This window comes from Amphiprion ocellaris, chromosome 17 (genome assembly GCF_022539595.1).
Source record: "Amphiprion ocellaris isolate individual 3 ecotype Okinawa chromosome 17, ASM2253959v1, whole genome shotgun sequence".
Lineage (NCBI taxonomy): Eukaryota > Metazoa > Chordata > Actinopteri > Pomacentridae > Amphiprion > Amphiprion ocellaris.
The window spans coordinates 21,278,887-21,423,065 of NC_072782.1; the positions used below are offsets into that span (position 1 = coordinate 21,278,887).

The window sequence follows — 144,179 nt, forward strand, 5'->3', positions numbered from 1 at the left end:
GTAAAGGTTTGATTACAGCAACCTTAAAAGCCTGTGGTACATAACCTGTTACTAGAGAGAGATTAATCAGATCTAACATTGAGGAATTAATTAAAGGTAAAGCCTCCTTGAACAGTCTAGTTGGGATAGGATCTAAAAGACATGTTGATGGTTTGGATGTAGAAACTATTGAAATGAGTTCAGAGAGATGTATGGGGGTGAAAAATTCTAAATATCCATCTGGTCTTACAGCCAATTCTAAAGTATCTGTACTCGATGATACATCTGTGACATTTGCAGGAAGGGCCAGATTAATTTTTTCTCTAATCGTAATAATTTTATTTGTAAAGAAGCTCATGAAGTTGTTACTGCTCAAAGCTAAAGGAATACAAGGTTCAACAGAGCTCTGACTCTTTGTCAGCCTGGCTACAGTGCTGAAGAGAAACCTGGGGTTGTTCTTGTTTTCCTCTATTAAAGATGAATAATATGTTGTCCTGGCATTACGAAGAGCTTTTTTATAAATTACTAGACTTTTTTTCCAAGCTACATAAACTTCCTCTAAATTAGTGGAGTACCACTTCCTTTCCAGCTTTCGGGACGCCTGCTTTAAAGTCCGCAGCTGAGAATTATACCAAGGAGCAGGTCCTCTCTGAGATAGAACTTTCTTTTTTACAGGTGCAACACTATCAAGTGTTGTACGCAGTGAGGCTGCAGCATTATTAACAATATAATCCACTTCTGTGGGGGTAAAATTATAATATTTCCCTTCCATTATATCAGTAAGTGGTGCTGGACTAAATAGAGAGGGTATTATTTCCTTAAATTTAGTCACCGAATTGTGAGACAGACATCTACTGTAATGATATTTATTCTTAACTCCTATACAATCTATTGTTGTAAATTGAAATGTTATCATAAAATGGTCAGAAAGAAGAGGGTTCCGGGGAAATACTGTTAACTGTTTGATTTCTATGCCATAAGTCAGAACGAGGTCAAGGGTATGATTAAAACTATGAGTTGGTTTATTTACATGTTGAGAAAACCCAATTGAGTCTAATATTGAATTAAAAGCAGTCGTAAGGCTGTCACTGTCCACGTCAACATGAATGTTGAAGTCACCCACAATAATGACTTTATCTGAGCTGAGCACTAAATCAGATAAAAAGTCTGAGAATTGAGATAAAAACTCAGAGTAAGGAGCAGGAGGACGATATACAACAACAAATAAAACTGGTTTCTGAGCTTTTAAATCTGGATGAGAGAGACTGAGAGTAAGATTTTCAAATGAACTGTAACTAGGTTTAGGTCTCTGGTTCATTTTTAAGCTAGAGAGGTAAATTGCTGCCACTCCTCCTCCTCGGCCTGTGATTCGAGGAACATGACAGTTAGTATGACTAGTAGGAGTTGATTCATTTAGACTAACATATTCTTCCTGCTGCAACCAGGTTTCAGTCAAACAGAACAAATCAATCTGGTTATCAGTTATCAAATCATTTACTAACAGAGATTTAGACGAGAGAGATCTAATATTTAACAGACCACATTTAATTGTCCTGTTTCTTCGCTCAGTTGAAATAGTGGTATTAATTTTAATTAGATTTTTATGGTTACTATGTCTTTTGTTTAGTTTTGATTTGCTTAATTTATTGAATTTTGGTGGTCGGGGGACAGACACAGTCTCAATAAAGCTAAGTGATTTACTGGAGGGTGACAGCTGAGAGGAAACTGCAGAGAGGTGTGGAAGACTACAACTCTGCATCCTGGTCTGAACTCTGGGTTGTCATGCTTTAGGAGTTCTAATAAAATCAGCCATATTTCTAGAAATGAGAGCTGCACCAGCCAAAGTGGGATGGATGCCGTCTCTCCTAATCAGACCAGGTTTTCCCCAAAAAGAGCTCCAACTGTCTATAAAGCCAACGTCGTTTGCAGTACACCATGTAGACGACCAGCGGCGAAACGATGCCATACGGCTAAACATATCATCGCTTGTCAGATCAGGCAGGGGTCCAGAGAAAACTACGGAGTCCGACATGATTTTGGCAAAGTTACACACCGATGCCACACTAACTTTGGTGACCTCCGATTGGCGTAACCGGGTGTCATTACCGCCGACATGAATAACAATCTTACTGTATTTACGATTATCTTTAGCCAGCAGTTTCAAATTTGCTTCTATGTCGCCCGCTCTGGCTCCTGGGAGGCATTTTACTATGGTCGCTGGTGTCGCTAGCTTCACGTTTCTGACTACGGAGCTGCCAATGATCAGAGTTGGTTTCTCAGCGGGTGTGTCATTGAGTGGGGAAAAACGATTAGAAACGTGAAGCGGTTTGTGGTGTGCCGGGACAGCGGGCTTGAGCTTAGGACTACGTTTCCTACGAACTGTCACCCAGCTACCCTGACTTCCCGGCTGCTCGGGAGCTGCTAGGGTACGGCTAGCAGAAGCTACACTAGCAGCTATATTATCGCGGTCTGCACCGGCTAAGGGAGCCTGGCTAACAGCTAGCGGGGTGTTTTCCATGGTTAACTGCTGTTTTCAATAAATCCATCCATTATCCATTATCTATACACCGCTTAATCCTCACTAGGGTCATGGGGGGGGGGGGGGGGGGGGGGGGGGGGGGCGGGGGGGGGGGGGGGGGGGGCTGGAGCCTATCCCAGCTGACTCAGGCGAAGGCAGGGGACACCCTAGACAGGTCGCCAGTCTGTCGCAGGGCCACATACAAAGACAAACAAGCACTCTCACATTCACACCTACGGGCAGTTTAGAATAATCAATTAACCTCAGCATATTTTGGACTGTGGGAGGAAGCCGGAGTACCCGGAGAGAACCCACGCATGCACAGGGAGAACATGCAAACTCCATGCAGAAAGATCCCGGGAACCAGGGACCTTCTTGCTGCAAGGCGAAAGTGCTAACCACTACGCCACTGTGCAGCCCTGTTTTCAATAAATCATTTATTCAATTTTTTTCTTGCGCCGATTACCTCCTTTTGCATTTTATCAGCTCTACTTAGACCCTTCTTAAGATCCAACAGTGCAAAATGCAATTTCTTGCAAATTTTCAAGCGGTCTTAAGATTTTGATCAGGAGGTATATTAAAATGATGGAAAAAGGCCATGGGCTCCTAAACTTGTGCCCAGTGGACTCATTCTATGTGTAAAGAACTGGTGACCACTAACAATTAAAAAATATAATGCATTTGTTGACAGCAGAAATAAATTTACCTGTAAATATTTTTTAAAAATTAGGCTGGTTTCATAAAAATCTTCAGGATTATTACTTCCAGATTTCTACTAACTACTCACAATCAAGAAAAGAATAAAAAGTGCTTTGATCCACATTTCTCACACTGTGTCCTGTCCCTGACTCCTTCCCCCTCTCCCCTCCTTAACTTCTGTTTGTCCTGTGGCACTCAACATCTCCTCTTTTCCCACCATGTTGGATGATCTCAGATGATCGTTGAGTCTTTTCCCTCCGTCCTCCATCTCCCATCATCTCCCAGCCACGCCGGACCATCACTGACTACCTGCCTCAGTCCTCTTTGCACCACATTTCCTCTCCTGTTTCTCACCTTCTCTGCACAAGCTGTCACATCAAAGGAGAAGAGAACAGGATTGATCGCTGGTTCTCATGTCAGAAAGGGCTGGACATCATTATTTGTATTTACATCGCCTCTTCCTGGGCGGAGAAGGGAGGGAGGGGAGGATGAAGATTAAGGATGGGTTGGTCGGTCTCGGTTCACAAATGTCTTTTAGAGAGGCTTCTCATATCGATACTTCATATTCGCGAGTGTCCTGCTGGGAGTGAAAAAGAAAAGGGAAGAGTCAGAGACAGTGTGAGCTGTAAAGAGTGGACAGTTAGTTAAATGTAGTGTTTCGGCTGAGTGGACACTCACTCCTCCTGTCTCATAGAGTGGGTTGTCAAACTCTGTCTCCACAGTGATCTGTCGGTAAGGGTGGGGGTAGATGAGAGGCAGCCTTAAGTTGGAGTGATATCTGCACCTGATGGACACAGTGAGTGAAACGTTAAGACATTTTAGAGATCCAAGATTCAGAAGCAATTTCCATCTCACTGCAGCAGGAAAGAAAAGGGTTTTCATCTGTTTCCCAAGGTCTGATTGCATGTCAAAGACAATGTTATAATTTCCAAGGGAGCTTCTTATGCCAGATATTCCTCAGACAAAACTACAATCAAATAAATTTATGATGCATTATTAAAAATCCAAATATATAAACTCACATAAAACTAGAATAGAAAAGTAAGAAATAATACTGGTAGTAATAGTGAAGTAGGAAAGCAATATTGCACATGATTATTAAATACTGCAGATAATAAGGTGCAGGATTTTATATTGCAGTGAAAAATGAGCCCACAGTGAGGAAAAATGTGCCAGGTGCATAAAACAACAACAAAACAAACAACAACAGAAACACCCACAAGCTGCTTGGTTAAGCTTTCGATCTTTGGGTTCCAGTACATTAAGGTTACAAAGCAACTTCTTGTAGGTTTTCAGGATAACAGCTAAGAACAAATCTTTAGCTTTATTCTTTGATAAGGGTAGTTTACTTTTGTGGAAAAAGCCAATTTCTATTTACAAGTTGTCCCTTTAAACTGGTATACTAGTTTTGGCAAAAGTGCGCAAGTTAGGCTCGCCGCTCTTTTATTATTGTCTTCAAATTTTTCTGCCAAACTCAACTGTCATTTACAAGTAGGTTTATACAGTAAGAACAGCAGCAAGCCTAATGACAAAAATCATGGTTTTACATTTTATGCTGGATAAAGCAAATACTTAAGATGGAAAAATTGGAAACTTCTAGATCACCTTCCTTAAAATTAAACTGCAGCGATGCAAATTGTTTATTTTGATAGTAAAATGATTTAATGCATCCAACTTAAACCACTGACATTACATTGCTTAGCTTAACTTAGATAAACTTAAATTAGTTGTGTTACTAATTGAAATTTTTAAAAATGTAATAATAAATTGAAGTTTGTCATGGAAGTCTCCTCATACAGTGCCTTGAAAAAGTATTTTCCCCCTTCTTGAATTCTTATTTTTTTAATATTTCCCTTTCTTAAATGTTTAAGACCATCAAACTAATTTAAATACTTGACAAAGCTAACCAAAGTAACACACAACACAAAATGCAGTTTTTAAATGAGGATTTAATGTTTTAAGGGAAAAAACCTATCCAAACCTACCCGGCCCTTTGTGAAAAAGTAATTGCCCCAGTTGTTAAATCATGAATTAACTGTGGTTGATCACATTTTTTGGAAAGCCAGTTCAATTTCACTGACCACACCCTAGCCTGACTACCTCCAGACCTGGTGAATCAAGAAATCACTTTAAAAAACCTGCCTGACAAAATGAAGTCGGCCAAAAGATCTCAAAAAGCTGCAACAAAATGCTGCAATGCAAAGAAATTCAAGAACAGATGAAAAATAAAATAATTCACATCTATCAGTCCGGAAAGGTTTATGAAGCCATTTCTAAAGCTTTAGGACTCCAGTGAACTACAGCAAGAGCCATTATCTACAAATGGCGAAAACATGGAACAGTGGTGAAATTTTCCAGGAGTGTCTGGCCTACCAAAATTACCCCAACAGCACAGCAATGACTCATCCAGGAGATCACAAAGGAACCCAGGACAACATCACAAGAACTGCAGGCCTCCCTTGTCTCAGTTAAGGTCAGTGTTTATGACTCAACAATAAGGAAGAGACTGGGCAAAAATGGCATCCATGGCAGAGTTCCAAGGCCAAAACCACTGCTGACCAAAAAGAACATAAAGGCTCGTCTTACTTTTGCAAATAAACATCTGAATGATCCCGAAGACTTTTGGGAGAATCTGTGGACTGATGAAATGAAAGCTGAACTTTCTGGAAGGTATGTCTCTCATTACATCTGGTGTAAAAGTAATACAGCATTTCAGAAAAAGAACATCATAGCAACAGTCAAACATGGTGGTGGTGGTGTGATGGTCTGGGGCTGCTTTGCTGCTTCAGGACCTGGACGACTTGCTGTGATTGATGGAACCATGAATTCTGCTCTCTACCAGAAAGTCCTAGCTTTTGTTCCCTTAATAAATAAAATCATAATTTAAAAACTGCATTTTGTGTTTGCTTGGGTTATCTTTGTCTGATATTTAAATTTGTTTGATGATCTTAAACATTAAAGTGGGGAAAATATGCAAACAAATAAGAGTTTGAGAAGTGGCCAAATACTTTTTCATGGCACTGTAACTGTGAGAGTTTGCTTAGACTGTTCATATCAGACTGTGATACCATCCTGGGCTGTCATGTATAAAATAGCACACAGTTCCACCAGTAAACTAAAGCAGAGTTTTTCTGCAGCCACAATGAAACATGTTTTGTCTGCTTTTTATTGCAATGAGAACAAACTCTCTTGTTAAAAACCACTCGTTGTATTATGCAGGTTGTGCAGCACGGTGCTGCTCTTTGTGAGCATAAAGAAATGATGACGACAGACAAAAGCTTTTATCCTAATATTCCTGCACAGATAATACTGTTTAAAATGCCATTATTATGAGCTAATGTGCATGAATGTTGCCATGGTTACATACAGTTATGCAGTTCTTTGATGGTTCATGTTCGCAAGTTGGATTTTGATTTCTCAAATCTGTCATTATTATCGGTGATAGAAAGTAACAGTGCAATTACAATCCTCACTGGAAATAAAGAGAAATGTCATCACCAAGGCTTCTTATCCCACAGTCATCCATTTAGTGGGTTTTAATACAAATCACACCTTTTATTCATCACTTACTTCCCATTTTGCTCTCACTCTGCAGTATTTGTACTCTTACTGGAATTTTTTCTGGCTTTTGTCCTATTATATCCACGAAACTTGTATTATAACTCGGTGAGATGTGGCTGACAAAGATTAAATAAAACACTACATGAAAAGTCAGATGTCGGGTGGAAGCAAGAATACAAAACTTTATATAAAAAGAGCTTTTGTTTTAAATCTGGAAGAAATGTGAACCTTTCACCAGTATCACTCCTGTTATAACTGATAATGGTTTACTCAATTATTTCTGTTTTCATTGAGATAAAGATGACCTACATGTACTAATCTACATGAACCTGGTAGGTTCATGTAGATTAGTACATGTAGGTCATCCACTCCTTCTGGACTCCAAATATACAAAAGTCTGAAAAGTAAAAGTCACTTTTTCAAACAACTCACAACTTTTAGACTGGTTACAGATATTTAGTCATATTTCTCCATCATTTCTCATCTTTTGAAGTAAAGGCGAGAGGTTATAAAATGCACATGCATAATGAATCACACCCTGTTATTCAAAACTACTTCATTAGAATAAAAAAAATGAATACATTAACGTGTCTGGCTGGTCTTAAATGAATAATTGCAGCGTATTTAATGCTTCATATCAGATGTCATAAATATGTAACTATACAGGCTCTGTGCTGCCAACAAGAAGTCAATACAATGCAATGAGGGCAGGTGCATACATTTATGAACAATAAGAAGTTACTGGAGTAATTGCAACAAAAAAAGCTCCCAATTGACCACCTCAGAATCAGCAGAATTTTTTACGTACAATAACTTCAGCATAGGGCTGCTCAGTGGCTGGTGGTTAGCACCGTCACCTTGCAGCTAGCAGATCCCCAGTTCGTGTCCCCGCCTTCCCGGTGTCAAGCACTCTCACACCTACGGACAATTTAGAATCACCAGTTAACCTGAGCCTGTTTTTGGGCTGTGGGAGGAAGTTGGAGAACCCAGAGAAAATCCATGCATTAGGACATGCAAACTCCACGCAGAAAGATGCCGGGAGGGCCGGGACACAAACCAGGCATCTTCTAACTGCAAGGTGATAGTGTTAATCATCGAGCCACTGTGCAGCCCCAGAAAACAATGTGCTGAACAAAAACAGATTTTGGTTTCAGATAGCAACACCTGGAGTGGATAGCTAACTTGTTTTTCAGCCCAGAAAATTTCATCCCCTACACTTATGAAGTTTTGAGGCTCTGAAATGCTAAAAAGAAAAGTTAACACAAATATAAAAGTACTAAATTTCCACCCACAGTTATGTACTTCAAGGGGAGCAACTCTGAAAATATTCTTTGTGTGACGGTAAAATATTGCAGGGCTTCATTAAATACACCAAGGTTACTGTAGATAAAAAAAATCATCTGATTCTGATTTGATACAGATTTGGTTGATTTTCTATGAAATTACTCATCGAATAAAGGTGAAGTCTATAATGTTACCGTGTAACGTAGACATAAGCTCCTCCCAGCAGTACTGACAGCAGCAGAACGAGGATGAAGATGGCCAGCGCGATGTTCCCTCCATCCAGAGGGGAACCGGCAGTCGCCTCTGCAACTGACAGACGACACAGGGATACATCAAGGTTAACCAAAGGCAGAGTGTGATCCAGAGGACAAATAAGAGCTATAATAGGCTGACTAGGGGTGGCTCAGCACACGTAGGTGGAAGCTACAGGTAATCAGATGGACAAACAGTACTGGAGGGACAAACACACACAGTGGGGATGGACTTGGCAGGCAGATGTTTGCAGATGAAGGCAGAGCAGGCAGACACACAGAGAGGTGAAGTGTTGTTCGATTCTTTTGCCAGTGTGATGGTTTGTTTGATTTGTGTTTTTTTTGTGAGACCAGAAAACAAACTGTGTGGTCTTTTCAGGCCACAGCATCAGAGCACACTGACATACACAGACAGACTCACCTTCCAAAGCATGGTTGCCAAAGCAGTCATGGTTGGCTGCAAGACATCATTCTGTCAGTCAGTGCATATGAAAATCCACATCACACTTCCTGCCGAGTTTGTAACCCTAACAAGGCTCCCCTGAACTGACCAGTCGCTAGTCCCCACTGTTCTTACTGTTACAACACCTGTCATAAATATGTTTAACGATAGGGAGAGAAGTGTCATTTTGTAACATTAATAATAATTCCATATTATTAATGAACATACTGATATACTATTTTTGTAATTGTTTTTTATGACAACCATGACACGGATCAAAGTTATTAGAGTTAATCATAATGTTAGTTTTAAAGCAGTTAATATTTTAATGCTTTTATTTTTGTTTTACTGTAATCCTATTGGATTAGGTTTGCACCACCAAAATGAATCAAATGAAAAATAGGTTTGAAACTTTCAATATACATTTTTTATTGTTTCACAGAAAGGTAAGTGTCTTGCTGTTGAATTTTTTACACTCTATGTTTAGCGTGTTGTTTTAGAATTAGAATTTTGAGTAGAAATTAAATGTCATTTTACTGTCTTGTGCTTGTGGCTGGACCACACCATTACTACTTAAAAAAATCATTTATCATGTTAAAATGGTGCAAACTGAACAATGAACCGAAACACAGACCAGGCTGCTCAGCTTATGTGCTTGTTTCTATTTCCTACAACATTTTTACTTTTAGTGTCATGAATAAAAACCTCTGTTATCAGGATACAGACTAACTGATATAGTTAGAAAATGAATTGTTGTTTGATTGCTGCTGTTGTTTGTGTATAAACTTTCCTGAAATCCAGTGAAGAACAAAGCATAGCTAACAAGAAAAGCACTCAGAGAGCACAGTACTCCACAAAGGCTACTCAGTTGTTGTATGATTTCGGAGAGATAGAATCTTTAAAAAATTTGTGGTCTGCAATGGTTGATTTGTGGTAGGATTGCAATCGTGATCACCAGCAGGCAGCTGATGTAGTGTTCACTTGTAGTCATAATTACAGGGACGCTGTGCCGCTATCTTGCAGTGATACAGAAATATTGATCAAATCCATGGATCCAGACTATAAGCCACATCACTGCCAAAATCTAATCACTTGGTCCTTATGTCATTTCTGACCTTCCCTGAAAATTTCATCGAAATCCGTTTGTCCATTTTTTAGTGATGTTGCTAACAGACAGACATATAGACAAACAGACTGACAAACCAACACCGATCGTCACTGCGTTCCTTGGCGGAGTAATAATGTTGGCTTCGACTCTAGTGGTTTCCACTGAAATACGACAAGGTGCTCAGATTGGTAAACAAGCAGCAGTAAAACAACAAATTATGGGTTTTTTACGTTGTAATAGGCTATGATCATTATTTGATCTCATTCTCAGTGTCAGGCAGCCAACAGGTTCATCAGGATCTCACCCACTCATGCTCTCTGTGAGGAAACCTTCATGGTACCTGGAGGAAGCTTGGAAACATGTGTGCACCACTAAAGGGGCCATCTTGTGTTGTTACATCCAGTTTCCATCATACTTCCATGGGGCTCGGTGTGAACAGTGTTTCACTTCTGATTTTCTAAGCTGTAACCCAACAAGTGAAAGCAAACTGCTCTTGGAATTATTGCTAAGTTACTACCAAAGACAGTAGCTGGACATGCTACTGTTTGCAGCTTGAAAAAAATAACATAAATGCTCTGCTCTGTTGCTGTGTTTTCATGTTTTATATGTTGGAAAGGTTTTTAAAAAACACGCCGTCCTCCAAACCTATGAAATACCATAATTAGGCCTTCTGTGCTGAGCTGTGACTGGACAGCCTCTATTTGATAACGAGGGGTTTGGGTTTAGCAAACTGTCACCTGCAATGCAGAGGGGCATGATCAATCTATAGAAACAAGCACGGGGCAAAGAGGTATTTGAAGAGTACTGCATGCATGCAAAAATTCAGAGGTAAAGGTAAGAGAACAAGGGAGCATTTCAGACTACATATACAGCACTGTGCAAAGGTTTTAGGTACAGCTAAAAGTAAAATCCAAAAATAATGTACTTCATACAAAATACAATAAAGTGGATAAAATTTGGACACTTGGCCAGACCACACATTTTTTCAAGATTCTTTGTAAGATGGTTGTTTCCAACATGGTGGAGAACTTGTAGAGATGTTCTCTTTATGTACTTCAAGACTGATTCCACAATGTTGAGATGAGGACCCTGTGGGGTTCCGATCATCTGCTTCAAGATCCAGAGTGGCTCTTTCGAGTCCTTTTCAGACATGAAATGCGTAACATTACTGGTTCCATCAATCTGTTGAAATGACGGCATTCTATTTGACATGCCTTGATATGTGGTTATCATAGATTTCAGCTTTCCTTTCTCTGGAAAAAAAGACTTATGATCTGAAGACTTCATCAATCTGAAGACTTTTGGGGAGCCTGACAACCACTGCACACTTTCCTACAAAAGCAAGTCGCCCAGGTCCTGAAGCAGCAAAGCAGCCCCAGACCATCACACTACCACCGCCATGTTTGACTGTTGCTATGATGTTCTTTTTCTGAAATGCTGTGTCACTTTTACACCAGATGTAATGAGACACACACATTCCAAAAAGTTCAACTTTTGTCTCGTCAGTCCATGAATATTTCCCCAAAAGTCTTGAGGATCATTTAGATGTTTATTTGTAAAAGTAAGACAAGCCTTTATGTTCTTTTTGGTCAGCAGTGGTTTTGGCCTTGGAACTCTGCCATGGATGCCATTTTTGCCCAATCACTTCCTTATTGTTGAGTCATGGACACTGACCTTAACTGAGACAAGGGAGGCCTGCAGTTCTTGTGATGTTGTCCTGGGTTCCTTTGTGATCTCCTGGATGAGTCGCCGCTGTGCTGTTGGGGTAATTTTGGTAGGCCAGACACTCCTGGGAAGGTTTACCACTGTTCCATATTTTCTCCATTTGTGGATAATGGCTCTCACCATGGTTTGTTGGAGTCCTAAAGCTTTAGAAATGGCTTCATAACCCTTTCCGGACTGATAGATGTGAATTACTTTATTTCTCATCTGTTCTTGAATGTCTTTGGATCGCAGCATTTTGTTGCAGCTTTTTGAGATCTTTTGGCCAACTTCATTTTGTCAGACAGGTTCTACTTAAGTGATTTCTTGATTCACCAGATCTGGAGGTAGTCAGGCTTGGATGTGGTCAGTGAAATTGAACTGGCTTTCCAAAAAATGTGATCAACCACAGTAAATTCATGATTTAAGAAGGGGGGCAATTACTCTCTCACACGGTCAGGTAGGTTTGGATAGCTTTTTCTCCTTAAAACATTAAATCATCATTTAAAAACTACATTTTGTATTTACTTTGGTTATCGTTGTCTAATATTTAAATTAGTTTGATGGTCTTAAGCATTTAAGTGGGGGAGATATTCAAAAAAATAAGAATTCACAAATACTTTTTTAGGGCTGCACAGTGGCGTAGTGGTTAGCACTTTCGCCTTGCAGCGAGAAGGTCCCTGGTTCGCATCCCGGCTTTCCCGGGATCTTTCTGCATGGAGTTTGCATGTTCTCCCTGTGCATGCGTGGGTTCTCTCCGGGTACTCCGGCTTCCTCCCACAGTCCAAAAATATGCTGAGGTTAATTGATTACTCTAAATTGCCCGTAGGTGTGAATGTGTGAGTGCTTGTTTGTCTATATATGTAGCCCTGCGACAGACTGGCGACCTGTCTAGGGTGTCCCCTGCCTTCGCCCGAGTCAGCTGGGATAGGCTCCAGCACCCCCCGCGACCCTAGTGAGGATTAAGCGGTGTATAGATAATGGATGGATGGAAATACTTTTTTACAGCAGTGAATACAGCTTTCTTACTTTGAGACACTCCTATAGATCCTGCTGCTGTCTGATGCTGCAGATCTTTAATAAATTCGAAGGAAAAAATACTACAAATACTTGGAAGCAACACATTAAACTTAAGCTCCTGTTTTGCAAAAGCCTGGATTACATTCATTATTGATGAATCTCTTTATGGGACCAGTTACAGTCTTCATTGCAATAAAGTTTGATTTTTATGGACAGTTGAGTTTTTATCAGTTGTGATAGCTAAGAGAAAAGTGAATGAGGAAGGTGTGTTATGATTTGTGTAAAAGTCAACAAATTGCTTTACACAACTCAAAGTACACGACTTGCGCGTCTTATCAGACTTGTGTTGTGTTGAAAGTGAAATGCAATGTCCAAAGTAATAATCTTGGACTGCCATCCTGACTTTTACAGTAAAGTGAGCAGGAAACTCATTCAGGCATGAAACTGATGTGTTCAGATGTCATCAGATTAATGGAAAAGAGAGCACGTCTGAAAGGGGCTTTAGACTCGAGCTGGATGTTTGGACTCATCCTGCTGCAGAATGAATTTGGGACGATGGTATTGTTTGGAGAAGAATCTAAACATCTACAGAGCCTGAAACCTTTGCACAATGCTGCACATTAAAATAAAAAAAAAATCACCAAATCCTGCCAGTCTCACCCCTGCACAGTGGAAGTGGGCCACTCCAAAACGACGGGTTTCCAAGGATGCATTTAATGGCCACCTCTCCTATGAGTTCGTAGCCTTGGTAACAGACAAAGGTGAGCGACTCGCCGGGCAGGTAGAGCCTCTTGGATAGGATCTGGTAGCCGTTGTCAGGGAGACCAGGGTTCTCACAAGAAACAGAATCTTCAGCTACACAGAAGACGAAAGGAAAAAAGACAGAAGCTGGATGGATCCCGCCGAGTTTCTCAACACAGATCAGAGGTTTTTGCGTCACAGCTCAACTGACAGATTTGACAGGCTCCGGCTGAGGTGACATGACTCATGGATAATCTCCACCCCCTTCTCCAGGTGGCTGAGGGCTGATTGGTACGGTGCATTAGCATAGCATTTACATATCAAACACTTCACACAAACATTAATAACCCTGAAAACACACTCACACACATATCATCAGTCCTGAGATGAAATGCAGGAGGTGAAGCATCGTCTCTGGCATGCAGAGACGCTGTGATCTGTGTCAGCAGAGGGAAGAGAGAGCCAGGCCTTTTTTTTTTTTGCAAGAAATCACACAAACCCACTCATGTTAGATCGCACAGCAACAGGGAAAAGAGCCTCTCATCTTCAGTTAACTGCCATGTACAACTGTCTGTCCTGATGATAGGCTTCTGAAATCACTGTGCTGGTGTATTACTGGTAAACCACAGGACCCTTTCAGCCCACAAATTTGATAAAAATGACTACCAGCAACTAACCTCTCGTGTTTCTCTTTGCACCGGAAACTGTCTGTCAGATACTCACAGACACAGTGAGGGAGTCGAGAGGTCCACACGGGCGTCCCAGGCTCACGGCCGTAGCAGGTGATGGTAGCGCCGCCCTGCAGGATGAAGCTGGGGTTGCAGCTGTACTGAATGGTGGTGCCCACCAGGAGTTTGGGGTCAGACAGAGACCTGGTGGAGTGTTCGACATGCCCTGGGTCTGAGCAGTACATGACTGAGATGAAGACAATAGAGAAAATAAAGAATGTACAGTGTGATTTATGAGTTATCGTGAATCATTATACACCATTATAAATCAATAAAAGCAGAGTTACACTGGTAGCCGTTGTGTTTAGTTTAGGTTTTTAGCCCGTGTAGTGGCCAGTTTAGTTATAGTTCTTGATTATTTTAGAGTTCTGTTTGGGTTTGGTTAAATTCTCTGATTTCTGTATGGAGTTTGGTTTGCTTTGGTTGTTGTAAATAAAAGTCCTTGTTTAAGAATCCATGTGCCTCCTGTGTGCCTGCACTCTGGGTTCAAACCCCCCTGTCCTGTGACAGATCTTGTCAAGGAATTTCACTCTCTACAAGAGTAAGACTGTTAACAAATGGAAACTGTTCACTTAAAATGCATATTTGAAAATTGTTTTCTGCTAATGTAAAAGATTTAAAGAGTATTTATTGAGGAAGTCCAATTAGCTAGTATTATAAATAAAATATTAGTTTTTTTTCCATTCCTGCATGTAAATCTTTGTGTTGCCTTTAAATACATTTTTTATATAAACATGGTAGTGCATTTACCACATTAACAATGTGTAGACTGCATTTCTGATTCATTTAATGTTGTCTTCATTAAAAAATGCTTTTCTTTCAAAAACAAGGACATTATTAAGTGACCCCAAACTTTTGAATGGTAGTGTACAATGTGCTTGGATGATGTTCATTTTGTCGTTAACTATCATAGGATAACGTTTTTGTTTTTTTTTTACACCGACAAATCAAAGAAACCGGACGGTGGGGGGCGTGACCGGTCTGACAGCTTCTGACAGATCTGTCAGACCGGTCACCTGATTTAAAAAAAAAAGACGTCAGCACACGTTGGATGACGCTCTGAAGAAGACTGCAGTTGCAGTTGAAACATGTCAGCTAAGGTAAAACCATCTTTTCTTTGGTTTGTCGGTGTGAAATATAACGTTATCCTATAGTGTACAATGTGGTACCTAATGATAAGTAGAACCATATATGTCCACTGTCTCTGTTCATAGTTTGCATTGCTCAGTGCACAGGGTTGCTGAAACCACGAGGCATCACCAGCATTGTTATAATGCATCCTGTGGGAACCATGAAAACAAATTTTCAGGAATCCCAAGCCGAATGTAGATAATCCGTGATTTTAAAAAACTGTCAGTACATGCACACACACAAACAGATGCTGTAACTCAGAGCAGAACTCACTCTTTTCGCAGAATGGTGGCTGTGAGCTCCAGGACAGGTCCAGCTGACAGGTGAGGGTCTCTCGTCCAACCAGGTCGTAACCAGGATCACACTGGTAGGTGATTCGAGATCCACGCACCAGTGCAACATGGGACGTTGTTTTCCAGCCATTCTGGATCTCTGGTAGGTCTGGACAGGAGTCATTTCGGGATACCTCTGAGAAAAGAAATTAGAGACAAACATGTTGATTAATGGCTCCATTACAATGATGAATGTTTCCTCTTGTTAAACAGTTACATGGCTCAAGAAGTAAACGACGTAAACAATGCTACAGCTGATTCCAGCATGATGCTGGCACATGCTCACTGCCAGAAGACGGATGGACCTATTGTGCAGCTACTTGACCATGTGACAGAATGATGGATTTCATCTGTGTTGGACAGTCTTCAAAAACCAACTACCGCCAATGTTCCCACCCAGAGGAAGAGAGTTTGCTGCTGAAGCTGCTGTGTGGAAAAGCCAATGGTTTTAGTTCTGACTTCCACTGAAACAGTCCTCAGTAACATTATAAGATGTCAGTCACAACTGTGTTGGTAAAACATTCTTGTTGTTACTTGTTGTCAAGAGTGACTCTCTAGAGATATAATGTAATACCTTTTAAGTGGATAAAATAATCTAGACACGGGTCACTCATATCTCTGCTGCTGAAAGCTTTTGGAGCTGTTCGATATGTGTTTTTTTTAAATTCTATTTGTTGGTTTTTATTCATTGTACTGTTTTTCCTTCCTCTGTGCTCATGTCTCTCATTTTATCTGTCTATGCTGGACAGTGTTTTTTTGGAGGACTTTGTTGTAAAAATAAAGAATCAAATGAATTCAACTTTCACTATTCTTTTTTTGGATTTAAGGCATTGTAACTGTGTCCTACTGCAACAAAAACATTTCTGAGTTCTCTCTACTTCTAGCCATTGTTGTGCTGTTTCGGTGGAGGTGCAGGACTTCAGATTGCAGTAAAAAATGAGCTCACAGTAAGGAAAAATGTGATGGTAACAAAATATGCACAGAAATTGTCTGGGATCTACAGGATTAAGTCAAGGCAAGACAAATGTATTTGTACACAAGACAATTCAAGGTGCTTTACAATGGCTGAGAAATACATTGACAATTTAGATGAATTAAAGGTAGACATTAACATCATACATTAAAATCAAAGAAATGAAATATAAAAGTGCATTAAAATTAAAATACAAGAAAACAGATTTAGCATCTAAGAAAAGTTGCCATAAACAATTTGGTTTTCAGGCACGATTTAAAAGCGCAGACAGTTTGAGCAGACCTCAGGGGTTCAGGAAGTTTGTTCTACAGGTGAGGGGCATAATAGCTGAATGCAGCTTCAGTTTTCTTGGTTCTGGTTCTGAGAACACACAGTAAACCTGTCCCTGATGACCTGAATGGTCTGGATGCTTCATATGGCACTAATAAATCCAGCTTTGTGGACCAAGAGTAAGATTTTGAACTCTATCCTTTGACTAACAGGAAGCCAGTGTAGTGATCTGAGAACCAGTGTAATATGGTCCAGTTTCCTGGTGTTTGTTAGGACAGCGTTCTGGATCAGCTGCAGCTGCTTGATTGATTTTTTGCTAAGACCTGTAAAGACACCATTGAAATAATCTAACCTAGTGAAAATCAATGCATGAACAAGTTTCTCTGTGTCTTCTCTAGACAGGAAACCTTTGATTCTAGCAATGTTCTTCAGGTGGAAATAGGCAGATTTCGTAACAGCTTTCAAGTGGTTGTTAAAATTCAGGTCTGAGTCAATAATGACACAGAGGTTTCTGGCTTGATTTGTAACTTTTAGGGGCATAGAGTCACGGTGAGCACTGATCTTTGGCCTTTCATTTTTTTGGCCAAATGCAATCACTTCAGTCTTGAGTTGGAGAAAACTTTGACACATCCACTTATGGATTTGATGGATACACTTACTGAGAGCAAGCACAGGACTGTAGTCATGTGATGACATTGAAACATAAAGTTGCATGTCATCTGCATAAGTGGGGTAAGAGATGCTATGGCATTTTGTTATCTGAGCAAGGGGCAACATGTAGATATTGAACAGAAGAGACCCAAGAATGGACCCCTGAGGAACCCGTATGCGATCTTTGTTTGCTCTGACTTCTAGTTACGAGTTGAGACAAAGTAGTCCCTATCTTGTAAGATTTAAACCATTTGCGTACAGTGCCTGTAAGTCCCACCCAAGAAAAATTCTATATTAATGAAGCATTTAATAAGTTGAAATCATATCAAAGAGTTGAAATAGCTGAAAATAACAGACTTTTGTGCTGCTGCATTTCACAGTTGGGAAGTTGTCTTACAATATTTTACTGTTATGAATCTGTTACATTTAAAGCATCTCAGTAACACAGATACTCTCAGATTCATACACGTGCATGTATCCCTTGTAGATACCAATTCACAATCAGCTGACAAAACTAATTATCAATACGATGGTGAGAATGAGTCTGTGTTGAGTACAGTGAATGTGAATGTAAGGTATGTAAAGTGTCGCTGCTGCAGGGTTATTAGAGGAGATCTTCTCTGTCATGACTTTGTGAGAGAAAGTGTAAAGGCTGAAGTGGTTTTTTGTTTCAGTTTGCCTCCAGGAGCCTTTGAGCATGTGTTTAAGCAACCACTGCACACACTTCTTATGTTCCTTAAAGTGATGTAATGGAAGCCATTCTATGTATAATGCAGTACAACATGTACTTAGGAATTAATTACATGGGAAGTACATTTTAAATATTGTGGCGATATTACAGTTAGTGTCTATGAAAGATGAGTACTTTAGCATGAAAATGTGTACTAATAATTCAATAACATGTTTTGCATCTGTGGTACATACATGCAGCATTTGCAACAAACTTCATTCATCGTGTACCTCAAGGGCCTGTAAGTCTGAAAATATTCATAGCATGAAGTTTAGTCAGAATTGTGATTATTCTGATTAAAACATTGATGAGTGGATCTGTAAAGAGGCTGCACAGATCACACAGAGGATGGATGTTGTGCTGCTGGTTCATCTGAAACATGCTGAGAAGACCTCATACACCAGCATGAACTGATTACAGAGGCGAGGGGCTGTAGGAAGCTCAGATCAGCTGTCTCTTGATCGTTTTCTGAATCAAGAATTCATCTGATCTTGGACTTGCCAACATTCAGAGGGTGCAGCTCTAACCTTCGTGCCATGTTATCGCTTCAGTCCTAAAATCAATGCAGCTTTAAAACTACAAGTACCAAGTCAAATTTAATAAAGTTCACAATCAGAAGAGAAGAAAAACTTGGTCTTCACATTGATATGAAGTTAACAACACAAAAAGTAAACAGCCATCTAGTCCACATCTACCCAACAGATGTTTCTGTATTTCAGTTTTAGGTGATACATATGACCAGAGGAGCCAGAGATCCACCAAGGTGTTACTACAATTCATTCTCTGGGGACAGACATCATAAGTCATATATCAATATTCCGACATGCTAACATGCTCACAATGACAATGTTAACACTAGAAAAGCACTCAGAGAGCACAGTACTCCTCCAAGAAATGCAGCATTTTTTTGTAGAAATGCAGTATTTGTTTATTAGTTATTGATGATCAGAAATCATGGCAACATAGAATGTAGCCATTTAATATAGATGTACCCACAAACAGAATGACCCTGCGCTGAGCACAGACATGTTTTATGCATGTGTACGTTATGTACGGATACTGAATCATGTGATCTAAATATGTAGCGGGCAGCGAGAATTGATTAAAACACCCCCACAATTGAATCCATTGTTCCTTGTATCATTTCAGACGGATAAGTCCGCAGTGGTCGATTTGTAGTAGGATCGCAATCATGTGATCATCAGCAGGCAGCTGACATAGTATTTACTTGTTGTCATAGTTACAGTGATGATGTGCTGCTATCTTGCAATGATAAAGAAATTTTTAACAAATCCGTGGATCTAGCTCTGATAAACAGCATAATTTGGGTGATTTTTGAAAAGAAAATATGTCTTTCGAACCTGCTTTTGGGGTTCAGAGGGTTACCACATTTTTTAGAAAGCTTTTATGTTTTTTTCTGAGTTACTTATACATAGATGCCTTCTTTTGAGCTGGTTATATCTGCTGTACATGTAACGATATGTTTTATTGCCCTATGTAAATTACTTTGCAATGTGGGTTGTAAAAAGTGTTCTCCAAAGATTCATTAAAGATCCAGCAGAGTGTATATCATGTAGAATTTCTCATTTTACTGCTCCAAGAAACATTTTTTGCATCAAATGAGCTTTTGTGTTCTTCATACATTTACAGGCTCATGTTTCATAAAGTGAAAAAAGATAGAACAAAACAAAACCTCCTCCAGCAGCTGCTCATGCAAGAAGAAAATACAGAATTTTAATAAAATTAATGCTGTTTAAAAACAACTGCCTGAGAGAGATGTCTGAATAAGCAGCCCGGTGTGTGTCTGCATATATCAGCTGATTGATCGGACAGCGTACAGTATTGCATTACACTGTACAATATAATAGTCCCACAGGGATTTTTAAGTTGAAGTTCCTGGTTCAATTATTTATTTTCTATTGACTCGGTTCTCCTCCTCAGTACAGCTTGGATGTGTGCGGCAGGTAATTTATTTGCAGCTCAAACACACATACACACACACATATAATCAAAGAGAGTAGCCTGCGTGTTCATGCTGTGTCTACTTGATTTACTCCTCGGGGAAATGTGTGTGAGTTTGTGGTGTCGGGAGGGTGAGAAGCAAATTGGACAGTGTGTGTCTCAGTGTGCATCTAAATTGGTGTCAGGTGTTGGATCTGGGAAGCGCCGCAGATTACAGTGTGTAAAAGAGGGGAGTGAGCTTATTTGGCTGCTTGTGAAACTCCAAGCTTGTGTGTGGATGAGCACCACAGCGAGATGGTGCAACAAATAGAATGTGATTGAATAAGGGCAGAGGGAAATGAAAGGAAAGGCAAATAAAGATGAGAGAAAAGGGGAGATGAGAAATGGAGCGGGCAGCCTAAGGTGAATTGGCAAAATTGAAATGAATGGGAAAACTGAATGAAAGTTAACATCTCCACATTTATTCAAATGATAATGTCAGTGTTATTCTGCATTTTCTTTTTGTCAACAAACCCCATTAAAAGATCAAAACCAACCAACAAACCAACAATGTGTTAGTCTATCTTTTTAAAACTTCCTGGCTTCCGTTCCTCTGTGCTGTGGCTCTGAGCCACCAGTTCCTACTGAACATGTAAATCTTTCAAAACAGGCCATAAATACAGTATGTAGTCTCATTTGTCAAAAAAAAGGCTCAGTTGCTGACTGAAATAACCAGGCACTAGTGATTTCAACAAACAGTACTCAAAAAGGACAAATTTACTGGAGATTACTGCTGCCTCCATGGATAATCCACATTTGGTCCTCTACACTGACAGAAATTAATGTGTTTCTGTGTTTTTTTAAACAGTTTTTAACTGTAATTTTTTTGTTGCTTAATTTGTAATATTGTTGTTCATCTTGTTTGCGTGCTGCTTCTTGGCCAGGTCATTATTGAAAATGGGAATCAGTTTTTAACTAACTTACCAGGTTAAACAAAGGTAAAATAATTAAAAGAAATACTTTAAAAAAATTTACTGTTTGTTACTTTACAGATTTTCCCTGTTCTGTTAAATTAACTAGTGAAATCACAGAAAAAAGGATTGATTTACAGATTTTTTTTTAGGTAATAAACCAAAAAAAATGAAAATAAAAGTATAGATAGTTGCCAGGAAATGGTGAATAATCTTAATTGCATAACCTTTTGGTAAATTACAGACAATATTTGGTAAAATCACAGAAAAAAGTGTACATGTTAATATCTGAAAACTAGAAAAGCACTCATAAAGTGCAGTACTCTGTCAAAATCGAATCACTTGGTCCTTGTGACATTTCTGACCTTCTCTGAAAATTTCATCCAAATCCATTAGTACGTTTTTGTGTAATGTTGCTAACAGACAGACAGACAGACAGACAGACAGACAGACAGACAGACGGCAATCGTCACATAACTCCACCAAGGCTCCGACTCCTTGGCGGAGAAATTACACAAATTTTAAATGGTAATATAGCTGAAAAACAACAACAACAACAAACAGTGGTCAACATAAAATTTAAAATATAATTACAATGTGTGACCATACATTTACTTTATTTAAATTGTCAAAATATAATTTTACAGATGTCTGTTGCTATTTTTAATGGGGTTTGTTTGTTTGTTTGTTTGTTTGTTTGTTTTACAGTTTTTGACTGTTATAATAGTTTTTATGGCACCATTGCTTTGCAGATTTTTATAGTGTAATGACTATTTGCAACAGCAGGACAGTGTGTGTGGGACTGAATTAAAATATAAAACATGTGTTTATGGTAATGAAGGAACATGTCACACAGTGCAACAGTGCGCTTTAATGATGCCTTTAAATAAGTTTTACTGGACAACAACAGAGCTCTGTGGCACAGAAGAAAAAGAAAAAACAGACTCTGGTTATCTAAATAAATCTAGTAATAATAAAAAACTTAATGTTCAAAGATGGAGCTGCCCCCTTCCCCAACAGTATTATAATGCCTGCCATCACCCGTCATTTAATACAGTTTTGGCTGCTCACACTTAAACAGTTGTTTTTAACAGTTGCCACAAACACAGATAACTCTTGTTTTGTGCATATATTTATTGTAGTTGTGTAGGAGCTGGAGCTGGCAGCACGATTTACATGTAAGCTTTGTTATTTTGTCTTTGTTGGGTAATAAGAGGCAATTAAGTTTGTCAAGGAGGGCGGCAGCAGTTCAGAGGCACAGCAGAAACACTAGCATTCATACTTTTTTTTCTTTAAAGCTGTGCAAAGAGGTTTTCTTTTCTGGTAACACTGCCAAAAACACCATGAAAACATTTCAGCATATTGTAATTCTGAGAGGGAACTAAACTTGTGGTTGGTTTAAGGCCTGAGATAACCTGATTTGTTGCAGGAGACTGGCCAGTCACTGATCTTTCAGAGAGAGAGTGACATTCCTATTGGCTGTTCAACAGATGCAGATGTCTGTTACTTCAGAAAGTAAAAAGCCTGAGTCACTGGTAAAAATCCTGCAGGAAAAGTTGCATTCCAACTGGCAACAATTTGCTACACTGTAGAAATAAAACAAGAAGGACTCAAAAAGAGAATTTGCAAGAGTCCGACAATAACTGCATTATAACTCAATCGAACTTTACAACTACATCAACCTCAAGCAGCTGGTTGGTGTCCTGGTAAACTGCTATCTTCTCTTTCCTGTAATATCTCAATGAGTTGTTTCATAGGTAGATTTACAGTGAGGTGCATGTAAATGTTTGTGCTTGTATCATGGAGAAGCTTCACAGAGAGGAGAGATCTGCAGGAGGAGTGTTCTATTCTCGCATCCAGGTGTTCTTTTTTGCCTCCTGTAGCTCTGACTCATTTCAGAGCAATTGTGATTTCTTTTTCAGATCATAATTCTCATTAGCAGCTGAGGGCTAACACAGTTGGAGCAGCTTATGTTAAAAATCCAATTGTTTGCACAAATCAGCTTTTGCCAAACAGGTCAAATCATAATATTTACCTTTGAAATTTATTCCATAACCTCATCAGACCTGGTTTTTAGCAGCATATGCTATTCAAACAGCCTCCTTTCATAACATAAAGTACAAGGTCATACTGTATTTATTATGTATATGAGCCTTGTATTGACATTGTTATCCACTCGTGTAGTTCGGCTGCAGTCTCCCGGTAGATGGTCAGTCGATATGCTCTCATCTAACCAAGTTCTCATTGGTAATTGATCAGCAGCCTTCCAGGATAAATCCATTACTTTGGCAGCAGGAGGACCAGACTACCTGTGAACATCCTTGTGTTTTCACCACAGAGAACTGCTCAACCTGACTAATTAAAGTTTACTGAACGTTTACTCAGAGTTGGGTCCAAACTAACTGATGTCTAAGAAGTCATTGGTGTTGCTGCATTTTGTTCAAATGGACAAAAAGTAACTCATCACTAAAAGAGCTCCCTGCATGAACGTCATATAGGAAAGACATCTCAAGTTAGTTTTACGACATCTGCAGCTGATCAATTAATCAATTTCTTGACTATTTTGTCAATTGATTGATTGCTTAAATCCATTTTTCAATACAGATGAGTTGCAACTTTGCAAACAGCAGTTGATATATCACAGCTCAGCAACCAACATGGCAGATCAAAACAGCAGCTAACTCGTCTCTATTAATAGTCCGCCAAGGAATGTGCCGAAGTTATGTGACGATCGGCACTGGTTTGTCTGTCTGTTTGTCTGTTAGCAACATTATTCAAAAATGGACAAACGGATTTGGATGAAATTTTCAGGGAACGTCAGAAATGACACAAGGACCAAGTGATTAGATTTTGGTAGGGATGCGGCTTTTAGTCTGGATCCACGGATTTGTTAATGATTTCTGTATCGCTGCGAGATAGCGGCACGTAACTATAACTATAACTGTAACTATGACTACAAGTGAACACTACCTCAGCTGCCTGCTGATGATCACATGATTGCGATCCCACTACAAAGTGACTGCAGTGGACTTATTGGGACTTATCCATTGGAAATGATACAAGAACAACTGATTAATTTGTGGGGGTGTTTCTGAGTCCCATCAATTCCCGCTGCCCGCTACATATTCAGGTCTTGCGATTTGGTATCCGTACATAACGTACACACACATAATACACGCCTGTGCTCAGTGCAAGGTCAGTTTGTTTGTGGGTACATCTATTAAATGGCCACATTTTATGTTGCCATGATTTCTGATCATTAATGAATAAACAAATGCTGCATTTCTACAAAAAATGCTGCATGTCTGACAGTGGTATATGGAGGAATGAACAGCCTTGGTGGAGTACTGCGCTTTCTGAGTGCTTTTCTTGTATTCTTATTATTATATTTCTATTTTCAGAAATCGTATGAATACGTGGACTGCACGGTAAGTCGGTGGTCAGCACTGTCACCTCACAGCTAGAAGATCCCTGGGATCTTTCTCTGTGGAGTTTGCATGTTCTCCGTGTCCATGCATAGGTTTTCTCCGGGTTCTCCGGCTTCCTCCCGCAGTCCAAAAACATGCTCAGGTTAGTTGGTGACTCTAAATTGTCCATAGGTGAGAATGTGAGTGTGATTGTTTGTTTCGATATGTAGCTCTGTGATAGACTGGTGACCTGTCCAGGATGTCCCCTGTCTTCATCCTAAGTCAACTGGGATAGACTCCAGCCCCCAGCAACCCTAATGTGAATTACGTGGTGTATATGGATTGATGGATGAAATTTGAATATCTATTTTTTCTAACGAATGTTTTAGTGAAAAGTGACAGCACTACATGTTACATACTGGCTGTAATTGTGCAACTTGCTGCTCTGTGAAGAAGTTTCCTATGATGTTACTTTACTTTGGTAAATTTCAGAGTCCAGACCACTTTACATAGTTGGTACATCTACAGGTTAATAGTTGTATTTCAGGGGTCTACTAGAATATGAAAAAAACACATTAGTTGTATAGGATGAAAAATGTGCTCTAAGTCTGTTCTATTATTTCAGTTCAAACTATCAGGATAAAAATGCTAGCTTTCTGGGTCATTTCACCGGAATTCACCAAATTTGTAAAAATAAAAGTTCACATCTGACTATCTCAAATTTGTCCGATTTTTTGCCTATGCATACAAATGTTATGAAGTAAAACGTAAAATTTTTGGTAACAGGCGTTGTAATTTTTTGAGTTAAACATTCATAAAGAAGGTGGGGTTATGTAGATTTTTGCATTATTTCAATCTGTAGAGCAATGTCTACCATAACTTGAGAAATAATGTAGCTGTCACTCTGTCTTCATTACGACACACACATGACTTTAGTTGCTGCTGACAGTACTGAAAATTACTCAACTTTTAAGCACTGTGTTGATATTTTCAGCACTTAGAACACTTTTAAAAGCATCTCACGTCACTCTTAGCTCCATATTTTGTAACTCAATAAGGCGACAGGCCTTGAGCTGCCACTCTCACCCATATAGTTGATGATGAAGCCTTCGCCCTTGCCAAAGACGAGCCCCGCCGGGTCGGAGTGGAAGGTGACAGTCAGGTCAGGGGTGGTGGAGGAGAGCTTAAAGGGATTGCTGCCTCCAATGTAGCGGCCCAGGATGTGAGTCGTGACTTCGTCGCCGTCGGTGATGGTCAACATGTCGCTGTCACTGATGTTCAGTCTGACAGGCAGAGAAACAGACAGACAGCGAGGTATAGGTGCTGCAATGGGATCAGGACAAGTTGTGATGACTCAGAGTTCCGGCAACCGACTGTGTGGGAGACGAGACGACCACAGAGGCTAAATGCTGCAGTCATGATTAACAGTCTGTAAACACAGTCATGTTGTTGTTGCCCTGGACATTTGTTTCACCACAGAGACTTATTAAATATGAAGTTTTGAAAACTGAAATATCTGTAAATCTGAGGTGACATACTTACATCAAAGTGTGTAATTGGATTAATGCTGCCATGAAGTCTAGGTAGACTTGTCAAAGTCATTTCATATCATAGAAGAGAACGACACCAATCAGCCAGTGCAGACTAACAGTGATCATCTTGTTACAATGCTGGTAACCTTTGAGTCTTGGCTTTCATCTGGATGCTAGTTTGACACGTACCACTGTCCTAAACTATCAGTTATTATTTACTGTGGGAACTTGTGGGCTTTTTTTTTTTTTTTTTGAACTTTTATTGAACACTCCTTGACATAGTCATACACATGTAACAAATATTGATGACATAGAACATATGTTATACTATCACATTATTCAGGAAACATCATTAATACATCTGCAATAGCCTGGTCTGAAATGTTCTCCGACCCCAAACTTGCCATCTAGCTGTACCATCAATAAATTTCTACCATTAAAAACCATTAATTCTTGTCTAGGTATGCAATTACAGATGACCATCTTTTCAAATAATTGTCCTTCCTCAGTCGTAGAACAGCAGTAATTTCCTCCATATAGTTCAGAGATCTCAGTCTTAGCATCCATTGTTTCAATGTAGGTGAGTTGGGTTTAAGCCAATTAGCTGTAATTACTTTGTGAGCAACAAGCACCAAGACATTTAGCATATACATTTTATCATTTTCCCAAACATCGGGTATGTCACCTAATATGACTTGATGGATCTTAAATGCAAATGGTACATTCAACATCTTTTTAATTTCTTTATTCACTTCTTCCCAATACTCTTTTACTTTTGGGCATTCCCAGAAAATGTGTGCAAAGTCACCCAAGTGTCCACAGTTTCGCCAACAGCGGGCGCTGATGTTTTTATCAAAGCTGGCTGTAATAATTGGTGTTCTAAAATATCTCATTCTTAATTTCCAACTGAATTCTTTCCAATTTGGACTGTTTAGACATTTGTGCCACTCCACCCATGAATGTTCCCAGTCAGAATCCTTGATCATTGTATTGAGCTCTAATTCCCATTTATTTTTCACATCAAATGTGTTTTCATCCTGTTCGATGTGAATAATTTTGTATAGAGAGGAGACTATCTTTTTTAGACTTTTGTGTTTTCCACCAGATCTATCCAGTACTGTTCGAATTCTATTGGTTGCTCTCTAACTTTTTCAAGATCTTTATGCTTTTCTAGATAATGTCTAATTTGGAAAAATCTGAATAAATCACCACTAGGAAGATTAAATTCAATTTGAATCTGAGAGAAGGATTTAATGTTGGTTCCATTAAACAACTGATTTATTGTTATTAGGCCATTATTTGCCCATCTATCATAGGCTTTATCCATCCTTGCAGGTAGAAAATCAGTAATGGTTGTTATTTTAGATGCTCGTGACAATGCAAGGGGCAATTTAAGTCGTTTTCTGGCCTTTTCCCAAACACTTAGTGTAAACTTAATCCACTCATTTTGAATTTTTAATTTTTGCCGTTGTTTAGTATCCATAAAGATTAGAGCTGATATTGGTCTATCGGACACTGAGTTTTGCTCCAGCTGAAACCACCTTGTATCCGTGTCCATTCTAATCCATGTGGTCAAGGCTTTAAGCTGCGCTGCCCAATAGTAGCTCTTAAGATGTGGGAGAGCCAAGCCCCCATTCCCTTTAGGAGAGTTCAGGATTTTAAGTCTAACCCGGGGTCGTTTGTTTTGCCAAATAAATTCTGATATGAGTTTTTCTATGAATTTAAAAGTGCTATTAGGCACTGGGACTGGAAGAGAGCTAAAAAGAAAAAGAAATCGTGGCACCACATTCATTCTTATAGTTTCGATCCTGCCAGTTAGAGACAGAGGAAGTATTTTCCACCGTTGTAAATCATTCTTGACCTGAGTAAGGAGCTTGTCATAATTTTGTTTGTATAACATAGATGAATTATCAGTTAAAATCACACCAAGATATCTAAAGCCAGGTTTTGACCATTTAAATTTTACTCTATCGTTCAGCTGGCTTGGCCATGACCCATTGATCATCATTGCTTCAGACTTTGCTTCATTTATTTTGTACCCAGAGATGTCACCAAACCTACTTAGACATTGCATAAGAGGAGGAATAGAGAGTAGAGGGTTTTTTATATATAGGAGTATATCATCAGCGAACAAGGATATTTTATGTTCTGAACCGCTTTGGTCTAGTATTCCCTCCACCTGTTTATTTGTCCTAATCCACTCTGCTAAGGGTTCAATACAGAGGGCAAAGAGAATAGGGGCTACGGGGCTACCCTGGCGTACCCCTCTCTTTATTTGAAAAAATTCTGAACAATAGCCATTAACTCGAATTCTTGATACTGGATTTTTGTTTAGAGTACTAATCCAACTAATGAAAGTGGGGCTAAACCCAAATTTCTCTAAGGTGTAATTGAGGTATATCCAGTCCACCCGATCGAATGCCTTCTCGGCGTCCAGCGCGAGAAGCATTGACGGGTGGACGGAATTTTTTGCTATAGATTGAACATTTAAAGCTCTTCTTATATTGTTAGAGCCTTGTCGCCCTGCAATAAACCCAGTTTGGTCTGGTTTAATTAGCTTTCCTCTTTAAGTTTGCATCCTATTTGCCAATATAGAGCCAAGGATTTTCACATCTGTTCCAAGCAGGCTGATTGGTCGATAAGATGCACATTCCTTTTTATCTTTTCCCTCCTTGTATATTACTGTTATTATCGCCTCTGACCAGCTTTTTGGTGGGTCATTAGCATTCAAAGCGTAATTGAAAACTTTGCACAATTTAGGGGTAAGTTCTTTTGTAAATGTTTTATATAGCTCACCACTAAATCCATCAGTGCCTGGACTTTTGTTATTTTTTAATGAACAGATAGTTGTTTCTATTTCTTTTTCTGTGATGGGTTTGGTAAGGTTTTCTGCCTCCATTTGTGATAGTTTTGTTAAATTTAGTATTTTAAAAATGTCTTCCATATCAGTTATGTTTTGAGATGTATCTGATGTATATAGATTTTCGTAAAATTCTCGAAAGGCAGCTGCAATGTGTTTTGGGTGTGAAATTTCCTTTTTAGATGAGGGGTGTTTTACTGTAGATACAACCCGACTAGCTTGTGCTTTTCTAAGTTGGAAAGCCAAAAGACGGCTTGCACGGTTGCCCATCTCATAATATTTTTGCCCAATGAAGCGCATAGCTCCTTCTGCTTTATACGTAAGTAATTTATCAAGGGCATTTCTCTCCTCCTTAAGCTCTAATAAAACTTTTTGATCTCTGTTAATTTTATGTAATTTTTCAAGTCTTCTAATTTTGTTCTCTATCTCAGTTTGTTTAGCTAACCTTCGTTTTTTTTGCTGTGTTGCTAGATCAATGCATCGGCCCCTCAACACTGCTTTAGCTCCATCCCACAAAGTGGAAGGGGACACTGTGCCATTATCATTAAGTTGAAAATATTCCTCTATTGTTTCTTTCAATTGTTTGTGAATTTTTGGATCGCTAAGTATTGAAACATTCAATCTCCAATATTTAAAATGTCTTTCTGCATGTAGATTCAGTGACATCCCAACCGGCCCGTGGTCGGATACTTGTGGGCTTTTTTAGGGCGGCCTGAAAGTTAGGACCACTAGAAGTGCCCCTGCAGAAGCACTTTAAGGACAGAGATAAAGTACAGACTCCGAGTTCCATACGTGTGCCATGAAAAACTGAGTGGACAGTATGCGAAAGGTTTCTAGTATATTGTTGAGTCAACATCTGAAACAATCAGCTGTTAGATCAGGTGAGAGTCAGGCATTTCCCAGGCATTGCCCTGAGGCCATGCAGGTACTAGAGAGCAACTGTGGCCCCTGACTCTAAAAACTGCCCTAACCTCATGATATTATTGACTTATTTCACTTTGGTGTAACATCATTGTGTTGAAACCTTCATTATTATTTCTTTCTTTTAAAAAAATCCTTATTTTCTACACTACCATTAACAAGTTTGGGGTCATTTAGAAATGTCCTTACTTGTGAAAGAAAAGCAGTTTTTTCCATGAAGATAACATTAAATTAATTAGAAATATAGTCTAGAAATTGTTAATGTGGTAAATGACTACTCTAACTGGAAATGGCTGATTTTTATTGGAATATCTACATAGAGGTACAGAGGAACATTTCCAGCAACCATCACTCCTGTGTTTTAATGCTACATTGTGTTAGCTAATGGTGTTGAAAGGCTCATTGATGATTAGAAAACCCTTGTGCAATTATGTTAGCACATGAATAAAACTGTGAGTTTTCATGGAAAACATGAAATTGCCTGAGTGACCCCAAACTTTTGAATGGTAGTGTACATATAAAATAACTCTTTCCAATATTACTATTTTCTACATGTAGAAAACTTTGCAATATATATATAAATATATCTAGTCTTTTACTTATTGCTATTATCATACTGTGCATTTTTTTGTGTACATTTGTAGTATACTTCTATATCTTATCTTATCTTATCTTATCTTATCTTATCTTATCTTATCTTATCTTATCTTATCTTATCTTATCTTATCTCATCTTAATGTCTCTTGTGCACTGTGTGGTGGTTATTTTTGGGTGACCTACATGTCTATACTGAATACACTAAAGGTGACAGAAAAAAACATTTTGACATCATGCGCAGACTGTATTGTGCAAACAAAACTACACTACCGTTTAAAAGTTTGGGGTCACCCAGACTATTTCATGTTTTCCATGAAAACTCATACTTTTGTGCTAACATAGTTGCACAAGAGTTTTCTAACCATCACTTAGCCTTTCAACACCATTAGCTAACACAATGTGCCATTAGACCACAGGAGTGATGGTTGCTAGAAATATTCCTCTGTACCCCTATGGAGATATTCCAATAAATGCCAACTCACATAAATTTGCTCAGATTTACATTAAGTCTTCTTAATTCACATCTGTATCTTAAATGTGATTGCGTCCCAGAGCTCTGGATCAACGTAGCGAAAGTACAAAATCACGACGAGGGAAAAAAATACCAACAGGCTGGCGAAAGCTGTAGTGGCAGTGTTATTAGCATGCTCTCTAATGTTGTCAAGTTTTGAATTTAATGGCTCAGTACAAGTGGGAACAGAGAAATATCAATAGCAGCATCTAGGAGCTGGACCTCTCACTGAGCTTCTACACTCACAGCTCTCCACATGCATTTTTAATGATAACATTTGGTTTCTGCTTGGGCCAAACTTTGGATCAGAGCGCAAGTTTTGATGTGCGGCAGTCTGTGTGTGTCGGTGTTTTCCTCACAGTTGTACATCAAGCAGAACCCGTTTGTCCTCGCCGACATGTATCCTCCAGCTGCAGTCCTCTCCCTCTCCGTACCACTCGGGCCAGTTAGGAGACAGAATCACCCCCCCAGGACCCGTCAGGTCGCCTCCACACTGAGCTGCAGACAGGACAGGACAGATTAACACTAGAACCCGAGGCTATTTTCAGGGTAATTACACAACCTTTCTGATCTTGGTCATTGTGAGAGCTGCCATATAACAGGTGCAGTTCTGTTAATGAAACTATGATATATCCCATTATATTGGTGCTCACATAAGGATATAGATGAGATCCTACTGAACAAAAAAATATTTTGTCTTTAGATTGTGACACCTGCAGTGGTTGTAAAATTGATTTGGTTGCAGTTTTTAACAGAGTTCAGATGGGTTTTTCATGTGTCTATCTTTTGTACTTATGAAGCTACGAGGCTCAGAAATGATGGAAAAAGTAACACAAATTAAAAAGAGTAAAATTCTGAACCACCTCTCTGCACTCAAAAATATTTTATAGAATGAAGAAAACATTTTGCATGGCTTCATTAAATATAATAAAGTAAATGGAGAAAAAAATCATCGGATTCTGAAGAGGTCAGGTGGGAACTTTTTTTTTTGATTTGGATGATTTTAAAAGGATTAATTCATCTTGTTATTTTTTGAACAGTCACATTTGATATGATAATAATTGCATGTTTTTGTTTTTTTTTTTTTTTACATTAGCATTGATACCAAACAAAACAATACTGGGAAACTGTTAAGTTTTCACATGCTTCATCAAAAAACACTGGCAGTAGTGATCTTTTCATAACTGTAGATTGTCTAGAATCTGGAAACATCAGAACCATGACAGTGGAAAAGCATATGACTTAGAAACTGGGAAAAAACAGGTCCTACATGGACATAAATGTCATTATTTTATTCAGTGAAGTGTTCACATACAGCAGCTTGTTTGCAGAGGTTGCAAACCAAGCAAATGTAGGACAACTGCTGCTGACTTGTACGCATGTGACCTGAGCTTGTCTTTTGAATCATTGCAATGAAAAGCAAATCCATGTTTTCTGTGTTTAATTTTCATGCTAACTGTTATGTAATGCCATCTCTGTGTTGGTAACAACACAAACATTTGCTGAAATCTCAACCCCAGATCCTGTAGTGGCAAAATCTCAATAATCATTATGTGTGATCTTAATAAGTATCATAATCATTATGTGTGATCCTAATAAGTACCATAATGTCACTAATCTACAATATTTAACCATTAATCAGTTATTTAGTTATTAATATAGAAGGCAGCTTCTGAGCATTAAGCACACGAACCCCTGTGTATAAAACTGTGCAGGTCACTGTGACCTGTGCCAGCTTGGTATGTTGTTTTTATCACCCCAGCAGGTGCAACTCATTAAGGTGCCTGGCGCTGCCAACTTCAGATACACATGTTGCTACTTTTTGTCATTAAAATGGGATGATGATGAGATTGTGACCAAAAGATGCCCCGATGAAGGTCTGATGCACTCTGATGATGCGCTCCTGGGTCAATGTGACCTGGGTCAGTGTAACCCATGTACCTAAGAAAAGATGATGCGCTGTAAAAGATGAATTAAAAAGGGTTGATGAGGATGAGCGTGGAGCCAGAGAAGGGAGGGCTACCTGCACCTGGCGAAACTGCCCATCCCTCATTATTTTTTGGAAAGTACCGAGAAGCCCAGACACTATTAGAATCGAAACCTATGTTATAATGGTAGGAGGCCTGTCACAAAAAGAAGGATGGGCCTGGGGCGTGGAAAGCCCCAGAGCCAAATAGTATAAAAGCCAGTGCATCAGGTAGGGTCTTCAGACATACCCCGGGGTATCTCTAAGTGTGTTTGACCTGTACGTGGAGGAATAAAACACATCTTCTTTGAATCTGAAGATTGATTCTTAGACTCTTTTCTGCCTGTATTGAAGAGACTTAGGCAGTTATTATTTTTGGACTTGTAAACTTTTAGCAGTCAGAACTTAGAGCCAGAACTGAAGAAGCCTCAAGTTGTGAAGACATTTTTCCACAACAATCCCTCTCTGGGCTGCACAGTGGCTTGGTGGTTAGCACTTTCGCCGTGCAACTAAAAGATCCCTGGTTCACATCCTGGTCTTCCAAGGATCTTTCTGCTTGGAGCTTGCATGTTCTCCCTGTGCATGTGTGGGTCTCTCTGGGTTCTCCACAGTCTAAAAACATGCTTAGGTTAATTGGTGACTCTTAATTGCCCATAGGTGTGAATGCAACTGCAGTTGTTTGTCTGTTCATGTAACTCTGTGATAGACTGGTGACCTGTCCAGGGTGTCTTCTGCCTTCACCCTAAGTCAGCTGGGATAGACTCCAGCCCCACCGTGACCCTAATGAGGATTAAGCCGTGTATAGATGATGGATGGATCCCTCTTTGCCATGCAGAGAAGTAACTAGTGTCATCAGAAAGCATGAGTTCTGCTGTTTATTTTGATATTTGGTATGTTATGAAAAGACAGAGGCTTCATGGCTTCTCAACAGAGAAGCAAGTGAAGAAAAGTGAAGAAATGAGTAAAGAGATAGTTCGATCTGTCTTCATAGTGTTTTTACTTTGGTACAAACAAATGTGCAACAAACAGAAAGTTCTGCTTTTTCTTGCATGATATTAACTGATCACTGCATAGATATGAACACATCTGTGCAGTTCATAAGTAGTTCAACGAAGAGTAATGTGTGTGGAGATGGATGCAGGGCTGTATGCAGATTGTAACTAGGATTAAATTCAATGGACACTGCTGTTCAAAAATTTGGGGTCACCCAGACAATTTCAAGTTTTCCATGAAAACTCACATTTTTATTCATGTGCTAACATAATTGCACAAGGGTTTTCTAATCATCAAATAGCCTTTCAACACCATTAGCTAACACAATGTAGCATTAGAACACAGGAGTGATGGTTGCTGGAAATGTTCCTCTGTACCCCTATGGAGATATTCCATTAAAAATCAGCTGTTTCCAGCTAGAATAGTCATTTACCACATTAACCATGTCTAGACTGTATTTCTCATTCATTTAATGTTCAATGCAAACATTTCTAAGTGACCCCAAACTTTTGAACGGTAGTGTAACTGTTGTGGGATTTTTGAATCGGAACAAATGGCAAAAACGTATGATGATTAAAATTGACTCATGTACAAGATTGAATAATCCTGTTGTGAACCTGTAAAATTGCAACCCACAGAAGAATTTATAAAATACATCAACTGGAACAACAAATTCAATAAAGCAGGCAGAGAAAACTTAAGAGTGAGGCCTTTGTGCATTTGCTGAGACCTGAAACTTGAGCCACTAGTTTGTGTTTGAGGCTTGTGTGTGCTAGTGGGTCATGGTGACCTGACAGACTGAAACGCAGACCTCAGCAAAGATTATGATGCCGGCTGGTATAGTCTCTGTGCCAACGGTGCTTCCCTTGTTCCTGCCCATGCTGAATAAATGCTGTCATGATGCTTCCTCGCAGATCCAGCCCAAGGACAGGTTGTTTTTGTTTTTTTTTAAAGAAGCATTTGGGAAATTGCCATGATCAGGTCACCCTCAAATATGAATAAATTCAAACATAATGGTGGCAGAAATGTCCTGATTGGTGTTTTTTTTTTTTTTTTTTTTTTTTTAAAGGATGGGTTGTGGTTTTCCAGAAAAAGGAAGAGAGTCAGAGATGCTTGTTCTTACAACTTGTATTGAATAAACATTATTCACATCAGACTCTGAATGTTTTAAGACATTTTTTCTTGAGGACCTTTAAAGTAGGGCTGGGAGTTCAACGCGTTAATTTATCTCAAAAATACAATGTGTTAAAAAAATAATACATTTCATCGTACCTTTCTCAGTTCTCTAATTTCTGGCACACCGGTAACTCTGATGAACACTTCAGCCTGTTAGGTGGCGGTCATAAACCTAAAGTCTGTTTGCCAGCCATGAAGAAGATGCACAGGACGCAATGAGTGATGTCAGCGCACAAGAAAGTTTGGTGAACAGTGAAGGAAGACAGGACCGCATTAAGCTTATTGGGTGGAAAGTTCTCTTTTAAAAAATTTCCCAGTCGCAGCTTGGATAAAAGTGTGGTTGTGTGCAAATTGTGCACAAAGAGTTTTCTTATCACTGCAGCACTTAAAGCTGCTCAGTGTAAAAGATGTTGCTGCGACACCAGAGCTAATATTAGTATGACAGTCCTTGTACAGGCAAACATTGTAGTCATCCCACAATAGACCACTTTCAAGACACTGAAAGTGTTTGGGTTTACAAAAAGTCTTAAAATGTTGAATATAATAGCTATAATTGAAGTTTGAGTTTGCAGTAATCTGTGACTGTAGTAGACAGATGAAAAATGTACAAATAAATATAAATTAAAGATATTAATAGTTGTTACAGAAGTGATTTTTTTTTAAGAAGTGGTGGGTGAAGCTGCTAGAACATCACTGCTCCCCTACTGGCAGACTGAGGCATACATAGCTACAAAATTATTTTTTCTTACCAACACTTTGTCACAGACAGTCAGCTAGCAATGCTGGAAAGGTAAAGATATGCAGTTTTAATTGATATGTTCTTCATCTCACTGCAATAAATACTTTTAAGGCAATTAAATCGAGATTTGAATTTGGACGCAAAGTCCATCAATCAGGATCTAAGAGCCAAGATAATCTGTCATATATGTAATATTTGCTCATGTGGTATTTTTGCTTGTCTTCAGTCAAGTGAGATACAGTGTGCCTTTCAAACTTGAATTTGGATTTAAGAACTTTACTGCACATAAATTTATAGTTTAGATCTGGTGCCACAATGAAGTCCAAAGTAAAAAGACCCAATTTTGGCAATACTAGTTATTCTACTGTATGCATGATAAACAAGCAGCCCCATAACAAAAATACTACACAAAATACCATATTATTCATGCATCCACCAGAGTTCTGTCCTTCACTGGTTGCACTAATGTTTGAGCACATTTTTAGGTGTATATTAACTGTGATTGCAAATATTAAATAAGATTTTTTCCTGAAACACATCCAGACTAAGTGGCAGGATTTCTTCTCTCTGGCTGATAGCAGCCAGCTCCAGTTTGTGCCTCTCATGCATTAGCATACATTTGGCTCGCAGAGATAAGCATCAGTTTCTCTAAAAGATAATTAACCATGTTTGAAACACCCAGCAGGTCAACTAAAATCTCCGTATTTCGATTCACTTTAGATTCTTGGTTTTGAGACTTATCCTGGAACAGCAGATACCCAGTTATATCCAAGTTTCTTATTTGTGGGCAGCTGACATCTTTCATTTTCTCATTTAGCTATATTGTGATTTCCCAGTGTATTATGAGTTTAAATAAGACGGAAAGAATGTACACTTCTCCCTGTTCACTTGACTGTAACAGCATCCAGACTTCTTATTGTCTATGTGTAGTTTTGTCTGGGTTCCTCAACACTTTTGCCATTTTTTCTCTATAAACAGAATGATCAGAAGCCTGGATGAGTTGTTTACATGCAACACAATTGTGGTTTCTATCGCAACACTACGATGAGTTATATCCAGGTTTCTCAGGATGTTTACTTAGGACAACTGAGTTGCTCAAAACTTGATCAACTGCAGTGGATTGGAAACAGACTCGCTGCTGTTGTGAGGGTATTTCCTAAAGGAATGAGTAAATGTTGATTATCCCTGTGATCAAATCTCACAAACATGCAATCTGAGGGCTGTACCATGAAGCAAGTCTGGCATAGCCAGGTTTTCTTTGTGTGAGCCCACTCAACGAAACCTAAAACCCCAATCAGAGATAATGGGTATCACAGTGGTTCTTAACTTTGTTAAGCAGACAGCTCATATAAAAGTGGGTGTTACAACTGTGATCAATATGTGTATGTTTTCCTGTGCTCTGTGTGCTTCCTGTCTATGTGCCTATTTAAGGCACATAGACAGGGCTGCGTCGTACCGACGACAGGATTGGTCAAGCTACCGAAGAAAATGGTACTTAAGGGGGAAGGATGCCATCACTGGAAGTCAGAGAGGATCGGAGGCTCCACTGTATCCCAACCAGCAAACACACAGCTTAAGCACAGTGTTCTTTGTATAGACAAGACAAGTAGTGTGGTAAACGTAAGGTAGGAGTGAGCTGCCACTTTTGGTTTAATGTGTTTTCTTTTGTTTAAGTAGAAAGAGAGGTAAGACTTTGTGTTTATTTTAACCACTTTTATTTTGGTAGGAAAGACTGACTCCAAAGGACAACGTGGCTTTTGTTTGCTATGTTGGCTTTTGGCTCACTCCGGATTTAATTTATCTGTTACCACTAATTTGTTTTTGTGTTAACTACAACCTTTGTTATCACATCTTATATTTTGTAAAATAAATTATTCATTTCTCAGAGGAAATGTGTTTTGTGTGGCTGCTTGAGACCTGTGAGGGATGGCATTTCATGTTGCATCTGAACAACCCCTAGGCTGGGCGTAACAGTCCATCCATCCATCCATTATCAATACACCGCTTAATCCTCACTAGGGTCGCGGGGGGGGGCTGGAGCCTATCCCAGCTGACTCGGGCGAAGGCAGGGGACACCCTGGACAGGTCGCCAGTCTGTTGCAGGGCTACATATATAGACAAGCAAGCACTCTCACATTCACACCTACGGGCAATTTAGAGTAATCAATTAACCTCAGCATATTTTTGGACTGTGGGAGGAAGCCGGAGTACCCGGAGAAAACCCACGCATGCACAGGGAGAACATGCAAACTCCATGCAGAAAGATCCCGGGAAAGCCGGGACGCGAACCAGGGACCTTCTCGCTGCAAGGCGAAAGTGCTAACCACTACGCCACTGTGCAGCCCGGGCGTAACATTCGTGATTCTTCTTCCACACAAAATGGATCATTGATGAGCCAATCACTGACAGACAACCATCAGAAAGTGAACTGGTGAAATGGAGACACTTCTTAGACCTGATTTAAAACCCAAAATCTGAACAGAAGCTCCTCAAGAGCAGGTTGGCTCCTCGGCATCAGTTACCATCGGACGTGGGTAGAGTATCCAAAAACTGTACTCGAGTAAGAGTAACGTTACTTCAAAATAATATCACTCAAGTAGAAGCAAAATGTAGTCATCCAAAAAATTACTCAAGTAAGAGTAAAAAAGTATTTGGTGAAAAGACTACTCAAGTACTGAATAACTGTTTGATTGTAATGTCCGATTTATTTTTTTGAAATGATGGGATCAGAGAGACAAAAATGTAAAATGATATGCAAATTGTGGTATTTCCAAATAATAAAATTTAAAAAAGCAAAAATAAATAACATCTTTACAAAATGACAAGCTAAGGCACAAGAATCGCAAATTTCCAAATCTCTGTTTTTCATAACATAAAGCTTTTGAAACAAATACCTGTAGTAAGGTAATGTTTTTATGTTTGAACAGTGCAAACTACTTCCAATGACAAGATACACTGTATTTCACTTCCCTCCAAATGGCGCAGGCTCAGTAGATAGAAAATAACAATAAAACTAAGGCTGGACCTGAATATTTGAGTATTTGGTGGTTGTGTCCCCGCTGCCCGCTCCCTACCCCCCGCGGGATTACGGGGACCTACCAGCCTGACGTCACGCTTCACGTCGCCCATGTTAGTAGCACTCTTCGGCTATTGTTAGAAGACAAAAGCCGAAGACAGAGATATCCATGCTAATGCTATGCTAATTTGTCGGACTCCGAAGCAAGATCAAATTTCTTGAAAATGCCCCCGTTTTGGTCATTCCATGTCTGTTACGTGTGTAGAGTTTGTGCCGCTTTGCTGCCACAGTTCGTATGTGGTCATGTGACTACAGGGCGACGTCTGGTGAAACGGAGTCACGTGATTATTGTTGCTTTGTCTGATTGGTAAAACACAGGCATGTGGTAGATCCACTGGAGGCATCTCTCCGGCAAAATAAAGCATATCTAATGTGGCAAATAAAAAAGTAACGAGTCGAGTGTAGCCCAGTGGGACGGAGTAAGAGTAACGTTTCTTCTTCACAGATCTACTCAAGTAAAAGTAAAAAGTATGGCAGAGTAAAACTACTCTCAGAAGTAATTTTTTTTTTGAAAAGTTACTCAAGTAAATGTAATGGAGTAAATGTAACTCATTACTACCCACCTCTGGTTGCCATGACGATCTAACAGGTTAAAACACCTTCATGACGCTGATGAACTCTGACTTTAGTTAGAATACAGACGCTTTGTAATTGTGCTCTAAGACTACATAAACTGGATTTTGTATAACAAGGACCATTTAGTTCGTCTCCTGTTTCCCTGTTCACACTGTGTTCTTGAAACGTTGTGAATCTTAGGCTCTGCTGGGAGGGTTTGTAATGTCAGGGACTGTCTGTGTCATGCTTGCTCAGGTTGTTATAGGGCATCATTCAAGCTGAGTTACCACCAAACACAAATGCATGTCAGTCTGAAATAAATGGTTTGATCTGACGCAGTGGCCTCTCTGAAACCTAATCTTTGTTGTACAGCCCTCAGGTTGCATTAAACAGGCTAAAACAGCAATTCAGGTTTATGGAGTTTGGTGAGTCAAACTTGCAGCACTCATTGACGAGACAATAAATACCAAAATATGAAAACAATTTTGCTTGAAGCTAGCGGTCTCTGTGTTCAGGTCTCAGTTTTACCTTTGCATAGCGGCTCAGTGTCATTCCAGTATGGATCCCTGGCACTGATACACTCAATAACAGGAGGGCCCTGTTCTAGAGAGTGACCTGGGTCACAGGTGAACTGAACCACAGCTCCAACACTGTACAACGGGTCCGAGGTTGTGAAGTTCCCATTCTGGAGGTATGGCTCATAGCAGTGACCGCGTTCAAAAGCTGGAGGAGAAAAAACAATGTTCAGTGCATTGAAAATGAATAGTAAAATGTACTCTTTTAAACATAATTTTCTTCTAATTATATTTGTGTGGTGATAATAATAATAATCTACACTACCAGTCAAAAGTTTGGACACACCTTCTCATTTCATGGTTTTTCTTTATTTTCATGACTATTTGCAAAGTAGATTCTCACTGAAGGCATCAGAACTATGAATGAACATATATGGAATGATGTAGTAAACAAAAAAATGTGAAATAAGTCAAAAAATGTTTCATATTTTAGATTCTTCAAAATAGCCACCCTTTGCTTTTATTACTGCTTTGCACACTCTTGGCATTATCTGAATGAGCTTCATAAAGTAGTCACCTGAAATGGTTTTCCAACAGTCTTGACGGAGTTCCCAGAGATGCTGAGCACTTTTTGGCCCTTTTGCCTTCATGCTGTGGTAGCCATGCTGGTTCAGTTTGCCTTCAATTTTGAATAAATCCCCAACAGTTTCACCAGCAAAGCACCCCCACACCATCACACCTCCTCCTCCATGCTTCAAGGTGGGAACCATGCAATGTAGAAACCATCCGTTCACCTTTTCTGAATCGCACAAAGACATGGTGGGTGGAACCAAAGATCTCAAATTTGAACTCATCAGACCAAAGCACAGGTTTCCACTGGTTTAATGTCCATTTCTTGAGTTTCTTGACCCAAACAAATCTCTTTTGCTAGTTGCTTTTCCTTAGTAGTAGTTTCTTAGCAGGTATTTGACCATAAAGGCCTGATTGGTACAGTCTCCTCTGAACAGTTGATGTAGAGATGTGTCTGCTACTAGAACTCTGAGTGGCATTTATCTGGACTCTAAACTGAGGTGCTGTTAACTTGCCATTTCTGAGGCTGGTGACTCGGATGAACTTAATCTCTTGGTCTTCCTTTCTTAGGGTGGTCCTCATGTGAGCCAGTTTCATCATAACACTTGATGATTTTGATGACTGCATTTGGGGATACATTCAAAGTTATTGAAAATTTCTGGACCAACTGATTTCACTTCTTAAAGTAATGATGGACCAACTTGACTTCTGCACAACACAACTGATGGTCCTAACCCATCAAAAAGGCAAGAAAGTCCACAAATGAACAAGGCACACCTGTGAAGTGAAAATGATTTCAGGTGACTACCTCCTGAAGGTCATGGAGAGAATACCAAGAGAGTGCAAAGCAGTAATCAAAGCAAAGGGTGGCTGCTTTAAAGAATCTAAAATATAAAACGTCTTGACTCTTTTCAAACTTTTTTGTTTACTACATAATTCCATATGTGTTCATTCATAGTTTTGATGCCTTCAGTGAGAATCTACCAATGTAAATAGTCATGAAAATAAAGAAAAACCATTAAATGAGAAGGTGTGTCCAAACTTTTGACTGGTAGTGTATGTTAGTATCTTCCTCAAATATCTGTAACCACACATTGTGCATAAATCTTGTTTCCATTTGGAAACATGATTCTTTGGTTGGATTGTCGTTTTCTCTGCACTGATGAGGATAAACATGTTGGAAGGAACATTTCCATCCCTGGGCAGTCTGATGTTGCCAAAAACTCCCAAACTCTTCCTGGCAATCCAGCCGAAATCAACTTGGCAGCGCGCGAGGTAAAAAGAAACACTCAGCAATGGTCTTGTCTGTTTACATAATTATTCAGTAATTATAGAAATTCAACAGTCCATGTAGTTGGTTTAAATGTGCTGCAGAAATGCAGTTCAGGTTTTATTTTAGTGCTTGATTCCATCTATGTCTGTACCTTCATAGCGGATGTTGAATCCTGTGTTGTGGTTTGGCTGGTCAGTGATGAACTGGATCCTCACAGCTGGACCCTCGCTGATCACTCCCTCAAAGGGTATCTGTCCGCCCCGACCTGAGTCAAACAGAACTACAGAGCCAGCATCCAGCCCACTCCACAGCACCAACCTGCAGGGACCAAACACTGTGTGAGTGAGTGCATGTGAAAGCTGTTGAGATGGTTCAAGCAGATGAGCCAAAAAGATCCATAACAGACATTATTGGACAAAATGTTCCCAATAACCAGCCTGTGATGTGTCTGCAGGGAACCCGACGACATATATCTTGCTTGTGGCCAGAAGCTGATTCTCTAAGGGAAGATCAAAAGCCACTGGATATTGTTTAGGAAATGAATTTAATTTTAAAAAAAAAAAGGCATCTCTTTGACATTACACCAGCATTAAGTGAATTTTTGCTGATTTGGCAGCAGAAGAAACACGTTGTAAACACTAAACCTGACAAATCATCCACTTATAAAGCAATATGGTTTGGTTTCCCTACAGTTTCTTATTTACACATCTGAAAGTTATGCAACATGATCGTTCATTTCACCTTGTGTTTGTATTCATTTAATTCACTTTTTTTGTTTGGTTCCTACCACTTCTAAGGGAAATGTCTGGTTTTCCAACTGCTAAGAGCTGTCCAGTCCAAGAACAACACCTATATTGATATAGAAAATAAAAACAATCTAACACTTTGTTGTGAGAGCTGTCATCCTTTGTGTCATCCTTTTATATGATTCAGCACTCATTTGATGGTATCCTGTTGACTGTCAAAGAAGACAACAGTAGGGCCCAAACAAACTTCAGAGATCCCATCAGTAATGAAGACCACTTAGTAGTATGTCCAAGGCAAAACAACGTTTTATGATGTGTAATTTCAGCATAGTTTTACATTGTATAGGCGTTTAATAAGTGATATATCACTATAGCCAAGAAAAGTGAGAACAGACCCCCTTAAAGTGTTCGATACTATCAAGGAGGTGGCCAGAAATGGCAGAATCAACTTTTGCAAAGCAAGCTTTTATCTAGTGATAATCATTCACCCAAGTATGAAAATTAGGGGGGGAAAGTACAGCGCAAAAGAAGACTCTTCAACGCTGCACAGCTGTTACAGTAGCTGTTAAAGAAAATGTTTAGAGAGTAGGAAGATCCCAGGAATGCAGACATAAAATGGTGAAAACAACACAGCTATGCTGTATGTAGTCAGTTCATTTCTTCAGTGGTGTATCCTCCTTTTTTTTTTTTTTATATTGTTAGTCTCCTGGTCATTTTGCATCTCATTGTGTTCATTCTGCATCTCTATGCAGTTGTTGATGTCATTTTGTGTCTAATTGTGGCCATTCTGTTCATTTTAATGGTTTTGCATGTCATTGTTGTCATTTCGTGTCTGTCTTGTCTTTTTGTTTTTGCTTTGCGTTCTATTACCAGGACTCCTTGACTCTTAGTGCCTCAGGCCCTGTGCTCAGTATGCCTATTCAGTAACTCATGTGAAGACAGGTGCTCCTACCTGTCAGTTGGTCCCAGGGCCAGTCTCTCCAGATGGAGGTGCAGCCTCTGGTCCTTGGGGGCCTCCAGGGACCAGGAGCACGAGCGGTCCAGGGTGGCATTAGGCCCATGGTGGGGAGAAGGTGACAGCACCCTCCCTACTGTCGCATTCTTCACTGTGCCCCCACAAAGAGCTGCAGGGGAGAAGATTTTTGTTGCTGTATCTTTTCCTCACATGGACTCATTTTTGATGTATAATTTTCAACTATTTCAAACCGTAGAGAAACTGGTGTCTGTAGATTTGCACCCACTCACCCCTGCAGCTGGGCTCCTTGCCGCTCCACACCGGCAGGGAGGCGTTGAGGCAGGTGAGTTTCGTCTCCCCCTGTAGGTGGTAACCCATGTGACAGTGAAAGCGTGCGGTGCCTCCAGGCAGCAGGTCGAGCACCGACACCTCCCCAAAGTGAGGCCTTTTTGGCAACGAGCAGCTCAGCCTGAAGACTGCACACAGGGACAGACACCACACACAAATATGTTTATTGGGCTGTAAGTAAGGATCAAATGCAGCACCAGTGATACTGTGTTTAATCGTATCTATGTTTATGTTCTAATGTTCTTGTTACTGCTACTGCTTGTGAGACCAGGAGAAGCTTATTCATGCTTTCATTTTCAGTAGATTTGACCACTGTAATGGCCTTCTGACTGGACTTCCCCAAAGGAGCATTAAACAGCTGAAGCTCGCGTGTTGACCAGAAAAAAGAGATCAGAACACATAAGTCCACTTCTAAAGTATTTACATTGGTTCCCAGTCACCCATACCATAGATTTTAAAGTTCTGCTACTGGTCTATAAGTCACTGAATGGTTTAAGTCCACAACACAGTACAAACCCTGTAGGGCTCTGAGATTTACGGACTCAGGTCAGATAGTAGAGCCCAGAGTTAAAACCAAACATAATGAAGCAGCATTTAGCTGCCATGCTGCACACAAATGGAACAAGCTACCAAGGGAATTAAGGTCAGCACCAAACGTTCATATTTTCAAGTCCAGGTTAAAAATTTTCCTTTTTTCATGGACTCATGGGTGAGCTCTTTTAAGTCACTGACATTTGAATCTTTTATCTACACTGTTTGTTCTGTTAATCAATTAAATGCAAATTATTCTTTTTGCTGAATTCATATTTTCTAGTTTTCTGTTTTCATTGTATTCATAATCAGGTTTTATTTTATTCTAAAATTGTATGTTTTAATACTTCTTTTTAGTTTCAATGTAAAGCACACTGAGCCACTCCTGTGTATGAAATGAGCGATACAAATAAAAATGCCTTGCCTTTTAAGATGCAAAGCTAGTATTATCTCTATTATTCTACTTCTGCATCTACAAATACACAGCTCCAGCCAGGTCAGTCTGTGTCATTTCACATACTGGTGCAGCTGCACCATCTCAGATTTTGTTACAGCCTTAGAATCAAGTTCTCTAAAATATTTTGACTGAATTTTCAGAATTTCATAACATGCCTTATCTGAGAAGCCATTTTAAGGGTTCAACAGTTCCAGAAATAAAACTGCCACGGCTATGAAATTTGGTGAGGACACAGACAAAACTGTTTTCAGCACAATAAAAATGACTGAATGGCTTCAGTGGAGGGCAATTTTTTAATTATTGGCCCTCCAAAATTAGGAAAAAGTACAGTTTTCAAACTACAGTACTATGGGGGCCTCAGAAAGTTACTGTCAGTGTATACACATTGCCGTGAAAAAGTATTTGCCCCCTTCTCAGATTCTTTATTTTTTATGTCAAGTTTCGTATTCTTGCTTCCACTCGACATCTGACTTTTCATGTAGTGTTTTATTTAATCTTTGTCAGCCACATCTCACCAAGTTATAATAAAAGTTTGGTGGATATAATAGGACAAAAGCCAGAAAAAATTCCAGTAAGAGTACAAATACTGCAGAGTGAGAGCAAAGGTCTGACTGACTGTGGATTGCGTCATTGTGCGTGTTTGTGTGTGTGTGCGTGGGTGGGTGGGGGTTATAGGTTTTTAATGTTGTCTGTGCTGTTTTTATTTGTGTTGTTGATCCTTTGACTACTTTTACTTAAAAGCCCAACCAGGGACGGGAGTTGAAAATTAGCTCAATGCTATACACTCTATATGTAATGCATCACGTCTATGTGTTCTGTGATAATTCCATGGTCCCTGATCAAATAAATGAATAAATAAATAAATAAATAAATAAAAAATAAATAAATAAATAAAATGTGAAGTAAATGATGAATAAAAGGTGCGATTTGTATTGAAACCCACTAAATGGATGACTGTGGGATAAGAAGCCTTGGTGATGACATTTCTCTTTATTTCCAACGAGGATTGTAATTCCACTGTTACTTTCTATCACCGACAATAATGACAGATTTGAGAAATCAAAATCCAACTTGCGAACATGAACCATCAAAGAACTGCATAACTGTATGTAACCATGGCAACATTCATGCACATTAGCTTATAATAATGACATTTTAAACAGTATTATCTGTGCAGGAATATTAGGATAAAAGCTTCTGTCTGTCGTCATCATTTCTTTATGCTCACAAAGAGCAGCACCGTGCTGCACAACCTGCATAATACAACGAGTGGTTTTTAACAAGAGAGTTTGTTCTCATTGCAATAAAAAGCAGACAAAACATGTTTCATGTGGCTGCAGAAAAACTCTGCCTTAGTGTACTGGTGGAACTGTGTGCTATTTTATACATGACAGCCCAGGATGGTATCACAGTCTGATATGAACAGTCTAAGCAAACTCTCACAGTTACAGTGCCATGAAAAAGTATTTGGCTACTTCTCAAATTCTTATTTTTTTGCATATTTTCCCCACTTCAATTTTTAAGACCATCAAACAAATGTAAATATCATACAAGATAACCCAAGTAAACACAAAATGCAGTTTTTAAATGATGAGTTTATTTATTAAGGGAAAAAAACTATTCAAACTACTTGGTCCTGTGTGAAAGAGTAATTGCCCCCTAAACCTAATAACTGGTTGGGCCACTCTCAGCAGTAACAACTGAAATCAAGGGTTTTCTATAACTGCCAATGAGTCTTTCATATCTCGGTGGAGATATTTTTGCCAACTCTTCTTTGCAAAATTGTTTCAATTCAGCAACACTGGAGAGTTTTCCAGCATGAACAGCCGTTTTAAGGTCACGCCACAGTATTTCAATTGGATTGAAGTCCGGACTTCAACTAGGCCACTCCAAAACCTTCATTTTGTTTTTCAAAGCCATTCAAAAGTCGACTTGGAGGTCACAAAGGAACCCTGAACCCACGACTTATATGGAGGTGAGAAATAAAGTGTGAACTCCCAATTATGTCTCACCTAAGCTGGACGTGTTTTATCATTGTTGTCTGTTGTAAACAGGATTATGCAAATTGATTCTGCAAATTGCACGAAAAGTTTTTTTTTTTGTTTTTTTTTTACACAGAGCGTGAGGAGACAAGTATAGAAACAAATAAAAAAGACTGGGAGAAAAAATAAAACATACTGGATCATTAAAATAAATGCAGCATTGCTCAGTGATGACATACAGAAGAACAGCCATTCAGCACCTTTCTACAGTTGACGTGCAGAGTGGAGTGAAAAGGACTGTGGAGGCTGTAAAAATGTAAATAGTTAAATATCTATACCATGTACATTATTATTTTTCATAACTTATGTCAGGGTTGTGCAGTGACTTGGTGGTGAGCACTGGCGCCTCACAGCTAGAAATCCCAAATCACCCCAAGTCAGCTGGGATAGACTTCAGCCCCCCATGACTCGAATGAGGATTCAGCAGTGTATAAATAATGGATGGTTATCTTATATCATCATTTATTATTATTATTATTATTATTATTATTATTATTATTATTATTATTATTATTATTATTATTATTATTATTATTATTATTATTATTTAATTATTAAGTGCAATATTACAATACCATTTCGGCATTATTGCCAGCATTACTTTTAACTTTTTCTATTCATTGTTAGTTTAGCTTATTTATTTACGCTACTGTTCAAAAGTTTGGGGTCACCCAGACAATTTCATGTTTTCCATGAAAACTCACACTTTTATTCATTTGCTAACATAATTGCACAGGGGTTTTCTAATCATCAATTAGCCTTTCAACACCATTAGCTAACACAATGTAGCATTAGAAAGCTGTGCATGTGTGGGTCTCTCTGGGTTCTCCACAGTCTAAAAACATGCTGAGGTTAATTGGTGACTCTTAATTGCCCATAGGTGTGAATGCAACTGCAGTTGTTTGTCTGTTTATGTAACTCTGTGATAGACTGGTTACCTGTCCAGGGTGTCTTCTGCCTTCACCCTAAGTCAGCTGGGATAGACTCCAGCCCCACCGTGACCCTAATGAGGATTAAGCCGTGTATAGATGATGGATGGATCCCTCTTTGCCACGCAGAGAAGTAACTAGTGTCATCAGAAAGCATGAGTTCTGCTGTTTATTTTGATATTTGGTATGTTATGAAAAGACAGAGGCTTCATGGCTTCTCAACAGAGAAGCAGGTGAAGAAAAGTGAAGAAATGAGTAAAGAGATAGTTCGATCTGTCTTCATAGTGTTTTTACTTTGGTACAAACAAATGTGGAACAAACAGAAAGTTCTGCTTTTTCTTACATGATATTAACTGATCACTGCATAGATATGAACACATTTGTGCATTTCATAAGTAGTTCAATGCAGAGTAATGTGTGTGGAGATGGATGCAGGGCTGTATGCAGACTGCAACTAGGATTAAATTCAATGGACACTGCTGTTCAAAAATTTGGGGTCACCCAGACAATTTAAAATTTTCCATGACAACTCACACTTTTATTCATGTGCTAACATAATTGCACAAGGGTTTTATAATCATCAATTAGCCTTTCAACACCATTAGCTAACACAATGTAGCATTAGAACACAGGAGTGATGGTTGCTGGAAATGTTCCTCTGTACCCCTATGGAGATATTCCATTAAAAATCAGCTGTTTCCAGCTAGAATAGTCATTTACCACATTAACAATGTCTAGACTGTATTTCTGATTCATTAAATGTTATCTTCATTGAAAAAAAAAATGCTTTTCTTTCAAAAATAAGGACATTTCTAAGTGACCCCAAACTTTTGAACGGTAGTGTACATTTGAATTCTTTGTAGGTATCATACTTATATTGAAATGCTAGTCTATTAGGCAGTGAATGATTTCTCATTTCATTGTAAATACTTCTGAGCAATATCTGACACAATAATTTCACTCAAGAGTTATTATATTGGTGTAATTCCTTTTTTCTTTTCCAATTTTTGTAAAATAAATAATCAAAGAAATTCAGATTTTTTTTCCTTTTTGTGATTTATGGCATTCTGACTGTGTCATTCCGCACATGAGACATATCTGAGATCTCTCCCCTTCTCACCATGCTTGTGCTGTTCATAAAAACTGGCACAACTTTATACTGCAGTGAAAAATGAGCCCACAGTGAGGAAAAAATACACCCAAAAATTGAAGTGAACAGGAATAAATGTAAAATTTTCATTTAAGGAGCCAATAATATAGTTGAAGACTCTTCATGTTGTGCAGCTGTTGGCTTTGGGATAGAATACAATACAATACGATACAATGACTTTATTAATCCCCGAAAGGAAATTCACTTGTCTGGTCTCATCTGTTTACTTTTGAATTAAATAGTCTGATTGCTGATGGCAAGAAAGATTTTCTGAGTCTTTCAGTCCTGCATTGCAGGGATAGGAGCCGTCCACTGATGTTTTGTTGGTCACTGAGGCAGATGTGAAGTGGATGATCCAGGTTTGTCAGAATGGCCTCCATCTTTCTCAGTGCCTGTCTCTCCACCTCATCCTCCAATGTGTTCAATCTGATTCCAACCACAGAGCCAGCTTTTTTAATCAGTTTGTTCAGATGCCTTACATCCTTGTTTTTTATACTGTCTCTCCAGCAGACTGCAGCGTAGAACAGAACACTTGCTACCACAGACTGTTAAAACATCTGCAGCATCTTACTGCCGATGTCTAATGATCGAAGTCTTCTGAGGCAAAAAAGTCGGCTCTGGCCCTTTTTGTAGATGAAGTCTACATTTTTAGACCAGTCTAATTTATTATCAAGGTGGACACCTAAATGTTTATACGATGTCACCACCTCGATGTCCACGCCACAAGTGTTCACTGGCTGAAAAGGGGGTTTGGATCTGCAGAAATCGATGATCATTTCCTTTGTCTTTGAGGCGTTGAGTAGCAGGCAGTTTTTGTGACTCCAGTCACTGAAGGCATTTATCAGATCCCTGTATTCAGCTTCATGTCAATTTCTGATACATAGCAGTACATACGATAGCAGTGTCATCAGAGTATTTCTGAATGTGGCAGGACTCAGTGCTATATTTGAAGTCTGATGTATACAGTGTGAACAGGAATGGAGCCAGGACTGTTCCTTGTGGAGCTCCAGTACTGCTCATTAATGTCACAGAAACACAGTTCCCCAGCCTGACAAACTGTGGCCTTCCTGTCAGGTAATCTATGATCCAAGAAACACAGGAATGATCCACTCCCATCTCTTTGAGCTTGTCTTTGAGTATGGTGGGTTGGATGGAGTTGAATGCATTTAAAAAATCAAAGAACATGATTCTCACATAAACTCCAGGTTCCTCCAGATGAGACAGGACACGGTGAAGCATGAAGAGGATGGGACATTTTAAATATCCTCCCTTATTTATACAAAAAGAACCTGAAGCAATGTGAGTAGATTAATCCTACTGAAGTCAGTCAGTCAGCTATAAAGGATTTAACAAATCAGCACTTTAGGTCACTGTTTTTGTTTCTAATGTATTAAATGCTCACTTGAGAAGTCAAGCAGCCAAGGGATTGGATCATGTTAATAACAATAAGCTTTGTGAGCTGTGTGGGCTGATATTCTTTGCTTTTTTTACGATGTGTTGAATTTATTTGCTTTTTTAATGCCTGTTTATCATGGCCACATCTCTCTCTGCAAGGATGTTTTAATCTCAATCAGCACTATTCTCCTGCCTGGCGGTGATGTAAAAGGATTAGATGGCTGTGATTAATGGCACAGGTGGATCGCAACACTCGGATGCCTCCTCCTCTGCAGTCCTTATGGGCTGGCACCGCACACAGAAACATACACAACACACACTCTCTCCATTCAGAACCCCCATATTCTCAGTCTCCTAATGAGATGAGAGCCAATTAATCAGGGCTCTAATCAGCTAATTCACGCGACAGATTCAATCGCCGTGCAAAGTGATTAGATGAGAAGATTTTTGATTATGCAATTAGCATGTATACAGAGTGCAAACAGCCCCTTAGGTCCTAATGAGAGGACTCACAGTTGTTGAACTTCTATAGTGTGTTTATGTATATGCATATTCATATTTTAGTCATGGTATGAATTCAGTTTGTGTACACTCTTGTGCGTGCGTGCGTGTGTGTGTGTGTGGTATGCAGACTCACTCTGGTAGTGCAGCTGGAAGATGCCCATGCTTCCCTCTGGTGCAGAGCGGTAGTAGACCGACAGACTGTTGGTGGGACTGCGGATCACCTGACCTTCGACCAGCAGCGTGTGATTGGCCAGAACCATCAGGGCTCCTCGTTCATCGACGCCTCGGATAGATAGCTGCTCACCTTCTGACAGGTTGACGCTCTTAACCTGAACACACACACAGAACACCAGTTAACCCTCTCAACTTTTACTTTGAAAAAAACCCAACCTGTAATATGGCACCATTTATCATCCAGAAACTGCCAAAACAGAAAAAAAACATCAGAGTTTAAGCCTTCATCTGTGGTCATCAACCAAATACAAGCTTAAATATTTCATTAAAACTACTACATGTCTCATTTTAAAAAAACATGCCAAAAAAGAAACCATGTGCACCAGATCCTGTAAAAAACCTACAGATTCTGTGCTTCTCCTCAGCATAACTGATTCTGTGTGACTGACTCAGCTGTGACCAACTGTCAAAAATTCAGAGTTTTCATAGATAAACTGCTGGCAGTGTTTCCACAGAGCAGAGAGGAGACAACACGAGAGACTGGGAGAAAAATAAGACATACCGATCAATAAAATAAATGCAACATGGCTCAAAAATGGTATACAGGGGAACAAGTTGTTGGAAGATACATTCAACTTGGTGAAACATCTTCTAGAGTTGATGAGCTGAGTAGTGTGAAAATGTTTGTGGAGCTTGTAAAAATATAAATTATTAAATATCTATAGCATACAAATCAGGGCCCCATTTCTTTTTCAAAAATAACAACACCCAAAGGTTGGACATGTTGATTAAAGGTTTTCTCTTTGTTTTGTGAAAAAAAAAACACAATCAAAGGGACTGAACTTTAATTTTTTTTTCTCATTCTCTTTTCTTATGATATATGATATCATACATATGTCAAACTGCACAAAAAAACATTTGTGAGTTCTCTCTAATGGTTGTGCTGTTTCCATAAAGGGGCATGGCTTTATACGGGGTGTCCCTAAAGTCTGGATACATTGGAAATCTCATTAACTATAAATATGGCTTTGCTGAAAGAAGAAAGAGTTGAAATGGTACTTCTTAGTGGATGTGAAGGATGGACATATCGAAAGATAGCAGATGAGTTTAACGTCATCCAAGGAGGATTCCACTTGGCTTTTCCACGGTGGTGAAGGTGGTTAAAACATTTAAAGAAACGGGCAGTGTCATAATATATATATAAATAGAAATACAGTTTTGTACATGAATTACAATGGAGCGCAGGCAGTACTGAAAGAGATGATATTGATTATAGTCACATATTGACAACCTTCATAAATGCTTTTATTTCTATCAGCTAAATGTTGACAGGACTGACTGAAAATCACTAGGTTGATACTGACCAATCTGGGTCACAGTATCCCAACACTGCTGCAGGGAAGTGAACTGGTGCACAGACTCATGATCACATTTTCCAGCCCTGCACTGGCTGCCTGTTGCTCTATGAACTGATTACAAAATTCTGCTGCTTTTCTTAAAGTCCAGACATGTCATACTGTTGGTTATATTACTGGCTCTTGTTAGTTTTTGTCCCTTTCTGCTCTCAGAGATCCTCAGATGTCTCTCTTCTTATTGTTCAAGAGGCCCAGACAAGATCAGGCCTGCAAATTCTAATTCGTCTCTTACATCATTTTTCAAAACTCACTGTGTTTGGATTGCTTTTCACTGAATTATTTATAATTTTATTGGTATTTTATTCTGTTATAATCTTCTGTTCTCATTTTAAGGTTGTCTGGAATTATTTAGATAGATTTAGATATTATAGATAGGAATAAAACTGGATGGTTTGGTATTTATACACTACTGTTCAAAAATTTGGGGTCACTTAGAAATGTCCTTATTTTTGAAACAAAAGCAGTTTTTTTTTCCAGTAAAGATAGCATTAAATTAATCATAAATACAGTGGTAAATAACTTTTTTTTTTAAAAGAAGATATTAGAATAGATTAGAAAACCCTTGTGCAATTATGTTAGCATATGAATAAAAGGGTGAGTTTTCATGGAAAACATGAAATTGCCTGGGTGACCCTAAACTGTTGAATGGTAGTGTAAGTGCAACTGCAGTGGAGGTTTTCTGACATTGGCCTTTTGAAGATATATGCATTATAACATTGCAATATTTCTAAAATTTTGACTTTAAACATGTACATGAGAATCGATTTTAATACTGTTCATACTGTGTATCTACTGCATATATCTTTCATCTCATCTCATATCCACTGTTCATACAGTTCCCTCTGTCATTTATCAGTACCTTTAAATTTATCTATCTTCACATTATCTGCAGCTTCTTCTATTTATATACGCTACTGTTCAAAAGTTTGGAATCACCCAGACAATTTCATGTTTTCCATGAAAATTCACACTTTTATTCATGTGCTAACATAATTGCACAAGGGTTTTATAATCATCAATTAGCCTTTCAACACCATTAGCTAACACAATGTAGCATTAGAACACAGGAGTGATGGTTGCTGGAAATGTTCCTCTGTACCCCTATGGAGATATTCCATTAAAAATCTGCTGTTTCCAGCTAGAATAGCCATTTACCACATTAACAATGTCTAGATTGAATTTCTGATTCATTTAATGTTATCTTCATTGAAAAAAATGCTTTTCTTTCAAAAATAAGGACATTTCTAAGTGCCTCCAAATGTTTGAACGGTAGTGCACTTACTGTGCTCATACCATGCTGTTCATACTGTTAATACTGTTAATACTGTGCCATGCTATATACATCCATACAGCACAAAAAGCATTTTTACTACTTCTTCTGTACTTCTGTAAGATGCTAAACTGAATTTTGTTGTCTCAGTACTTATGCTTTGTACAAAGTCAGTGAAGTTTAATCTAATCTAGAGCTAATTTGCCTAAATCTAGTGAGTGCTTAAATAAACACTTAAATGTGTATATTGGATGTTCTGGAAAAAAAATGTTCCAAAATCTTTTGACTTGACAGTGTCTCATCTTAAGCTCGTGCCAATAAAGCAGAGGGTAGCAGTGCCAGCAGCTGCCACTAGGAGGCAGAAATCAACGTGGCTTCAGATCAGAGGCCTCCTCACAATCACAAAAGCACAAACAGGGCAGCATCCGTCCACAGAACGATGACCAGTGACTCTGCACACAGTGGCCATGTGTACCTGCAGCTCCACTCCGTATCCGGTGTACACGGTCACGGTGTAGGTGCAGTGCAGGAGGGCACCGTCAGGCAGAGGGGGGTCATCAGAGGAGTCTATGTATCCCTCTGGGTCGGAGAGATTCACCATGCAGCTGGATGCGGCTGTGGAGAAAGCAGAGGGGTTTGTTTTGCATTGGCCTTGTTTTGTCTCCTGTAATCCCTTTAATGTGAGCCTAACTGGAAGCTCATTGGAAATCCCTGCTGTGTATAATTAATGACAGAAATTACAGGGATCTAAACAGCAGACACAAGGTGCAGCGAGCACTCGTGGCTGGTAACAATGTCATAGAATAAATAGCACATGCTCTGCTCCTCTAAAGATTTTTCTAAGTGGGAGGAGCAGTTAGACCCTTTACTTAAGTCTATTCTCTTTTTGCTACTTCTCTACTAAATTTCAGAGACAAATATTGCATTTTTCAAACTTCTGCATTCATCTTACAAATTAAATTAATTTCCGGATTATAGAACAATTTTTTGTCAAATAATTCAAAACTCTATCGCCTTAAAGTAATCAGATTACTTTTGCTGTACAGTAGGTATGTGCTCTGAGGTAAAATTCCCAACAGTTTAGGTTTACTATATTGAAAATGCATGTCCTGCGTTTGCAACTTCATGCCACAAAAGTCATACATTACTGAAATTCCAGTCTGTTATTTTTCAATACGTCATACGTCCATGTTAATTTCTGACCACAGATTCAATTCTCCTCAGCATGGAGGAAACCAAATTTCTCAAGAAATGTTCTGTCATTTTTCAGACACTATTTTTTTCCCACTGCTCTTTGCTGGAGGGATTGTCTTGCTCTACTTAACCCTTTAAAATACCCCAAAAGTGATCTATTGGAGTCAAGTCAGGCGACACACTTGTCCAAGCCATAGTTTCACTTTTTCCTTCTTTAGAAACTCTTGTATGACTTTGTGCTTTGGATCATTATCATGCTGGATGATTTATATTCTGTCAAGCTGCTGCAGATTGGTAGTCATCTTGTCAACCAGTATTTTGGTTTATCTACAGACATTCATGTTGCATCTTCATTCATCAACTCCACAACACCTTTTGCACTCATTCAGCCCCATTTCATCACACTCTCATCTGTGTGCTTCACTCTCAGGACGATGCATTTACTGTGGTAGTCCTGGTCAGGTTCACACCAAACATGCTGGACCCCATCTGAGCTAAATAAAATTTTAATTAAGTACGATTTTAAATTATTTTAGTCTCATTTGACCAAAGAATGTGTGCCCAATATACATCAAGCGTTTTTTTTTTTTTTGTGTGTGTGTGTGTGTGTGTGTGTGTGTGTGTGTGTGTGTGTGTGTGTGTGTGTGTGTGTGTGTGTGTGTGTGTGTGTGTGTGTGTGTGTGTGTGTGAGATTTAGCAAAGTGTAATCTTGCATTGGAATGGCTTTTTCTTGGCCTCCGTCCATTGAGGTTGATGTTATAAAATGTCACACTGAGCTGTCACAGAAACTTTGATTTTCATCTGTAACTCCTATGCCAAGTCTGAAGCCACTACCCATCTGTTTTTCACAAGTAGATTGTGAAAATAGTGGCATCACTTTCAGACAACGACCACTGCAGCTCTGAATAGTGGTGTCACGGCCCCCTTCCTGGTCCCTGCACCTGCCCCTGCCTGACCTCCCGTGACCTCCTCTGCCCCTCTGTCTCTCCTCCTTCTCTCTGCTCTGCTCCTTGGGCTGTCAGTAGCTCCCCCCATTGATGTGTGTCTGCCAACTGGTGATCAGGGCTGATGGAGGCCAGCTGCTCTTCCAGCACACCTGAAGTGCATCACCACCCATCACCAGCAGCATAAAGCCTGGCTCTCCACTCAACTGAGGGCCAGATCCTAAACTCTGCTTCAGTATGCTGCTGACTGCACCTTGCAGTTCTGCCCTGCTCTGTGGAAGCTGCTGACATGACCTGCTCCTGCTGCCTGTAAAGGACCAGGACACCCCCTCGCCTGCACCACCTAACCTGGCAGCTTGCCGGTATCCAGGAACCTGCCAGCCCCCTCCCTTCCTGTTTTTGTGAGTCCCACCTTTGTAAGTTTTTGTGCTCCCCGGTTGTGGTTGTTGAGCTGTTATTATTTTAATAAACCCGGTTAATTGAGCTCTGTGTCTGCGTGTTCTCGCTTTGGGTTCACCCCCCCACTAACCGTGACAAGTGGTACTATGGCTCATTCTGTATCTCCTGATTATTGCAACTGTGTTTCAGCTGATTTTTAGTTGGTTACTACCTTCCAATATCCTTTTCAGTCTTCATTTAGTCTCACACTTGGATTCTTGAGTTCTTTTCTTTGTGGAGCCATGATGTAGACATAGTCCCTGGGTCCAAAACTGAGGAAGAGGTGCTGGTCACAGTTCATTTTGTAGCCATGTTCATGCAGGTAGACTGACGGGAAGTTAAAGATGTACTTGGTTTAGTTTCAGTGATTGTAGGTTTTCCAACTTGTATGTCAGTGATCACAGGTGGATTCACTTTTGTTCCATTGAGTTTCTATGTTCTAGTCTGTATTTATAATAATCTTTCTAAAGTGTTTGTTTTGTATTTTATTCAGGAAACACTTTACTGTTCCATTTGGAAATAATGCAGTTAATGAGAGGTGATACAATTTTGAATCATTTGACTATTAACTGATATTACATAGGAGTGTATTTTTTCTGTTATATTCTGTGTACTGACCAACCGTTTCAGGGAGTGCAACTTCATAAGTCTGAGTTTGACCAACTGGATTTCTTCCACAGTAAGTTATGTTGGTATAACTCCACAAAGAAATATTGGGAAAACAAAAAGAGGTATTTCTGTACTAGAACATTTCAAGATACTCACTTGAGCTAATTGTGTAAGACGGCTGAAGCCTAATATTAACTTCAGATAAAGTTAGTCGTCCTCCATCACTAGAAGCATGTTAGGAGAGAAATTTATATGTCCAGTATTGACAGGAAGAATTATTAGAGCAAGCGAAACCTGAATATGTTCATGTGAATACCGTTTTAAGACCCACTTGGAGAAATGTGAATCTGTCTTTTGAGTACACGGCTTGAGTAAATGCATTTACTTCGATTCCACCACTATGAAACACTGAACAAACCTGATGAAGGTGCTTCTGTCTCTGTGTCCACGTCCAGCATCGAGCCCACAGTGGTGACCTCGGTCTCCTGCTCAGGAGTCTGTGTGTGAAGCAGCTCAGAGTGTGTGTCTGTGGGAAGAGGCTGAGTTGGATGACTGCCTTGGCCTGACGCTGCAGCTGATGCTGGGGGTTTTACCCTCCTCGGTAATCCCCCGCTTTCATGCTCCAGGGATTGACTTCCAGGGAGAGAGCTGATACTGAGTCCTCTGCCCAGAAGAGGGAGCAGGTTCTGGGGTAGAGCAGAGGGAATGATGTCCCCTTTCTGGGAGACCAGTCGTCCCTTTTGGGCCAGCACTGACTGAAGCAAACCACCAGCCGTGGCAGTACCGGAACTTCTGCCTTTAGGGCTGCCTTCATTTGTAGTCCCTGCTGGCCCCACTGGAGGCTGGGTGGAGGACAAGGCTGTGGGGACTTTATCTGAAAAGAGTCAAAAAACAAGGAATCAATCTTTTCAACTGGCAAGACAGGTGGGGGTGGGGGTGGGGGGGTGGGGGTGGGGGGTGTGGGGCATCTTTGAAAATGCCCTGGGAGTATGGCACTGGGTGGCTCTGTCACTGTCCTGCTGGTCTTATCGGGAGTGGGGTTATCTAGCCAGCACAGTCAGTGCACACTTACCTCCACTGTTCACACACACACACACACACACAGTGTAGTAGAGAGACAGGGCAGCTAGGCATGACAGGAGCTGAGGGGAGGGGGGAGCTCTGCCCTGCATGCTAAAATGCCATCTCCAGCAGCTTAGTTCAAAAACAGCACACAGTAGCATTTACACACACAAACCACTGCTGCACATGCACTCCTGTCCTCCTGCAGTCCAGCCTCAAACAACACACACTCCAGCTGAACACCGTGCTGGAGGTGCAGCCAGACATTAATCTGCATTTCAGTGTCACTTTCACTCCTGGAGTGCATCCTAAAGGAGCGCTGCTGTCATTTTTATCAAGAAAGATAAGTCGGGGAAAATATCCTTTCCGTTTGTTAACAATACAAACGCTTTTTTCTTGTTTTGCTGTTTTTCATCTCAAGACAGAAAATAAATATCCTTTTTTTTTTTTTTTTTTAAAATTTCCTGATATACCGGCACAGCGCTCAATGTGTCACACTGCCATCATCAAGAAACTAATTTCAGCTTTCACAGCTTGCAATTATTTAGGCAGCTACACACCAGCAGCTGTCCGCACACACACGCACTGGAAAACTTTTCCTCTTGATGTGCCTCCACTCTAAAACTGTGCCTTTGATATTCTGAGCTCTTTAAATGTATTTTTAGAGAAAATCAGTGATTACGTTGGCAACAAACATATATAAGCTCTTATGATTAAAGCTCCTCTAATTTGATTTTAAATAATTGACTGTTGCTGCTTTCAGACAGCAGACTTGACGTGGTCCTATCAGACTGATGGACTTAGCTCAAACCCACATTATCAATTAAATTACAAATAATATCTATTAAAAAATCACAAGAAATCATTAATTTATATCTTGACTGTTAATAAAAACAGAGACCAAAAACTGCAAATAGCATCCACATCAAAATTATTAGTAATTTAATAAGTCATTTATTTGTTTACAGCATTTGGTTAAAACCAAACAGAAAAATTTACATGTTAACTGTAATAGGTGTCCACACCAACAATCTGTAGCTGTATAGTCATTTGCTTTTTCATAGTATGTCACTGAAAAAGTACTTTTTTGCTAAATTTAAATCCACAAAAAATACAGTTATGTGACACATTTGCTGTCATTTTCACATTTTTTGATGGTTCAGGTATTTCACTGTTTGACTACTCAAGAGCAGGTAGCAAGGTAAAAGGAAAAAGAAATAGATAAAAGGACTGAACTTATACAAGACAGAGAGATGGGCAGATGATATGGGTCTCCGTGGCATGTGCATTCCATGGCCCTACTGACAGTAAGAGAAAATGTACAAAATATAAGACTGTTAGAGAAAAGATGCTGTAATTCTGACAAAGACGGGTGGAAGCTATACAGAGCAGAGGCCCACTTCTTGTTTTTATCCTCACTGCCAAATTTGTCACAGCAGACGGTCTGCAATAAATGGCGCTCTGACAGAATGGCGTTGCTGCTAAAACTTCACTTTCCACTATGAGGAAATGAAAAATGAAATGTCTGCTAACCTGCCATTTTGACTAACGAGCAGGTCACTTATTACATACTATGATTCATTAACTCTAACATCAGAGTCTACACACATTTCACTGAATGTTTCCTGCTCACCTTACTGTTGGTTAATAAACCTTAATAATCAACATCTCTGCTGCCCCAAGTCAAATGATCATTTGTTTTATTTCAAACAGAAGCTGTTGGATCAGACACTGAAAAACTGAAAACATCTGGTTCTTTGATTGAAAGTCAAAGGTAAAGTCTGTAGATATGAACGCTTTAGTTAACTCGGCAAGAAACATCCAGCCTTTGTGATGTTTCATGTTGCTGCTAGTGGTGGGCAGAAACTCAAGCTGACATTAAGGAGAAAACTGCAGCTTTGGTCAATTTTGGATGAAATCTCGCATTTGTCTGCTTTAGATGTGGTTTCTGTATGCTGATTGTATGCTTGTCTGACTATAAATGATTCATGTCCTCAAGTTTCTCTTGGAAATATATCAGTAAGACTGACTAATTTAAAAAAAATCTATGTGAATTTGTTCACAAATTCATGAGACAATCAGTTTGAATTTTCTTTGTAGTGTATCCGACTGGTTTCTTCTCCAGCTACAAGGCTTTTGGGCACCATAGTGTTTTTCACCACTGGCCAAGTACTTTGACTGGATGAAAGGTATTCACTTAAGCTGTGTAGTATGTAATATAGTTTCTCAGTGCCTCCTTTTACCTCCTCAGAATCAGCAAGTTATTTTGTTTACAATAACTTCAGTACATAGGTCATTCCAGAATTGGAGGACATTTTACATCCCACCCATCAAAATTCAAATAATCCATGTATAAAAAACTAAAACATGCAGTTGCTGTGTAAATGTACTTGTCCTTAGACCAAATCTTTAAAAAAATGGGAGAAAAGAATGTTAAATAGATTTTTAAAATAACAAATAAGTCTGGAGATGCCATTTTTCTCTTGTCGCACCACCCTGATGACCAAATTGAATCACAAATAAAACAGTCAAAATGAAATTTAAATCTCCTTTTTGGTATTATTTTTTTCATTGATGTCTCTTGTAATTGTGCTAACATTTTTCTTTAATCACCATAATATTTTAAATAATAATTATTATGCATGGAACGTGTGTCCCACAACATGAACACAACCCTGTTAGCAGAACCTTTTTAGCTGGTAGAAGAAGACAGTGTATCAAACAGTTTTCCAAAAGAATGGGTAGAGCAAGCTGAGCCAATTAAGCCTTTGATAGTTTATTACCTATTATGGATGAATATGAAGCAGGAAATTGTAAAAGAGAAGGTTTAGTTTTCAAAAATTTTGAAGCCCAAATGTCCTCCAATTCTGGAATGATACATATTTAATGAAACTATCTCAAATTTTACCTTCATGCTAAGAATATCTTCAGAGTTAGAGGCCCTTCAAGATATAATTTGCATTATTTTTACTAAAAAATATGACTATATTAGAATACCAGCTAATTATGAAGAGTTTTGGTCGGAGGTACTGATTGATTTTTTATGTAATGACCCACTGACAATGTGATTTTTGAAAACACAGAACGGGGAATAACATCTCCTTAACCAGCTTCTTCCACTCCACAACTCTTGTGAGTCAACTCTCTCAAAATAAAAAAGACAGTTTGTTGCCTGAACAGCACATTTGTGGTTCTGTTAGCTTTAGAGTGTTGACAGAATTTTCTAGAAAGCCATAAGTGGATTGTCATCCACTGTCCTTAATTGGTCTCCAGTATGTGCGCATTTGCATTCAGTGGACCTTTGCATTGTTGTTGCACGCTTCCCATTTACCTTATTCATAGCAGGAGGCTCTTCCTCTGACTTTGAACCAGCTAAACACTGACGTCTAATGAGAAAGTGCATGAATACAGATGGAGCTCTGTGGTTTCAGTGAACCCTCTGGTTTCATACAAGCACTCCAACACCACGATTTTCTAAATAAGAAATCAATGAGTTTGGCCACAGACAAAGTCTTTGTGGCTGAGATTAACAAGCAGAGCCTGCTGAACATATTGTATAATTAATTTCCTGCCATGTTTCAGTGAAATGTTGCTGACAGTTTCCATTGCTGCACTGCTACCTGAGTAATTTAGTTTAGTCATCAGATGAATAATTAAAGCCCAGATGTTGTGAAGACCATAAAAGCAGAGATTGTATTAATAACTGATTTTTCCCATCATGCTTTTGAAGATTTATGTGCACAGTTTAGTTCTGGGACAAACACAGTAGACATGTTGACGAGGGCGGACAGACTTTCGGAGATTTATTTGAGATGAATGGGCTGTGACATTTACTGTTGTGACAGCTACAGTTTGATGGGATATTCAGCTTTCTGAAGAGAGACTTGTCACGCAGGAGAACATGGTGATTTAATAAATAAAGATGTATCTATCTCTGTGTGTGTTGAGATCTTATTTTAAAACTTTTAAATCTTATTTATGTTAATTATTACCAAGAGCTTGCAGATTTTTATTCAACTCTCAGAAAGCAGAGCAGCTGATTTCAGTGATCAGCACCTCCAATTAGACGACAGGAAATAATCAGTAAAATCAGCTGCTGCTTGTTTCCCACCAAACTGCTGCGACTGCAGGAAAGCAACAACAGAAAAGCCGCAGAGTGGAGGAGTATGGAGGAATGATAGTGCTGCAGAATAATGGTGCACCTCTGATCTGAACACTGAGCAGAAAAGGTCAGAAGACACAACTTGGCCAAAGAGAGAACCACTGAGCAGATTAAACATATTAAACCTAAAAAAGTGGGATTGTTGTCATGGTTGGCAGAAACCTCAACTCTGTGTCTGTGTGGTCAAAGATCAACTACTCAACCCAACAGGTCAGCTTGAGATCATCTGGTTTGGGCAGAATAAATCACAGACTTCTTATAAGTCATGACTTGTTTTTCGGACTGAAGCAGGACACATATTTGTGCTGCACATTTTTAGTATGGGTCTTTCAGTCCTGCACACGCGTACTGCTACTAAGGATGACTGCAATGCTGAACATCCAGTAGTTCATTTACTTAACGCTGCACTTTATTGGATAATATTTGTTTTTAATTTGAGAGAATATTTGAAGCTGAAAGCTGCTGTGGATAGATGCACAGTACAGATTGAGCACAGTTAACTTCATGCTGCACCATGATAGATTTTAAATTTCTTATTTTTATTTTGTTGTTAATTATCTATATGTGAGAATATGTATTTTAATGTATTTAAAAGGCAAATTCCACTTGTTTATTAGCAGGTTGCTTCCAGTTGACAGACCTTTAAAAGACAGACAGCCATAGTTGTCTGAATATTGCATAACATGTTGGTTGCTCAGGTGTAAATGCATGCAAAATCATGGAACCATTCTATAAACAAGAAGAGCACTCAGAGAGCGCAGTACTCCACCAAGGCTGCTCAGTCATTATATGACTTCCGAGGGATGAAATCTTTAAAAAAAAAATTCATGGTCCGCAGCGGTGGATTTGTAGTAGGATTTGTGATCATCAGCAAGCAGCTGACATAGTGTTCACGTGTTCACTTGTTCGGAAGTCATATAAGCCACATCACTGTCAAAATCGAATCACTTGCTCCTTGTGTCATTTCTGACCTTCCCTGAAAATTTCATCCAAATCTGTTAAACCGTTTTTGAGTAATGTTGTGAACAGACAGACAGACAGACAGACAAACTAATGCTGATCATCACATAACTCCGCCACATTCCTTGGCGGAGTAAAAATTGTTAAAGGTCTTCGATAGAAAACCAATGTCATATCATGTTTGTAATATCTTAGAGAAGTACAACTTATTGAGCTTTCAGAATGTCAGGCCCGTTGCTGCGAGGTCTAGATGGTGCTCTTCCCTTCCCCCTCCCTTTCTGTTTTTCTTTTCGTTGTGCTTGGCACAGAGGCTGCGGCGGCAGATGATCGTAATCCGCAATCAGCATCGGCTGAGGCAGGAGCAGGTGGAGCTCAGCCAATCATGAATCATCCCTACTGCAATATCAGACACCACTCACCATTCTGCACCGGATCGTCAAACAATCAGCATTTGGATTCCACCTGTTCCTGCTTCTGTCAACCCCGATTCACCTGCATCAGCTTCACAATCTGGTTTTCGCCCACATGGATCAATCAGCACTCCACCTCTGGCGTTTTCCCCATCAGCCTGTCGCCGCAGCCTCCCAGCCTGAAAACCTCTCCGCCATCCACTCGCCACGCTCCCCAATGAAGAGTTCTCCTCCCTCAGTCCTGGTCCCTTCCAGTAGCTCAGCTTGTTCCCGTCCGAGCATCCCAGCTTTTGTTTGTTCAGGTTTTTTCCTTGAGAGCCTTAGTATCTTGATCTTGCGTTTTCTTGTATTTAGTCCCCGGTTAGTATAGTGCCTAGTATGTTCCGTGAGTTTGAATTTTCCTTCTACGTGACTTGTTCAGTCTTCCGTAGTTAGTCCTTGACTCATTTAGTTTTGGGTTTATTCTATCTGTTCTACTTATGACGTATCCTCTAGTAACTTTCCTGCTAAGGTGTTAACTTATCTGAGTTAGTATTTTCTTGTAGAGTTTTGCATTCCACCAGCCCACTAGGGGGGTTCTTGAATTCAGTTTGTGTTTATTAGACTCAGCTTTTGCGTGTGAGTTTCCAGTAGTAGTTTTCCGGTTTAAATTTGTAGTTGTTTTTTGTGATTCTTCGTGAATAAATATCCAGACCTTGCAACTTCTGTCTTTCCTCTCATTTCCTGCACCCGAGCCTGTGAGGAATCCGAAACAGTGAATTTTTTTTAAAAAAAATTCAATTTGCTTGTTTGATCTAGAAGGTGTTACATGTACTCGCCCCACCCAACATGTCTGACTTTCTTAAAAGAAGGGCTCACAGCGGTGTCAGAATCAGGGCCTCTTTTAGAAGCAACTGTGAGGTCCCACACAGAAAAACAGCCTTCAGACAAAATGCTCCTTCTGTGAACGCCAGTATAATCTGCAACAGTCTTTCACTCTCCATAATTGCGTGTGGCACGTTACTAACCTTCAAAACTCACCTTAAACAGTAGCTGAAAGTGAACCAGTCTTGTGACCACTGACCTCTAACTTCTTTGTGTACTTTCTGTAATGTGCTTTTATTGTGACCTATTGTCTTTTTATTGTGAACTATTGTCCTTTTATTGTGAACTACTGTCCTTTTATTGTGACCTATTGTCCTGTGTTTCATTGTTATGTTTTTTGTTACTTGCCTAGGGAATGTGGACGTAAATTAGCATCATTGCTATTATCCGGCATATTTACGTCTACCGCTGCCTAAATAGACATTCATTAATGTGCACTGTCCCTATCAAACAAACAAATAAATAGTCTATTCAGTAAACCAAAATTTTTTTAAAGAAAAGTTTCACATTTTGTATTTCTTGTTCCCGCTGTAAAATGTACCAAGCCCTGACTTTTGTGTATCATTTGAAGAAGGTTTAATCCGTAAGTGTCCTCTTCCCCATCTGTATGAACACATTTTTTGGAAGAGAGAAGTTTCAAGCACATCACTGATATATCGTCATCTTTTATGTTGACAGAAGTTTTCATTTAAGCTCGTAACAGAGAAAAGTTGAGCCTTCCTTTCTGAAAACAAGCAAATGGCCTCCTGCCAACAACAAACTTTGACACTACATTGGCTGCAGAAGCCAAAAGAAGAATTTATAACATTTCATCAAGGACATTCTTCCTTTAAATATTAAAACTCTGCCATAATCAAAGTGGATTAGCGTTTTCAGGTTGACAGTTTGGAGACAAGTGATAGGAATTAAAATGCATTATGTTTTAGTTATATTTGCTAAAAACTACACATTCAGTTAGACTAGCACTGGTTCTGCTCTTATTTAAAAGTTATTCTGACAATGAGAAGAAAGTAGAATAACCTTGACTTGGAATGTTATTTCCTCATATTAGCGTTGTGAAGAAGATGTTACAGAGGACAGAAGAGGCAAGAATGTTAAAATCTGTGCTCTAAAGTAAACTAAGAGTTTGAGGAGAATAATCACGATAAGAGAAACATCAAGCAAGAAGAGCATTTTGCTTCTGCTGATCAACATGGCTGATATAAATCTGGAATTCTTCAATTGGTTTGGAGGTTTGACTGTTTGTACATATGGCTAAAAGATATCTGCTGGTGCACACGGTAAAGGTCAGCCTACCATCACAAGGCGGTGGGTGGTAAGATGTGCCTTTTTGTTGGGGAAAGCCTTGATGTCTGCGGTTTCAAAGGCCTGTGGAAGAAGTTGTGTGGGGACTCCCCGGGGTGCAGCAATACCTGGGTGACCTCTCGATCACAACGACGATGAAAGCGACCACTTGCTGGTTCTTGACAAATGTTTCATAGAAAATTGGAGCATGTACTGTATCTCCCAGTAATCAGGACAGCTGTGCCTATTTCAGGACATCAGTTGAGAACTGAGACAGTTTCATTGATTCTGAACAAACAGCCTAATCTGACAACCAGCACAAAAACAAGTCTTCCTGCTTTGCTGTCTAGACAGACCTTGTTAAGGATAAAGGTGCTCAACTCCGTTTAAAGTGTGTTGTTACAGTAATGGAAGCAAGGACACATAACTTCAGTGCAAACTTTCTATTTTACACTGGCTAAAACCAGTATTTTTATGTGTTTATATTATATTCCAGGTCTATTCTTTCTATTCTGTGGCTCTGCTGATACGTTGCTGTTCTACACTGGTAATAACTTCATTTTTATAGCACCTCTCCAAGAACAAAGCTGCAAAGTGCATAATAAAAAAAACAAATGTGAAATTAGACAAATAATGAACACAAATTCAAACAAATAAGATCCGAACCATGCAGTATAAATTAAGAAACTGTTAAGTCAGGTCAACATCTTTTTCCACAGCAGCTGTTTGTATCATCTTCCAGTAAAAAAAACTATAATTTGCATTACAAAATTATCCTAACAAGTTTAAAAAGTAGGGTTAAGACCCTAAATAGTTATTTGTGGTGTGATTTTAACAGAGTAATTCACATATTGGGGATTAAAACCTCAAACCAGTTATATAAAATACAATTTTTCCGGATTTTAATAGATATTATGACTGAGACCCGACAGTATTAATAATTACTGAGAATAATCTAACTAATACAATAAATTACAGAACTTCACCTGGCTGGACCCTTGCAGAACTTACCCTACAGCTTTATTTACCATGGAGACTAACCCAACAATCCATCGATCCATTTTACCGCTTTATCCTCATTCGGGTCATGGGGGGCTTTAGTCTTTAAGCAATATTATTAGGAAGCACTGTATTAATTTCCATTGTTACGCTGACGACACTCAATTGTATTTATCTATGAAGCTAGATGAAACTAATCAGCTAGCTAGACTGCAAGATTGTCTTAAGGACATAAAGACCTGGATGACCTGTAATTTCTTACTACTAAATTCAGACAAGACTGAAGTCACTGTATTTTGCCAAAATCCCAAACATCTTAGAAACTCGCTTTCAAAGCATATAGTTACTCTGGATGGCATTACATTGGCCTCCAGTACTACTGTGAGGAACCTCGGAGTTATCTTTGACCAGGACATATCCTTTAACTCACACATAAAACAAATCTGTAGGACTTCCTTTTTCCACCTGAGAAATATTGTAAAAATCAGGAACATCCTGTCTCAGAGTGATGCAGAAAAACTAGTCCATGCATCTGTTACTTCCAGGCTTGACTATTGCAATTCCTTATTATCAGGTTGTCCCAATAGCTCTCTGAAACATCTACAGCTGATCCAAAATGCTGCAGCCAGAGTACTGACGGGAGTTAGCAAGAGAGATCATATTTCTCCTATACTGGTTTCTCTTCATTGGCTTCCTGTTAAATCTAGAATAGAATTCAAAATCCTTCTTCTGACATATAAAGCTCTTAACAACTGATCTCCATCATATCTTAAAGACCTGATAGTACCATATTATCCTAGCAGAACTCTTTGCTCTGAGACTGCAGGCTTACTTGTTGTTCCTAGAATCTCTAAAAGTAGAATGGGAGGCAGAACCTTCAGTTATCAGGCGCCTCTCCTGTGGAACCAGCTCCCAGTTTGGGTTCGGGAGGCGGACACCCTCTCTATTTTTAAGACCAGGCTTAAAACCTTCCTTTTTGACAAATCTTATAGTTAAGGCTGACTGGGTGACCCTGAAGGGGTCAGCTGGTGTCTTCATTTGCACAACTGACTTCCCTTTTCGACATCCCTTAGTTCTGCCCCTAGTTATGCTGCTATAGGCCTAGGCTGCTGGGGAACCTCTCTTGATGAACTGAGCCCTTCTCTATCTACCTTTATATTTAATATATATACCGTTATTGCATTACATTCACTCTGTTTCTCCCTGTATCCTTTCTCTGAGTGTCCCTGGTCCCAGAGCTGGATGCTTCAGATCTGCGGTTGCTGTCCCACCAACTGGCCTACTCTCCACCTGTGGGATGCTGCTGCTGACCTTCCTCCAGCCCACTGCTTCCGGCTGCCCATTTCCACCAGTCGACTCTGCATCACCCTCACTATACTTGATATTTTCATCTACATACTGCTTGAATTTTACTACCATGTCATGGCCCCTCCCTCCTCTGTGCTACACCCTGGACCAGCTGACTGTTCTGGCCGATTGGACTCAGCTGCGCTCTCACCGCAGCTGAGCCCAATCAGTGATCAGCGGCAGTTAAAGCCTGACTCACTCCACCAATCCGTGCTGGATCATTGTTCCTGCTGGCTCCCCGCCAGCCGCTCTGCCCAGGTCTGCTTCGACTCCGGACTCCCCCCTGCCTGCCCAGTCCTGCCCGACTCGTTCCCGGAGCTTCCCCCCTCTGTCCTCGCTTCGGCTCCCCGTCACTGCACTCTTGCAGCCGCCGCTGTCCCGCTGCATGTCGGCAGCCCCGGCGTGCGCCACCATAAGACTGCCGGCTTTAATTCCTGTCTGCGCCCTCCCTGTTTGGGTCTGCTGAGTGTGAGTCTAGCCGTTTTGTTTAAGTTTTGGTTTTAGCCCACGTAGTGGCCAGTTTTGTTCATTATTCTTGTTTAGTTTAGAGCCTTGCTTGGTTTTTTTTAAATTCGTTGTTTTTTGTATGAAGTTTGGTTCGCGTTAGTCTGCTCGGTCAGTATTTTGTTTCTTGTAATGTTGTTCTTGTATATACCACCTATATATATATAGTATATTTAATGCCAGAGCCGTACATCATAACAGTAAACTATGAATCAATTTCAATGCTAGCTTGTACTTTGTATGTATCATGTGTTATCATACATGTATCCAACTGTGTGTTATATGTCCCTTGTTCCCCACTCCCCTCTTCTCCCATCCCTCCCCCTCCCCACCCCTCTGTCCCTCTACCTTTGCCTCTATCCCTCTACCTCTCTACCCTTCTACCGCTCTACCTCTATCCCTCTACCCCTCTACCTCTTCTGTCCCTCTTAACCCGCCTGGCCAGCAGGCAGATGGGTCCCCCCAATAAAGAGCCGAGTTCTGCACAAGGTTTTTTTCCCTGTTAAAAGGGTGTTTTCCTTGCCGCTGTCGCCTTAGGGCTTGCTCTGGGGGTTCAGGCATATGGGTTCTGTAAAGCATCTTGAGACAATTTGACCTGTAATCGGCGCTATATAAATAAAATTGAATTGAAATTGAATTGAATATCCCAACTGACTTATGGTGAAGGCAGGGGACACCCTGGACAGGTCACCAGTCTATCACAGGGCTACACATAGAGACGGATAACCAAGAACACTCAGACCTAGAGACAATTTAGAATCACCAACTAACCTCAGCATGTTTTTGGACTGTTGGAGGAAGCCGGAGAACCCAGAGAAAACCCACATATGCACAGGGAGAACATGCAAACTGCACACAGAAAGATCCCAGGCCCAGGCTGGAATGCAAACCAGGGATCTTCCAGCTGTAGGGTGACAGCGCTAACCACAAAGGCACTGTGCAGACCCTGACCAGACTAACTCAGAGCTAAAGTTTTAATTCTACAAATATACACTACCGTTCAAAAGTTTGGGGTCACCCAGACAATTTCAGGTTGTCCATGAAAGCTCACATTTTTATTCATGTGCTAACATAATTACACAAGGGTTTTATAATCATCAATTAGCCTTTCAACACCATTAGCTAATGCAATGTAGCATTAAAACACAGGAGTAGGGCTGCCACAAACGACGCGTCGACGAATCGCCTGAGCACGATACGTCATCAAAAGCAGAAGTGAGCGCGCAATGCAACAGAAATCACCGTCCGAGTGCAGCGCGGAACACGCATGGACATCCGCGCTGTATCTTGCATATATAGTATATGCACGATGCGGCGCGGATGTCCGCGCTGTATCGTAAACGTGGATGTCCACGCTGTATTGTGCGTATATAATATATGCATATACTATATATGCATGATACAGCGCGGATGTCCATGCGTGTTCCGCGCTCCACTCGGACGGTGATTTCTATTGCATTGCGCGCTCACGTCCGCTTTTGATGACGTATCGTGCTCAGGCGATTCGTCGACGCATCGTTTGTGGCAGCCCTACACAGGAGTGATGGTTGATGGAAATGTTCCTCTGTACCCCTATGTAGATATTCCATTAAAAATCAGCCGTTTCCAGCTAAAATAGTCATTTCACATTAATGATGTCTAGACTGTATTTCTGATTCATTTGTTATCTTCATTGAAAAAACATTTCTTTCAAAAATAAGAACATTTCTAAGCGATCCCAAACTTTTTGACGGTTGTGTAAGTATAATGAATATTGGACTTGAATTCACGTGATGGACACAAAATCACAAAAAATAAATATTAATGTTGCTCTGTCTCTGCGCAATGTACAAAAAAGCCATTATATAGCAACATGTCCATCAGTGTCATAAGTTGGAATAAGTCAGTGTTTGGTTTCCAGAAAACATCTTTATTATGCAGGTTTAGGTGTCAGAAAGCGACATCTTGGCACACTGTCTTTGTTAAAATTTAAAATAAAAAAGATTGTATCAGAGTGCAGAACAACTCAAATTCACCCAGAGACACCAGCTGCAATTGGATTTTGGTCTCCCAGTCAGAGCTGATTTTATCTGAGAGAAACTGACAGGCAGGAAAAATACATATTTGCACTCGGTGGTACAGTTCGAGGACTGTGGAGGCTCTGTGGACACGTCTGCTGGGGAAACAGACTTTAAAATCCTCTCCACATTGTTGGGCATAACACAGCTGTGCTCAGGTTTTGTTGTGCTGTACAGCCTTTCATACAAAGCTTACATTATTAAAGCTGTTTATTAATCATGTACATTGCTCAGTCATCTTTTTCTGTTTGGCCAGAATGCACAGCATTAAGCTCACATCGCACAGTTCATCCAACTGTGGATGTTTTATCCATTAAAGAGGTTTTATTCAAACAGCATCCTTAGAAATGTTGACAAAAAGAGAAAGGACACATGTTATGTTCAGCTTTATTTCTCTCACAGCAGCGTCTGAGTCAAGATGACAGTAAGCAGCAAGATGTAAAATAATGCTCCAATAATGTTCAAACAAGCTCATCACAGTTTCGAATATATCATTTGACAGCCGCCATGTGGGAAATTTAACTCAGCCAGCCAACATTTCAGAAATCTTTCAGTGTTCAACAGCCAAATTGTTAGCAGTTAATTAGGTCCCCCTCAAACTCAATGTCCACAGAAATGAGGTGGAGCGTGAACGAAGGATTCTAATGATTAACTGTTAATCAATTAACCCTCTGAAATTCAAAACATGCCGGCATGTCTTGGAGAAAAAAAAACCACACCAAAATCCCACCATTTATCACAGCCAGAATCCGGAAGAACAGAAGCAATGGACAGATTTTCAACTTTGCAACTGTCTCTGAATTACTCATCCATGCTGAGATCATGATATTTTATAGAAATATTTTTATTTAACACATCTCATTTAAAAACTTGACCAAAATAAGTCAATTTCAGTAAATAGATTTTGTAAAACAAACTAACAGGACTTCACAGGACTGTGAAGCCACTAGTGACTTGGCTGTGACCAACAGTCATTCAGCTGAAGTGCAGGCTATGTTTCCATAGAGCACATTTGGGACAAAGATGGAATTAAACTTAAATTGTAAATAGTTAAATATTTTTAATATGTACAATCATCATTTTATCTAAGTATTGGTAACACCCGTGGACACTGAAAAATGTTGTAAATGTTGAGTCAAGGTTGTTTCAGTTGTTGTAAAGAAAGTTGCTATTTTTTTCTTTCTTTCTTACTCCATCAAGGAAAGGAGTTATGTGACAATTGCCGTTGGTTTGTCTGTCTGTTTACAACATTACTCAAAAACGGACAAACAGATTTGGATGAAATTTTCAGGCAATGTCAGAAATGACACAAGGACCAATTGTTTAAATTTTGGCAGTGATGCTGCTTATAGTTTGGATCCACGGATTTGTTAAAGATTTCTGTATCATTGCGACATAGCGGTATGGCGTCACTGCAGCTATGACTACAAGTGAACACTACGTCAGCTGCCTGCTGATAATCACATGACTGCGATCCTACTAGAAATCAACTGCTGCAGATTTATCTGGACTTATCTGACACGATTCGGTATCCGTACATAACGTACACATGCATCATAACACACGCCTGTGCTCAGCGCAAGGTCATTTAGTTTGTAGGTACATCTATATTAAATGGCCACATTTTATGTTGCCGTGATTTCTGATCATCAATAACTAATAAACAAATGCTGTATTTCTTTAAAAAAATGCTGCATTTCTGACAATGCCATATGGGGGAATGAACAGCCTTGGTGGAGTACTGTGCTCTCTGAGTGCTTTTCTAGTTGTTCCTGTGTTATACTGACTTCTCTCTTCTTCTGCCCATAGTTACATTGTTTCCATAGAGGTGCAGGAATTTATGTGGCAGTGGAAATAATTGCCCACAGTGAGAAATAATGTTACAGAAGCAAAATAGGCCCAGAAACTGCTCAGAATTTACAGAAGTAACTGCTTCATTTTCAACTATTAAATTAAATGGCAGCTACTAATCGCTTTGAATAATTTTTTAAAGAAAATCAAAGTAAAAATTCTCTGATTGAAGCTTTTTAAATGTGAATATTTTCTGGTTTCTTTTTTTTGTCTATGACTAAATATCTTAACTGCAACTAATTGATTAATTGAGAAAATAATTGATCAAAAGATTAATCATCAATCATTACTTGCAGCCCTGCAGTCTGGGGATTTGTTGTGTTTATGTTGGTTCGACCTGCCTCACTATGCGGGAAATGAAATGCAGTGACTGGGAGATGCATCACTGTCGATGTGGTTTGTTATCAGATGGATGACTGAGACCATGAATATTAGAAGCCAGAAATTTCATTAAACTCCTCATTACGTTTTCATCACTGGCCTCTATTTCAAGGTGCAAATGCTGGCTCCGTTAATATGTGCTGGCAACCTTAAACGCCACATGTTGCTGAAGCACAGCTCGCCGCACCAACCTATCAGCAATGTTTAGTGACTGGGGTGTGTACGGTACATGTCGGGCCACATGAGGAAAATAAGAGCCACTGTGTGTGTGTTTATTTGCCTAAGGAGGTGAGGCTGTGCTCGCAGCAGAATGAGTATTGTGAGAGGAGACAGAGAGTGAGATGAAGGTAGAATTCAATAGTCCTCAGTGACTGCAGAGTTTCATTGCTACTCTGACACAATCAAGTCTGAGATTGTAAAGCTATGTCGAAAAAAAGGGTTTCAATGGCACTGAAAGAGGGAGCCTGACAACAATGAAGATGGGCTCCTTTGTGGTTTTGTGTGTGTATATTTGTGTGTTTTTCAAAGGCTGAACCAGCGCACTCAAGTACAGGGGGGAAAGCTCATCTTTTTGTGTTCTTTGTTACTCTGTTTAATTTGTATTCTAGGAGCTGGTGGCTGTTTAAAGTGCTTTATCAGGCCCAAGACTGGCAGCAACAGTATCTGGAATACATTCCCTGTCTACCATGTCTGTTTCCCATGGAGACTCACAGTGATAAACACACACGCATGCACGCACACACACACGCACGCACAATAACCAGCCCCATTCAGCTGTCTGGATTCTCCTCAGCCTATCACAGTCAGTTTTTTTGCTGCAGTAAAAAGACAGGTCAGGTTATCATGGCAGGTGCAGCAGTAACAGGTTTTACTTCATATCTGGTAAATACAATGCTGGTTGAATAAACCAAATCAAAGGATATTTCCAGGTTATTTCAACTGATTTCACTCAACATTTCTAAAGGGTAATGATGGCATTTACTCATTAAATTATTACTTCTTGTTACATATATATATATATATGTCACCATGTAACACATTCATCTAAATCCTACCTGGCAGCTTGTTTAGCCTAAAACAAAGAATGAGAAGCTGCCTTACAGTTCAACATTATCTCCTCTTTAGAGTTGTTTCTGCTTCTGCATTCTGAGGTTACTAACCAAGGTATCCTGGCTTTGGCTGGGACAGCTGACCAATCAGAGCATACTTAAAGAGACAGGAGCTAAAGCTGAGCGTGTCGTGCTTGCAGCAATATACAGTATGAAAAATGAATGTGTTTTTTGAATGTTAAAACATGTAAACATGAGCTGCAACCACAGTTTCTGTTCAAGCTGACTGCAGAAATTCTGGGAACAAGCTAAAAACAAAAACTGTCCAATTTGTAAAACAATCCACTGCAGATGTAATGATTTCATTACATCTCGTCACATCTTTTGGGATATTACAGTTCTCTCTTTCATTGCATCAACTCTCCAGAAACCTGAAGAAATTAGCATTAGCAACAAAAACGACAGAAATATTCTCTGTACAACTGTTGAAGAGAATCTAAAAGCAAACTAGCCTAGAGGAGTTTAACAGCCTTTCCAGATCAGTTCATGTTTAGTTGTTAAGGCTGCACAGTAACAAGCAGAGCCATTCTAATAGAGCATTTTCTAGTAGACCTGTAAAATAAAATTATACACCTGTAATTATGCACAACATGTAAAGTGGTTTGGGCACTGAAATTGACCAAAATTCTTTAGAACTGCGTGAAACTGCCTTATAAAGTATAAAACTGCGCACACAGGTACACCCAAAAATGCTGCCACTGTTTAAGTTTGTTAGTTCCCAGTTTGTAGCAGCACTGTCAGACAACACAAATCAAATAATCCCACAAGGCAGCGAAAGTCGAGATTTACACATATTTGAATCGCAAATAGGTTACAGGTTAAAATTTTTAGTTTTAGTAAACAAATATGTACCAGATTCAACTGCTGTGGAGTTAACAGCAGAAATGTGGATTAATATCTGAATCATGTGAATCCTGATCATTTTTTCACAGTCTGCTTAAGTTTTCCTGATTAGCAGAGCCAGTATAAACTAAATGAGTAAAGTTTTTCCATATGCTGATTGTCACTTTGTAACACAGACACTTAACTGTTACTGAAGAATAGGTTTGCTTGCATCAGAAATTACAAGAATGGCAAAGTACACACGTATTTCAAACGATATATTCTATGACGATAATCATTTTACCTAGAGAACTATTCAGTGATAGAATATAAACCTGAGATATCTTAGTTTGACAAGAGCGTATTGTGTTGTTGGAGGCCATTAACTAAAACAGAAGTCTCTGTCACGGTGGCCCCGTTGCTAGCTAAACCCTCACAAAGCTCTCTGTCATACAAACACAACAACTAATTTTCACACACGACACAGCTAAAATTTGGATTTTGATTTTTACGTTAATATTCCCATGGGTTCTTATGGCTTGTCAATACAGAACTACCTGCAGTTCGAGCAACTAACTCTTCAGGTCACTACAGTATTTAACACAAACTGCGGTCTTCCATAGTAATAAACTGTAAAAAGTTCCACCTAGTGAAACAAACAGGTGCTGCAGCTGATCTACAATACATGTTCTGACATGCATGTAGAGAATAGAGGTCTTCACCATCTTCTGGAGCTTGAGGAGCCACAGTACACTCTACCCCATCACACTACATTTCAAACAATGTTCTCCTGGATTTTTACAAGATTCATGACCACATACACTACCGTTCAAAAGTTTGGGGTCACCCAGACAATTTCAGGTTGTCCATGAAAACTCACACTTTTATTCATGTGCTAACATAATTGTGCAAGGGTTTTCTGATCATCAATTAGCCTTTCAACACCATTAGCTAACACAATGTAGCATTAGAACACAGGAGTGATGGTTGCTGGAAATGTTCCTCTGTACCCCTATGGAGATATTCCATTAAAAATCAGCCATTTCCAGCTACAATAGTCATTTACCACATTAACAACGTCTAGACTATATTTCTGATTGATTTAATGCTATCTTCATTGAAAAGAAAACTGCATTTCTTTCAAAAATAAGGGCCATTTCTAAGTGACTCCATACTTTTGAACAGTAGTGTATGTAGCATGAAAGAGCAGCTTGAATGCAGCCATGTAATTTTTTCTGAATTTATTTCAGAGCTATTCAGTTGTCAATCTGATACACTGGACTGATTTGAATTTCCCAGACGATGAAAATCCATTTTTATTGGATTTTATTTGTTTGTAGTTGTTATAAACTTGGAGATGTAAAACTAATGCCTTTTACAATATGAACATGTTCACTTCTGCCAATCCTCAACTCCATCACAACTAGCTAGCTATCATGTTATTCCTGAAGGGGATGGAAACAGCAGCAGCTCATTGGTCTTCAGAATAAAAATGCCAAGAATACCTGTGGTTATTCTGTCATGGTGAAAGGAACCATATTTGCAGTATTTTGAGCTGAGAAACTGAAAGACACACTGTGCAGACACATGAGGCTTTAATTCATTTGCAGAAAAAGGGCACAATATAGGACCTTTAATGTACTTGAAGTGTGTATTAATTAGGAAAAAATATATCAGATTGGAATCAGAATTAGCAAACACTAAATAATAAATGACTCTGATCAGATTGGGGGTGAAAAACACTTCACTGGCACATCTCTAGATAACAGTTTACCAACTTTAAAGAGCGCGGCCTTTCTCTGCAATAACAAATCTGAAGACTCAGGCTCTAGCTTCAACCAAAGAAAGGCAGCAGAGGGTGAAACCAGTGGACACATAATGACACACAGGAAAATATAAACTGAAGAATGGCACCTCCAATTTGTTATGTCTAAAGGTTTGTTTACCACCTGAAAGCTCATATAATCTGCTCCATCTGACTGTGAAATGTCATTTTTAGCGATGCTTTTCCATATCTCAGCAGCAGCCAGTATGAATGATGAAGTCATTTCCTTTTATAAACTAGAGCAAGTTGACCATCGAAGTGCCCCTGTGTTAATTATTAAGGACTCACTGAGGCTTCTGCAGCCTGACGGTGGAAAAAATGCAGTATTTGTGACCTCAGATTTGTCTGCCTCTCAAATTCAGGAGCTGGGTAAGCACTGCTCTGATTTAATGATTTCCTGTTTGAGAACGGATGAGTGCCAACACACACTCACACATGCACACACGTACAAACACACACACGTACGAACACACACACACCGATCGATGTTATCTTCGAATTGTCACTTGAACTGCAGTCAGGGTCAGCCGGTGGGGTGACCTGGAACTGAAAGCAAAGCAGCCGCCTCAGAGCAGATCAGCATGTCATTCAGCAGTCTCCTCTCTACATATACACAACACGCACACACACACACACACACACACACACACACACACACACACACACACACACACACACACGCACACACACAGCATACAATGTAAACAAGCCTAACAGCAGCAATAATTTACACTTGCATGCACACAGCCTCATTAAAACAGATTATCTTATTAAGTTTGAGTAAAAATTTATTTTTTAAATTTTCTCCATCAAGGAACAAAAATAAGAGTCCGAATTTGTGTTTCATTAATAGCTTGAATATTAATACTTATTTTCACTAAATCTAAGGATTAAATAACAACATCCTTCAACTAATGATGCAAAATAGTGGAGGTGCAATTTTCACACAGAGTTAATTAAAGTAAATAAATTAAACTCGGTTGATAGGAAAAGCTTTTAACAGAAAATTAGCACCAGTTAATATTAACTAAGAGTCCCTATTAAGTGTCATTTTCTGCTTTTCAATGGTTCAGAGAACTGATATGAGTCTGAGATTTAGCTACATCAATACACAGCCACAGATTGCAGCTTTGCAGAAAAATAGATTAAAAGATTGTTATCTTTACAGATGACTCTCTCTCTGTCGATGCAGTCCTGAACCTCAATCACATCTACCATGCAGCATGCTCACACTGAAGCCTAACAAAGGCAACATGCAGCAGAGCTTCCAGATGCCCCAAACCAAATAATCACAGAAAGCACTGACAAAAAATTGCTTCTTGCATATCTGGATTACAGCGAATGCTTGAAGGTCTGTTTTATGGTTCATATCCACAAGTAACAAGTTGGCTGCAGACCACCATTTATAATGCATCCAAGTGTGTAAACAGCAAAGTTTTTAGTTAAGTTTTTAATATAGATGTACTCACAAACAAAATGACCTTGCACTGAGCACAGGCGTGTGTTATGCATGTGTATGCTATGTACGGATACCGAATTGCTTTCGGTTTAAAGGTCAAAGCTTGAATCTCCACCATCACGATGCCGAACCCTGAGCCTCAGCTGCTGTGTGTGTGTGTGTGTGTGTGTGTGTGTGTGTGTGTGTGTGTGTGTGTGTGTGTGTGTGTGTGTGTGTGTGTGTGTGAGCTGTGTTCCCCATGTGATGGGGACATCAGTCTGTTCATAAGTCACATAACACAGACTCTGGTTCCTCTTGTTGACATAAAGCAAGTCCAAATCAGCTGGTGAATGCTTTTCACTTGGTTTAGGGTTGAGTGTGATCAGGTTTAGGGTGAGGCTGGAGTGAATGTCCTCTGCAGTGACAGAAACATGGCTCTGTGTGTGTGTTGGCTGTTAGAAGCAGGTGCTACTGCAGCCAGGCATGACCAGCTCAGCTGAGCAGATGGCATCATCTGTGGGCTCGTTCTCCTTCACACTGTGCTCCCTCTCCTTTCCCTCCTCCATCATGACCAGCCTGTGGTGCAGCTGTGCTTCCTTCCCCTACTTTCCATGTGCTTCCATGTCAACTTTTATCCTTTATATTTTCACATATCTTTCCTTTTCCTTTAAAGCCTTCGCAGCCTTTTTTCTCCTTGTTTGTTTTCCTCTGTAATGACGGGCCTCTGTGTTTCTCCCCTGGGCTACACATATGATTAATGGGCGATAAATCCTGTTCCTCAACCATATAAATTGTTTCCCAAATGGATTGTAGCACAACAACGCCAAAGCTTTATTCTAGGAAAGTGTATTTTTCTGTTTTGATACCCATCAACAGATTGCGCTACAGTACAAATGTACTTTCTGCAGACTAACACCCACGTACTGTACAGGGTTTTTCCATCTCATAGTGGGTCTTTGGGGCGTGACTACACACAATGTAAGATCAGCCTCCATACAGTAAAAGCAGTGTGTCTGGGTTAATGGAGAGCCGTTTTAACATTTAATTTGACTGGATATGTATGACCGAGATCTGTGATACATTTTTTTTCACATCAAAAAAGAACATTTCAGATATCCACATTATTACTCTGCCACAACAAATCGTGTCTACCATTCATGTACATGGGGTTTCTCTATCTCCAGCTAGATTCTGACGTATTTCCATTTTCAGATATTTCCAGGTTAATTCTGACAAGTTCTGACTAGATACCTCCAACTGGAATTATTCTTTGTCAAAATGTAATTACAAATACTTTGAATTAGAGTTTTGACTGAAATGATGATGCACTTATGTCAGAAGCTGCAGTAAGTCAGAGGTGGAACCACATGCTTCTCAGAAATACATAGGACAGCAGTTTTAAAGTATATCAGAGCAGCCTGAAGATGAAGTTGTGGTAAATTTCCAGCTTCTAAGTCTCTGATGAACAAAGGTATCATTTGCCACAAACTCCTTTTTTTCTGTTTCACTGCATTTTCTAAAGATCTGTTCAAAAGCTATACTGACGTAATAGAAAACTCTGCATGAGCAGCAACATTTCAGACTAGTCACAATGATGTTTGAGATGTCTGCAGCTGTTATTCTGACCAGTCCAGCTGAACTTCAGAGATCTATAACGGTTGGTCATAATGATTTTAACAATGATAAGTGACAGTGTACAGGGTGTGTCTAAAGTCTGGACACATAGGAAATCTCATTAAGTATATATTTTTTGCCTCCACCGATGAAATATGGCTTTGTTGAAAGAAGAAAGAGTTGAACTGATACTTCTTAGTGGATGTGAAGGATGGACATATCAAAAGATAGCAGATGAATTTAATGCACGGCATCCAAGGAGGACTGCACTTGGTTTTTTCATGGTGGCAAAGGTGGTTAAAAAGTTTAAAGAAACAGACAATGTCATGGACAAACCCCGTTCTGGATGACCAAATGTACCATCCGAAACTAAAGAATTGATCATGACTAAAATTCATGCTAGCCAAAAAAATCACTTCCCTAACCCTAACCCTAACCCCCTAAACCTAACCCTATCTATCGATATGTCCATCCTTCATGTCCACTGAGAAGTACCAGTTCAACTTTTTCTTCTTTCAACAAAGCCATATTTAATCCGTGGAGGCAAAAAATATATATATAGTTAATGAGATTTCCTGTGTCTTCATACTTTAGGGACACCCTGCATTACGACTCAGCTACACTACACACTTTGAAAAGTTTTCAAGGGATCATTTCCTAAAGCTTAATTAAATGAAGGGCTGCAACATAAAAAATGCAATTTACTGATTTAGACTAACTGTAACCCAAAAAGTTGTTGGCCTCACTTGTCTCCAGGGCTGTGGGTCAGGCGGGTTACAATTATCTTATGTCCTTGTTATGTTTTGCTATCTCCCATGCTAATAAATCACTAAAATGGCAGGATAGCTTCAGCAAGTTTATTGGCAGCTCAGGACAACAAGCGCTGACTCCAGCCTGACTCACCCCGGTGCGTTGATTTAATGGGCTGTACTAAAAATAATAGAAAGTAGGCACCAACTGAAAACATAAAATAACAAAATATCTGACTAAATAATTAATGAAATAATATTTAAGGCACAACATGAATTAATACCAAAATAATAAACAAAAATTAAGCAAATGCAAATGAACATAATTATACACAAATCTAATGTTACAAAACCTTTCAAGTGGCAAAAGCTTATTGCCCTACTATTTCAGTTGAAGTTGTCACTTACTCAAAAAGACTGATACAAGCTGGTTTGCTTAATTTTTGTTTATCTCAAGAGTTATTTATTAAAGTGTATGTGCTGCCGTATTCGACAGAAATGTATTAATATTTACCCTGGCACATGAATGAAACTGCAGAAGTTGAATATCTGACTGTGAATGCGTAAAGCTCCAAAAATACTACATCTTACAAATCCCATGATCGACCTCTTTGAAACCCCATGCTCCCAGCTTTTTAGGAAGGTTTTCTATTAAATACTGTATTTACCTCAGACGTATGAATGCAGACCAACTTTAGACCTGCAAAAACTTACCTCTCTCATTCAGTATATTTTAAAAATAGCCAGTCATTCGACAGATGGATCAGAGTCGTTTAGCAAACAGATTGCACAAGCCTCAGTGTTTGCTGCAATGCAACACAATTTAACTTAACAGAGAGAGGACAGAGACACTGTACATTTGCTCAAGTAAAACTTCACTGATTTCATTTTATGCCACTTTGTACTGCTGCTTTACGACACACATGACGCATGTATCATTTTTTTCATCACATTTATTTCACAGCTAAATATAAACAGCATCTATCATTAATAAATGTGTCACCTTGTATAAACAGAACAAAGTCGCCACAACATGAGCTATACAGCTTCAGGGAAACATATTTTCCCTGAAGCTGTATAGCTGTTATCATGACCCATGATGCCTCAGTGGAAACATTAATGAGAAAGACCCCTTAATAATAAAGCAGAATAATCCTTGAAGTGTATTTTTGATGCTAATGCTTGTGTACTTTTACCTGAGTAATGAGTGACAGTTTGCTGTTTTCTGCTATGACTGCAAAAAGACCTAATTGCAATGTTTTTCCCTGCCATGTGTCTGTGACTATGCAAGAAACTAGCTGTTCTTTTACTTTGCTTCTTAACTTTAATATTTTAATGAAGAGAAAATCCTGACAAAGATCTGGATTTTGTAACTTTGAACTGGTTGGTTCAACTCACTAAAATGGCCCCTTTAATAAACAAGAAAAGCACTCAGAGGGCAGCACTCCACCAAAGCTGCTCAGTCATTGTATGATTTCCGACGGATGAAATCTTTAAAAAAAATCTGTGGTCCACAGCGGTCAATTTGTAGTAGGATCGCAATCATGTGATCATAAGCGGGCAGCTGATGTAGCGTTCACTTGTAGTCATAGTTACAGTGGCGCTGTGCCACTATCTCGCAATGATACAGAAATCTTTAACAAATCCATGGATTCAGACTATACGCCCCATCACTGCCAAAATCTAATCACTTGGTCCTTGTGTCATTTCTGACGTTTCCTGAAAATTTCATCCAAATCCGTTGATCCGTTTTTGAGTAATGTTGCTAACAGACAGACAAACTATCGTCGATCGTCACATAACTCCACCGCATTCCTTGGTGGAGTAATAATGCCTGCTTTTAAAGGGTGGTAACTGATGGCTGTAATGGTTAATAAATCTAGGAAATCCGTTCATCCATTTCTGAGTAACGTTGCAAACAAACAGACAGACAGACTTAACTCAAGCTCAACTCAAGACCTTTATTTAGTTAAGGTGAGCTTGAGTTGACAAACCAACGCCAATTGTCACATAATTCCACCGTATAATTATTAATTATTCTACAACATTTCATGTTGCCTGAAGTGGGCTGTTTTTGAGTAATGTTGCTAACAGACAGACAGACGGACGGACAAACAAACACCGATCATCACATAACTCTGCTGCGTTCCTTGGCGGAGTAAAGAACAACTTTGGTTTTGGTTACTTAAGGTATTTAATCTGTAACCAAAGCTAAATGTCTCTTTTTTGTTGTTGTTTTTGTTGTTGTTTGTCTGTTTTTGTAAATTATTCAGTTTCTGCTTTGGGAGTATAAAGCTCCACAATCAGCTGTCATTCCTTAAAAAAGGTTTGTGGGACTTTGTTGCAGGTTGTAACCATATTTACAGAGCTTGCTGTGCCAGAGCTCACAGATGGACATCAGTGACAGAAAGATGACTGTCAACACCTTCTGGGATGACTGAGCCTCACAGTTCACATCAGAGATTACATTTTATAAATATGTTTGTCATAGCAACAAGCAACAAGCTGATCTTCAGCATGAGAAGCGCTTGTGGCTTGATTGTGGCTTGCGTCTCTTGGTATGTGGTCAAGTCAATGAGGCATGCAGGTGGAGTGTGACTGTGAATGATGAAGCAGGAAGAATGAACACACACAAGTGATTTTTAAGTTCTTTGCTGCCACAGCTTTGGGACTCTGTGTGTCTTCTTATGTGAAAACATTTAATCCTCGTGAGGATTAAATGTCCTCAAAAAAAAAAGCAGTAAGGGAAAAATATTCCAGAGTCAGAACATTTTAACTTCTTTTCAGGGCTGCTTTAGAGTTAGATGCGGGTTTCAGGCAAAGATTAGGATGGGATTAAGTGGAAATGTCAGAGGGGGAATGGTTAGGGAATGAATACAGTCAATGAAGTTTCTAACAAGTATGCAGCAGCAATACAAATGTGTGTGTCTGTGTGCTGACATGTAAATGTTTGTTAGCTGCTCCGCTGAGCAGAAACATTGCTGTGTGAGTGCACTCGCAGCCACAAGTCATTGAAACTCTCCTCACACTCCTGCCTGCCTGCAGTTAGCAGCGGGAAGGGTTGAGGGGGGAGGAGGAGAGGAGAAGTGGAGGAGGAGTGATGGAGGAGAGTGATGCCAGAGGAAACAGACAGCTCTATCTCTCCACACACTGGAAATCTTGCTGTGTTTTCACTACATTAAGCATCCACGAACACTGATGACTTCCCATTTTGTTGTGTTTGTGAGATAAAATGTCAATACTACTGCGCTTGCATGCTTTAACCCAGCAGTCACACATTATACATACAGCATTTTTGTACTATGTGCTGCGATTCTTGGATTTATTTCAACATTTTAAATGCGAGAATAATCCCCTTCACATGCACCACCTTGTTTTCAAGTGATTGTCATCAGCTTAATATAGACAATTTGAATGCAAAAATGACTTTTCTTTAACATTTATTTAGGTTAATCGCAATATGGCTCTTCTCTTCATAGTTTTGGGCACTGTTACTAGTGGATTGATTATGTTCATTTTGTTGTTTTCTTTTTTTACCTTGCTGACATGTTTCGACTACGTCTGCAGTCTTCCTTAGAGCGTCATCTGACACATCAAGAATGCACTTGTCAATATCCAAAATGGGCCATAAACAAAGGAAAACAAGTCAGGATAAAGAGAGGAAACAAAAAAAAAGAAAAACAGCACACACACAAAACCGGACAATAAAAACAGAGACATAATCACCATTCCATACATCCGAGGGATAACAGAACCCATACAACGGACAATGAAGAAACACAACACACCAGTGAAACCACACACCAAACACTGACAGCTATTAGTTCAAACAAAAGACAAAATAGAATGTATATATGAAATACCATGTAGATGATGCAAGAAAACTTACATAGGAGAAACAGGAAGAGCATTCAGCACAAGAGCATTCACTGCAAGAGAAACACCCATATTATGGACTGGGATAAGGACAAAATTATAACATCGGAGGCCAACAAGCACAAGAGGTGGATAAAAGAGTCCATTGCGATCAGAAAGCAGGTGAATAATTCCATGAACTGGGACGAAGGAGCCTACACCCTCTCGCACACCTGAGACTCCCTCATCCAGAGACTATCGGACGGCTGGGGGTCTAGATAGATTCTGGCAAATGGCATCACACGTCAGATGACGCTCTAAGGAAGGCTGCAGACACAGTCAAAACATGTCAGGATGGTAAAAAACTCACCCTTACTAACTTGTCAGCAAAAAAAGACTGACAATCTATTATTACTAGTGGTTATGATAACATTATAAAGTTACTGGTTGGGAATATGGAGACATCACTGCAACAGAAGGTGGTCTTCCACTGCAGAAAGTCACAACAGGTGCGCATGGCACCAATGTTTGCAGTAACCACCCTCTAATTATCTCTTTCAGCCTCTCTGTTTCCACTGCAGTGTTGGATCCAACAGCCAGACCATGACGTTAACTCAGAGAGCGTCAAAACAACAACAATAGTAGTATTGGATGTAGCTATGAGCATGTAAGAAGCAGAATAAAGACCATTTGTTATGTTAGCCTGTATGCTGGATTTTGTGCTGTTGATGGCCACATAGCACAGAACAAATGGTGCTTTTTGTTGTTTTCTCCTCTGAGTTGTACCAGTCAGAGTCAAGAATGCACAGTGGTGTTTCAGGGCTACTAAGATGTACCTACTTTTTTCTCCACTGAAAACAGTCCCGAAAGAGCTTATTTTTTAGCGACATCAAGATGATTTTGTACTGAAGTTCCCAGTTCTTGCGGTCAGAATATGCACAATGGTTCAAATCACCCTGATGAGGTCTGCAGTGAAAAACAGCTTTTATACGGGGGTATGCTGGTTTGCCTCTTTCTCACACTAGGGACATCTTGAAGGAAAAATGTTCTGATGGCATAAACCAACATGTTAACTCAGATGAGACTGACTGAACATATTTGCAATGGGGCAGATAAAAGAAGCCTCACAAGTGATTTGCTTAAATAATCAATTCAATTTGTCCAGCATGTAAGAAAAAATGTTGTGCTAACTTGAGATGTACAGGTGCTCCACTTAAGTCTTCCACCAGTGTTACACTACTCTGTGACCTGCAGCAGTGCAGAAACAGTTCAGCTACATCAAATGCATCAAACAGCAAACTGTGATTTCTATAGTTTACTGCCCTGGAATACACTACCATTCAAAAGTTTGGGGTCACCCAGGCAATTTCATGTTTTCCATGAAAACTCATGCTTTTATTCGTGCGCTAACATAATTGCACAAGGGTTTTCTAATCATCAATTAGCCTTTCAACACCATTAGCTAACACAATGTAGCATTAGAACACAGGAGTGATGGTTGCTGGAAATGTTCCTCTGTACCCCTATGGAGATATTCCATTAAAAATCTGCTGTTTCCAGCTAGAATAGTCATTAACACATCTACAGGTAAATGGATTTCTGATCAATTTACCATTATCTTCATTTAAAAAAAACTGCATTTCTTTCAAAAATAAGGACATTTCTAAGTGACCCCAAACTTTTCAACAGTAGTGTAGGTACTTTGCTCTCTCCTGAAAACTCCCTGAAAGTGGTTCTACAAAGGAGGTTCTTGCAGTCAGAATGTGCTCAAAGGTTCCAGCTGCCTAAAACTGCCTTCAAGTTCCTGCAGTGCAAAACGGTCTCAAGTCCAGCGAGGCAGGAAACATGAGCAGTCAAATGATTAGACAGTTTGTAAACAAGTAAATCCAGATTGTATGTTACAGTGACTATTTGGGCCACTTAAAAGCCAATAAAACCCTACAATCACATGAATGCCTTCAAACGATATGCCAATACATGATCAAATTCTGATTTATTATGCACATTGATGCAGCTCACCACAAGATGATCTTTGGCCTGGATTCATTGTAACCTGAACATGAACAAGATCCAGAGCTGAGCAAAACAGAAATCTGAAGTCCAGGAGCACACTCAAAAAACTCACTGTAAGCCTCTTGATGAATCACTAACATATTCTGTATTTACACCTTCTCACAAATATCCTCAGGAAAAGACCAAAACCATTAATGTATCACTGTATATATCTTTATGGCAAGTGTGTGTGTATCCAAAGCCTGACATATTATTGGAAACTAGAATTACTGCCTTGTCTAGCTCAAGAATTAATCAGAGTATTATTGAAATTTCACTGTGGCCGAGTGCACTATCCAAATCACAGGAGCTGCAGTTTTTTGATGATGGCAAAATGTGTCACAACATACATCATTATCGTAAATTAAGTGTAATGGTGCTACAGAGTTGACTACAAACATACAGCAAAAAAAAAAAAAAAAACAGTGGTAAAAATATCACATTATCTATCTCAAAATCTAATCACTTGGTCCTTGTGTCATTTCTGACCTCTGAAAATTTCACCCAAATCCGTTAAAATGTCGTAACTGCTGCTTATGTTTCAAAATATATATCTCATTCATTGCTGTGACCCTTACTATTGATTAAAACCTACCAAATCAGAATAGTTTCAGTCTTTCAGATTTAATTATCAGTGTGATATAGGATGGAATGCTAAAATTACTAAACTGTAAGATTAGAACCCAGAGTCTTTTCCTCCTTCATTTGTAGTTTTATTGTTATTACAAAAGTCCATTAAGACAGTCATGAAACTGATTAATTAGTTGTATGTCTATTGTTCAAAAGAAAAAAAAACAGCTCATAAAAAAAAATGAATAGGATGATGAAGAAACAAACCGAGTGGTGCAATATAATAAGTGTTATTGGTTGGTTTGTTTGTATGTTCGCACAAATGCTTATTTAATGTAAGTGAAATGATCTCATTAAGGCACGACACAACCCTGTTGACTACATATTAGTGGTCGGCTGATTTTAGTACCAATTATTACTAATCAAAGAGATTGATAGTCCATATTTAGAACTGATATACATTTGTAGTAAAAACAAAATCTTGGTGTCAAAATGTAGAATAACACAAACCTGTGTTTATTTGCCTTTATTTATTTATATTTTACATGTTTGGTTAATGGACAACTTCAACATTCATCCTTCAGTGCTGATATGTTGCTTTTAAAGTTTTTTTTCTATTACTCTGTTACTGAGTAATAAAAATGTTTGTGGTAAATAGAGTCTGCAAAAAAAAATAAATAAAAAATCTGTACTCCTTAGCCTCAATTCCCAACAATGACATAACAACATTTTTTTTGGCTGAACTGCAGGCTGTGTTTCCACAATGCATCGAGGAAACAAGGACAAAAAAAAATCTAAAATATTTATGTCATTCTAACTGTGTCATACTGTACAGAACATATTTCTGAGTTCTCTCTACTTCATGCTTGTGCTGTTTCCATAGAGGTGCAGGACTTTAGACTGTAGTGAAAAATAAGCCCACAATGAATAAAAATGTGACAGGAGCATAAATCACTGAGAAACTCTTTGGGTTTGCAGAGTTTACACTGTCCCTGCTGCACATGTTCAAAAATGTTGAAACATTCCCTCAAAAAAATGATAGACGTCAATCACTAACGCTCAAATCTGATGTGATGTGAACGTCTCACTGCAGTGATCTCACAGCTCAGCGTCTTACAGAAGCTGTGTGATGTGTGTGTTCATGATGGGTGTCACAGGTATGTGTGCTGTGAGCTTTTAATCCATGAATAAAAGAAAAGGTGGATGTATCTCTTCGCCAGCCACATCAATTGTGAAAGAAGGCAGAGAGCAGAGCTGAGATGAGCCAGAGAAGAAAGGAGGAATGCTTTTAGTTTGAACCTCAGGGTGGCCATGACCTGAACGTCAACATGCAGAACATTCACTAATAAATTATAAGAGGAAGAACAAGCAGACTGTGATAAAGAAACACAGATGGCTCTTAGGTTCTGAGTGTTAAAAGCCAGATATCTGGCAGTTTCAATAACAGCAGTTCATTTATTTTCTTCTTCTTAATTTACCTTTTGTTATCAGATTCATTTCATACAGTGTGATTCAGTTCGAAAGACGGCAACCTGAGAGCACCATAGAAGCTTTTACTGTATAGAATAGAATATGTGCTCTAAAAGCAGAGGACTCATATTTCTAAACAGGACACATTGACTTTATAAACCTGTTCCTATTTCCCAGCTGTCCATTAAAGTCTTTACATAAGATGTTGCAGTGAGGAGCTATATTCCAGGAGGTACAACAAAACACGGCTCCGATCAATCACAGCTGACCTTAGCGTCGATCAATGACCTGCTCTGTTTTTCAGAGATGCCCAGCAGGCCTTTATGAGTAAATCATCAAAAGACAGCGCTTGCTGAGTAAAAATTGATTACAGTTTAGGAGATGTCCACCAGGTAACGACAGAATCGGGCCATAAAACATGATAACAGTGTAAAGCAGCAAAACATCTAATATGCTGGGAGTCTATATTTCACAGCTGCAGATTAGTCTGAGCAGTAGTATGACGGATCTGATTCCAACCACAGATGTCTTAACAAGAACACTTTATGAAAAAATTACCTTCCTTTTCCAATGTCTGTTTTTGAGAAAGAGATTTTTGTGGACGAGAAACACTCATTCTGTTGACAACGTTTCCTCGATACACCATTAATCCGAACTGAGGAGAGGCCTCAGGTTTGAAATATTTTCTGTCGCGTAGGTGAAAAGTGAAAAACGGTAACACACATTAGTGTATCTTGTCTATCAGTCATACATTTACACTCTTCTGTCAACCTGAGAATCATTTTCTCTGACATTTGGTATTTTTCAGCACGTCTTTTTCAGCCACGCATCTGTGACTGATTTTCTCACTGTTTAATTTCTGCTGTGAAGACATTAGTGCCTCAACGAACATCTGTTTTGATTATTAAAAGAAACATGACAATTTAAACTGCATAATTACTCTGCCCTTTAATTAACAGTCAGCTTTAAAATTTAGCTTCAAGTTGCTTTAGGAACTTGCTTGCTAACATGTCTTTCATAGATTGTGTTTTGTTACTCTGCCAAGGAACGCGGTGGAGTTATGTGACGATCGGCGTATGTTTTTTTGCAACATTACTCAAAAACGGTCAAACGTATTTACATGAAATTTTCAGGGAATTTGGCAGTAATGCTGCTTTTAGTCTGGATCCACGGATTTGTTAAAGATTTTTGTATCATTGCGAGATAGCGGCACAGTGTCACTGTGACTATGACTACAAGTGAATGCTATGTCAGCTGCCTGCTGACGATCACATGATTGCGATCGTACGACAAATCCGCCGGCGTGGACTTATCGGGACTTATCTGTCGGAAATGGTACAAGGAATAATTGATTAAATTGTGGGGATGTTTTCGAGTCCCACCAATTCCCACTGCCTGCTACATATTTAGGTCATGTGATTCAGTATCCATACATAACATACACATACATAACACACACCTGTGCTCAGCACAAGATCATTTTGTTTGTGGGTACATCTACATTAAAAGGCTACGTTCTCTAATGCATGATTTCTGCCATAAATTTTTCAAGATTTCAGCCGTTGGAAATGATACAACTGAGCAACCTTGGCGGAGTACTGCGCTTTCTTGTGTGCTTTTCTTGTTTTTTTGTGATTTAAAATTTATATATAAATTACTGCCACAACTTTGCAACTACCCAGTTTTACTACAAAAGGTGATTCAGGATGTTTTAGGTTAAGTGAAAACAAGCAATACAAAACATTCAACTTTTTCTGTTTTCTGTTATTTTAAACACTAATTTACTGGACAGACTATGTCTTTCTTCACAAAATCTGTCAGTACCACTGCAACCTGCTAATAAAGAAACAAAATTTACTAAAGAAATCAATCAAAATGAATATTTTCTCAAATAAATAAAAAGTAGTAAAATGAAAATTCACTTAGGTGCAGCACTTAGAAATTTAACTGTGCTTAAACTGTATAGTGGTTATATTCACATGAGCAGCTTTCAAGTTCACTCTCAGACTGTGCAACAGAAATATTCTCTCCAATTAAAAAGACATAACATCAATAAAAGTGCAGTATTTTAGAAAATGAACTACTTGCACTGCTCTGTTACTGTTAGCAGCTGTACATGTCCATCAGTCAGCCAGAGGAACAGCAGATGTTGGATCAGCTGTTGATAACTGCAGCTTGTGTTTATTATAAAGAGCTTCGATGATTTGCTGATTGAAATGCAGTTGAGAGAGAGTAATGGAGCTTGTTAGAGCTTGACCAAGTTCAACATACAACCAGCTTCATACCGCTCAGAAGCAATTACAATAACATGAGAAAAGAATGCAGCCACTGATAGAATAGCAATTAGTATATACACCGATCAGACATAACATCATGACCACGTGCCTAATATTGTGTTGGTATCGCTTTTTCTCCCAAAACCGTCCTGACCCGTCGAGGCATGGACTCCACTAGACCCCTGAAGGTGCACTTTGATATCTGGCACCAAGATGTTAGCAGCAGATCCTTTAAGTCCTGGAAGTTGTGAGGTGGGGCCTCCAAGGATCGGACTTGTTTGTCCAGCACATCCCACAGATGCTGGGTTGGATTGAGATCAGGGGAATTTGGAGGCCAAATCAACTCCTCAAACTCATTTTTGTGCTCCTCAAACCACTCCTGAAGCATTTTTGCTTTGTGTCACGGTGCATTATCCTGCTGAAAGAGACCACAGCCTTCAGGGAATATCATTTCCATGAAAGGGTGTACATGGTCTGCAACAATGCTTGGGTAGGTGGTACATGTCAAAGTAACATCCACATGGATGGCAGGACCAAAGGTTTCCCAGCAGAACATTACCCAAAGCATCACACTGTCTCTGCCAGCTTGTCTTCTTCCCATAGTGCATCCTGGTACAATGTTCTCCCCAGATAAGCAACGCAAATGCATCTGCATCCAGATGTAAAAGAAAACATGATTCATCAGACCAGGCCACCTTTTTCTATTGCTCTGTGGTCTTGTTCTGATCATTACAGAATGATGCATTTTATGGGTCACTCCAGAATTGGAGGACATTTGGGCTTCAAAATCTTTGAAAAATACACCTTCTCTTTTAAAATTTTCTGCTAGATATTCATCAATAATAGGTAATAAACTATCAAAAACTTCATTGGTTCAGCCTACACATCAATTGTACCATTTTTATTCCATGTTCTATTTGTTGTTTGCTAACCCTACTCTAATCACAGTAACAGGGTTGCTAATCCATGCTAATGTTAGCTTTTTCTCAGCAGTAGAAGCTAGATATTTAGCTAGCTGTTACTGCTGACCAAGAGGACAAACTTACTGATGGAAAAAAGTAACAAGAATTAGTCTTCTCCTGATAATATGTATAACAGGGTTGCATGAGGTAGAGTGAAACATTCAGTCAAGACTGACAATGTTACAAAAAAATATGAAAAATAGAAGAGTGGTCATAGCTTTGCTCTACACATTCTTGTAGAAAACTGATGATGTTAATTCCACATATGTGATTCACTGTTTTCTTCTTCTATCAGCTAAAAAGGTTATGCTAACAGGGTTGTGTTCATGTTGTGGGGCACACATTCCATGCATAATAGTTATTATTTAAAATATTATGTCGATTAAAATTTTTTCCCAATTACAAGAGACATCAATGAAAAAAATAATTACAAAAAAAGGAGATTTAAATTTCACTTTAACTGCTTTATTTGAGATTCAATTTGGTCATCATGGGAGTGGGACAAGAGAAAAATGGCATTTTAGGGAGAACTCCAGACCTATTTGGTATTTTTAACAAAATTTTCAAACATTCTTTTCTCCTAGTTTTTTTTTATTTTTTTTAGATTTGGTCTCAGGACAAGTACATTTACACAACAACTGCATGTTTTAGTATTTTGTACATGGATTATTTGAAATTTGATGGGTGGGACATAAAATGACCTCCAAATCTGGATTGACCCTTATGTAGAAAACTATGTTACACTGGTGCACTCACACTTTAGAAACAACATCTGATATTGTGACCATGTTAATTATTTGTCTTCAACTGTAAGACAACCAGTGGTCGGCCGTCTCTGCTGGCCTAAAAAATATCTGAACCACAGACTGATGTTAATTATATTTCGTCCATGAATACTTGTTAAATAATTCCAAATGGTCTGTCCGCTTCCTTTCATAGCTTTTCTCCTGGTTGTGATGCTTCCAGACATGTATTTTCATATTAAAGCATTTAACCAATCACATTTCAGCCATGAATTTGTTGCCAGGCTGGGTCAAAGTCAAAGAAATCTGCCTGGAGGCCTTCACAATCAGTTCTGCGGGCCCTCCAGCAAAAAATAAATGTCGATTAAACTGTTGCCTCAACCAATCAGATTTTGAGTTGGTGACACCATGGCCCTCTAGCAGGCGTACGGTAACATCAGCGTATTCACACCCTTTGATTGGATAGTCAGAGAGTGTACTAGCCAGAGCTAGGAAATTGCACCTGTAGCAGACTGAACGAACAGAAATATAGTTGTGTTGATTTAATAGCTGTTTTGTCAACCCATAATGGCTGAAGGAGGAGAAGAAATGGATTTGGTTGCAGATTTATTGTCAAAGCCGTTTTCAAGATTGACTTTTCAAGAAAAGCTAGACATCATTAAGAAAGGTTGGGCAATTCCAAAGCTAGCAAGCCTGCCAGAAGCAAGAAAAAGCTTCACATATTTAACGGCATTTTTGAGTATTCAGACATGCTCTTTTCAATACTACAGGACACAAAATTGGATGTAAAGGTTTGTCTGGCTAGGGTAAAGGATTTTTGTGACACCATTGAGCGAGAGAGAAACCGATAGAGGAACTCTACGAGGCCACTGAACGCACCGCAGACGCTCCGAGCCACGCAGAGGTCAAGCGCACGATCCTTGCGCGCACTACCACCAACTCCACGGCAGTATTCTGGACAATATTATTTGCCAGACACGTACCAGATTTCAAGACCATGAAAAGCTGATGTTTGTCATCCTCCTCGACCCCCAGAAATTTCAGGAATACAAGAAAAATTCCCTGCATTGCAGCCTTCTCCAGTTTAACACAGAGCCATGGAACACTTTTTGGCTAAAAACAGAACCGACTGTAATGTATGCCATGTATGATTTTACAGGAAAATCTCCCACTGATCTCCTTGACTTCCTTCAGCAGAAAAGTCTGAGTGAGAGCATGGGGCAGCTGTACACATTTGTGTGTTTGGTGGTGACCATCCCCGTGTCCACTGCTTCTGTCCAGCGGACATTTTCAGCCCTAAAGCGAATTAAAACTTATGCCAGGAATACGACAGGGCAGGCTCGACTTTCAGCATTAGCTTCGATGGCAATAGAAAAGGACTTCTTGATGGAACTGAAGCGCACAGATAATCTCTACGACAGAGTAATTGAACTCTTTTTGAGGAAAGAAATGAGGATGGATTTGTGTACAAATAATCAGAATTTTTGGTGAGTAAAATGTTGCTATTTTCCTTAATAATATTGCAATTTTATGAGGTTATTTTTGATGTTTTTTATGTGTTGCAGCTGTAGCTGCATTAGAAGGAGACTTGTGCACCCCGGGTCTGTTTCTTCAGTAAAGGTATTTATTGTGGCAACACGAGTTATCTATCTGCGATTCAACAGCTCTTTATACTGCATTTCTGCATAATGAGATAGTTTTTATAGCCATAAAATAGTTATTGTGGGGTGGATTGATTCAGACGGGGCACTAATGAAGGCCTAGGGGTGAAAAGCACGGCCCGACACTGAAGACTACCCTAACTTTTTCAAACAGAGCTTCCAAAATAAAAATAAAAACTTGTCTTGCAATTGGGGCAAAGTTCTTTACAAAAGCTGACGGCAAAAATGAAGCTACAGGAACCATTCAATCATTTAGGGGAAATAAAAGCACACTGGAAATCATTTCTGAAACAAGATGGATTTTTCTCTGCTTCTTGAAGTGATATTTTAATCGTTTACTTATTTTTTCTACTATCACATATATTTTCTTTTCATGATTGCAATTAAAATATAATTGCAGTCTATAAATGCTAAACTGGTGGCTATATACCCAAAATTGAAGAAAATTTAATGACAACCATGTGTAAAGAACAAACATGTTCTTTCTTGATTTTTGTCCATTACATTAGTTTACATAAATGAAGGAAGAGATTGTTAACGCTGAGAAATGTCCTCAGAGTCACCTACATCACCATGCAGAGACACGGTAACAACATTAATCATGGGTATGATGGATTACCAATTACAAGCAAATTTCTAGTCTCTACACATTGATTTTTATTCTGAGCATAAGTTAATGGAAAGCAGTGATTGCCTGGAAGGTGGGAAATCAATCTTTAAAATATAAAGCAAAATAAAAACATGCAAGGTCCTTTAAAACTGCTGTTTCCTGATTTTCTAGAAACAGCTGACTCGTCGATTTCAGTCCAGAGTATTGGAGCTGCAGCAAACAGCAGCACCTCACTCACATTCAGCTTTTTAATGGCTTGTGAATATACCTGTCAGACAGAAGAAAAAGCTTTTTTAGTTTCTGTGTAGCTGTAATGGTGGTTCAACCCAACATAAACAACTGTCCTCGGTTTCAGAGGATGACTGGCAGCCTTCATCTTACAGGAAGCTGAGGTCTGGACAAAGGCTTTGCATCTCACAGCGTTTAAATTCTTCCTACATCACGCTTCAAAACTGTTGAACCATAAATTTCTCCAAAGCTCAGAGGGGCTTTGCTGGTGCGAGAACTCAGCACACCCCGTGACAGGAATCAATCAATCAATCCCTGACCAGGCAGCCGAGCAGTGCAGAGCTGATAGGTTGAACCTCACGGCCCAGACTGGAGCCAATCAGGGTGAAAACAACAAGCAGACATCCTCTGTGTCCCACAATGCTCAGCTCTCCTCTGTAGCTCTCTCAGACTATTCAAGGTACAAGGGAGACAAACACACCGACTAAACAGCATGACAGGTGCAGCCATCAGCGTTGCTCCAAGCGGCATGGATTATCACACACAGACGCGGTTTGTCGAAAGCGTCGACAGACCTACTTCAGTGGGATTCCCGTATCAAAGGCAGATAGATGAGGGAGCAGAGCAGTGGCTTAGCGTAAGCTTTGAGGCAAATGGGAACTGAAATATTAACCTTTGAAAAGGCTTGGCTGCAGACACACTTGATTGTGCCAATCTGCTTTGAGTGACTTTGACAAGGCAAAGTGTCAGGGCGAGTTTGTGTGTGTAACTCAGTCAGACCGAAAATCCAAATTGTCACTCTAATCCCAGACAACCGTATCGAATCTTTCTTTGGATCACAATTCATCATTTGCCGCGGAGCTAAAATGAACAACATTTTCAATGCCCTTTCTGACTGCGTCTGCGGTGTCAGGCATTAAATATAGATTTGTCTTGGAGAGAGGAAATATTTTTGTTTTTCACCGTGAATTTCCTCATCTTTCTTTTCCCTATTTCTTCACGGCTCATCATGCAGCCTCAGAGGTTCTGAACTAATTCAGTGCTGACATTCAACCAGAGGCCTTATATGTGCTCATTCTTAACCCTCTGAACCCCAAAACCCACCGGTGGGTTTGTGAGACATGTTTTTGCTCAAAAAAATCATTACAATTACACAATTTGCCACAACAAGAAAAACAGAAAAATTGGTTGAGTTTTCAACTTCCCAAAGGTATTATGTGACATAAGGCTCTTACAGGAAAGATAATCAAAACTAAGCTTAAAAATGGTAGGTCTATTTGAAATCTATTTATTCTACAAGTGATTTTCCCCAGATTCTGCAAAAAAACCCGAAACAAGTCACATCATGACTCACTCGACTGTACCAGTTTTCGGATGAAATTCAGGTAGTGTTTCCACAGAGCAGAGGAGATGACAAGAGGGACTGAGAGGAAATGAGAGCATACTGGATCAATTAAATGCAGCACAGCTCTGAAACAGTACACAGAGGAGCAAGTTTATGGAAGATACATTCAGCATGGTGAAATATCTTCAGAATTTGTGTGCAAAAGAATGTGAAAAATGCAGTTTGTGGACACTGCAAAATGTAACTTGGTATCAATGATGATATCTCCTGTCAGCATTTGGGAAAATGTTGGCCATGTTGATTCCAGGATTTTTTTTCAAGTTTTCTAAATTAAATAATCAAAGAAATTCAGCTTTTTAAAGATATAGAAGTTTGGGGTCACTTAGAAATGTCCTTATTTTTTGAAAGAAAAGCATTTTTTTCAATGAAGATAACATTAGATGAATCAGAAATACAGTCTAGACATTGTTAATGTGGTAAATGACTATTCTAGCTGGAAACGGCTGATTTTTAATGGAATATCTACATAGGAGTACAGAGGAACATTTCCAGCAACCATCACTCCTGTGTTCTAATGCTACATTGTGTTAGCTAATGGTGTTGAAAGGCTAATTGATGATCAGAAAACCCTTGTGCAATTATGTTAGAACATGAATAAAAGTGTGAGTTTTCATGGAAAACATGAAATTGTCTGGGTGATTCCAAACTTTTGAACAGTAGTGTATGTTACAGCTGTGAACCTGCTGATCTGTATGTTAATAATTGTCATTATAAATGTGTCTCACCACACAGAAGACATTTCTGAGTTCTCTCTGCTTCTTTTATGGTTGTACTGTTTTCATAGAGATGCAGGATTTTATATTACAGTGAAAAATGAGCCACAGTGAGTCAAAATGTGACAACAGGGAAAAAAAACACCTAGAAAGTGCTTAAAGTTCAGATGGTGAAAGGAATAGTTTGTTATTCTTGCTGTCAGAGAGTTAATTTAGAACATTTATAGTCTCTTGCTTGGGTGACCACAGCTTTTACATATTTATATGGTCCAACATTTAAGGCTGTTGTAGTTTGCCCAAGTCAACAGTGCAGGACAGGTGTATTTTTCTAAACTCTTGCTTTTATCTAGTGGCTGGTCAGAAAGCAGGGAAAGCTGTCATTACAGAGATGTGTTTAATGTCAAAGTGTGGACCCGAGGGTCAAGTGCAGGTTAACCTGTCACTATGTTCACCCATCAGGAAAAACTGCAGGTCAGCTCAAAGTTGCAAACTATACAGATTTTTTGCAGAATATGATGGAAACTATCCTGGAAAAAGATATGCTGCAACAACTGAGGAAATTTTTTTATGACTGGGTGAAGCCAGTCTTTAAAGAATCACTATTTAAACTTAACACAGTGGTGATTACAAGGTGAGGCAAAACATGTGAAACTAACATTTGTTCTTTAGTTTAGACATTATACCAAAAATGCAAACAACCTTCGCCACTTGTATTGTCCTAAACAAGCAGAATCCTAGGGTTTGTTGGGTTCTCATCAACATTTCTCCTGCATGTCCATGAACTATGGAGCTGCCAGAGGATTGTTTGCTTTGCTGGACATAAACACTGAAAGAATCATTGTTTTCTCATTCACTGCTCTGAATATTATGGAGTGATGGAGTGTTGCATCAGATGACCTGGCCTCCACAGTCACCTGACCTAAACCCAATCCTGATGGTTTGGGATGAGATGGACCACAGAGTGAAGGCAAAAGGACCAACAAGTGCTCAGCACCTCTGGGAACTCCTTCAAGACTGTTGGAAAACCATTTCATGTGACTACCTCATGAAGCTCATCGAGACAATACCAAGAGTGTGCAAAGCTGTCATTAAACCAAAAAGGGTGGCTATTTTGAAAATCTAAAATATAAAACATGTTTTGATTTATTTCACATTTTTTGTTTACTACATAATTCCAGATGTGTTCATTCATAGTTTTGATGCCTTCAGTGAGAATCTACAATGTAAATAGTCATGAAAATAAAGACAAACCATTAAATGAGAAGGTGTGTCTAAACTTTTAACTGGTAGCGTCTGTTTCAACTAAATCTTTCTAAAGCATTGATGAACTCTGAGCTGCTGACAAACCATCTTGACAGTGTTTACATTTGAAGGAACACACTGTTAGATGGTACACAGCTATCAGAGCTTCTGAACTTGGCTGCACCTTCCAGTTTATTTCATCTGCTAGACTAAAAAACTAGTTGCCACCGTGCTGCTCAGAAGGAGTCATTTGGTTTTGTTGGGTTTCTCTCAGTAATTTGTAAAGTCTTCACTCTGCAGTGCCTTGAGAGGATGTGAAATCAAATTGAACAGTATTTGTAGACTGGTGTGAGACTGGAGTCGATAACACAAAAACTCCTTATGTGTCTTGTTCACTTGTCCTGTTAACAAGCTCACATACATAGTTTAGAATTGACAGCAGAGAACAACTAGAGAGTAGATCTAGTTCTAGTGACTGTCAAGCTGCCAAAGCCATCGTCAGCTACAGCAGTTCACCTGCAGGTTTTCACCATACAACACACAAGGTATAAAGCTGGGAACATTTTACACTCTCATAGTCCTGTCACACGATCTCCAGTACTCCTTCATCCACACACCTGCCACGACCTAAATGAGCCATTTTCATTTTACATCTTTTTTGTTACAGGTCAACTGTCAGTTTTTACATCAATTTGGTAAACTATCACTTGGAGAAAGAAACTGGATGTTTCAGCCAGGTATCTAAATACATACACGACCAGTCAAAATTTTGGGGCCACCCAGACAATTTAATGTTCTCAATGAAAACTCGCTTTTATTCATGTGCTAACATAATTGCACAAGGTTTTTCTTATCATCAATTAGCCTTTCAACACCATTAGCTAATACAATGTAGCATTAGAACACAGGAGTGATGGTTGCTGGAAAAGGGCCTCTGTATCCCCATTGAAAACCAGCCGTTTCCAGCTAATAGTCATTCACCACAGTAACAACGTCTAGACTGTATTTCTGATTCATTTAAAGTTATCTTAACTGAAAAAAAAACAAAAAAACTTTTCCTTCAAAAATAAGGACATTCCTAAGTGATCCCAAACTTTTGAACGGTAGTGTAATTAAGCAACAGTTAATCTACCCATCTATACTGACTATTTATCCAATATTAGCAACATCAGCTATTTATCCATTGCTTTCGGTGTCACAGGACAGGGGGGTTTGAACCCAGAGTGCAGGCACACAGGAGGCACATGGATTCTTAAACAAGGACTTTTATTTACAACAACCAAAGCAAACCAAACTCCATACAGAAATCAGAGAATTTAACCAAACCCAAACAGAACTCTAAAATAATCAAGAACTATAACTAAACTGGCCACTACATGGGCTAAAACCTAAACTAAACACAACGGCTTGACTCACTACTGATGAGTCCAAACAGGGAGGGTGGCAGACAGGTTCTGCAGCTGGCGGTCTAGGGGTGACGGACGTCGATGCTGTGCTGCCAGACGTGCAGCAGAGATTGGGGCTGCAACGAGCCGCGGAGAGAAGGCGGCTGCGGGAGTGCAGCGACGGGGAGCCGAGACGGGGGCAGAGAGGGAAGCTCCGGGAACGAGCCAGGCAGGGGGGAGTCCGGAGCCGACCTGGGCGGAGTGGCTGACGGGGAGCCAGCAAGAACAATGATCCAACAGCGACTGCTGGGGCAAGTCCAGCTTTAAATGCTGCTGATAAGTGATCGGACACAGCTGCGCTCTCTCTGCAGCTGTGTCCGATCAGCCGGAATTGTCCACTGGCCGGGGGTGTAGCACCGAGGAGGGAGGGACCATGACATTCGGTTTGGTATTTCTTAGTTTTATCCATTTTTTCATTGCTTTTAGTTAACTGGTTTGGCTAATCTGTCTTTTATATCCCCAGTTTTCATAACTAAATTCTTTAATCTACCTAAATTTAGTTTTCTAATCAAATTGGAATTTCATTTTTTTTTTAAAATTAGTTGAATTAATGTTTTCATGTAACCCCCTGGAGGCTGCATAAGTAGCCCAGGTGTACAGGTACTTCCTGATATAAAAAGCTAAACACAGCAGTTTGTAGGCTACAAGCCAGATGGATGACTGCTGAGGTGCATCAACCTGTTTCAGAAAGATAAGAATATTGCATCTAGTCATTTCTAAATGTGGATCCTCATGTTATCATGGTGGAATAATACATCATCTACTCACAGTTCCCTCAATCAGAAACTGTGTTCCACTAACTGTCCATTAAACCTCTTTCGCACTTTTCAGCACTCATACACTGGTCTCTAAACAGCAGTATTAGAACAGTTTTATTGTCAAACTATTTTGTAATTATTTCAAAAGATGGCAACGATGATATAAAAAAGAACGGTCTAAGATCATGCTTGCTGCACTGCTTTTTCAAAGTAAAGACTAGCTCTACTTTATACTACAACACATCAGTGGAGGAAACAGAAGTATTCAGATCCTGTATTTGAATAAAAATACTAATACCACAACATGAAAATACTGACTAAATAAAAGTCATTCAAGAACTTAATTAGGTCGAGTTATGGAATTATTATCGGCAAAATGTACCTAAAGTGCCAAAAGTGAAAGTACTGAGTAAATGTGCAGTAAATGTTTTCTGTCAGTGTTTGATGTTAATGGATACAGTTGCTGCATTAAAGTATTTGTTGCATTTAATGCTGTAAATATTTATTGTTGAGCTAATTTTAAGTACTGTTGGGGAGTTAAATCTACAGCAATGCGTCATTTTATTCATAATATTCATGATATATCTCTAAACCTTCAGCTTTTCATGAGCTCACTTTGTGACATATACATTCCCCCGCTAATATAAAGGGGTTTTTAAAGAGTTTGTTAACCCTTAGATGCTCCAGTGATTGGACCTTACACTCTTCCATAAGGGGGTCAAAAATGACCTGTATAAGAATCAATGTGCTTTTATGTAATTGTTGTCATTTTGGTTAAGAATAATAATTTGTATTATTGTTTGTATTATATTCTTATCCACACAATAATTATTTCAAGTTTGAAATTAGTTTTTTTATTGTTTTGTTTATTGTTCATTTTTTAACAGATTTTCAACATTTTTATCATTGAAAAAGAATAATATTACACAGAACAGCAATAGAAGAATGTCAACATCCATTTTGTGCACTTCATCACATCTTGTATGATATTATTAGTGACAAAGAGCTTGGGGTAGTAATACAAATATTACAATTTCTTTAAAAGTATAAAAAGTAACTTGAAAATTTAAATGGAATGATATCAAAAAACATGTTTTTTGAGGAAAAGCTGGAATATGAAATAATAACAACTTTTCATTACACAGGTCTTGCGAGAAAACGACCTCACCGGGTAATTTTTGACCCACTCACGCATCTAAGGGTTAGGTTTAAGAAAAAAAAATATAATTCATTCAAAATCACAATCAAATTCAAAATTTGGACAAAACTGTAACCTGAAAAGTAACTAAATGTAGTGGAGTAAAAAGCCAACATTTGCCTCTAAGATGCAGTAGTGTGACAGCAGACAGAGACATGAAAAGAAAACACAAGTCAAGTATAAGCACATTAAACTTGTACTTAAGTGCAGTACTTCAATAAATCTACTTAGTTCCATTTCACCACAGACAGTGTCCTAATTTACATTGATATAAAGTGTCATGTGGTCACAAGTTTAGATCAAAGTGTCTTTGCTGCTGCAGTGTAGATGCATGGAAACATCATTTCCTGGAGACATTGTCCTTAAGTTAAATATTGACTTTCTAGTTCATGAGAGCATTTCTCATGCATGCGTTCAGAACTATTCCCCACATGCTTTGATAAATGAAGGCCCTGGAATGGAGAAGGATAACGGATAAAACCCACATGGTTTAGTTTCAACTGCATACACACACAACCATCCATGACTTAAAACAGACATACACAAAGTTAAGCTTCAGTTAATTGCTTCTATTGTAGAGAAGTGTCAGCAGCATCTGTGCAATCCTGCAGCCATCCTAGAGAGGATAATCCCGGATACTGAGGCAGGCACCGCACTGAACTACAAACACACACATACACACACACACTCTCACACTCACACCCCTTTTAAAAAGCTGCACTGTGTCACAAAGGTCTAAGCAGAGCTGCTGAGGTGGAGACATCACTGGCTGTAAGACCTGCTACTGCTTCAGGCTTCCTCCTAGGATGTCAACACTGAGCACCGTGGAAGGTTTGCACCGGGACAACACAGGAGGCACCTGCCGCCCCGCTACACACCACCACATCCTGAATAATTCACTGGGATGTTGTCGTCTGTGGGAAGTTTGTTGCAGAAGCTCAGACCATATGTCAGACGGTGTGAGAGCCCGAGAAGCTGCAACTCCCTCTTCTGCTTCTAATGAGTGCAGGGACTAATTGAGAATACAGCTTGTGAAACATCTTCACTCCTCCAGGTGCAGCAAACACCAACAAGACTACACACACCTTCCTGAATGCAAATCAAAACAAACAAGCAGAAATCCATCCAGTCAGTTTCCTTATTGTTCATCATTGTTCATCAAGAAGAGCTGTGTCTGGATGTAAATGTGCCATTTATAGTGTTTCTTTTAAATCAGTATTCTGGGTCTTTTGCTTGTTTTAGCCATTTAACTACAAATTGTGCATGCTTTACATTAATGCAAGAGATTTCCCAAAGAGCTGCCCAAACTTCTTCCAATGATTTACCGTCCTCCAGGGAGGTGTCGGTTTCATTTACAGGACAGAAATAAACTTGCAGAGACATGAAACTTGCTACCTAATGCTAAAGCAAGATGATGAAATGCTAATGTAGCAGGGACTGTTTTGTATCATCTCCTTTTCATTGCTCTCAAGGATTCTCTGACATTTTTTCTAAATTATTGATTTAAAAGGTTCAGCCCAAACATAAATGTCACTATTTGATGCACCGTAGCAGATTACAGCTTCAAGTCAATTTGCATCTTTAAAAGGAGACACTATCTAGTTTGTGGTGTGTGCACATTTCACAAGCTTGCCACTGAGACTGTAGCCTAAATTACACGCACATTACAAGTCAGTGTTTGTATTTTGTTCCTTGCACCATCCAGGCCTCTTTCATTTATTGAGTGATTGATTTGAAAGGGGCGGTGTGCAGCTCAAACATAAATGCCACCATTTGATGCGGCGTAGCAGATTATAGCTTTAAGCCATGTGTAGTCCCTGCAGGTCAGAACAAAAAGTGAAACAACAAACAGCACAGAGCAGTAAGAAAATACAAAACTATACAGAAAAGAAGAAACACTACAAAACTACACACAATAGTTCCCGACTAATATATACTTGTTAGATAAATGAGTCCTGAAGGCCAAAGGATGAAATCTTGAAGTCAGTGAGTGCACAGCTGAGCAGATTTTTGAAGTTGATTTTAAAAGTGCTGCTAGAAAAGCAGCCCCTCACATCGTCCAGCAGCCAGTCACAGTGATTAGTGGCTGTTACACAGGATTGCCCAAACACAGAACGGTTAAATGGACTCTCAGTAGTACCAAACTTAAGAACACACACAGTAAAATCATGCTCCTATACAGCTAACTTGCATTAATTCCGAGGGGAGTGTAGCTCCGTGTGGACTGATTTATAAAAGGGATTTACATGTACAAACAAAAACCTTCACCATCAGCATATTTAATTAGTCATTTGGTTGCAGGATGAGGGTTTACAGGATTAGTTACTGTCAGCAAATCCCATGAAAAGACAGATTAAAAGACCAAATCTAGCTGTGCTAATTTTCTCAAAAAATGTTCAGACTATACTATACTAGGATACTCCAAGCTGTCAGTAGCTGAGTTTCCATCATGTCTTTTAAAGTGTATTTTAAAGCCTTGCATTTGAAGCAAGAAAAACACTCAGAGAGCGCAGTACTCCACCAAGGCTGCTCAGTTGTTGTATCATTTCCGACAGATAAGTCTTGATATGGTTAGGGTTGGGGTTAGGCAGTCGATCTATAGTAGGATCGCAATCATGTATTTATCTGCAGGCAGCTGATGTAGTGTTCACTTGCTATCATAGTTACAGTGACGCCATGCCGCTATCTCGTAATGATACAGAAATATTTTACAAATCCGTGGATCCAGACTATAAGCCACATCACTGTCAAAATCTAATCAGTTGGCCCTTGTGTCATTTCTGACCTTCCCTGAAAATTTCATCCAAATCCGTTGGGCCGTTTTTGAGTAATGTTGCTAACAGACAGACAAACCAGTGGCAATCATCACATAACTCCGCCAATGAACGTGGCGGAGTAAAAACTTATTGGAAATAGAAACATTTTAAAAAGTCTCTCAATTTTGCAATTTTAACACTCGTTTGAGGTTTTGGACTTTTTCTGAATAGAGTTAATGAACATTGTGGGAGAAAGAAACATCTTTTCTGAATAAGTTTGAATGTAAATTAAAACTTATCAATGTTTTCCACTTGTAGACTCTTGACTTTTTGGCAGTCCTGTTTGTTTTCATCTGTCTTCTAATGCCACTACTTCTGTACTTAATCTCTCAGATATCAGCGATTGTTTCTCATTTGACGAGTCAAGGAACCCCAGAGCAATCAAAAGTGTTCCATTGTTTGGATTTTCCCTAAAAATACATCACAAGTTTTTACATAGAAGTCAGTCCACAGATTGTTACAAGAGACTGAGACCGTCACCTTGACAAGTTCTGATTGGTTAACACATTTTCATGTTGTGATGAAGCATGATGTGATTCATTTTCCTGTGTTTAAACAATGCCACCTGTCTTCCTGACTCTGTGTTCGGGACTAATTTCAATGGCGCATGAATCTAAGTTTGGCACTCTAGTGAGTATTTGGGACAGCAGAACAATGTACGTGAGATTGAGTCAAAACAAACTACAGAGGCATGTCACCAGTGCACCAAGAGCAGAGCTCAGTGATGTGTTTTTAATAACTAAAACTACAATTGTTTCATAACCATAGCCAGTACATGGATCCACTGTTATATAAATGTGTTCTATTGAAGAAAAGTCACTAAATTCAGATTTTTACTCCACCAAGGAACACGACGGAGTTATGTGATGATCGGTGTACGTTCATCCGTCTGTTTGGCTGTCTGTCTGTCTGTCTGTTTGCAACATTACTCAAAAACGGATGAACGGCTTTACATGAAATTGTCAGGGAAGTTCAGAAATGACACAAGAACCATGTAATTCGATTTTGACAGTGATGTGGCTTATAGTCTGAATCCACTGATTTGTTAAAGAGTTCTGTATCATTGCGAGATAGCAGCACGGCGTCACTGTAACTATGACTACAAGTGAACACTACGTCAGCTGCCTGCTGACGATCACATGATTGCGATCCTACTACAAAATGACTGCTGGGACTTATCGGGACTTAACCATCGGAAATCATGCAAGGAACAATTGATTAAATTGTGGGAGTGTTTCCAAGTCCCATCAATTCCCGCTGCCCGCTACGTATTTAGGTCACACGATTCGGTATCCGTACATAACGTACACATGCCTGTGCTCAGCACAAGGTCATTTTGTTTGTGGGTACATCTATATTAAATGGACACATTCTATGTTGCCATGATTTTTGATTACCAGTAACTCATAAACAAATGCATTTATACAAAAAAAATGCTGCATTTCTGACAATACCATATGGTATTGATGATATGGAACAGCCTTGGCGGAGTACTGCGCTCTCTGAGTGCTTTTATAGTTCTGAATGTACTGTCACTCTGCAGTCAACTCAAGCATTTTTAAAAGACTCCCTGCTCATGACTGCAATTATAATTCAATAATAGGTTAATTTTCAATACAGAGAAGTGGAACTTTATGGTCGAACTGTGATGGATTGTGTATCTCTAACACCTCCGGAGTCTCTGCAGGTTGATTTTCACGCTCTAGTAGCATGATATTCAACCAGCAGCTGTGTGGAAGGCAGGAAATCAATTTTAAGAACTTGTGTTATGCTTCCAAAAATGGGCCTGCACTAACCCAACACACAGACAGTATGTGGGCTAAAACATGTGAAACCAAAGCTCCTCTGTGCTTCATCAGAAAACACTACTTTAGCTCTTCATTAAGAGCACAGTGATCTGTATAATCATGCTAATCAGCGGCTCATATTCTGAGGAGCTCTCCTAGAAATGAAAGGTTAAACCCCACTAAGCCCACCTGTGCTTTACTGCCTCTCCGGCTGCTGCTGAGCTCAGAGTGCTGCTCATTAAAATGGGGTCACCTCCAACTTTCTGCTGGTTTCTGTCTTTGCTGATTCTCGCCTGCTTTCGTCTTATGAGCACCTCTTTTGTTCTATCTGCCGACTGTCCTCCACGGCCTGTTTCATAAGGATGTGAACAAATAGCTGAAAAGATAATGTGCTCTGAGCACAATAAGAACACCATCCGAGTGTTTTCAATAATATCGCTTTCCCCTCCACCGACCTCAAGCTGACACAGCTCTCACAAAATACCTCTCAAATTCAAATCCAACATTGAAACACATGAACTGCAATCATCAAAACTCATTCTATGCAGCAGTATCAAGATAAATCTGTCTCATAAAAAATCCTTTTCACGGGGTTGCTTCATACTTTAATCGTAAGATCCATAACTGGGAAAGATAAATTATATTTTTGTTCAGTGTAATCTCATACTCTGAGATGAAACCTGGAACTTTGAAACATTTGACAATAGAACAGCTGAAGATATAAATGTTCTGAAAACTGCATGCACAAAAGGCGAGAGAACTTTTCTGATTTTAGTTAAATAACATGAATCTTAACTTTTTAAGATCATGCAGAACCAGTGAGCTGTAATTTCTCATTTAAAGGATTTCATTCTTTACTTTCACTGTCGATTATTTATTGAAATGATTGATCAATTGTTTGGTTCGTAAAATGTAAGAATATAGTGAAAAATGTCAATCTGTGTTTCCTAAAGCCAAAGAGGATAAATGTCTTATTTTGTCCACAACCAAAAGATTTTCAGTTTACTGTCATAAAGTACAAAAGAAACAAGAAGATATTAATATTTAAGACCTTGAAAACAAAGAATTATGACATGGTTTTTATTTTAAAAAATGACTCAAACTAATTAAGTGATTATTGACATAGCTGGCAATAAATGTAACGCTGGTACAAGTTAGTAATGAGTCAGTTAATTATTGCAGTATTTTGGGGTTTTTTGGAGGGTTTTTTTGTTGATTTTTTTTTTAGCTTGCTTAATTTTCATTTTTGACTCCTCAGAGCTGATGTTGTTTGATAGCACTTTATCAACTGCAGGTTCTCTTATTAAATCCAAATCTTTTAAATTATTACTCCACCAAGGAACACGGCACAGTTATTTGACAATCAGCCTTGGCATGTCTGTCTGTCTGTCTTTTAGCACCATTACTCAAAAACGGACAAATGGATTTGGATGTAATTTTCAGGGAAGGTCAGAAATCACACAAGAATCAAGTGATTCGATTTTGGCAGTGATGCAACTTATAGTCTAGATCCACGGATTTGTTAAAGATTTCTGTATCATTGTGAGATAGCGGTACGGCGTCACTGTAACTATGACTACAAGTGAACCCTCCGTCAGCTGTCTGCTGGCAATCACATGATTGCAATCCTACCACAAATCCATCGGAGGACTGTCTGAAATCATACGACTGAGCAGCCTTGGCAGAGTACTGTGCCCTCTGAATGTTTTCTTGTTTGCAGATGTTTTTAGTTGGACACAAATCAAACACATCTTTGTTAAAGAAAAACAGTCCTCACTCATTTTACCTTGACAACATTTGCTCCTGGAGTTGTGCTGTTCTTTCCAAAGTTAAAACAACACAGTGGAATAATATGAATTCTACTTAATCTTTCAACAAATGGGGCTGCACAGTGGCTCGCTGATTAGCACTGTAGCCTTGCAGCTAGAAGATCCCTGGTTCGCGTCCCGGCACTTCCCGGGATCTTTCTGCATGGAGTTTGCATATTCTCCCTGTGCATGCATGGGTTTCCTCCAGGTTCTCTGGCTTCCTCTCAAAGTCCCCAAACATGCAGAGGTTAGTTGGTGATGCTAAAATGCCCATGGGTGTTAATGTGAGTGTGATTGTTTGTCTCTGTATGTAGCCCTGTGATAGACTGGTGACTTGTCCAGGGTGTCCCTTGCCTTCACCCTAAGTCAGTTGGGATAGACTCCAGCCCCCCGCGACCCTAATGAGGATGTATAGATAATGGATGGATCTTTCAACAAATGTTAACCAAGTAAACCATGTTTTTATTTTTGCAGGTGCGATCCAATTCAAGTGGTGAAATTATTGCCCCGCTACAGGTCACAGTTACAGTGTAGCACCGGTAATAGGCTGAAGTTATTATTTTCATTTGGACCTCCTCAAATTATAGAAACAAACATTTTTATGAAAAATCAAAGTCCACCAGTATTCTGTCCTGTATTGACTGCTAAGCCTCTCGGACGGAAGGATGGATTTTCACTTCTCCCATTAATGCTTGCATAGCTTCTATTTGTTATTTACTTCTATTTACATTTTTTGGATAAAATCTCAATCATGTTTTATATTGTGGTTGATCTGAGTACACGGCTGAATTATTGTTGTATTTTGTAATATCGCAAACCAGACAAAGTCATTCTATATTTTAATGACTAAATCTAAGATGTTGGGTGTAACTCTCCGTGGTTTTTTGTAATATCAATATAGCAGAGCTTGAAGTGTTTCCAGTCACTCAGAAATGTGGGATTCATGTTCTGCTTTAAGGGTATTATTTCAAGTTTTATCTGAGAAAAGGCTTCAGTGACGAGAACGTTCTCCTCTGGGAAACTTTCCCAACAGAGCTCGCCTACAAATGTCCCATATCTCCTTTTTTTAAAATCCTAAAATAAGTGTTGAAAAAGGGGAAATAGTCTTGTTATCAGGGTCATCTTATATTTGGACCAATATGGTATTCTGACAGCCGTGAAATGTGTGAGGCAGCATTTTGGGTATAAATCTGAACTGACATACTGTATACGGAACATTCTGTGTACATAAAAACATTTTTGGATGTACTACAAGCACAGACTGTAGTAGTTTGGTGTTACTACTTCGTATTCTCTGCTACTTTTCCTTTTCAAGGCTCCCTTCACATCTCTTTTCCCCTCAGCCTTACTTCCCCTCATTCAGTGTCTCTTTCTGATGTTTACTTGACACAATATTCTCAAAAGTTTGGAGCCTGAGGATCGAGTTGTATAATAAGGCCGGGGTTATTCAACCAGAAGAAACAATCTCCTCTGTCTCCCCCTCAGTTCCATTTTTCTCTCCTCTCACTCACAAGTAATAGGAGAGAAAAAAAGAGGAAGAGGAGGTATCTGAGTGAAAGAGGACTGGAGGAGAGAAGTTGAAGAGGAGAGGTGATGTGATGAGAGGAGAAAGGCGGATTACAAGATGGATGATCTTTTGAGGAGAGGAGAGAAGAGGAGATCTATGTTTTTTAAAATAAGCGGACATGCCTCATTGATATTTCTACAACAAAAACAATGCCAGTGCGGGTCGATAAAAGAGCTGCATGTTGCTCTCTGGATTCAAACTGCACTTGTCTTTGCTTCCCAGCTGGAGCTCTTGAATCTCTACTCAGCTGTCAAGCTGTCTTTCTAGCAGATTATCGCTCTCACCCCAAGAAATTAGACCACGCAGTGATCCAGCCTATCTTCATACACAGCCACAATCTGTGCATTAAAAAACAGTGGCGCACGCATGCACGCACGCACACGCTAACACGTAAACACACACAATCACAAGCCTGCTCGGTGACATTACATCTCTGCTGGGGGAGCTCATTAAACACAGACACCAACGGTGAGATGAAACCACTGATGCAGCGCCTGATACCAAGTGAGTGTGTGCGTGAGCGCTTTAAAGATCGAGCATTTGTAGGGAGAGACAGTGTGACAGAGATTAACTAGAAGACTGAAGCCTGTTGGGAAATGGTTGCTGAACTGTTGTGTGTGTGTATGTACATGTCTTTCTGTGTTTGTGTGGAGGACGTTTCTCTATTGTGAGGACATTTTGGCTGGTTTTCACAACTTTAACCCGCTGAATTCCAAACAGATTCTGGGTGTTTTTTGTTCCTGGTACATTTTTCCTCACTCTGGGTTCATTTTTCACTGCAGTACAAAGTCCTGCACCTCAACGGAAACAGAACAACCAAGAGGAAGGAGAGAGAACTCAGAAATATCTTCTGTGCAGTATGACATTGTTCAAATGTCTCTAAAGTCTCTCTAAAGTCACGTAGCACAAGCAAATGCTAGTGTTGTTCCAATGAGAGAGCACCATCATCTATGGTCAGCAGCAGCTATAATAGCCTCCGCAATTCCAGTTCCTGTGATCTCTTTGATGTCTTCAAGCCATTCACTGTAGATCTACTCTCTTTCTCTTTCCATTAACCATCCCTTGAATGGTTGTTTTCTCCAGGCAGTGATGTCCGGTAGCATGACCAAACTAGCTGAGTTTCCTTGTGAGAAAGTTAGCCCGCAGTGTTTTTTCAACTCCTGCCAGGTCAGGTCTGGTGACTTGCTACTGGTAACCTGTAATCCAGTACTACCTACTACTAATCCAGTGTCAGGGTCGGATTGGACTGAACCGACACCCCCACCAGTCTCCTGGAGATGGGTGAGGAGGCTGACTAGACACCCTGATGGAACTAAAAACAAAATCCATCTTAAGGCCGTCGACACTGGAGAGTGAACGAAAGGTTAGCAACATTCCGCAAAAACGGACTAACGGCTTTGGATGAAATTTTCAAGGAAGGTCAGAAATGACACAAGGACCAAGTGATTAGATTTGGCAGTGATGCAGCTTATAGTCTGGATCCACGGATTTGTTAAAGATTTCTTTTATGATAGATAGCGACACAAGGTCACTGTAACTATGACAACAAGTGAACACTACATCAGCTGCCTGCTGACAATCACACGATTGCAATCCTACTACAAATCCACCACTGCAGACCATGAATTTGTTAAAGATTTCATCCATTGGAAATCATACAGTGACTGAGCAGCCTTACTGTGCTCTCTGAGTGCTTTTCTTGTTTTCCATAATGGAATTGCCTGTCCTTACATGATGTCAAGGAACTGTGTAGAAATACCACAACACTTCTCACACACTTTGTGTGTCAATAACACACTTTTCAGTATTTAGCGTGTCCTTTTACAGCACTGAAACAACACAGCAGATGGTTAAGTTTAGGGGGTCATTCATTGCAACTACATGGCATGCAATGAAACACCAGGCTGGTATGTCACACGTGACTGGTTCAAGGATGTAATGTCGAAAAAGTAAAAATGCAACAATTCCTTCTGTTTTTACAATATCTGGTAATGATAAGTGATGTAATTTTGTTGATTTTAAAGTGTTCCAAATCTACTGGTGTGTTTTAGGGTTCAGACTGTTTGAGGGTTCAAACTTGCAGCTTGACTTTTTTTTGCTACATTTAGCATATTTTAGAAATGAATGTTTAAAGTGAAAGCACCACTGTATGCAGTTATCAAGACATAAATGCAGAAACAAATGTAGACTATTTGAGGTGTTTTTCTTCCTGATTTGTCACAGAAGGCAGGTGTTTGTCCAGGTACTCTGTACAGTAGAAGGTGGTAGTGTGCCTTTGTTTGTCCTTTTTGTAGTCACACTATATCATTGTGTTTGTATTAAACAGCCAAAGTTAGTTGTGTTATCCTCATGTGCAATAATAAATGTTGCACTGCTGAGATCTAACACAGAGTTAGGTAATATTGTCCGCACTGGTTTTCCTCACACTACAAACTAATTTCTCGCTGAATTCTCCTCCACCTCGCCTGGTCCTGGCCTTGGTGACACCCAGCGGGCTCATAATTAAAAAGCTGTGGTTGGTCATATAAATATGAATACACATTCTGAATCTGTTCAGTGTCAAACTACTCTTTGGATCCAACTTTCTTACACCTAGCTTGGCTGTTCTCCCTTTTGAGACATTATGACCCAGTTGTGTTTTTTAAGAAATGAAACCACTTTAAATGCTACTGTAGTCTATAGATAGACATGTTTTAATCAAGAATCTAACTTCTGTTTCTGTCTCCTACACATAATTTGAAGGGATTTGCTAACCTGCAAGTTCCTCTTTAAGGTCATGGTTACAACTAACAGTGCTGGTGTTCTTCTCCAGTTTCTGCAGTACTTAAGTCTGCAGAGAATTATCCACCGTGAGACAAACAGATGAGGCATTTAAACCGTGGTGGTTAAACTCAGGGTACGTAGATTCTCCTCACAGCTACAGAAAGATCAACGTGCATGTTAATTTGTGTCTGGTGGGTACATTACTGAAACACACAGCGGAGACATTCTCAGTGAAGAAATTTTCCGGGACAAAGAGTCATATAAGGCTAGGACAGACTTGAAGATTTTTCATTGTGGTTACAGTAATAATGTTTTCTATATCCAGCAAACATTAAAATCAGCAGGCTGGCAGGGAATAAAGACATTTAAAATGTTTATTTTCATTACTGTTTAGTCTGCAGCTTATCTTCCCAATGAATCATTTAGCAGTGATGGAATAACTGAGTAATCAGGTACTGTACTTGCAAGGCACAATTTTGAGGTTTTGCACTTGGAATATTTCTCTAAACTTTTACTCCACTGTAAACTTCTTGCAGCTTTACAATCTTTACACCCAGTATGTTCAGTAGAGACCACGTATGTTGATTCTGGATTTGGATTTTTTTGATAAACTGAAAGAGTACGTAACATTTAATAGTCATGTGGTTTTAGTACAATGGTTAACATAAATAAGTCTTTAAATTAGAGCAACCTTTGAGTATTGAAGAACTGGATCCTGATTTATGGTCTCAGAACTATTTCTTAAGACGCGCTGACCGACCACAGAAAACAACAACAAAGTGAGATAAAAACAGACTTGATGAATAAATTATGAAGCGCATGAAGCTCGCAACTTCGTCACTCAAATCTCCAGTGAATAGAAGAAAACATCAGATCTGTGTGGAGCAATGAGGAGACAGCAACCTTCCTCACACGACTCCATCAAACTGAGATTTCATATTTCCAGCATGCTTTCCACATCATTTTCTATCATTTGATGAACACTCTTTTAAAGGTTCATGTTGTTCCTCCTGCAGTGGTGTAAAGGGCCTGACTGGAGAATTAGAGTCCCCAGCTGCCACCTCCACACACTCACACTACTGTAGAAATAATATGCATTTACTTTGCGGATTTTCTGGACATTCATTTAAACAGAAAGCTGGAATGTGGGCTCAGATTATCATCAGTGACATCAGATTACATGCTGCATTGTTTCCTGACTGTCCCTCTTGTGTATGAAGCTCACTAGACTCTGCTCCTGACAATGAAAAATGCTTCACACAGACACTCAGTATTCACACATACTGAGTGTGAATACACTTAATGACTAGTCTTCCAACCTGAATGATCACACAGTCATTTGTCCTTCACTCAGTTCAGTTCAATATTATTTTAATGCTGCAAACATTAAGAGGTTTACACACAGGAAAAGACCAGCAGCGATGTGGTGAGCAGAGACCTTGAAATGTCCATGAAATTTGGAGACTTTTACAGGTGAGAAAAGTGTTGGTGACCAGAAGTGGGCGAATACCAACTTACACTAATCTCAACTATAAGGCCACAAAAGTGAGGTAACTACCAATCAGAGTGAAGGATACTGTTGATTGACACCAAACAATTCTAGAAATGGTGAAGGTCATAGAAGTTCATTGTTTACAGTGAATTAAAGGATAACATTGTATACTATGTATAACTTTGGGAGTATAGATACTGTTATAAGGAGATGGAACCTCGACAGAGTTATGTGATGATTGGCATTGGTTTATCTGTTAGCAACACTACTCATAAACAGACGAACAGATTTGGATGAAATCTTCAGGGAAGGTCAGAAATGACACGAGAACCAATTGATTAGATTTTGGCAGTGCTGCAAATCATAGTTTGGATCCACAGATTTTTTAAAGATTTTTGTGTCATTAATAGCAGCATGGCGTCATTGTAACTATGATAACAAGTGAACACTACGTCACCTGCCTGCTGATGATCACATGATTGCGATCCTATAACAAATCGACTGCTGCAGACTTATCGAGACTTATCTGTCAGAAATGATACAAGGAATGAGCAGCCGTAGCGGAGTACTGTGCTTTCTGAGTGCTTTTCTAGTTTTCTTTTTCCTTATTCCTTATATTATAATGCCAGAACAAAATGTTCACATTCCCAGCAGTGCCATGTTTTCACTCAGCATATTTCCTACATTATCAGAGGGCTGTACAACAAGGCGAATTTGACAGTCCAGGCTTTCTTAGTGTTACCCTACTCAACAAAACCTAAAATTCCAATATGAGATGATGGGTATCACAACTGTAATTAGCTTTTTTTGTTAACCAGGTTTTCTTCACCAGGTTCTATGGTCACTAATAGAAACAACAAGAAAAGTACTCTGCCAAGGCTGCTCAGTCGTGTGATTTCCGACGGGTGAAATCTTCAAAGGTTGATTTATAGTAGGATCGCAATCATGTGATTGTCAGCAGGCAGCTGACATAGCATTCACTTGTTGTCACAGTTACAGTGACACTGTGCTGCTATCTCGCAATGATACAGAAATCTCTAACAAATCCATGGATCCAGACTATAAGACACATCACTGCCAAAATCTAATCACTTGGTCCTTGTGTCATTTCTGACCTTCCCTGACAATTTCATGTAAATCCGTTCATCCGTTTTTGAGTAATGTTGCTAACAGACAGACAAGCAGACAAACCAACACCAATCATCACGTAACTCCGCCACATTCCTTGGTGGAGTAAAAAGGAGCATTTCACATGTTATGTGACTCTTCTGCTGCACAAAACTTACTGATGACGGTAATTTACTTCTGTCAGGAGGAACAGTAGCCATAATGGAGAGCTATGAAGAATATAATCATGTCTTCCTGTAAAAAGTGCTGCGACTGTAAATGGTGCAAGAAAGGAATGCTGGTAGAAAACTGTTAATGCTGTAAGTAAATGTATTTATTTTCCCACTCAGTGATTTTTAGTGCAGCTACTTATTTCTCAAATTAGAGCTGGTTAACTGTAAATGTCACACATTTAGACACGAAGAAGTACATTTATATCAAAGGAGACATGGAAAGCACTTTAGGTTTTGGACAAATCAAAATGAAAATAATGTTATCGACTGAATATTTAGTGTAATAAATAAAAATAAACTGTGCTTTATCAGCGACAGTACCAGCAGTGTAAAACTGGCCTGGCACCAAATCAGAACCATTCATAAAAACAGAATTATATGATTTCTGCATCCCCAACTGAACACACGCAAGTTCTTATGGCAAAATGATGCATAATTTTCCCTGCTGTGACTGCATAACTTTGTTTTAGTGGAATTATTAACATACAGATCAGCAGGTTCACAGCTGTAACAAACACTACCGTTCAAAAGTTTGGGGTCACCCAGACAATTTCATGTATTCAATGAAAACTCACACTTTTATTCATGTGCTGACACAATTGCACAAGGGTTTTCTAATCATCAATTAGCCTTTCAACACCATTAGCTAACATAATGTAGCATTAGAACACAGGAGTGATGGTTGTTGGAAATGTTCCTCTGTACCTCTATGTAGATATTCCACTAAAAATCTGCCGTTTCCAGCTAGAATAGTCATTTACCACATTAACAATGTCTAGACTCTATTTCTGATTCATTTAATGTTATCTTCATTGAAAAATACTGCTTTTCTTTCAAAAACTAGGACATTTCTAAGTGACCTCAAACTTTTTACTGTTTTGTATAACCTCAGCTGAGAATCTGTATCACTCAGAGAGAATATTGTCCGGAAAAGAATTAGCAAAACGGAGACGCTTCTTACACTTTCAATCACAAACCCTGAAAAGAGCTTTCTCTGGAGCAGGTTAGCTCTGCAGCATCAGTTACCATGGTGATCTAGCAGGTTAAAGACACAGACCTCTGGCTTTGGGCTCAGCATACCTCGCTAAGCCATTAATCTTGTGGTACACCCTCAGCTCACTAGCTTCCTCAATTGTTAGCCTTGTTGGTTTTTAGACGCTGACAGTAGCTTCCTTGTTCATCCGACGTCACAACTTGAACGACAAGTATTCTGTTTACACAAATCATGAGCTCACACGTTCCATTTGAAGATTCAGTGTTTTCTCAACCCATCTATCCACCCCCACATCCTCGCTACGCTGGCTGTGTGATGCTAAAATGACGGCTTCTCACTTAGTCCTTTGTGCTCATCTTAAGAAAAAAAAGGCAAAATTCTTCTCTCCTCCTATGTGACAGTAAACTAAATATCTTTAAGTTGTGAACAAAACAAGACATTTCTTATCTTGGGCTTTGGGAAACACTGATCAACATTCTCATATCATTTTCTAACACTTTATGGATTAAACAACTAATCAATCAATGCAGAAAATAATCAACAGTGTAATTGACAATATACAAAAATATCACAAAATAATCTGTAGTTGCAGCCCTGCCAAGTTCAGATTTGGCATTCTCTGTACTGAGAAAACAATCATTTGTCAGGCCTTCTGTCCAATAAACACATAAAAAAATGCTCCAAAATAATACCATGGGTTGTTGTTAAAAGCAAAGACAAACAGCCTATTGTGTCACACAGTGTGCAGGACCTTACACTCAGCAATGCTACAGTTCGAAAATAATAGCAGAGAATTAATCAGCGGCTATTTTGCTCAGTATGACTTTATTTTACCTGCTCATCAAGAAAAAAATAAACACATAGGTTCATAAATGTTAAGATTTAATGCTTTTCTTTGCTCCGTGTGTCAGTATCTTTCCACTGTGAGTCAAATTAAACAATCAACTCAACACATTTCTCCGTTTCCAATATTTCCATCACTTAATCCAGTGAGTAAGGCAGGATGTTGATAATAACCCTGACTACATGGCCAAGGTCGCTTTGTAATGAGCCACAGAAGACATTTTCTATGTCTGAAGACAGAGAAACCAAACTAATGTGTCTCCACTCTGTCTCCTGCCTGCCTGCTTCAAACATCAACTTTCCTCATGCTGTCAGACTGGAGGAATCCCCCCTCGTCTCCCACTCTGTGCATGGAAAACCGTCTAACTGCAGAGCGCTCTGACAGGTGATCTCTCTCTCTGTCTTCCTCTGCATCCACTGCTGCCTGATCAAGGCTCCCACGCACACGAGTGGGCTCCGGTCCACATGGACTCTCTCAGGAAGCGTGTGCAGCCCGGACTGCTGTGCCAAAACTGGTCGGAGCTGCACGCACAGCAAATAGCCCGCAACAGCGTTTATTTCAAGACTTCAAAGCCTGACTCTCCCCTCCTATCCTCTGTCTCTCCCCCATCTCTCCCTCCTACGAGCAGGAGATGTCTCAAACAAGACAGGGATGCCCGGGAAGACCAGTTGTTTTTGCAGCGCTCACAAGTCAAGCTTGCTGCCCACGGAGGATTCACACAGAATAAAACACACAAACAATTCTAACAGCGATACCTCCGCTCGATGCGCTGATCCACAGCAGCCCGATCCACAGCACCGCGGCCAGGCGGGTCCGGAGTCGGCGGTACCCGGCCGAGCAGGCAGCCGGCGGCGGCATGGCGACAGGAGCCTGTCCAGAGGAGAGGATGGATGAGCAGGAGAGGAGGTCCAGAGAGAGAGAGAGAGAGAGAGAGAGAGAGAGAGAGAGAGAGAGAGAGAGAGAGAGAGAGAGAGCGAGAGAGAGTAGCGGTGAGGTGTCGGTCAGGTGGAGCCGGTAAAACGGGAGACGGTCCGCATGTCAGAGCAGCATCCTCCAGACTACAAGGAATCCTGCTTCTGCCTCCGATCCATCCTCCTCCTCTCCTCCTCGGGCTCTTCTGTCCTCTCTCTCTCTCTCTCTCTCTCTCTCTCTCTCTCTCTCTCTCTCTCTCTCTCTCTCTCTCTCTCTCTCTCTCTCTCTCTCTCTGTCACTCGCTCCCTCCCTCTCTCACCGTCCACCCCCTCCACACACACAACCTGACCTTAATGATAATGAAACTTTTGCAGGCAAAGAGGGAGTACTTGTGTCATATGGAGGACTAAAAGTGCCAAAATTAAATAAATAAATACATCATTAAATAATTAATTAAATATGTCATTAATTAATTAAAATTGGAATTAAATATTTCATTAATTAATTAAAATTGGAATTAAATATGTCATTAATTAATTAAAATTGGAATTAAATACTTAAATGTGTTATTAAATAAATATATCATTAAATAATTAAATATGTCATTAATTAGTTAAAATTGGAATTAAATATGTCATTAATTAATTAAAATTGGAATTAAATACATAAATGTGTTATTAAATATGTCATTAATTTATTAAAATAACAATTATTTTAAGTAAAAAACATATTTCATTATTTCACGATTTAATTAATTATTTCATGGTCCTTGTGTTGCAGTGGATCATGAATTAATTTTATCTGTCAACCTCGCCCGTCAAAGTCGGTGGGCGGATCCTAACACCTGATTGGTTACCCTGCACATCAAGTCAAGGCAAATCGATTCCAGATAATGGATTGACGCAGAGCTTGTGAACACATTCCGATACACTGGGTGGCGCTATTCACCTCTACGTTGGTTTGGATACTCAATAAAACAAAACTTTATTAGCAACCGCTAAAGACTCGGTCCTCTTTCCCAAATGTTGATACATGCGGTGCAAGACAAATTTTCCTTTAGCATTTCCTTTAGCATCTACTCGGCGCGCCACGGCTCGTCTCGGTTTAGTTGTTTTTCCATTACATTGAGAACCACCTCATCGTGGGTGGAGTCGTCATAGCACGGCGGTCCGAAAGTCCCTTACCGTCATTTCTGTGCGACACAAACGCAATGCAACAATGTACATGGAGGCGATAGTACACCTGCTGTTCGGTCTGTGGCTTTCTGTCAGATTCAGAGTAATAGAAGAGTCGGAGAAAGCTGAGAGCGACGAGTCGAAACACTGAGGAGACACACAGGAGAGTTTGGGAGGCGATAAAGCAGTATCAAGCCGAAGACAAGAGGATATGAACGAGACGACATATGAGGGTAAGCTAATGCTAGTTCGCTAGCTATCGTGTATCAGTCCTGTGAACGACCCTGTAATGGCTGCAGTTTGTCACTATTAGGTATTAAAATATGTATGCTGTGTATGTGTTTCAGATGCTCTCTGATGAGACTTCATGGGATTTACCTGAAGCAGCAGCACATGAGCCTGCAGTGGCACAAGGTGTAGAGGAGGAGGACAGAGATGTACAGGATGCACTGATGCACTACGTGTCATGCAAAGTTATTCTTCTTGTTATACTTCTGTTTTTCGGTCCCCGGACCGCTATTGTTTTCTTTAATGCAATTCTGACAATAAACTTTTGTAGATGTGTCTATACTATTGTTTGTTTGTGAAGGTTAGCAAGATTAAATAAAAAATTAAACGCCAAAACATTAAAACAGCTGTTTTAAGAAAATTCCAGTTTGATAAATCAGTATTGCTTTGGTGTAATTCAGTCACCGGAATTATGCACCATAAAGGAGTTTGTGTTAAAACATGTTAAATCCCATTAAACACAAATACATTATTAGGGAATATAGAATTGTTTGGTTCAGACTGTTGACTCTTTTTCTACCAGTGTCTTAACAGACAAAATGAGAAGTTATGATGCAATCACATAAGTCACAAAATAGTTTATTAGTCAGCAGCAAAATCAAAACTATTTACAATGTGCAAAGTACAAACTGTGGTGGGCCTCTCCTACAGTGGAGGACTAAAAGTAAAACTATATACAACTACAGGTGCTGGTCATATAATTAGAATATCATGAAAAAAGTTGTTCATTATTTCAGTAATTCCATTCAAAAAGTGAAACTTGTATATTATACTCATTCATTACACAGACTGATATATTTCAAATGTTTATTTCTCTTAACTTTGATGATTATACCTGAATACTAACAAAAATCTCAAATTTGGTATCTCTGAAAATTAGAATATTGTAGAAAGGTTCAATATTGAAGACACCTCTAATCAGCTAATTAACTCAAAACACCTGCAAAGGCCTTTATATGGTCTCTCAGCCTAGTTCTGTAGGCTACACAATCATGGGGAAGACTGCTGACCTGACAGTTGTCCAAAAGACAAGCTTTTTCATGATATTCTAATTATATGACCAGCACTTGTAAATCTCAAGTCTATGGGAGGTGGACTCGCTCACACTCGCCGGCTGCCCACTGCCTACCCAGCTACCCCAGCACACCCAGGAATGACTGGTTGAAGGCAGTATTCTGGGCCATCTCCTCCCGCTGCAAGGCCGCTTCATTCTCTCTTGCCTCGCTGAGGAGCAACCAGATGTTCTCATCATGCTGGGCATGACTCCACTCCTCCTCAGCCTGCATCTCCACAAGTACGCTAGGAAGGTCCAGTTTTCTGTGGCCCCCTTTCCTCTTGCCTAGACCAAAGACAGAAAAGTGATCAGAGTCAGCTTTAATGGCCAAGTAAGTACACAATATACACGGAATTTGGTTTCGGCTGTTGGTGTCATCCTAGGAATATGGAAGAGAATAATAAAAAATAAACTATAGAAAGAGGAACAGGGAGGAAAAAGAAATAGTAGTAAAATAGAACACAATATAAACAGAAATGTACAGCTAGACTGGAATGTATGAACACATTAGCAAAATGGTAATTGCTATAAACACAGTAGTGGTGATTTTTGTGTACAGGGCTCTGTAGTCCAAATGTCCAGGGTGAGTGGGGTCTCTGATGATGTTTTCTGCAGTCCGTACTATGGGCTGTAGTCTGTTTCTGTCCTGCTGTGTGGTTGATCCAGAGGTGCACAGGACAGATCGGATGACTGCAGTGTAGAACTGGATCAACAGCTCATGTGGCAGGCCATGTCTCCTCAGCTGTTGTAGGAAATACATCCTCTGCTGAGCCTTTTTCAGGAGGTCCTGAGAGATTGTAGTCCCCAGGAGCTGGAAGGACTCCACAGCTATGATGTGATGTGTTTAGCCACCCGTCCATCCATTTTCAATCATGATCATGTCTTTGATACTTTAATAAACTTCTGGCACTCTTCGCTTTAACCAAAGCACAAGCAGTAACTCCTCCACCACAAACAAAAACGACGTGGTGTGAACTTCATTTCATCCTGTGCACATTTTGGAGTTGCTAAGAAGAGCTGTGTTTTCTCATTTTTATGTATATTTTCATTCAGTTTCACAGCTACCTAGTGACTATAAGAAGAATGGTTGCAATACTACACTGCACCAGAACGTAAATTAATTAGAGTGACTTACTTGTTAAGTCAATGGAAAATAAATGCAGCTGCATGTGTTCTGTTTATGTGTCACTGCAGCTACATGTAGCTTTCATCAGGCGTTCCTGAGCTGGCTGCTGCACAGTTTGCATTTACACCTGCCTCAATTCTTGGTCATTGGTCTCACTGTTCTGATCATGCTTGCAGGCATTTACACCTGTAGTAATAATAATAATGCGAAAATCAACCATGCTCTCTGTTTACCGTGTCTTACCGGTGATAAGACGGTGCTGTTGACAGGGTCGGTGTCGAAGCTGGTGCTGGAGAGGAGCTGCTGCTGGTGGTGGAGAGGAGACAGGGCAGCCGGGGGCTCCGCGACGGAGGTGGAGTAGGCTTCGCATGTGGAAAGGGATTCTTGAACAGAAATAAACACTCACTCTAAGTACAAGAAAAACACGGCATGCTGACTGAAGTATTAGCTTCTGAGAGCTAAACGTTAGAAACAGCAGCACGAAATACAAGCAGAGCACGGAGTTAGCGCCGATGGCTAACTAGCTATCTTATTGTCTGCTCCAGGAGACAACGACGTTACTTTCTAAAAATACTTGTTTGCTTAAAAGAAGCTTGCCACCAATGGAATAAATGATGTATAAGTTTCTTGAAGTCACAAAACACTCACCGTTCTCGAACGTCTCCAACAATGCAGCGGCTGAGTCTCCCTCCTGTTGCTCGCCGGTGCGGTGCCAGTAAATAGCTTCCATTAAACCTCTTCCAACACCTCCTGGTTGACCCACGCCGGCCGTTGTGGTCCTGGGTGGACCGATAGTCACTTTTGAGCTTTTTCAGCTTCTCCCTACACTGCTTCTGTCCTCTTTATATACAGTCTACTGTATATGTGAGCGGCCATCCGCTCAGAGACCTCCTGATAAACTTTCTCCGTCCAGCTCTCTCTGTATTCTTTGGTCCACCACCAAAGACAAAGTCTCGACCTCTTCATTCACCCACGGTACAGGTCTGGCTGTCACATTAAAATTATGAAGAACAGAGAGTTTCGTGAAGAGCAATGCACACCGTCGCTGTTTACAGTCATTTTTTAATGCAGGATTTTGTTTTCGTGCTGAAGTTGCTCTGTGTCGTCACTCCCTGTCCAATCAGTGGCCTGCACTATGTAAACGCCACATTATCGGCTCATCTCAGCTCGCTGGGAACCTCAGCCGAGAAGGTGCTGAAAATTAGTCCGTATGGAAACGCTCGCTAACAAAGATGAGACGAGCCGTACCGTGCCGAGTAGATGCTTGTGGAATCGCGGCTAAACAAAGACGAGCGGAGCCGTGCCGCGCCGAGTAGGTCCTAAAGGAAAAGCGCTCGACACTCCGAGCATCGCTGCAATTTGACAGGCTGGTAATCCACAAAGAACGTGATGTTCCAGAACTTCCCTCGGTATGCCAAACGCCCTGGTCCCTGTGTGTGCTCCTGTTGCACCCTGGTACCAGAAAACCGGCGGAGTACTTCCTCTAAATTTGCAGTCACTCTACGGTCAACATCTTGGTCGGAAAGTGCGGAAATAACTTCAACAACTTCAATAAATTCCTCTGCTTTACACGCTACATGCTCGCGGTCAGCAGGTCCTGCTTCCACATACTCTGCAAGGTCTAAAAGATCTCTCACCAACTCTCTAGAAAGTTCACAGCGACTCTCCCTCTACACAGCCACCATGTTTAGAAAGACTTCTACTTCCGGTTTCAAGGCAGACAAAAGCAGTGGATTAGACTAGATTCACGTTAGTCCCGCCCACGGACTTTGACGGGCGAGGTTGACAGATAAAATTAATTCATGATCCACTGCAACACAAGGACCATGAAATAATTAATTAAATCGTGAAATAATGAAATATGTTTTTTACTTAAATTTAATAACACATTTATGTATTTAATTCCAATTTTAATTAATTAATGACATATTTAATTCCAATTTTAACTAATTAATGACATATTTAATTATTTAATGATATATTTATTTAATAACACATTTAAGTATTTAATTCCAATTTTAATTAATTAATGACATATTTAATTCCAATTTTAATTAATTAATGAAATATTTAATTCCAATTTTAATTAATTAATGACATATTTAATTAATTATTTAATGATGTATTTATTTATTTAATTTTGGCACTTTTAGTCCTCCATAGTGTCAGGGTGACAGTCGTGGGCTGCGGGAAGCTCAGGACAGCCTTACATAAGAGCCAGGGAGGGGAGGCAGCGCAGATTTACAGGACGGATGGTGGTTTTTGAGCTCTGGATGCGGGTTAGAGCCGCTGATTTACGAGCTCTCCGGTAATCTGGATAAGTAGCTGTATTTCACCGTGGCAATCTACTGCAATCCAGGGTTTTACTGACCACTGCGTGCTGATAAATGCTGACCACCAGGACAAAGGAGCTCCTCAGAACATTTATATCAGTGGAAACTAAGCATTAGCAGCAAAATGACCTCTGGGCTCCACCACTGGGGAACTGAATGCTATTAACCCTTAGATGCTCCAGTGATTGGACCCTACACTCATGACTTGTATAACAATCAATGTGGTTTTTATGCCATTTTAGATAAGAATGATCATTTGCATTATTGTTTGTGTAACCAGGTGGTAAACAGAGCCAATAAAACAAACTGAAAAACCACTGAAATCCCTGTTTGTGGCTCTTCTGCTGATTTTCATTTTGGACAGCAGGGGGCGTATTGTTATTGTTGTACTTGCAGTTGTTTGGTACGGTATGGAGGACTAAAAGTGCCAAAATTGAATAAATACATAATTAATTAATTATATCATTAATTCATTAAAATTGGAATTAAATATGTCATTAATTAATTAAAATTGGAATTAAATATGTCATTAATTCTTTAAAATACCAATTCATTTTAGGTGAAAAACATATATTATTATTTCACTAATTAATTATTTCATGTTCCTTGTGTTGCAGTGGATCATGAATTTATTTTATCTGTCAACCTCTCCCGTCAAAGTCGGTGGGCGGGGCTAACCGCTAATCTAGTCTAATCCACTGCTTGCCTTGCCTTGCCTTGAAACCGGAAGTAGAAGAAGAAGTCTTTCTAAACATGGAGGCTGTGTAGAGGGAGAGTCGCTGTGAACTTTCTAGAGAGTTGGTGAGAGATATTTTAGACCTTGCAGAGTATGTGGAAGCAGGACCTGCTGACCCCGAGCATGTAGCGTGTAAAAGCAGAGGAATTTATTGAAGTTGTTGGCGTTATTTTCGCACTTTCCGACCAAGATGTTGACTGTAGATTGACTGCAAATTTAGAAGAAGTACCCCGCCGCTTTTCTGGTACCAGGGCGTAACAGGAGCACACACAGGGACCAGGGCGTTTGGCGTTTGACATACCGAGGGAAGTTCTGGAACATCACGTTCTTTGTGGATTGCCAGCCTGTCAAAGTGCAGCGATACTCGGAGTGTCAAGGGCTTTTCCTTTAGGACCTACTCGGCGCGGTACAGCTGGGCTCGTCTTTGTTTGTGAGCTTTTCCATATGGACTAGTGCCTGGTACCAGGTACTATTTTCAGCACCTTCTCGACTGAGGTTCCAAGCGAGCTGAGATGAGCCGATAATGTGGCGTTTACATAGTGCAGGCCACTGATTGGACAGGGAGTGACAACACACAGAGCGACTCTAGCATGAAAACAAAATCCTGCATTAAAAAACAACTGTAAACAGCGATGGTGTGCATTGCTCTTCACAGAACTCTCTGTTCTTCCTAATTTTAATATGACAGCCAGACCTGTACCATGGGTGAATGAAGAGGTCGAGACTTTTCTGTCTTTGGTGGCAGACCAAAGAATACAGAGGGAGCTGGACGGAGAAAGTTTATCAGGAGGTCTCAGAGCGAATGGCCACCTACATATACAGTAGGACAATGAAGCAGTGTAGGGAGAAGCTGAAAAAGCTCAAAAGTGACTATCGGTCCACCAAGGACCACAACGGCCGGCGTGGGTCAACCAGGAGGTGTTTGAAGAGGTTTAATGGACGTTATTTACTGGCACCGCACCGGCGAGCAACAGAAGGGAGACTCAGCATTGTTGGAGACGTTTGAGAACGGTGAGTGTTTTGTGACTTCAAGAAACTTTTACATTTTTTATCCCATTGGTGGCAAGCTCCCTTTAAGCAAACAAGTATATTTAGAAAGTAACACCATTGTCTCCTGTAGCAGACAATAAGCTAGCTAGTTAGCCATAAGCGCCAACTCCGTGCTCTGCTTGTATTTCGTGCTGCTGTTTCTAACGTTTAGCTCTCAGAAGCTAATACTTCAGTCAGCATGACGATCTAAGCTAGTGGTCGTACAGGTTTATTTTTTTCACAAGCTACAATGTCGTGTTTTTCGTGTACTTAAGGTGAATGTTTATTTCTGTTCAAGAATCCTTTCCACGTGCGAAGCCTACTCCACCTCCGTCATGGAGCCCCCAGCTCCCCTGCCTCCTCTCCACCAGCAGCGGCTCCTCTCCAGCACTAGCTTCAACACCAGTACCAGCTCGGACACCGACACTGTCAACATCAACCAAACCCTGGGGTTTGGGGTGGGTCGGCCCTCCGGTCGCTCCCCTGTCCCTTCCTGCTCTGCTTCCCTCCTCCTCCCTCCTCTCCTGCCTGGCCGCTCGTCCTCGTCCCTCTCCCTCCCCTGGGGGGTCTGGGGGTCCTTCGCTGCCTGGGGGTCTGGCATGGGGGCCTGGTGGTCTCTCTGGGGGGGTGGCTCTGGTTCATCTGGGCACAGGCATTGGTACTTGCCTGTGTGCCGCCACTGGAGATTAGTTTCTGCTGGCTAGGGGCTTCTGTCCGGGCCCGGTGTGGTCCTGGGGTGTGGTGGGGTGGGTGGGGTCTCGGTGGTGCTGCGGGGTGGGTGCCCTGCATCCTGGACGTGCCGGCTCCGGGGTGGGCGTGGGGGCTCATGGCCCTTGCTTCCTGGTGATGCGGCCTGGTCCTCCCTCCGGGGCAGGGTGCTGCGTGCGGCTGGCCCGTGGTGGGGCTGTGGCGCCTACCAGGGCGCTGCTCCAGCGCTGTGACTTCTGGGGGTTTTGGTGCTGGCCGGGCCGGTCGGGTTCGTGTGGACCCACCTTGGCCTCTTGCCTCCGGGCTCTGGGGGCCCTCTGCATCAGTACCGGTGGTCTTACTACCTGTCTCCCCCGCTGCTCTGTCCTCTTGGGCCGGATCCACACCAGACTGCCTCTTACTGTGCACTTCACATACTTCACACGTCACTGTATATAGCTACTCTTAGGCACATATAGGGACACTACAGTTAGGGCCCCGAGAGCAGGTGGGGGCGGGAACGATGGGCTCTGTGGTGGGGTGGATGGCAGGGCTCTACGGCCTTGCCTCTTCCCCATCACCCTTTTGCTTGCCTCCCCTGCTCTCTAATTTCTTTTTAATGCACCACACACACTCACACCTTGGGGGTAGGTCTGGGACGGCTCGGGGAACTTGGGTCAGGGTAGGCTGCAGAGTAGCCATCCTCTGTGGTCCTCTGGCCCGCCCCCTGGACGCCTCACCCAGCCTCTCCACTTTTAATGCACCACATGACACTCAGGGTTACACTAGAGAAGAAAAAAAAGAAAAAAAAAAAAGACACTGGTAGGAAAAGAGTCAACAGTCTGAACCAAACAATTCTATATTCCCTAATAATGCATTTATGTTTAATGGGATTTAACATGTTTTAACACAAACTACTTTATGGTTCATAATTCCGTTGACTGAATTACACCAAAGCAATACTGATTTATCAAACTGGAATATTCTTAAAACAGTTGTTTTAATGTTTTGGCGTTTAATTTCTCATTTAATCTTGTTAACCTTCACAAATAAAACAATAGCATAGACACATCTGCAAAAGGTACAAAAGTTTATTGTCAGAATTGCATTCAAGAAAACAATAGCGGTCCAGTGACCGAAAAACAGAAGTATAACAAGAAAAATAACTTAACTTTTGCATGGCACGTACTGCATCAGTGCATCCTGTACATCTCTGTCCTCCTCCTCTACACCTTGTACCACTGCAGGCTCATGTGCTGCTGTTTCAGGTAAATCCAATGAAGTCTCATCAGAGAGCATCTGAAACACATACACAGCATACATATTTTATTACCTAATAGCGATAAACAGCCATTACAGGGTCGTTCACAGGACTGATACACGATAGCTAGCGAACTAGCATTAGCTTACTCTCATATGTCGTCTCGTTCATATCCTCTTGTCTTCGACTTGATACTGCTGCATCGCCTCCCATACTCTCCTGTGTGTCTCCTGAATGTTTCGACTCGCCGCTCTCAGCTTTCTCCGACTCTTCTATTACTCTGAATCTGACAGAAAGCCACAGACCGAGCAGCAGGTGTACTATCGCCTCCATGTACATTGTTGTGTTGCGTTTGTGTCGCACACAAATGACGGCAAGGGACTTTCGGACCGCCGTGCTATGACGACTCCACCCACGATGAGGTGGTACTCAGTGCAATGGAAAAACAACTAAACCGAGACGAGCCGAGTCCAGTACAGTAGTGGCGATCCGTACCGTGCCGAGTAGGTGCTAAAGGAAATGCTAAAGGAAATTTTGTCTTGCACCGCGCTGTATCAACATTTGGGGTAAAGGACCGAGTCCTTAGCGGCTTCCAATAAAGTTTTGTTTAATAGAGTATCCAAAGCAACGTAGAGTTGAATAGCGCCACCCAGTGTATCGGAATATGTTCACAAGCTCTGCATCAATCCATTACCTGGAATCGATTTGCCTTGACTTGATGTGCAGAGTAACCAATCAGGTGTTAGGATCCTCCCACCGACTTTGACGGGCGAAACTGACAGATAAAAATAAATTTATGATCCACTGCAACACAAGGACCATGAAATAATTAATTAATTAGTGAAATAATAATATATGTTTTTTACTTGAAATGAATTGGTATTTTAATGAATTAATGACATATTTAATAACACATTTATGTATTTAATCCCAATTTTAATTAAATAATGGCATATTTAATTCCAATTTTAATTAATTCAATTCAATTCAATTCAATTCAATTCAATTCAATTCAATTTTATTTATATAGCGCCAATTACAGTCAAATTCTCTCGAGACGCTTTACAGAACCCATATGCCTGACCCCCAGAGCAAGCCAAAAGGCGACAGTGGCGAGGAAAACACCCTTTTAACAGGGAAAAAAACCTCGAGCAGAACCCGGCTCTAATGTGGGGGGACCCATGCTGCTGGCCGGGCGGGTTGAGAGGGACAGAAGAGGTAGAGAGGTAGAGATAGAGGGATGGAGGTAGAGGGGAAGAGGTAGAGGGATAGAGATGGAGGGGTAGAGGTAGAGATAGAGGGATACAGATAGAGGGATAGAGGTAGAGGGGAAGAGGTAGAGGGGTAGAGATAGAGGTGTAGAGATAGAGAGGTGGGGGGTGGGACACAAGGACCATAAAACACACAGTATAATACATGCATGACAAGACAGATGATACATGCAAAGTACAACTAACATGGAAACTAATTATAGTTTACTACTATGGTGTACAGCTCTGGCATTAAATATACTACATATATAGCTGGTGGTAAATTCAAAAATATGTAGATGAGCAAATCAAGTATAGTAAGGGCAATGCAGAGTAGATCGGTGGAAATGGGCAGCTGGAGGTGGGAGAACAACCACACATCTGAAGCATCCAGCTCTGGGACCAGGGACACTCGGAGAAAGGACACAGAAAGAAACAGAGTGAATGTAATGCAATAATGGTATATATAGTAGATACATAGGTAGTTAGAGAAGGGCTCAGTGCATCAAGAGAGGTCTCCCAGCAGCCTAGGCCTATAGCAGCATAACTAGGGGCAAACTAAAGGGACATCAAGAGGGGAAGTCAGTTGTGCAAATGAAAACACCAGCTCACCCCGTCAGGGTCCCCCAGTCAGCCCTAACTATAAGCTTTGTCAAAAAGGAAGGTTTTAAGACTGATCTTAAAAATAGAGAGGGTGTCCGCCTCCCGAACCCAAACTGGGAGCTGGTTCCACAGGAGAGGCGCCTGATAACTGAAGGCTCTGCCTCCCATTCTACTTTTAGAGATTCTAGGAACAACAAGTAAGCCTGCAGTCTGAGAGCGAAGAGTTCTGCTAGGATAATATGGTACTATCAGGTCTTTAAGATATGATGGAGATCAGTTGTTAAGAGCTTTATATGTCAGAAGAAGGATTTTGAATTCTATTCTAGATTTAACAGGAAGCCAATGAAGAGAAACCAATATAGGAGAAATATGATCTCTCTTGCTAACTCACGTCAGTACTCTGGCTGCAGCATTTTGGATCAGCTGTAGATGTTTCAGAGAGCTATTGGGACAACCTGATAATAAGGAATTACAGTAGTCAAGCCTAGAAGTAACAAATGCATGGACTAGTTTTTCTGCATCACTCTGAGACAGGATGTTCCTGATTTTCACAATATTTCTCAGGTGGAAAAAGGAAGTCCTACAGATTTGTTTTATGTGTGAGTTAAAGGACATGTCCTGGTCAAAGATAACACCGAGGTTCCTCACAGTAGTACTGGAGGCCAATGTAATGCCATCCAGAGTAACTATATGCTTTGAAAGCAATTCTCTAAGATGTTTGGGGCCAAATACAATGACTTCAGTCTTGTCTGAATTTAGTAGTAAGAAAATATAGGTCATCCAGGTCTTTATGTCCTTAAGACAATCTTGCAGTCTAGCTAGCTAATTAGTTTCATTTGGCTTCATAGATAAATACAATTGAGTGTTGTCAGCATAACAATGGAAACCGTGCTTCCTAATAATATTGCCTAAGGGAAACATGTATAATGTGAACAGTATTTGTCCTAAGACAGAACCCTGAGGAACTCCATGATTAACCCTAGTATGCTCAGAAGAGTCATTGTTGACATGCACAAACTGGAACCTGTCTGATAAGTAGGATTTAAACCAGTCCAGTGCTGTCCCTTTAATGCCAATAGTATGTTCTAGTCGCTGTAATAAAAGTTTGTGGTCGATTGTATCGAATGCTGCACTAAGGTCCAATAAAATAAGTATAGAGACCAGTCCATTATCTGACGCTATGAGAAGGTCATTAGTAACTTTCACCAGAGCTTTTTCTGTGCAATGATGCACTCTGAAGCCTGACTGAAACTCTTCAAACAAGCTATTCCTTTGTAAATGTTCACATAATTGATTTGCAGTATTTCTTTCCAGAAGAATTGATGACATATTTAATTATTTAATGATGTATTTATTTAATAACACATTTATGTATTTAATTCCACTTTTAATTAATTAATGGCATATTTAATTCCAATTTTAATTGATTAATGACATATTTAATTAATTATTTAATGATGCATTTATTTATTTAATTTTGGCACTTTTAGTCCTCCATACAGGTGGTGGATTGTTTGTTATTGACACTGGAAATCCACTTTATGTCCGTGTGCTGTCCTTAGGAATGCCGATGGTGTTACGGTTTTTGTAGAAGCTCAGGCGCAGGAAAAGAGGAGGAGGCGAACGGATGCACAAAACAATGATTTATTTTCAATAACAAACGGAAACAGGAAATACAATTCCTTTTCAACGAGTCACTAGTAGGAGAAGCAGAAACGGGACTCAAAACTAAAGTGCCCCTAATGGCGGGCGGACAATATTACAAATACACTAAACGTAGAGACTAACCCACGGCAGGCAACGCCTGGACAGGAAAGCTAGAAGATATACTGAGGTCAAGTCCAGCAGCTACCAAGCTTACAAGAGAAACTTTTAAACTCACTAGAAGAACTAAATTGATTCCGCAAAAGAGCTACTAAGCTCACTAGAAAAACTGAAATAACTTGAGCGAGAGAGCAACTAAGCTCACAAGGAAAACTGAATAAACTAGAGCAAAAGCAACTAGGCTCACAAGGAAAACTGAATAAACTAGAGCAAAAGAGCAACTAAGCTCACAAGAAAAACTGAATAAACTAGAGCAAAAGAGCAACTAGGCTCACAAGGAAAACTGAATAAACTAGAGCAAAAGAGCAACTAGGCTCATTAGGAAAAACACTGTTTTCTAAGTCTACTAACCAGAACAACAACATAAACTGAACAAAACCTTGCTGGAAACTTGATACTGTATCCAATTCAGACCTACGACAAAAGCTAAACTAAATCACCTCGCGCCTGCTCGTGCTGAGGCCGGACTGCCGGCTAAGGTGCTAAAGTGCTGGGGGGGAGCTGTGGACTGGTGGTTGGAGCTGCGGTGACAGAAGTGGTCCTGGAGGCTGAGAGGATCCGAATCATCGTTGGTACGCAAGGGTCCCATCAAAAACCCAGAGGTTGGAAGGTGCAGTCACAGCAGCAGGTGGGGGTCCGGATGTTAGCGTTCACCATCCGGCGTCGTACTGATGACTGAAGTCCCAAGATAAAGAGGAGAAGCAGGAGACAGATTGGTCCTGGCACAGCTGTTCCTACTTCTGCTGATGACTGGGATGGCTCTCACCTGCTGCCATTGCACAGCAATCAGAATTCCTGAAAAGAAAAAAAGCACAACAGGAGGAGGGAGGGGCCCTAGCCAGGACCTGCCGAGGCAGGCCTGACAGATGGTTGGAAGATGGAAGCACTGCACGTGTGCTGCTGGTGCTAGTCATCCGTGTGCTGGGTATGGGACTTCCAGTATATCATTTTCTGTTCCTAGTTCCATGAGATATGAGTGTGTTATTATATGCATTGTATTTTTGTGTTGGTTAAAGATGAAATATTTGTAACTGCTGTTTGTTACTGCAGTCTGTGTTTAGCACCGAGGCTTATACAGGGCAGTGTGGTAACTCAGTTTTTTTCATTTGTGTGCTAGGGGCCACAGCCGTATGTTTCTTGTATATTTCTGTTTCTGGTACTGTTTCTGGTGCTGTTTCTTATATAGTTGCTAATGTATTACGCCATAAGTTTTGTAAAACACATATCATTGTGTTGGTGTCTGACTTAACCCGGCTTCATTTGTATTATATTTTTGTCCCCACAAGAATGATTTCATGTTTGAAACATGTTTATTTTTCACTTTATAACATTTTGAACATTTTAATGTTTGACAAAGAATAGTATTACACAGAACAGCAATAGAAGAATGTCACCATCCATTTTGTTGACATTTTTCCACTCTTTTCCTCCAAGTTTGTGCACTTCATCAATTCATGCATGATATTATCAGTGATAAAGAGCTTGGGATAGTAATACAAATATTACAATTTCTTTAAAAATGTAAAAGGTAGCTTAAAAATTTAAATGGAATGATACACTGTAAGAAATTATGTAGATTAACAGTAAAATACTGGGAGCAGGGTTTACAGTTCTCCTACTGTAATCAACTCTAAAGTATGTTACTGAATTTATACATGCACTAAATTACAGTACATTGCTTCTTTTTTCTTAATACAGAAGACTACTGGCAGCAGTGTTGCCAGTAAATTACCATTTTTCCTAGTTTGCTTACTGTAAATTTATTTACAGTTTATTACTGTCATATTATCATGTACTAAAACACAGTATAGTGCTGTGTTATGTTGAATTTACAGTATACTTGTAACAGGGTTGTTTTTTTCCCAAACTAGCAATGAAATTTCATCATAATCCCAAATACAGTGCCATGTAGTCATTTTTTTTTAAAAGAGCATTACCATTACCATTACTGGCAGCATTGATGACATCCAATCACTATGAAGTAAGCTCTGTTTATTCCATAACCTTGATTAGCAATTTCAATGTGATATCCGCAACATTTACTGAATGACTAATTAACTAAGACGCAGCAATAAAAAAAAGAAGAGACTTAGAAAATATGACAGAAATGATCTAACCTAAGATTTATTTAAAAATGCACTCTAAAAATAATACACTGCAGTGTATTATGTTTTTAAGTTGAGCCATGGCTCAACTTAAAAAAAAATTGAGGTAAAACTTTGCGTTGATCTTTTTAAGTAATTCGAAGTCAGCCAGCTTTTGAGTAAATCCTGTGAGAAGTTTAGAGTTCAGCTAGCTCAGTTTTTTGAGTACAGCCAACATGATTTCCTTTTAACCTCAAGTTGAACCAACTTAATTTGTTGGTAGCTACTGAGAATACAGCAAAAATAGTTACTTACCCCGTAACTTAAGTGATATCACATGCACTCCCGTCTCTCCTACTCCCTCATGTTGCAGGCTCAGTGTGGCATCAAGACAAATCCTTGGATATGCCTGGGCAAATCCGGGCAAATGCGCAAAGATCCGGTTTCAAAGAGGCACAATGCAAGTTGTGCTAGCTTAATTCTTTTCTGAAGCTGAATGAACAGATATTTTTTAATTGAAAATATCTAGATATACAAGTTTAAAAAGGTGTCTTTATTTTCAGTGTGACCAACTTCTTAAAACAAGTTATCAACTTAATAAAGTATGTACATGTAACAAATTTTATTTTTTATGCTCAAAAAGTAAATGATTTTAAGCTTTACTAACTAACCCCATGAACCATTTTTTAGAGTGCAGCACCAACTGAAATACTTAATTTGTTGATACAAACAAACAGTTTTTTTACAGATGGAAATTTTGCTTAGCAAATATGAGCTAATAAACTTTTTAATAAATTTGGGGTAATGATGCATCTTACCACTGTGAGTATCAATGCATTTTTGATATAAAATGCACAATTTGTCAGTAGGATTGAAAAATAATAGCAATCCAACAAATGTGATCTAGAACTTCTACTTTCAAACAAACTGAAATACATGACATCAGAGAAATCGCTATAATAGAATACATTTCACAACACACCCATAAGATACATCATTCCTTCAAACTAGGACTTGATATGGACAAAATCAAATATCACAATATTTTTGACTAAATACTTACATCTATATTGCCCAGCCCTGTTGCACACATTTATTTAATTTATGTCACTTAAATATCTCATGCTATGAAATTGCAGGGCCACCAGTACTCAGCTCACCACAGCTCAGTGACTGGTGTTCAAATTCTAACAGTGTTTGATTATCAAAATTTCTGTAGAAGTGAAATACACTCCTCAAATTCTAACTCAACAGTTTTAGCTCAACTCAGCATTTCAAAGCAAGTGTTTTTAAATTAATTTAAACAGGTACCTTAAAACAAAAAGAGAAGGCTTCAAGTCTGCTTAGAATAGAACTGATCAAGGGTCTGCCAAGATTCTACTGCCTGACAAAAATGAACATGTACAAGAGCACGCCTGTTCTGGAACAAGCAAACATGTTCTTGTTCACATAAAAAGTAGTTCTACAGCATAAATACCCACATTTTTGAAGTGAAATATAACTAATTTAGCAGACAGGAGAACAAGAACACATAGCTTAAGGCAAATAATGTGAAATAATCGTGGTTGCGTTGATGTGAAGTGCCTGGGTAGAGAACTTTCACTCAAAGTCTGTGAGGTTCTTCAGAGGAGTGAACACATGGGGATTGACTGGTACAGACTTATTCTGTCTCTCTATGTCCCTGTCCTCTTGGAGACAATCTTGCCCCAGCTGGCCTTGGTTTCTCTCTCTAGGTTGATCCCAATGAAGTGCCTGAAAAAAACAGCAGTCTGAGATTAGAGGTTGGATGGAAATATAGTCTGTGACTATATACAATCTTGTAATGCTATTGTAGGGATGACTATTGGTGGTTTCATGAGATATTTGCATACACAATTTTTGATAGACAATCATTAGTCATTTGGATATGATGACGATAAGCTAGAGATAGATATTAGAATGACTGCAACAGTTTCATAATTTCCAAAAATTACATTTCTTTACTGTAAAGAAGCCTTTAAAACTAAGAAAAAAAATATATTGAAAACACGTTTTTTGAGGAACAGCTGGAATATGAAATGATAAGAACTTTTCATTACGAATGTACTGCAAAAAAACAACCTCACCGGGTCATTTTTGACAAACTTATTCATCTAAGAGTTAACAGCAATTTAAAAAAACTAATTCTGTTAGTTTATAGACTTTCCCATTTTTGTTCAAATGCAGATAAAATCTAGTAAAATCACAGTAAAAAAAAAAGTAGAAATTTACAGGTTGATCATAAAAACACAAACAACACCACTGTGTTAGTGAACAAAAATACTGTGTACTTGTCTGGATCTTGGGGGCTCTGCACAGCAGAGCAGTCTTTAGATTTTACTCACTTTTATGATATGTCTTTTTAATAATAATTTCTTGATTTCTTGTGTTACATTAATGGGATCTTATTTACTTGTTTTAAATTATTTTCAATGAGGATGACATTAAATGAATCAGAAACACAGTCTAGACATTATTAATGTTGTAAATGACTATTCTAGCTGGAAACGGCTGATTTTTAATGAAATATCTCCATAAGGGTACAGAGGTCCATTACCAGCAACCATCACTCCTGTGTTCTAATGCTACATTGTGTTAGCTAATGGTGTTGAAAAGTTAATTGATGATTAGAAAAGCATTGTGCAATTACGTTAGCACATGCATGGAAAACATGAAAATGTCTGGGTGACCCCAATCTGTTGAACAGTAGCGTATCTGTTCCTTTGGTGCGTCCAACCAGTGCCAAAGAGGAATCCTAACCAGATGTGTGAACCACCTAAGCTAGATGGTGAAGGAGCAGCGCCTCCACTCTGAGCACCCTCTGGAATTCTGAGCTCCTCTCTCTGAGCCCAGAGGTACAGAGGAAACTCATTTTAGCTGCTTGTATTTCATTCTTTCAGTCAGTGCCAGAGCTCATGACCATAGATGAAGGTTGGATCGACTGGTAAGCTGAGAGCTTTGTCTTCCAGATCTCTTCACCACGATGACCAACACAACAACCAATGGCACCTTCACCAAGACATCTGTCCATCTCATGCTCTGTTTTGCCATCACTTGTGAACAAGATAATGAAATATACTCAAACTCTTTTGCTCTTTCCCCAGCTAAAAATGAGCAATCTACCAGTTTTACAGCAGAGAACCACGGCCTCAGAGTTTCATCTGCTTCACATTGAGCTGCCAACTACCCCAGCTGTCTGATGAAGCCAATACAACCACAACGTCTGAGGCTCCCAATCCAAACACCCCCCTTTAGCTGCACCTTGAGATCCTGTCCATGAATGTCACCAAGAGTATCAAAGAAAAGTGACGCGTCCAACACCCACTGAAAACCTGTGTGATTTTATGCTAAGAGAATGACTGATGTTCTCATTTTTTCTCTGACATGTTAGCCTTCCTAGTAATGTTTCCCAGCGGGAGTATTCACTTCACAACTTTTCTCAGGTCTCAGCAAATATTGAGTTTAAAGTCATCCTACCGATAGAAATCTCCCGAAAATAGAATCTAAATTAGAGGAAACCAGAGTTTGGTCCTAATGTTGCATGTAGTGCAACTCCACAGAGCATGCTCAGAACACACTGCTGTGTTACTCCTCTGCTAATGCGCTGCCTTGTTTATTATCCTCAGACTCAAAACTGGATCTTTGTCCGCATGAATAAACTCGTTGATTTTTGCTTTTCTGTGCTGTGCGCGAGCTGAGTGGCTGTCTGCCAACATGGCAGAGCGCCGTCTCCTCCATCTCTGATAAGCAAAGAATAAAATGATTAGACAACGGCCTCTGAAGGAGAAGAGATATCATTATTTCTGTGAAAGATCAACCCACCGCCACCACCATCCTCCCAGCTCGCTCTCTCGCTGTGTTATCTGTCCTCATCCCATCTCCCTCTGTCTATAATCCCTCCCTCCTCTTCCATCTTACCCCAATCTCATCTCTTTTATCTCTCTACTTTCCTGCCATCCCTTCTGGTTCTCATGCTGCTGTTGTGTGTTTTCTTCACAGATACATGTGAGGATGGGAGGGGGAGTCTCTGCAGTGAGGCAGTGAGGCAGCTCAGCGACAGCCTCTACAGTACCTCACACTGCATCGCAGAGGTGCAGGGGTCACATTGAGCTGAGAGCTGCACAGAACAAATATCTGTGCTTTTGAACAGCAATTTGGTTGCAAAAGACTCAGAGGAGAAAGCACGAACATTAAGGGAATTACTCATTACAGCACACAGAATGGGTGCTGTGGCTGTAAATAAAAAGGAGAAAAGTGAGATTTTCAGACACTAATCAACCATAATCTCTGAGAACATTTTACCTAGCATGACATTAGCAGTTTATTAGGTACATAATCTCAGATATTATCATGAAATATTTGTGGAAATATCTTTTTTGTGTTTCAAAAGGTGTGGCTACATTAGACAGACACAAACAAATACAACAGTTTCAGTATGTCAGTTCTCAACATTGCTGATATCAAAGTCAACAAATAACAGAGCATGTGTTCAAAATTGAACAAAAAATAAATAAACCATCACATCATCAAATTAGTTCTGCCATTAGCATGCAGTAGAGTTCAAATCCAGGTTGGCATGTTCCCCACAAGCCTTTCGCACTGTGGAGGGGTAATCTTCAAACATTCTTTTTGAATTACTGCTTTTAATTCTTCTACATTCTTTGGTTTACACTTTGTAAAAACCCTAGCGTTCTAGCAGTAATTCTCCTGAATTAATTAAATAAATTAATTCATTGTCCAGAGAACTACTGGACCAGCTCTCCATCTAACGGGTCAGGTCCCTATAGCCCAGAGGGAATCTAGCCCAGGTGGGATTCTGAGGAACGATTAAGCTGGTCAGAGCGAGGAAATTCGCCTAGCTTCTAACTGCCTCCATCCAGACGTCTATCCTGCTTCCTCTGATAATTAACCTAACTGAGTAGCCCCTTTTGAATGGTTACATTAATTATCAGTCACGTCTGTTAATGGCAGCTTTCCTCTCATGGGTCTGGCACTTGGTAAGTTGCTAGGTTAAAGTTTAGAGGTTTGGACATGAAAAACCCCTGGGATAGGTTTAAAAAAGGCCACCCTCGGCCCCAAAGACTAGTAACCTTACAGAACCTGTTTAGATGTAATGCACACATTAACCTGACTTTTTACCACCAGAGAAGATATTCATAATTACTTAATCACTGTGATAGGGATAAAGTGAATTTCCACTCTGTTAACTTTAATTGCAGGATAAATGTTTATTAATAATATTTCAGCAAGGGCATAGCAATAGCTCTTAATCACCAGACAATTAATCAAACATTAAAACTATTTCAGTTGCTTAACAGGACTCATAAGTGGAACTATGCTCTCATATAAGAAAAGTAATAATCACCCAGATTACGTAATTTAGAGTGGGACAGCAGTCAGTGTGGCCACACCCAGCTGTTCACCTGAAGACCGACGAGCCTCTGAGGCTCACCGGGTTCAGGGGGAAGTGGAGGGGGTTCGGTCCAGATTTTGATCTGCTTGAATCCATTTTTGTTGTTTGGGCCAGTAAAAACTTTGTTAATGCATTCTGATGTTGTTCCTCGCAGAGAAAATAGAGTTCAGTAGTGTTCCTTCAGTCAGCGTTATTTTTAGATCACAGTCTTTCGTAAACCTCAGTGCAGAAAGAGCAGTCCTTTCGTCCATAAGTCCAGTAGAACAGTTATTCCTTTGCAGACCATGTTGAATCCCCCGTCCGATTTACGTGGTAAAATCCCCTTTGCTCAGAGCATCTCTGCCTGGATTGCATCAAGTGACCACCTCACAACAACTCCCAACTTGTGTCTTGATCAGATGTAATTTATAGTAAACTGAACCTTTTACATATGCAGTGACAGCACACTTAACTAACATACGCAATGACCTCATAGTAATTTAACTTGCGCAATGACTTCATTCTCTCCATATTTGAGGAACTAAAACCATCTATTCTGGACTGTCTCGCCAGACCCTCCCCAACTCATCCTAAGACCCCTCCATCTTTGAGGAACTCAAACTGTCTATTTTGGACTGTTTGGGCCCTTCCACTCAGTCTTGCTTCTCTATTAATGTGTTTTTTCCATCTGCAACTCAAAACAGGCTCCTGATCAGGAAATGGAGAAACAGATGTCAGACTCACAAAAATCCCTGACGTCTATTTTGAGCTTAATAACCTTTACCATGAGCACTTGACCCCAGGTCACCTTAGCTCGACTTCTCACCTCATTACTAAGTTAAAGACCTCTTAGTTTAACAGTAATCAAAACTCTTTCTAAAACTTCTCAGTTTCATAATCATCAAAACTCTTAAAAGCATTTCCATTTCATAAAGCATCAGTTCCCTATCTGAATCAAATCTATCAAAAACATCAGTTTCCTCTGGTTACCAAAAACATCACTTCACAGTGAGTTGCTGTTCTGACTTAGTGACTTCTTACACAAAGATTATATAGACAACCTTTCAAAAATAATCAAGCCATCACATTTTACAGTGAGTTACTCTTTTGATTTTTACACAGTTTCAAACAAAGATCATATGAAAATAGGTTTTTGAGTTAGCTTAAACACATTCATTGGGTTATTCCATGATTTGATCATAAATCACAGGTTATAATATCACAATGTTCCCTTATTTAGCTGTTATTCTGCCAGAGTCTCACCCTTGTGGCTGATTCTGGGATCTCATACCTCCATGTAGCTTGACAACTTTGAAACAAACCTTTTAATAATCCACCACAGATTTTCAATGATGCTCATGTCCGGGGATTGAGCTGGCCACTCTAAGACCTGGACACTGTGCTCCTGCAGTCAAGTTCTACTGGCCCTTAATGTGTGGCAAGGGGCATTATCTTGTTGAAACATCCACTTTTGACCTCGATGGAACAGTGCACGTGCAGAAGGGAGCATGTGGGTTTGGAGACTGGTATAGTACTTGGCAGAGTTCAGTGTGCCATCACAGACAGTGAGATGACCAACACCAGCAGCACTCATGCATCCCCAAACCATGATACTGCCTCCACCATGCTTTACAGTAGGTACTGTACATGCTGAAGATAATGCTTCAACTGGCCTTCTGGGTACCCTCACATTAGCAGGAGGAAGATAAAGCTGAAAACTGGACTCATCTGACCACATAATCTTCTTCCAGTTCCTGGCTGTCCAGTTCCTGTGTGTTTGGGCCCAACAACGCTGGGCTAACCTCTGTCTCTCATTGATCAGGGGCTTCTTGACAGCTTTGTAGGACCATAAGCCATGATTTAAAAGTCAGCCACATACAGTGCAGGTGGAACACTGGCCATCGGTTTGGTTTGAGCACTGCTACTGAAGCTCCTGTGATGTCATTCGATGGTTTTCCCTGCACATATGGATCAGGATGCAGTCATTTCTTGCTGAAGAAACCCTTGGACACCCATATCTTGGTTTGTCTTCCAAGCTGGTGTTTTTTTGTATTTCTGCAGAGTGTATCCAGCTGATGAAATACTGTATCTGCACTTCCTGGCTACCTGGCTGCATCCTTCCTGGCTGAGAATCTGTATCTTCAGGCATTAGGTTCCTTGTTTTAGCCATTTCTGTCTCTGAAGAACTTTCAAATGTGCTGCCTTTATATAGACACGAAGCATGGCAACAAAAATTGTGTCTTTTAATAAAAAGTAGATCACTGGTACCAAAATGACCCAATACTCAAAATTTCTCATGTATTTTTGTGGAACTAATCAATTTTAAGTATTTTTTTAGGATTTGTTTAGTATTTTGGTTGTGACTGTACTAAAAGAAATTGCATTTGAAGACGTAAGAGTGATTCTTAATGCAATATCTCACAAATGCATGGGGTGTCTTTTTTCCACCACTGTATTTCTAGCTCTGTCTTGGTCTCCACCACTCTGAAAAGAACTCTCAGGCTCTTTAGCTGCCTAATGTTCCACTGGTTTCTGTTTTGTCTGTCTGCTGTTTGCTAAACAAATGACTCTTTAGACACAAACGGATAGTAATGAGACTGACTGAGAACAGGAAAGTTGCAGGCGCTAAAACAGAAAAAAAAAACTGGCTGTTTTCCACTGCAGCAACGGGCAGGCAGTTTTAGGTCGGCCTGAAAATTTGTGCCTGTTCCAACCAAAGAACTAAAGCTAAAATCCTGCAGTACTCTGCATGCTAACTGTTAGAAAGCCCTCATATTTTGATCATGAGATTGCATGGGTTGTGTTACAGTTGTATTTCCTCCCTTGTTGAGCTAATCAGATGTTTGTGTTTTTTACGTAATGTCCTTGAACGCACCTCGTGTGTGCCGTAGTTTTTCTCCATAGCTGCACAGTTGTTTGCTAGTTCTCTCCTGTGCACATGTCTGAACTGGATGCATGTTGCATTTTTTCTTCCTTAACCTGCTGTGTGTAAATGATGAAGAACCACAGCTAGCCACAGTTATCCACAGTGCAGCACAGAGCTATCTGCCACAACAATAAACATCATTAACCTGGAAAGTCTGGCTGCCGTGTTCTTTAACAGGGACACCTTCATACCTTGTGCCACTCTGAAAATACCTACCTGGAGGCCCTCTCCCTCTCTCCTTTTTACTAACACTACAGTGCCTGCCTCTTCTGGTGGCTACAGAATAGTGTGTATCATGTACAAAAATGTTACTGGCTATATATATATATATATATATATATATATATATATATATATATATATATATATATATATATATATATATATATATATATATATATATATATATATATATATATATACATACTATATTGCCAAAAGTATTCGCTCACCTGCCTTGACTGAATGTAAGGGACATCCCATTCCTAATCCATAGGGTTCAATATGACGTCGGTCCACCCTTTGCAGCTATAACAGCTTCAACTCTTCTGGGAAGGCTGTCCACAAGGTTTAGGAGTGTGTTTATGGGAATTTTTGACCATTCTTCCAGAAGCGCATTTGTGAGGTCACACACTGACGTTGGACGAGAAGGTCTGGCTCTCAGTCTCTGCTCTAATTCATCCCAAAGGTGTTCTATCAGGTTGAGGTCAGGACTCTGTCCAGGCCAGTCAAGTTCATCCACACCAGACTCTGTCATCCATGTCTTTATGGACCTTGCTTTGTGCACTGGTGCACAGTCATGTTGGAAGAGGAAGGGGCCAGCTCTAAACTGTTCCCACAAAGGGAGCATGGAATTGTCCAAAATGTCTTGGTATGCTGAAGCATTCAGAGTTCCTTTCACTGGAACTAAGGGGCCAAGTCCAGCTCCTGAAAAACAACCCCACACCATAATCCCCCTCCACCAAACTTTACACTTGGCACAATGCAGTCCGACAAGTATCGTTCTCCTGGCAACCGCCAAACCCAGACTCGTCCATCAGCTTGCCAGATGGAGAAGCGCGATTCGTCACTCCAGAGAAGGCGTCTCCACTGCTCTAGAGCAGGCGTCCCCAACCACCGAACCCCGGACCGGTACCGGTCTGTGGATCATTTTGTACCGGGCCGCAAAGAATGAATAATCATGATTAAAATATATATAAAAATATGTTTTTGCTTCCGGGTGTCTTATTTTGAAAGACAACCACTTCCGCCCTCGCCTAACTTCCGCGCTTGACTCTTTGGCGCGTATTTATCCTGCATCAGCAATGCAAGCTAGCCCTCGCAAAATGAGCCAGAAACAGAGTTCACTGGAGAGTTTCTTTGGAAAGGGTAAACGAGACAACGATGAGACAGCAGAAGGGTCACAGGCTGCCTGCAAAAAGAAAGTTGCATTTAAAAGAAAATACCAAGATTCCTACCTGAGTTACGGGTTCATCGCAACAGGTGATTCACAAGCCCCACACCCACTCTGTGTAATATGCGGTGACAGAGTTGATAATGAAGCCATGAAACCATCAAAACTGCGCCGCCACATGGAGACAAAACACCCAGCATTGAAAGAAAAGCCCTTAGAATATTTTGAAAGGAAAAAACGGGAACATGAAGGACAGAAACAATTACTGAAGGCCACTACTTCAACAAATGTGTCCGTGCTAAAAGCATCATTACTGGTCGCGGACCACATTGCTAAAGCTAAGAAGCCCTTTACTGTTGGGGAAGAATTGATTTTGCCTGCTACAAAGGACATTTGCAGCAAACTTTTCGGAGAGGCTGCAGTAAAAAAGGTCGAAAACATCCTCCTTTCAGCGAGCACCATAACAAGAAGAATTAATGAAATAGCAGAGGACATCGAGGCACAGTTACTTGAGAGGATTAATGAGTCACCATGGTACGTGATTCAGGTGGATGAATCTACAGATGTTGACAACAAAGCAATATTGCTCGTTTTTGTGAGACACGTTTTTCAAGAGGATGTACATGAGGATTTGCTATGTGCACTATTTCTGCCAACTAATACCACAGCTGCAGAGTTATTCAAGTCCTTGAATGAGTACATATCAGGGAGGCTTAATTGGTCGCACTGTGTCGATGTATGCATGGACGGAGCGGCTGCGATGACTGGGCGGCTTTCAGGTCTGACAACGTGGATCAAGGAGGTCGCCTCTGAATGTGAGTCCACGCACTGTGTCATCCATAGGGAAATGCTGGCAAGCCAAAAAATGCCACCTGAGCTTAACAGCGTTTTGAAAGATGTGATAAAAAAATATTAACCACATAAAAGTACATGCCCTGAATTCACGTCTGTTCGAACAGCTCTGTGAAGAGATGGATGCAGAACATAGACGTCTTCTCTTGTACACAGAAGTGAGACGGCTTTCAAGAGGTAAATCGCTGGCAAGAGTGTTTGAGTTAAGAGAGTCACTGAAGAGATTTTTCTTGGAAAAACAGTCACCACTGGCAGCATACTTCAGTGACGCTGATTGGATCTCGAAGCTTGCTTACCTGTGTGACATTTTTAACCTGCTCAATGAACTCAATCTCTCACTTCAAGGGAAAATGACAACCATTTTCAAGTTGGCAGA

General features: G+C 39.8%; 1 protein-coding gene and 1 long non-coding RNA gene across 5 annotated transcripts; one reads left to right on the forward strand and one right to left on the reverse strand.

Moving 5' to 3' along the window:
* Positions 1 to 2,602: 2,602 nt before the first annotated feature.
* On the reverse strand, positions 2,603 to 118,024 carry LOC111566118 (seizure 6-like protein). Of its 4 annotated transcripts, none has more exons than XM_023266531.3 (17): positions 117,616 to 118,024; positions 57,242 to 57,697; positions 54,114 to 54,253; positions 50,913 to 51,108; positions 43,714 to 43,899; positions 43,421 to 43,592; positions 41,874 to 42,040; positions 39,893 to 40,087; positions 31,219 to 31,357; positions 25,525 to 25,721; positions 15,437 to 15,631; positions 14,028 to 14,219; positions 13,224 to 13,418; positions 8,714 to 8,749; positions 8,236 to 8,350; positions 3,875 to 3,980; positions 2,603 to 3,773 (listed from the first exon to the last, which is right to left on the reverse strand). In XM_023266531.3, the coding sequence occupies exons 1-17, from the start codon at positions 117,716 to 117,718 to the stop codon at positions 3,744 to 3,746; spliced, it is 2,820 nt and encodes a 939-aa protein (XP_023122299.1). In that variant the 5' UTR covers positions 117,719 to 118,024; the 3' UTR covers positions 2,603 to 3,743. The 4 variants fall into 4 exon arrangements, with proteins under 4 accessions (XP_023122299.1, XP_023122298.1, XP_023122302.1 ...); XM_023266530.3 differs by having other exon boundaries at positions 2,603 to 3,776; positions 117,616 to 118,023; XM_023266534.3 differs by lacking the exon at positions 8,714 to 8,749.
* Positions 118,025 to 118,183: 159 nt separating this feature from the next.
* Positions 118,184 to 119,515, forward strand: LOC129350894 (uncharacterized). Its single transcript, XR_008604473.1, has 2 exons — positions 118,184 to 119,180; positions 119,295 to 119,515. It is a non-coding gene; the product is annotated as an uncharacterized LOC129350894 (long non-coding RNA).
* Positions 119,516 to 144,179: the final 24,664 nt, after the last annotated feature.

Excerpts from the sequence above, each read along its gene's own strand:
- LOC111566118 (XM_023266530.3), bottom strand. The coding sequence starts at position 117,718 with ATGCCGCCGCCGGCTGCCTGCTCGGCCGGGTACCGCCGACTCCGGACC. Across the intron at positions 13,419-14,027 it reads TCGACTCCCTCACTGTGTCT|CTGAAGATTCTGTTTCTTGT; the intron begins GTGAGTATCTGA and ends TCTTCTGTGTAG. Across the intron at positions 3,777-3,874 it reads CACTCTATGAGACAGGAGGA|CAGGACACTCGCGAATATGA; the intron begins GTGAGTGTCCAC and ends TTTCACTCCCAG.